We start from the raw sequence: 136567 nt of genomic DNA, 5'->3' as shown, positions 1-136567 counted from the left end.
GCTGTCATGCTGCCACAAACTTCTGTCACCTTTCTCTATCTATAGAATATTCAGTAAAGAAAAGCATCTTTCCAGCATGAAGTCCTCCCCTTCCAGCACACCTCCCCCTGGTATCTGCTATCTCCCCCACCTCAGGAGATTACCAACGCCCTGTTTTTCCTTTCTCTCCCTCCACCCGGACCTTCTTTTCCAATTTGCTCTGGGACCAGGCTCTGTCCTCGATCCAGCCTCTGGTCCCGTCCTCCCAGGGCTCCTTCCCTGCGGATCAGGGCTGCAGTTCTGGCAGGCAACCTGTGCAGACCCACAGCGCCCTGCACCCGAGCCCCACACTGGTTCTATGCTCTGCTGCTGCAGTCTTAAAATTCTTCATAATTTAACAAGAGGCTCCACATTTTCATTGTGTCCTCGATTCCACAAGTTATATACCTGGTCCTGAGGAGAATAAATACTCATGTTTTCCATCTTAAAAGCCACATCTCTATGAAGCCTGCCTCTCATTCGGCTTGTCTCTTCTTCCCTTCCTGACCAGTTTGTAGAAACAGAGCTGTATTCATTTCTCAGCGTCCTCACCGCGCCTTTGCTCCACACCCCAGCTGGTAGGCCACGTACCTGCTGTTCTGAGAGCATCGATGCCATCCAGGGAACACCTCCTCCCTGCTTCCCACTTTCTGGGCAGCGTCTGTCACTGTGGACCACTCCTTCCCCAAACTTTTCCCTCAGCTCCGTAGTTCCGCCCACTCTGGGTTCACCTTCTCCCTCTTTGACAGCTTCCTCTCTAGTTCCTCTGGGCTCTGTTCTCCTCTTGGAAATAGAGCATCACAGACAGAGTTACTTGTTCAATTATTCTCTGTGTTTCCATTAAATTGAAAGCTCCTCCAGGGTAGGAAATGTGCTGTATTTAACCCTAAGCCCATGCTGTGCCTGGCAGCGTTTCTAGTAAAATCCCTCAGTGAATGCTTAATGGCTGAGTGAACATCAGAGTCATCTGTGAATCCTATATTTTGCATTTGGTGACTATGACCTGTCACTGAATCAGCCTCTGAAAGATTTCTCAACTCTTCCTTCCTGTCTGGCCTTCACTTCCTATGCTAGGCTTCCAGGAGTCTCCCTTCCCCAGCCTTCCATCCTGCATTTGACCTTCCACTGGGGGTCTTCCCTGGAGATCATCCTAAGACGTGCATTTCATGGGTCACACCTCAGGGTAACATCCTGACCTGCCAAGCCCCTTAGCACAACTCACAAGACCCTCTCCGATCAGCCCCAGTCTGCCACTCCACAATCATCCCTGGTCATTCCCCACTCCACATCCTGTTTCAAGCCACCCCAAATGTATGACCCTTTCCTAAACAGGCTGAGATTCGTCATGGTGAGCTTCTCGGACTGGAATGCTCTTCCCTCTGTACTTGGCCAGCTAAACCCACTTATCCTCGACACTCGTTTCCAGGGTCAGCTCCTCTAGAGAGCCGTCTCTAACTGAACCCCGAACAAGGATCGTCTCCTTTCCCTCTGTGTCTCCCTGTACTATTGACGTGTCCCTATTCACACAGCACTTTTCACATTGCATTGCAAACACATGCTTACCTGTATGCCTACCCTACTAAACTATAAGACTTTCCGGACTGGAATTTGCCTTACTCAGGTTAAGTCTTAAAACTTCACATGGCGACCAGCATTTACATTAATATTAATCCTTTAAATTTTTTAATCATATATGTTATTCTATTCTTTTATGGATTTTTGCCCTGACAACTCCCTTGAAACTGCTCTTAGCAATAATTTTCCCCCAATAACCAAAGTTTATTTTTCTCAAACTATTTTTGAAATCATTCCTTTTTAGTAATGTAATACTATCTCTTCCTTTAAAAGGCCAAGAGTAATAAAATGTTATAACAAAAAAAATCAGCCCCCTGCTTTACAACCCCTGCCCCATCCCGCCACACGTCTCAGGGGCACTAGCTTCTCAACAGTGCAAGTCCGCCGCCGCACTTCGATCTGTGAGTTTCCGACAATACACTGACTTTCTGTCGTGTGACACAAGGGCTTTAGCTTCATCACAGACCACTGCCCCTTCTCAATCTTCCCATGGAGTTTTGTCACAATTTCAGTTAAATTCTTGCTCAGTGATTTTTTAAATGATGATATGTTAATATTGTTCACTTTTGTGCCAAGCACCACACATGGTTACATGGCCTTTCTTATACAACTTTTTATTTTTCCTGGCATTAATATTTGCCTCGATTTTTTTTCAATCGCTTATTTTTTTCTTGAACAGCTAGTTGTATCTTCTCATACCCCACCACATCCCCGAAAATGCTTCTTTCCCTACTGTCAAATAATTTCTCGGGGCTCTCCTTTCCCCTCAGACATCCTTCTGTGAGGCCCGCCTCCGGGGGTCCCCCATCTTCCTGCTCCAGCCTGGAATGAGGCTCCTTCAGCTGTATCCTCCTGGAGATTTTCTGGGCATCTAATGTGAGAGCACCTGGTTCCTAGACCACTTGACTTATTCTTTTCTGGTTTATACTCTCAATTTTTGTAGGTATATGCCCTAGTTGCTTCCAGAGAAAAGAGAAGTCTTTGAGAATTTTATGTCTGAAGGGACCTTTATTTCTCATCCTCACACTTCCTTGGTGTGGTCATTTTATTGGTAACAGTGGCCACAGTAGTTTTTCCTACCGCTTTTATTCCCACCACTTTGTAACATGACCTTGCCACTTCTCCCATCAAGAGGGGCCGTCTATGTCCCCACTCCAGGATGGAAACAGCTTTGTGACTTGCTCCGACAAATGGAATATGTTGGAAGTCGCACGGTGTGACTTCTGAAATGAGGCCTCGAGACGCCTGACCGCGTCTGCTCTCACGCCCTGGGAGGCTGCCCCGAGACGGCCGTGGCAAGAAGCCAGACCAGCCTGGGAACAGTGGTGGCGAGAAAATCACTGCTGGAGCCTGGGGGTCTGGCTACCTGCGCTATGTAGCAATGAAACGATGGGCAAAACAGTTACCTGCAGTAATTCAGAAGTAGAAAGTACGTGTGGCAAACTGGTGGGCTTGGCCAAGGAGATGTAGACAGTATGATGAAAATATCAGTCAGGGGTTTCTAGAAGTGTATAATAAGGGACCCTATTAACAAGTAGAATTTAGAGAAATATTGAGGGTTTAAGGCTTACTGGGTTATAAAATAAAATTATCTCCATCTCCAGTCTGCTCCGCTAGCAAAAGATCTTGGTAAAGATCAATTTTTAAACGCTGCTGTCAGACTCTGTGTGAAGGTGTCCGTGGATGCAGCAGACCCTCTCACTGAAGCAAAGGGGCTTCTAAGAATCTGGAGGGTGTTGTTCCATAGCAACCTGACAGGCCCAGGTGAAAGAGAATTATGGATGTCATTTTTGGAACAAGGAGTAAACCCCAGTCAGATTCATAGAAAATCCACAAAGTGTTTAATTTTCTCAAAGACAAAGGTGACTGAGAATATTCAACATGAAAAGAGACCCCTGGGCTCCAACTTGTAATGGACAAGAAGTGGGCTAAGAACACTGTCTGTAAAGTGTAATCACTTAAAACTACAGGGGCCAACAGAAATAATGCCCCTTTGTACTACAAAATCTTTTATTACAAAATCACAAGCATATAATTCTGTAAGATAACAATATCACACTCAAGCACATCATACAACATTTTAGGTGAAATGTTGAAATGAAAACTATAAATTGTCACACCCGTATTATTTACTCTGCCAACCCCACTCAAGCAGGCATTACTTCTGCCGGACGCTGTGTTTTATCTGCTCTCAATTCTGTGGGTCAGCAATTCAGACAGGGCTCATCTGGGGTCACTCACACAGCTGCAGGCATCTGGAAGTTGGACTGGGGCTGGCTGGACTAAAATAGCCTCTGTCCGTGTGTAGCTAAGTACGCTGGCCACTCCCGGGATGGCTCATCCTCCTTGTGACTTCTCACCCGGTGAGGTAGACCTGGCTACTTCCCATTGGCAATCTTAGGGTAGCATTCTGAGGGTCAAGAGCAAAAGCTTCAGCAAAAGCTCCCTTGAGCCTCAAGCTCAGTTTATGCTGTGTCACTTTTGCCACTTTAGTTTAACTCAAATTAAGTCAAGGCCAGCCTAGATCCAAGGAGCAGAGAAATAAATTCCACTTCCCGATGGAGGAAGAAGCAAAGTCACACTACAAAGGAGCATGAGCACCCAGATATGAGTAACCATTACCATCATATTTGCAACAATGTAATACACACGATATACAATTGTAAGTTAAAACTTTTTTCCAACACTTGTTATTACCTGTCTTGTTAATAATAGCCATTCTAACCGGTGTGAGGTGGTATCTCATTGTAGTTTTAATTTACATTTCCCTAATAGCTAGTGAAGTTGAGCATCTTTTCATGTACCTGTTGAATATTATGCTAAGTGAAATAATAAGTCAGCCAGAAAAGCTAGGAACTATAGATTTCACCCATATGTGGGATATAAACCTGAAACCTGTGGACACAGACAGCCATGTGGGGGTTACCATAAGGAAGGGGTAGGGAGGGTGAGGGGTGGGAGGGTCCTAATTATGGTGACAGAAGATGGTTTTACTCTGGGTGGTGGGCACACAGTGCAATATGCAGACTTTGTATCATAGAAATGTACACTTGGGACCTACACGATCCTATTAACCCATGTCACCCCACTAATTTAATAAAAACTTGAAAAAATATTTTCACTCAGAATTTTGAGGAATTGCTTCATTTTTGCCCCTGAGATCTGTGGTATGGTAATTATTTAACTTTCCTTCTCTCTGGAAGAACTGGAACCTTCTGGTTATTTACAATATACTGACATTTCCGGATGACGTTCGCTGGTGTGAGTTCTTTTTCACTCACCATGTTGACATTCCACTGGCATTTTTGACCTAGAGATCTTCCTGTTCTTTGATCTTATTTCCTCTCCACAGTTTTCTCTACTTGCTCTTTCTAGAACTCCTATTATGTGGATGTTGGACCACTAAACAGATTCTATAATTTTCTTAACTTTTCCACTCTGTTAATCTCTGATTATTTTGTTATACTTTCTGAGAAATTTCTTCAACTATGTTTTTTCTTTTTCTGAATTTTTAATTTCAGCATTCATGTTTTTAATCTTCAATAACTCTTCCTTTCCTCTGACTTTTAAAAAAAAATTCTTATTCTTGTTATAAGAATAAATTCTTATTCTTATTGGATGTTCCTGGTATTATTCATTACATTTTCTTTGAAGTTTTCATTTCATTGCACTGTTTCTGTGTTTTTTGAGGTTTTTGTCTTTTTTTCAGTTTTGTTCTTTTATAGCAGAGGTTGTCCTCAAATCTTTGTGGCCCTTGGCTGCTGGTCACTTACACTAAAAACCGACTGTCAGTTCTGGCGTATAACGAGGCACATTGCCTGCTGGGCTTCGCTGCAGATTGAGCCAGAGGGCAAATGGCTTTTTCCCTGAGTATCTATAGGTCCTCTCTCTAGCGTAGTTCACGTTACCCAGAAAAGTTCTTCCCAGCATTGCCCTGGAGTAAGAGGGGCCCCTGCCTTCTGCTCCATGCTTTCACCCCTGCTAAAAGCACAAGGAGTCCACAGGACCAAGAGTTCATGCTCACCTTGGACCCAAGCTGCTCTTTCTTGATTGTTCTCCCAGCACCTGGACCACAGACTCCATTGCCCAAATGACCTGTATCTCCAAGGCCTGTGTGTGTTTTCCCCACATGATCCTTTAAGAGTGGACCCCACTGCACCCTGGGCCTGAGGAGAAGCTAAGGAGTGGCTGTTTGCAGCAGAGTATAGATGGAGTAGAGAAAATTAGTTTCTAGCCGCAGGTGGAAGATAAAAGACCAGGTCAGGTCTTTGTGTGGCTGTTTATTTTAGAAAATGAAAAATAAATGTGGTTTATTCTGAAAACTGCAAAAAGCAGGGACAGGAAAGGAAAACAGCAAGGAAACCAGGCAAAAGTGGATTTGTGGCAAAAAATAGCAAGGCTTAGGGTCAGAGGCTCTCACTGGTGCAGACCTCCTCCAAAGCCCTTTCTTTTCTCATGCAAGTAAATGTTCATGTTTGTACCTAATTTTTATTGTATATTATTTCCTTAAAGATGGTTTTAAAATTGCATAAGCTTCACAGCCACAAAACCTGGATGTGCAGCTGAGACCAAGGACTATATATTAAAACAAGAGGGAGAGGGAGAGAGACAGGGACAAAGATACATACCTGGCAAAACAGCTGATTCAAAGCAGCATACTTTAAAAAAAAAAAAAAATCCTACGGGACTCCAAAAGAATGGTTCAAGCAATGTAGTGTGAAAATTAATCTGACCAAGAAATAATTCAGGAACTAACATTTACAGGACTCCAACATCAATAACGAACATTTCCCAGCATCGGTCTATCAAGGAAGCAGGCAGAGAGATGTGGCCTGATGTCCGCCATCCTTCAGGATGTGCTGACCCAGCCTGAACTCGTTTTCAGCCTCTTGGAGTAACAAAATCTGCACTTACCCAATGCTGCCACCAGGTGGTAGACGTGGCTTACTCAAAAAAATGCTTTTGCCACACTGCCGAAACAAAAAATGTCTCATTTGGTTCTCAATTTTATGAGTTAAGTACTGTGGTTCTCATCACTTTTTAAATGAGACTAAGTGATGTTCAACATTTTGCTCAGATAGAATGATATTTGCCATGATTTCAACTTGGAGATTTGCAAGATGAGATAAATTAAATTTTGTCAGCACAAGACAGGGGCATTGGAAAAGGCACACTAGAAAGTGTCTGTCTGTCTGTCTGCTTTCCTTCTCTTCCCAGCTGTGCCCTGAACTCCCCCAACTGCACATGGCATGGAGCATGCCTGGAACATGCTGTTCACACCTATTTATTAGCCTGTCTTTCCCCTCCTAGTGTCATCCCCAAGGTGAGATCTTGAAATGCAGGTGCTGTCTCTTTCATTTCTATAGCCCTGGAACCTGTTGGGCATGTACTGAAAGGAAAGGGAATGAATGGACATCTGAAAGCAGGAGGAAGGAATCAACACCCACCCTTCCCTATCCCTCACAGTGGAGCAGGGGCGAGGTTGAGTCTCGGTGGGAAGAAGTCAGCAGCACCACCCTCCCCAAAGGGGTCTTGGCACTCACCCTAAGGCATGCAAAAGAGACCCTCTCCCCCAGCTCCCAGGACCAGAGGGGAACACCCAGAAAGACATGGTCATGTTGCCTGTATGCGGGACTTGGAAAACACTACAATGTCACTCTCGGTGACTCTGTGGTTTGGCGTTAGAAGTAGTTTCAAGGGATGTGACAGTACCCTTGATTTTCCTATCCATTTAGAAGCACCTGGGGCTGATCTTCAGGAGGTGGGAGCCTCCTGAAGGGACACAAATCCCAAATGCACAGGAAGTCTGAATATGCAACTACCCACAGAATATAGAAAACATATTTTTAGCGGAAGCCTCTATGAGAAACAGTATTCTTCAGAAAGCTACTGGATGAGGACAGACACATATACAGGATGCAGTAGTGCTGGGTCTTGGAAGAGGCCAAATTTTTAATAAATAGTGTAAAACAATAAGACACCCACTGACCCTCACTCACCTCCTCCTTCACTGACCTCAAAAACCACCCTCCGAGTCCAAGGCCACCCCTCACACTTAATTCTGCACATAATTCTGCACACCAGGTGATGGTGCAAGCACAGGTCTCCTCCTCGACCACCCCCAAGAACAGAGCCACCCTTCCTCTTGCAAATAGCACCAAGAGCTGGAAGCAATACAATGTCCTACAAATAAGATAACAAATTGACTTCTAATTCCTGGGGACTCTGATCAGATCAGACACAGACACCTGGGCAAGACGCACTCAGCAGTCAAGCAGCGGAGAAATGCGAGCACACTGGCTTTAGGAAGAAGCTGTGGGCAGTGGTGGGCAGGGGCTGGAGGAAGAGAAGTAATGCACACGTGAACAATCCAGGTGGAAGGGGCTGAAGGCCTGGCCCGTGGCCTGGGGTTCTCACATGGGCCCCGGGCCCCCGCAGGACGCCGGCAGAGAGGAGGTGGGAGTGTACAGGCTCGTTCCACGTTGCTCCAGACGACAGGTTAGGCCCATGCCTGAAGGCACAGGGAGGTAGATACCAGCTCAGTCTAGGAGGAAGTTCTGAGCAGCTCAGTGGGACAGAGAGTGAGCTTCCTGTCACTGGACCTATGCAACTGGAGACTGCAGAAACACTGGTCATAGATGGCACAGATACCCTCAATCTCCAGCGTTCCTCCTGATGGTGATTTGAAGGTGCTGGGGTGGATGGACCAACACTGGCCAGCAGGCTGTGGAGGAGAGCACAGTGGTTCCAATACCACCACCCACACTGAGCGTGACTGCCAGGCCCACGAGGGGTCCTTGTGCATCACCTCAAAGGGGAGAGGAGTGGTGGGCAGGGACAGGAAGCAAGAGGAAGGGGGCTGATGGCCTGAGCCTTTGCTCGACACATAAATGCCCTAGTCGAAGCACTCCTAGGGAACATGGCCACAGGTCACACCCTGGACCCACTTCCTCTATGTACATACACGGAAGGGAGTGGGCACATTCTCGTTCCTGCAAGATTAGACTCCCTTTCTCCATACAAGGGGGCTGAAGAGCACCTGACTTTCCTTTCTGAAGACAAAGTAACAGTGTGGGGAAGTAGCAAAACAGAGGAGGTTAAATATTCCCGGTGAGCTTCAGTGTAAAGTTCATCTAATTAAAACTACCCTACGTCCAGTACACATGGAAGCCTTGCTGGCGTGGGCACAGCATTCATGCTGGATCTGCCTCGCAGAAAGCACCAGGGCCTCGGAACTGCCCTCCCGAGTGGCCAGTGCACAGGAGGAGAGGGAGGAGTCAGGGGAAGGAAGAGGTCGACAGCACTCTCTACCTCCAAGAGGAAAAGAGCTCTTCTGGTTCAAAAGACCAAGCTCTGCTGAACCACATGCCAATCTTAATAAGAGCAGAAATAGTTGTAAAAGACAAATTTTAATTTAAGCTGAAAAATAATTTTAGGAGGTGACATTCAGATGTTTCTCAGAAGCAGGCAAATTGGGGCATTCAGTATTTTCTTTTGACACAGGGATCACCTGAGATCCTACAGACAGGAAACGTGAAGATAAATCCAGAGACATATGCATCAGGTACACTCCGAAGTTCACCTGCGAACAAAACAGCAACAACGGCAGCAACCAGCCGGATTAGTCGGCAGCTGAAATCATTTTGCTAGTGGTAATGTTCAACTAAAACTAAGTCAGATCTTTACAGGCAGGCGCTGGGGCTCGACAGTCCTGTCCCGTGGTAAAGCGGAGTGGAAACCAAGGAGGCCCTCTCATTCTGGGGTGTGCTTTCCCAGCAGTCGCCCCATCCCTCGTCACTGCTGGGCTCGTTCTTTTTCCTCCTTCCCTGTCTACCTTGCATTTTCCCTGAGCACATGTGCTGCCAGTTAGGTTCCCCAAATCCTCCAGAATGAAGACAAAAGGTCCGAAATGAAGTCGACTCCAGGTCTGCCATCGATGCAGTGAGCCAGTGAGAACACCCTGGAGCATGTGATGTGTCCCAGACCTGTCCATTCCTGTGACAACATCGGTTTCCGCCCTCCCTCCCCATGTTCCAGGCACCAGGCCAGGGGCTGGGACCAAGGGAATTCCTAAAGATCTGCACACATGTATGTGAAGAGTACAAGGGAACTCTCTGTGCTGTCTTTGTAATTCTTCTGTAAACCTAAAAATACTCAAAAAAGTTTGAACATAATAAAAGATGTGTACACATGAGAATCACAGTGATGCTCTGATGCATGACAGTGGGTGCACCCACCCACGTCCTCTCTGGCATGGTGCAGGCTCCAGGTCCCCATGCCGCTGGGTGACACAGCCCGCCTCAGCGAGCAGACAGACGTGTTGGTGCAACACTCGAGTGCAACCCCCTTGAAGGCCATGTCTATCCCATATCTGCAGGGAGACTGTGTCAATCAAATTCTGTGAACCAAAGCTCTGGTTTTGGAGAAACACAGAAAACGGTACAAAACATTTTACCCTGATTTAACCTGCCAATTTATTATTAGAGAGAGATTAAGTATTTGCACTAATTCAGTTCATTTTCTAGAACTGCTCCATGCAGCCTAACTGCTTACTTGACTTCCTAGAATTCTTTGCAAACAAAAACTCCTCCTAGACAGTGATCCCGAAAATAAATCTCCCTCAAGAATCGGTCTGTTAGAAGTTCAGCTCTTCTAATCTGGACCCCACATCAACAGCATCTCGTCATTTTAACCCTCAGGAAGATGACTTACAAGCTTACTAGAGTGACATTCATTGTGTTTCTATGCAGCCACTCTATTCACCATATGGCATTTCACCCTGCCTGAGAACCCTGCAGAGAAGAAAACAATGACTCAAAAATAAAGTTGCCTTATTTATCGATGCCTCATTTATATGCTCCCTGTGTCTTCAACAAGATTAGGGGGCATCAGAAGCACACATAACAAGAACCCCATAAAAGTGAAAATATGGATGAAAACCAAAGATAAGGTTGTACTACAGATGAAACTTAATGGTGCCCATCAGCCTGTCTTCCCATTTCTAAAAATTACTCGGCACCATTAGGGATATCCTTCTGGGTAGATAACATGCCAGGATCTTAAAATGGGGTGTCGTACTCTGTATTCGTGCTTACCTTTCGCTCTCGATATTCAGAAAGCTTTTGGAAAACGTCTTGGTTTCGTTGCCCAGTCTGCTGGTCGATGCAAATCATCTGGCACCTGTGACAAGGCCCCAGAACCTGGGAGGTGAGGACGGAAAAGACAGCGTTGAATGAAAACAACCAGGCCCTCTGCCTCTGCAGGGAGGACTCCATGTCCAGCAGGGTTTGCATTGTCCTAGGCTGTCCCCCTGCCAGTTTCAAACTCACACACAAATGCTCAATAATTGACCCTTAATTCTAAGGAGCCAGAAGGTGGCACCTCTTCACAGTGCCACTAGGGAATCATCCCTATTCGTTTATCAGCTGGAAAGGTTGTGCTTCAGGGCTTTGCAGAGAGACAGGAGTGGTTGTGAATCTCAGACGGTTACCGGGAGACAGTGGGGAGCCTCCAGGAAGAAAGGAACTGACTGACGGAGGACAGACTGGGTGGGAGAAGATGAACAGCCACAGCCCAGCGCCGTGTCTCTGGGAGGATGTCACCAGAAAGCCCCCAAGCGTGTCCCTGTCCTCTGACCCAGCAATTTCACTACCAGGATTCAACCCAAGAAAGGAATCAGAAGTGCAAACACAGGTTCAAATACAAGGGCATTTCTCACATTATTTATAGTAGGGAAAATCTGGTAGTATCTTAAATACCAAATAGCAGAGAACGGTTAAACCAACCTCGCTGCATCCATATGGCATGTCATGCAGGTTTTAAAATTAATCTATAAAGGGCTTTAAGTAAAATAGAAAGTGTTTATTTTTACAACCAAAATAAGCAGGGAACAAAATTACACATGCATTATTGTATATGTGTGTACATATACATACACTTGTACACACAAGCACAGAACACAGTACACAGCACACAGCTTCTTACCAGGGTCCTACTCGCACTTCTATTCTGGACAGTCCACCACGAGCATGACTTGCTTTTATAGAAAGAAAAGTCCCCCATAAATGTTAACATAAAAAAAGAAAGAATGCTGTTCAGCAGTGACAAGATTTTTTTTTTTATTGCACACAGAAAAGATGCAAAGGCACTTGACTTTCCCATGACCATTTTCTCCTCCGCTCACACACGGGCAGGCACAAAGCAAGCGCTGGAATAGAAACACTCAACTAAATCTGGATGTGTCTCAGCCTCTATCACCGGTGTTCTGGCTGTGGGGCATCAAACCACAGGAAACACAACCTCACTGTGGTACCCAGGTTCAGATTCCAGCCTCCTCATGAGCAGCTGGCGTGCCGTACAGGAGTTCTGCCTGGTATTCACCGTGGGGTGCTCGGCAGACCTGTGACCTCTGCTGGCCTTGTTTCCCCGTCCAGCTCCTCGGCTGGATTTGATAAGGAGTCCAGATACTGTTTCTGAGAAGCCCGGCTCAGGCCTGGCCCTCAGTCGTGCTCACACATGGAAACTGTCATTTGGGGAGCATGAGATGGTTTATACAACTAATAACACAACTATTACTAGAGTGATTTCATGCCCCACTGAAGAACCAGGCACATTCTGTGCAGACGAGCATCCCTCTGCCTCTAGCTCCTCCTTAGCTTTCCTGCCCACTCATTCCCACCAGTGATTGAGCACGGACTCTGGGCCAGGACTGTTCAGGGCCCCAGAGGTACGGAAGGGACACAACAGACCTGGTCCCCGTCCTTGAGTGCCCTGAAGAAGCGAGCAGGTGCTGTGCAGACCCTGACCATGTGCTGGGTCAGGAACATCCTTTCCGAGGCGTTAACACCCGAGCTGAGGTGAGGCCATGAAGTAGCTGCCGAAAGGATGTGCCAGGCAGAAGGGGCGGCAAGGGCAAAGGCCCTGGGGCAGGAAGCCTGGCTCGATTAGGGAATGGAGAGAAGGTGGCTATGACAGGTGGAGGGGGCAGGGTGATGAGCCTGGAGAGGCTGGTGAGTTAGGAGAGAATGCAGGCTTAGGTCTGGAGGATGCCTGGGAGGAGCATTATGCCCCCAAGCCTGGGGAGATGGGGGCATCCAGTGGCTTTGCCTCTGACTGCAAGCTCCTCCCAGCAAGGCAAGAAGCTGGAGCGTGGGGAGAAGGCGCAGCAGCCATTGCAGGGAAGGGCCACTAAGCATCTGAGGTCCTGCTCCATGAGCTTCAGACAGCCAGAAAGTCCAACAACTTCAGCAAGACAAAATTCTTATAGACACAAGCACTCCCAGAAAACAGAATTAAGCCTAGACATAAGAACAAGGTAGAGGATGCACTGAGCCCTCCATCACCTGTATGGGCGTATTCTCTCTTCCTCATGTGACACTCACTGCTGCCACCCTTGTGGGGATCAGAGACGGGTCATTGCTAGGGGCGCTGCAGGATGCAGATGTCACACACCCTCCTGCTGAGGCTTCCTAGGTAAGAGTCAAAGACTAGGAGAGATTCCCACCTGCCATCAGCCTGGGCTAGGCTTCCGTCTCCATTAGCAGCCCTTAAGGAAGGATAACAGAACTTCCCAGAACTCACCTGGAAATGCAAGGAACCAATTGAAATCTCATCCCATTTCTCTTCTTCAAAAGCTTTTGTTCCATTGGTGATAATATTGGCACGGAAACGTGAGATGAGATCTTTCATCGGGAATAATTCCTTCTTTCCATTCTCATCACTGTTTAAGACATATCAAAAGGGGAAAGGGGGAGAGTAAGATAATTATACTGTTGTAATAATTCAATGTTTCTGCTATTTAAAACCTGACGTCATGAACTGTACTCTGCCCTGAGGCCTGGGTGATCAGAACCATGTTTTACTGTGAGGTCTGAAGGCAGACCTCAGTGGTCTCCTTCAGGACATGGGGCCAAGTCTGGGGAGAAGCCCTCAAGGGGCAGTGTAAAGGGTGAGTAGGTCTTAATTTAAGACATGAAGGATTTTGGAAACCAGAAGAAACGAAGTCAAGTGAATAAACTGAGAAAATACCAGTTCTATGTGGTAAGTCAGAATAAGGCATTTAAAGAGTTTCTAGCTTAATTACCAAGACATCACACTCTTTGGGGGATACTAAAACATCATAAAACAATACAGAGTACATTTGGGAGGCAATCTTTATTTCCTAACTCCCATTCTATTTGCAATTTGTGAGTGCATATGCTATTTTTATAGTTCTTGTTTAAAGTTTGTGTTGACTGCCACGAGGTCCCGTGAGGTGGCTCTCTGCACCTCCACGCACCTCTCCCCCAAGGGAAAGGGCATTAACAAGCATCTGAAAACTTAACGAAAGGGCACAGTGCTGTATCTTGTTATATTGAGTGTAAGAACGGGTGAAACTCCCGTGGTGAAAGGAGGGGGAACAGTGATGGCCTGCTGCAGTGGGGTTCACAAGTGGGGTAGAGAGAGGCTTCTGAGGTACCAGACATGTGCTCTACTTGATCTGGGTGGTGGTCACGTGGGTACATACGTCTGTCAGGTTTACTGAGCTGTGGACTTAATGACTTTTGTGCTTTGTTGTGCTTCAACAAATACTTTAAAAGTTGTCTAAGTTGGGAGAAAGCCTTGAGTGTGACAGGAGTTTTCCCTGGAGACAGAACTGAAGGGCTCTGGGGAGGAAGGGGCCCATCCGCGGCTGTTCGGTCCCCTTCCCAATAGTGAGCGGAGCGAGGGGCCTGGAGCAGGATGGCTGAGTCTAGCTTTTCCTCCAACTGTGCGACTCCCGTGACCTTGAGAACTACAGCTTCCTCGTCTAAAATGAGAGGGTTAGCACCTTCCAGGCCTAAAATCCTTTGATTATAGATTTACCCTCCAGGTTATAACCCTTCCTTTTATGCTTCATTTTTTAATGAAAAGTTTTGTGTCCAAAAGCTGTCGTGGCCAACATGTATAGGACTGCGAATCCGAATTTCAGATTCACTTGGTGAATCTGAAAACAACACAGATACACCAACCAGGGCCCCCAGGGACTGTCGCTATGTACTAGCCGTGGGACTGTTCCTCTTACCTTTGAGCACCGGTCCCACCCATGGGGCGGGGGGGGGGCGTGTTGTGAGCCTTGCACCAACCGGTTGGAAATGCGCCACCTGCTGGTGGGAACCAGGCTTGCAGCAAGCCCGTCCACACCTCCTACCTCGCCACACCACGCATCCCAGAAAACCGCAGACCCGCTCTCCGGCGCTCTGGGTACCTGAGGAGGGGGTCGCTCGATGCGGCTCAAACTCAGTGAGCACCCAGGGACCCGGCAGCCGTGTCCACTTTGCTCCCAAGAAGACTGAGCTGGGCCAGGGTCAGAGAGCAATAGCGTATGTTCTTGCTAGCGACATAAACAGGAATCACTGCGAACAGTCTTTGTCACATTTATTAAGCTGCACTTGTGTATCTTTTCGAGTGTGCACACAAACACGCAGGACTCTGCGGCCTGTGGGAGTCACAGGATGCCCGGCTCACGGAGCTGACGGTGGAGACACACACCTCTCTCCGTCCCCTGGACTAGGATCGAGCAGTCCAGCTCTCGCATACAGTGATTTTTTTCCCGTAATTGTCTGATGACCGTGGGGCAGCAATCTCCTCTAAAGAGCCATGAAGGAGACTGGACCAGCCACGACCCTTTCCGGGCTGACCGCATCACTGTCCGGGCCCTTGGGAGAGCACTGGGTGGGAGCGAGCAGGCAGGGGTGCTGGTTCTGAAGACGGATACAGACAAGTGATATCTACAACTTTAAAACCTTTCAGGACCCCTCTTCTTTCCCCTCAAAAGGACTGCGAAGTAGGAGCAAGGCTCCTAGGGGACAGGAGATAGCAGGAGGGTGGGCAATGTGATTAGATCACATTGGTGGCAATTCCACTAAAGCAGATGTTCAGAAATGGAGTGATTAAAAAATGAGAATCGGGGTTCTCTACGAAGCATCTCGAGGGCATCAGGAAGGTCGTTGGAAGGTAAAAGAGAACCCTCAGAAAGATAAGTGGGAACTAACCTACAGGCTCTGTAGTTTCTCTCGGTCTCTGTCTCTTCACAGTCTGGACCCCATGACTCAGGAACTCTCCCCCCAGGTTGGTGCCAGGCCCACTTGCAGGGCAAGTGGATACACCTGCATGTTATTTGCGAGGTAAACAGCAAGTAGGAAAAGAATCTCTCTTACCTGGTGGTTAGCTGCTGCTGAAGTTCCAAAACACTGGATCTATTCACCAGCAGATACTGGGCCTCATTAACCAGAGAAAGGGTGGCTGTCGCACCAGCAGACTGACCTAAAAGTGATGGCGTATTTAAAGAGAGATGGAAACAACCTTACAGTCCATTAATGGATAACTAAATAAAGATGTGGTGCATACACACACACACACATACACACACATACATCTCTCTCTCTCTGAGGTCTGTCTGGAAGAAGTCCAGCCATTATTAATATAGCATTGGTTTGTGTAACATCAATGTAACCTGGAAGCCAAGGAGAATTGACTGGAATGCGCATGCATGAACAATGACAACTTCACTGTACTAGTTGGTGAGGTGGGGGGTGGGCAGCAGTGGACACTGTTGAGTGAGCAGCACGTGTACTGTGTGGCCGTTGCATTCAAAATGACTGAGCAAGTAGAAAAACGAATCTGCATCAAATTTTGCATTAGGCTTGAACATCCCTCTGTGGAAACCATTTGGATGATTCAGAAGCCACAGCTGTGGGCAACTGGTGATTCTCAATGTTGTCATGACAATGTGCCCACTCATGCATCATGTCTCATGCAGATTTTTTTGGCAAAACATTAAATCACCCAGGTGATTCAGCCCTCTTACAGCCCAGATTTGGTGCCCTAAGACTTCTGGCTTTTCCCAAAACTAAAATCACCTTTGAAAAGGAAGAGATTTCAAATCATCGATGAAATTCAGGAAAGTACAACAGGGCAGCTGATGGCTATTGGGAGAACTGTGTGAGGTCCCAAAGTGCCTACTTTGAAGGGGACGGACATGTCATTGTCCTATGTACAGTGTTTCTTGTAGCTTGTATCTTCTTCATTAAGTGTCTCTATTTTTCATATTACATGGCTGGATACCTTCTGAACAGACTATAATACTTTTCAGCCATAAAAAGAAGGAAATCTTGCCACAGGGACAGCACAGATGGATCTGGAGACTGTTATGCTAAGTGAAATAACTCAGACAGAAAAAGACAAATACCATATGATCTCACTTGTATGTGGAATCCAAAGAACAAAAACTAAAGCAATCTCACAGATACAGAGAACAAACTGGTGGTTGCCAGAGGCAAGGGGGGTGGTGGGTAAGCAAAATGAGTGAAGGAGGTCAAAACTGACTATAATTAATAATACTGTATTTCATATTTGAAGTTGCTAGAAGAGTAAATCTTAAAACTACTCATTGTAAGAAAAAATCGTTGTAACTGTGTGGTGATGGGTATAAACTAGATTATGGTGATAATTTCATAATATATACAAATATCAAATCCATTATGTTGTACACCTGAAACTAACATAATGTTTTATGTCAATTAGCCCTCCATAAAAAAATTTAATACACTTTATTTTTAATTTTAAAAAATAAAATAGAAGTTGCTTTCTTGGAAGGCAAATGAATCATGCTCCATTGACTTGCATGTTTTAAAAACAGAGACTATTTCTACAAGGGAAAAAATGGTGCCCTGGAAATAATAAAAATGTCTCAGGCATGGCTCAAACCTCTCAAAAACTAAAAGAAAATGCATGTCAGGAGCCAACCAATAGCCGACCCTTGACACAGTCAGGTCAGATGAGACGCATCTGCACAGCAGAGACAACTATGGTCAGACCTCCTGTCTATCTCCTCCTGTATGCCTGTCCCTGCTAGCAATAGGTGGTGGGATACCTGTGTGTTATAACGAAAAATCTGCACAATAACTCTGATTCTGTGTGAAATGACTTGCTGACCACAGAACAGAAATTCCTAACAACATTAATGCTGCCTACTTCCCCCACCTGGGAAGTTGGGGACAAAATTAAACTATGGGCAGACCAACTGCCAGAACGCTGAAGGAAGCTGTTGCTAGGAATGTTTCTTGAGGAGTCACCACTTAAAAGCTTAAGATTTATTAGAGCCACTACCCCTCCCATATCCTGGACAGGAATGTAAAGATGCAAGGAGTTCTAGTTGAATATTATAATCTCAATACATGGAAATGAATACAAAACATGCCCCCCCCCAAGATGTATAAATCAAAAGACCTAGGTAGGAAACCTAGGCAAATCTAACCTCAATGGACAATAGCTAATTTCTATATAACCTATAAATCACCCGTTGTACCCTTTTAATTTAGACCAATCCCTAGAATCTTAATAGACACCTAGTTACTAATTGGCACCTGAAAGTTTGTGCCTGTATAGCTTCGTTGGCTATCTAATGACCCTCTTGCTTAAAATAACCTTTGTTTAATATGGTTGATCTGTGGGACCTCCTATACTTTTCGGTTACTTTTTGGTTTAACATGATTGATCTGTAAAACCTTCTGTACTTTTCAAAGTTATTTCTATAGTAACTGTTTCTGTTTTAATAATCACATTATGCATTCAATGTTGTACAGCCTCCCCTATAAAAATAAAGATTGATTTTTCTCAGTGAGTCAGGCCCAAAAAGCCTGGCTGTCCTCCGGCACCCGACTTGGTGTCTTGCTCCAGTCTCTTCACCTGTGCTGTGCATCCTTCATGGACCCTGAGACCCTGCCGAGGCTGGACCCCGGCAAATGAGCTCCTAGAATACTCTGTTAGTGATCTGAAAATAATAGTACTAAAATGCTGAAGTGCAGCTGTTCCAGCAGAGAGGACTTGGAGGTGACTTTGATGAGAGCAGAAAGGGGTAGAGGTGTGGACTGGGGGCCCTTCCCCAGACAGCGAGGGAGAGGGGCCGGATGGGGGCCTCAGGCCCAGGAAGGCCTTCCGAATAGTTGGAAAGAAGCTGGTTTTTGTCCTTGGGCAAGTGCGAAATACTGACTTTAAAAATAAATAATACACATTTTTAAACTACTGAAAGGGACTGAACAGTGAAAGAAAATATCAGATGTGTCCAGTACTGCTGGCAGCCCATGGCCTGGCTTCCATCTCCCCTGTGTGGGGCCAGCCAGCATCGCTGTCTTTAACCACAACGTTGATGAAAAGGACTGGCTGGACCAGAACCTAGTGAGCCGTCCTCAAACCAGGTTTGAGGACCCTGGAACACACGTAAATGGATACTTCTAAGAGAATCACTTCCCAGATCCTCCCCTTCCAAATGCCCTCTTTGCTGAAATGGCTCTGTCAGAGAAGGGGGTTGACATGGCTGTCAGGAAGTGGGCGCTATCCCAGCCCCTTCTACGAAGGGACTTTGTCACAGAGGGAGGGCTGCACCTCTCCTTGGGCACATCGCTGCCCCTGGGGACTAAAACTCTCCAGGGCAGAAAACAAAGGCCCCATTCAAAGCCAGGGTCTGTGCTGAGATAATAAAAGTCTCTACAGCTTGGTGAATGACCCCCCTGTAGGTCAAAGGGGTTCCAATTCTTCACTCTCCACAAAACTGCCACACCTAATTAAGTTGTCAAGTGACATGATTAAAGTCATCTTAATGTTAGATCCCTGGGACTTAGAAGAAAGCTTTGAGTGACAGTAGGTTAACCATATTCCTTTCATCCCAAGCTTTTCATTGACTGAAATCAGATTTTTCAGAAAAGAACCAAGACTGAGCACCAGCTACTCTGATCATAAGTGACAGCTATTGGTGAATATGGGAATTAATGAAGGAAAGCCCAGCCATCTCACTAAGAGATTCATTTTCAAAAATGTTTTCACTGTCTTTTGAAATTTATAATAGACTTTTGTTGCTTTGATCAACTGTATATTATTAAAAATTATGATAACTCAACCTAGAAGAAATTTCCTAATACTTAGGCTCTTAATGATGACAGTTAATTCTAAAAATGTTTATACTTTCCAATTTACATAGAATTTTAGTTTCAGATAAATATAATACGGTGCTCAAAGAAAGATTGTCAAGCATAAAATATAGAACACTAAGATAAAATCCCATTAAAAAAGTAGAATGGAAATGTAAGTTGAAGAAGGAAAAGGAAAGATAAAATATCTGATGATTAAAAGGCAGCTTGTATATATATTTAATACATATTCATGGGAACCAAATCACTGAAATATTGAGATTCCACTGGCTAATGTTTAAAAGGATGATCTACAAGTTTTAATTTTGAATGACTATATTTATAATATGCTATACTATGGAGACATTGGTTAATAAAATCATATAGGTTTCAAGTGTACAGTTCCACAGTACATCATTTGTATATTGTATTGTGTGTTTACCACCCAAAGTCAAGTCTCTTTCTGTCACCATTTATCCGCCCTTTACCTTCTTCTGCCTCCCTCCAACCCCTCTTTCCCTCTGGTAATCATCTTACTGTTTTCTGCATCTACGAGATTTATTTTTCTTTGCTTAATCCCTTCACCTTTTTCACCCAGCCCCCAAACTCACCTCCCCCATGGCAGCTGTCAGTCTGTTCTCCATATCTATGAGTCTGTTTCTCTTTGCTTGCTAGTTTATTTTGCTCATTAGATTCCACATATAACTGAAATCATATGGTACTTGTCTTTCTCTGACTGGCTTATTTCACTTAGCATAATACTCTCTATGTCCAGCCATGCTGTCACAAAAAGTTAGATTTCCTTCATTTTTATGGCCAAGTAGTAGTCCATTGTGTAGATGTACTACAACTTCTTTATCCACTCATCTACTGATGGGCACTGGGCTGCTTCCATGTTTTGGCCACTATAAATAACACTGCAATGAACATAGGGGTACATATATTCTTTCGAATCAGTCTTTTGGGTTTCTCTGGGTATATTCCCAGAAGTAGAATCACTGGAGAGTCACAAATCAGTAGAGTCACAAAATAGTTCCATGTTTAATTTTTTGAAGAAACTCTATACTGTTTTCCACAATGACTGCCTTAATCTGCATTCTGACCAACAGTGCACTGAGGACCCCCCTTTCTCCACATCCTTGCCAGCACTTGTTTGTTGATTTATTGATGATAGCCATTCTGACAGGTATGAGATTTTAATTTGCATTTCTCTGATGATTACTGACATTGAGCATCTTTTTGTATGTCTATTGGCCATCTGTATGTCCTCTTTGCATAAGTGTTTTATTCGTGTTCTTTGCCCATTTTGTAATTGGCCATTCTGTTTGGCTTTTGGGTGTTGAATTGTATGAGTTCTTTAAAATTTTGGACATTATCCCTATCAGATGTACCACTGGTGAATATGTCCTACCATTCATTTTGTTGACAGTTTCCTTTGCTGTGCAGAAACTTTAGTTTGAGGTTGTCCCATTTTTTTATTTTTTTTTTTTGTTTCCCTTGCCTGAGGAGATTTGTCAGAAAATACATTGCTATGAGAAATGTTTGAGATTTTACTGCCAATGTTGTCTTCTAGGATTTTCATGGTTTCAAGTCTAACATTTAAGCCTTTAATCCATTTTGAGTTTATTCTTATGTATGGTATAAGAAGGTGGTCTCATACCTTCTATTTCTTGTGCATATGTGTCCAATTTTTTGTACATATGAGTCCAATTTTCCCAACACCAAATATTGAATAGACTGTCTTTACCCCATTGTATGATCTTGCCTCCTCTGTCAAATATTGACCATAAAGGTGTAGGTTTATTTCCGGGTTCTCTATTCTGTTCCATTGATCTATATGTCTGTCTTTATGCCAGTACCATGCTGTTTTTATTACTATGGCTTTGTAATACATTTTGATATCAGGTCACATGATTTCTCCAACTTTGTTCTTCTTTCTCAAGATTGCTGTGGCTATTATTTTGTTTGTGTGTGTGGTTCCACATAAACTTTTGGAGTATTTGTTCTAGTGCCGTGAAATGTGCCATTGCTATCTTTATAGTAATTGTGTTTAATCTATAGATTGCTTTGGGTACTATGGACATTTTAATATTAGTTCTTCCTCTCCATGAACATGGTATATGCTTCCACTTATTTGTATATTCTTCAGTATCTTTCTTCAGTGTCTTATAATTTTCTGAGTACAAGTGCTTTACCTCATTTGTTAAATTAACCCCTAAGTATTTTTGATGCAATTGTTTTTTTTAAGCAATGGGATTATTTTCTTAGTCCATTTCTGATAGTTTATTATTGGTGTATAAAAATGCAAACAATTTGCCTTTACTGGTGTGGCTCAGTTGGTTGGGCATCATTCTGAAAAGGAAAGGTCACTGGTTCGATTCCCAGTCAGGGCACGTGCCTGGGTTGTGGGTTCAGTCCCTGGGTCGGTGCATGTCCCAGGCAACCAATCAATGTTTCTCTCTCCTATCAATACTTCTCTCCTTCTCTTTCTCCCTCCCTTCCCCTCCCTCTAAATAAAATTTTTAATGCAACTAATTTATGGATATTTATTTTGTATTCTGCTACTTTACTGAATTCATTTATTCTAGTAGTTTTTGGGTGGAATCATTAGGGTTCTCTCTATATAGTATAATATCATCTGCAAATAATGACAGAATCCATGTCTGTGTATGTTTTCAGTTTTGTTCTCGTGATTGATTTCTGGTTTCATACTGTTGTCATTAGTGATGCATGATATGATTTCAATCTTCTTAAACTTATTGAGACTTGTTTTCTCTCTAACATGTAGTCTATCTTAGACTATGTTCCAAGTGCAGTTGAAAAGAATGTATATTCTGTTGCTTTGGGGTGAAATGCTCTGAAGATATCAGTTAAATCCATCTGATCTAGTGTGTCATTTAAGGCTGCTATTTCCTTCTTGATTTTCTGTCTCAAATATTTATTCATTGATGTCAACATGGTGCTAAAACTCTGTACTGTCACTGTATTACAATTGACCTCTCCCTTTATGTCCATCAAGATTTGCATTATATATTTAGGTGCTCCTATGTCAGGCACATAAATGTTATAAGGGTTACGTTGTCTTGTTGGATTGCTCCCTTTATCATTACATAGTGTCTTCTTTGTCTCTTCCTATACCCTTTGTTTTAAACTCTTTTTTTTAATATTTTATTTATTTATTTTTAGAGAGGGAAGGGAGGGAGAAAGAGAGAGAGAGAGAAACATCAATGTGCGGTTGCTGGGGGTCATGGCCTGCAACCCAGGCATGTGCCCTGACTGAGAATCGAACCGTGACACTTTGGTTCTCAGCCCACACTCAATCCACTGAGCTACACCAGCCAGGGCTTGTTTTAAAATCTTACTTGACCCTTTGTTTTACAGCTACCCCAGCTTTTTTTTTTCATTTCCATTTGCATGAAATGTCTTTTTCCACCTTTTTATTTTTAGTCTGTGTGCATCTTTAATTCAGAGGTGGTTCTCTAATAGACAGCATATATATGGGTCTTGTTTTCTATCCATTCCGCTATGCTATGTCTTTTGAATGGAGCATTTAAGCCATTTAAAGTGATTACTGATAAGTACATATTTGTTGCCATTTTATTCTTTATAACTATGTTCTTCTGGTTTTCTTCTTCTTCTTTTTAAATAAGACCCTTAAAATTTCCTTAATACTGGTTTGGTGGCAATGAACTCCTGTTAAGATGCAGCTCCAAACTCACCTCTTCCCTAAAGCCCTTCATAACTCTGCAGGTGTAGAGGATGCTTGCCCCATGCTCATGCCCTTTGCACAGACCTTTACTATATAGCTGCTGTCTGCTGGTGAGTCGTGGCCTCTAACCTGAGATGCAGATGGAAAATGGTTCAACTTTAGGTGGTGGGTATACAGTGTGGTATACAGATCTAGTATCATAGAAACATACATGTGACACCTGTGTGGTCCTGTTCACCAATGTCACCTGTTGGGGACCACCCTGCCTGGTCTCAGGAAGCTGTAACCCCCCGTGACTTAGGCTGAGTGAAAGACCTCTGGACCAGGAGCCACTAAGGAGACAAAAACTTATTTCCCTGGCACGAACGCTGCTTGTTGTGTGCCTGACCTCCTAAGCTTGATCAGTTAGCCAATGACAGGTAAGATTTCCCACAGAGGGAATTGCCTAAGACAGGCATGACCATGAGGAGGCCTCTGGGAAGAGATTTGGGGCTGTGGAAATGAAGGGGTGATGGACATCAACCCCTGCCCCCTCGGCTTTGTCAAAGCCTGAATCCTTGTTCTTAGAAGTGAGAAATCCAAGTCTCCTGGCTGCCTTTGTCTTCTCTGTTAACTCAGGCCTGCAGGGGCAGCCCAGACCAGAAACAGCGGACCCCCGGGGTGATCAGGCCTGGGACATAGAATATGCAAGACACTGTGAGATCTGTTTGCTGGAGGATGTTATTAGATTAGAATTTGAAGGCACAGACAGGAAACCAAAACCAGCCCTTTGAGCCTTGTTAGATAAAACCCCAAACTCTGCCCAGAATCACAGCAGGGGTTCTGTCTGCACCTTTGTAAGTCACCTACTTCTTTTGATCTTTTCTGCCAGACTGTGAAACCACAAATTAGGTCCGTATTCTCAATAAAAATCTGCTTGGGAATGGAAACGGGACACTCTCCACTAGAGAGAGTGGCCATTCTGTCCCTATTCCCCCACAGGACCTGGTTGTCTCTGTGTACGTTTTTCTTGTGAGTCGACAAGCATCCACAGCAGAGATGGATACTGCTGGCCAGTATCTGCCACAGTCACCCAATAAACTTAATGAAAAGTATCTCAAAAATAAAAATAAATTTTTTTCCAAAAAATAAACTAAACTGAGATCCTAAAGGACCATGACTATTGCTTAATAACCTCAGCCGGCCTCCAGAGGACCAAGCTAAGCCCCAGGTAAGCGGGAGGTACTGTGAATAATTGGAACATATTCAATAAGATCATTTAAAGGGTATCACTGGTCCTCAAGAATCCCACTCCTTATCTGTCTCTACTCATGAAAGTGTTCATTTCTCTCCCATCTAGTCATGTCTCTAACCTAACCCATGCCCAAACACCACCAGCTCACCTGCTCACTAAAATGAGCAGAATTTTTCCCCCTTCCCCATCACATAACAACTCAAATTTTGAAACAGCTCATGACATGGAAAATTGTTAGAACTTGTAAAAGTCTAAGTAGATTACATCCTTTGATTCCTTCCTCTGTCACACATTTTCAGGGAGTCACAGGTTCACCTGTGCAGGTCCAAGACCCTATTCCTAGTCCCCATGTGATCAAAATGCTATTTGGATTCACAAACCAGTTTCTCTGAGAGCTGATCACGAGGACAGGTCATCCCTGCACCAACCTGTAATGGAGCAATGATCCATGCCTTCATTCATCTAGCATTTACTGAGCAACTACTATTTGCCAGTGCTGTTCTAAGCATGGGGCATACAGCACTGAACAAAGCAGACAAAAATCCCTGCCCTCCCAGAGCTCACGCTCTAGTAGAGGGAAGGCAGGGCATACGCAGGATAACAGTGACATGTGTGGCCCATAGGACATGAACAGTGTCATAGAGAAAGATGACACAGGACAGGGAGCTGGGGAAGCTCTGATGAGGGCTTCAGTTCTGCAGAGAGAAGTCAGCCAAGGCTTCCCTGAGAAGACAACACTTGAACAGATACCTGAAAACAATCTGTTCTTTCTCTATGGTACTGTTAACTTTCACGTACTTTCTTCTCTGCTGCCTCACTTCATCCTGCAAACAGCTCACAGCAGGAACGCTGTCAAAATGTGTTAAAGTCTAAGTACCTGAGGTCTACACAAGTTGAGGCAGCAAGGACTTGCCAAGGTCTCACGCCATTTGGAGACAAAGCCAAGACAAGAAGACCAGATTCTCTTAGGACTTAGCAAACTATCAATGTTCTTATTTAACAAAACAAAATAGTGCTTCTAAATATGCATGGCTGAGGCCGAGGGCTTGAGCAGAGGTGAGGCAGCTGTCTGGGAGCCCACCCCGTCTCTCACGGTTCTGCTGGAGGCCACACATGGGTCCTGCTGACCTGGGCCACCAGGCGCCTTTTCACGGAAGGCAGACCACTGCTTTCTGGACACACGCACGTTGCCCTGGAACCCCATGCCATGGGCTCACTCTGGTGCACCATGGTGAGCCCGAGTGCCTGTGCCTGAGAACCAGTCTGAAGTGGGGTACCTTGGTGCTGTTTCTTCTTGGCGTTCCTTTGGAAGTTCGAACTTTGTTTGATCAAATGGCATGGACGGCCCAAAAACTTTGACAACCAGATTGAAATTTTTTCTCCACAATCATAAGTATTTACCCTGACAAAAGAAAAAAGAAAAGAAAAGGAGGGATGGTGAGCATTCTGTAGTATTTAAGTAACAATCTAAATGGCAGAAAGGAATTATAATATAATTAACATAATATAAAACAATATAATATAATATAATATAATATAATAATTTAAATCATTGAGCCCCCAGCCAGAAGGAAACCTAAAGTGACAGGTGTCTTAGGAAGCTGCAGGGAGATTTCCAGGGTGCAGGAAGACCTGAGATAAGGGGCTGTGCAAAGCTTTAAGAGCAGATAAAATGATTTAGAAGTCCCTCTTGAAAGACCTTGTTTATATAAATTATAGCCACTGAGAAAACAAACCTTGGAATTTTAGACTTTCCAGGCCATTATTGTGCTTTAAGAAGCCCTCATGCCCAGACGCGTGTCTTGGTTCTGTTACTGTGGGCCTGACTGCAATGTTTCCTCTCACAGCCACACCACATGGACTGACAGGTTTGGTTCATTAAACATCAAACAAACAACAAGAACAAAAAACCACTCTACACCTATATATTCCCAAGGGAAGAACATTTATTGATCTGCAGGTTTTAAAACTCTGCAATCTTCTAGAATTTTTAAATAGAATTTCAAATTCAAATTTTTTTAAAAGCTGTACATCACCAGAAGTTATATGAAAAATTTTTAATATCTTGCACTGGAATTGTAAGACAGATGCACATCTATTTTATCCTTAATTTATACTGAAAAAATAAAGTTGCCTTTCTTTTCTAGAAAGGGAAGAGAAGAACGAAACCTCACTTCCTGGCACATTCTCTCCAGTGCTTTGAGAGATTGCACCAAATTCCATTTTCACTGTATTCAGTACTCATGGCTCTGAGCATGAGAAGCCTACCCTCTAGCTATCTGAAAAGCTTTCTTAACCAGAAAAATGGCAACCCTCTCAGGTGTACCCAAATGAAAAGTACAATCAGGAGGAGCCTGGTAAGTAACCACAGGAATTCCTAAATGGCTCTACTTCTCTCAGTGAGAAGATTTACAATGGTGACAGGCAAAAACATTTACCCGAGATCCCTGCCCTGGTTTGGTGCACCGCAGTGAGTGTGTACTGGCACACGTACCAGTGAAAAGGTGCACACCATGCTCAGCTCCCACCCAGCATGGCCCAGTGTCCGTGATGCTCAGGCAGACCCAGCAGGACCTATCCCTTCACACCTTTCCTGAGGGGTAACCCTTCATCACCCCAGTGAGACCTGGGGACCCCCAACATCTGAGCCCAGTTTAGATACAGCTTTAGTGTCTAACATGTCATCTCACAACGTGTATGATGTGAGGCAGAGCAGAAGTAAATGCACTCAGATCCCATACTGTGCAGAATCCCGTCTCCTGGGCACACACACACACCTCCTAAAGAGTTCACTGTGGCAACTAACAAGCAGTTAGTGTTTTAAAGCCCTCCATGTAGAAATCTGTAGTGAACTGTTACAGTGAACTGTTTCAAATTGGTTGGGGTGTTAGATGGGCTGGTTCCCACAGTCAGAAAAGTGGCTGTTCCACATGTTTTGGGGTCCAGATTAGATTTAGATAAAAAGGAATGTAGGTGTTCAATATATTCAATAAATAGTTTTATATATATTCACAATCAGGAAATAAAATAGAAATGCTGTTATTATATTCAACCTCACTTTTTACAGTTCCTAGAATTTAGCAGATGTTCTATTATTAATAACTTAAATTAGGTAATAATCTCTTTATGAAATGTAACTTATGGGTTATTACCTGAAAATCATACAACCTGAGGGACGTGGCACCCCCTCACCCTTGGCCCCCACATCCATCCGTCAGCTGTTTCAGGAGAGTCTTCCTCCGGAATATATACCTGACTCCCAAGCCTCCGTCTCAGCTGGCCTTCCCACTGCCACCCTGACCCCCTCCTGCTACGTACACCCACAAGCCAGTCCTTTCAGTCAGGTCCCTACCCTCACCACTCTATGGCAGCCACCCACCGAGCCCCAGCAGGCCTCCTCCGAACTGCTCCTCTCTCACCCCACCGCCCCCACCGCCCCCACCCCACAGTTCCAGGCTTTGCAGGCGGCACATAGATGGCGTCTTGCTCTCCCGGGCAGGACATTCTAGCAGGCATTCCAGTGGGTGGGACTAAAGATAAATGTTGGGGAAACGGTAAATGCACCGGAGAAGAATGCAGCAGAGAGGAAAGGGCTGATTCTGTGGGACGTCAGGGGGCCCTCTGGGAAAGTAGCTTTTCAGCAGAGATCTGATGGAAGTGAGACAGGTGGCGGTGAGGGAGCGAGCCCCCTTGGAGGTATAAATAAAGGAAGAGCAAGTGCGGAGTCCTGAGAAGGGAGCATGACGGCGGGGTTGGAGAACAGCAAGGAGCCAGTGTGCTGAGAGCAGAGTGTGCAAGCGGGGGTGGAGAGGAGGAAAGGAGCGGCCGCAGATGGGATGCAGGACTGGGCAGAGGACTCTTCCGGCTCCTGCGCTCCCCAGATGGACCTGAGATTTTCACCAGCTGCAGACTCTCACCTGTCCGCACAGACCTTGCTTTGGCAAATCTGAGCCCGTTCACCATTCTCCTCAAGAGGCACTTCTATAGGCTCCATTCCTGATGGACAAAGGTCAGAGACAAACTTGTCATCACGCAAAAAGAACAACTGTGGAAGTCAAAGTCCATTGTTGTAAAATATGCAAGAATCTTAACAACCCTGGAAATTGGTTGCATCAAGTAAGTGACTGTGTCTTGGAAGTCTCTTCATAACACAGAGATTCTGTTCAGCGTGCCTGGTACCACCAACAGCGTGCGCATCCAGCCGCTTTGTCAGGGGACACCCTGCACTGGCCAATCACATCCACAGTCCCTGGAGCACTACGAATTCCTTTGGAAGCTTTCTTCACCCCTGGATGGGTCCCATCCTGAGGTCATTGTTGTCTACGCTGCCTACAATTCTTTAGAAATAGACAGACAGGTGTGAAGACTCACTCTGTAAAGATTACCAGCCTGGAGTGTCAATTTTCAGTAGCCCCTAGGAGTCGGCATCAAAGTGGATTCCTGCACCAATCATCATTATCCCCAACAATCTGTTACTATGTCAGTGGGGTTGGGAAGCTGGTTTTAAATTGTTATATTTCCACATATACATATAAAGGAATATATCATACTTGTACATAATGTACATAACAGATAAAAAAATAATAACATTCACATACCCACTACTCAGCTAAAGTGGGATTCATTCTTTAAACAAAATTAGAGTGAAATATGTGGATAAAACTATAAGAAACTGAGCTGATGCCATTAAGGAGTGGAAGACCTCGGATAAAGGCTGGAACTGCTGAGTCCCTCTGCCACTCAACTCTCCTCCTCCTCCTCTGTGAGTCATAGAAAGTACAGGGGAAAGGCATGAAGCCAAGACACCTGAGCAGAATTTGTGGAGGCCACTTGTTCTGTGGACAAAGGAAGTGGGACTTCCCACCTGTGTCCCCCAGACCTCTCTGCGTGGCTGCCAGTCACACTGCTCGGCAGCATGACTCAAACTGTCCCTCAGGTAGGCTCATGGTAGGCACACCTGCATCCCTGCTTATCTTGGTCCTATTTCACCACACAGAGCACAGCCAACTCCTACACCCTTGCACGCACACTTAAGGTCACACCTGCTACCCATCAAAACAGGCTTCTCCCCACCCCAAAGACAGTGAAGCAAAATCTGTGTAGCAGATACTCTGTGAACTGTGTCCCCTGCTTACCCGCATCTTACACGTGCACAGCCAGCTCCACACTCCTGTCCCTGCGTGGGGAAGGGCAGAGGTGGGACTAACCCGAAATTCTGCAGCAGCTTTGAGAAGGAAGAGCTGTGCTGAGTGATTACAGAGGCTGCCTGTGGAAAGGGTGTGCGTGGAGGAATGATTCCGTGCCAGGCATGCACCCACTGGCGGGGCAGCAAAGTGAGCCTGGAACAGCGGTCACAAGAAAGTAACCACAGCAGAAGGGACAGCAGGCGGACCAGTGCCATGGCACAAACACACCCTTGGGCAGCCAGCAGGAGGCCTCTGCTCAGTCTCTTTCTACCCTTACCCAGAACTCTGCATAAATCACATAAGATCATAAATATGGCCCTCAGACGCCATATAAAGGTCATCACAGACATCTCGCTAAGGCAACAAAATCTGGGGTTCCTACATGTATTGAACTCAAGGCGCCCCCAAGAGGGTTCCAAGGCACCAAGTCCATTCCGTACATACTAAGCCCTCAGAGATACAGCAATGAAAGAGCCTGACCTCTGGTCTCAAGACACCTAAAATCTTTGAGGGCAACAAATCCCACACATAGAACCATTATAACACCCGTTTTACTGTTTATTGTTTAGTTTGTCCTACATACATTGCCAAAGGATGCTGTTACCCCACCCACAGTGCCAGAAGCCCCTACACGTGAGCAGAACATCTGATGCGTGTGGGGGACACCACGCCACCTCACAAAGTGCTGTTGCGTGGGGTAGAAGACATTGGAGCATTTGGGGTTTTCTTTCTCTCTTCCTTTTCTTACATTCCGGGAAAACCTCTACTTAGTTATGATGTCCATTTCTATGCTTTAGAGAATAGAAATGATCCACTCAACTGTTTTGTATGTCATTACCCTGGGCACCTGAACTTGAACAAGAAAAATACAATAAAAGGTGACAAAAATAGTAACAAAATTACCAAATATCAGCAAACCAGATGTATCAACAACTCACAACCAAGTAGTGTTTTCTCTCCCCCAAGAGTGCAAGAATAGTTCAATACTAGACAATCTGCTAATGTAAGACCTCACACTAATAGAAATAGGAGGAAATACGATAACCAACAGGTACAGAAAAAGCATTCAGTAAAAATTGACTATTATTCCAAAGTGCTCATCAGTAAATGAGTGGATCAAAAGACTGCGGTACCTTTACACAATAGAATACTACACAGCAGAAAGAATGAAGGACTCGTACCTTTTCCCAACAGCATGGATGGAACTGGAGAGCACTATGCTAAGTGAAATAATCCAGGCAGTAAAAGACAAATGCCATATGATCTCACCTACAAGTGGAACCTAATCAGCAAAACAAACAAACGAGCAAAATAGAACCAGAAGCATGGAAATGAGGAGCAGACTGGCAGAAACCAGAGGGGAGGGGGAAGGAAATAAGGGAGGGAAAGAAGGGGAAAGGTCTGGTCAAGGAACAGGTGTACATGACCCATGGACATGCACGACAGGGTGGGAACTGACTGTGGGAGTGAGGGGGTAGGCAACAGGAGGAAAATTGGGACAACTGTAATACAACAATTAAAAAAAACTATTATTCATGGTAAAACTTTCAGCTAAATAAGAAAAGGACTACTTAGCCTGGTACATCAAATCCATCAAATACCTACAGTAAACATCATCCTCACTTTTGAGACTTTAGAACCATTCTAGTCAAATCAGTAATAAGGAAGGATATCTTCCATCACTGTTCCAACATTATACAAAAAAACCTAGCAAATGAAGTATGATTTAAAAGAGAGAGAGAGAAATAAAATTAGAAAAGGTATGAAGTTACGATTATTAGATGGTATGCCTATTTTACACAGAACATGCAAGAAAATCTTCAGATCAACTAATAAAACTAACAGGAATTAAAAAAAAATACTGGGTAAAACACCAATATACAAAAATCAAGTGTTTCTATATGGCATTAATAACCAACTAAAACACTTAATAGAAAAAAATAGTATTTGAAATACTCAAACTATTCTATAACCAGAAAATGTACAAAAATTATAGGGGACCAGCTTGTTTCAGTCTGGCAAATGTGACTCAGCTCTGCATGGAAAACCTACAGAAGCGAGGTGGTGGGGAGGAGCCAGACCTTCAAACCAAGTTTTCCCACAGGAATCAGGCCTAGAAAATGCATACAGACTGTTATGGCTTGCTCTTGCTAAAATTCCACCACTCTGGTCTAAAACAACAGATGTGTATTGTCTATCTTCAAGGTAATTTCCAAAGCTTGTGTGAATTCTCCCAAGGACAGAGCTAATTAGCTCGCCGCCATTCCCCTCTGCATGTTATTTTCATTTCCTTGATTGTACCTAAAGTGTAGACAGCAATACTCTGTGTAATAGGTAATAAATCTTTCTCTGATGTAAGCCCCGAGAAAAACAATAAAAGTCTGTCTAGGCGAGGGTCGGCACGCCCTCCTTTGGAGAGAGTGGCTGAGGCACTCATAGGCTCTCTCTCCCCTTGAGAGAGTAGCCGTGCCCTCCCCTTTTTCTCCACAGATTGCTGTCACCTGTGCATTTATTTTCTCTTTCAGCCACAACAAGGCGGAACTCTGTTGGCCGGAGTCCACCACAAAAATGTTCTGGAAACTATTATTAAAATTGAAGTAATTAAAGAAGTTTTAAATGAAGAGAAATACTATTTACATATAAAAGATTTAACATTATACAACATTAATTCTCCTGAAATGAATATCTGGCATTACAATCAAAGTATAACTACAAATATATAATTTTAAAATACATGATTTTGCAATCAAAATCCCAACAGGACACACCAGTGAAAATATAGAGATTGTCAGAATGGATAAAGGGCATGAGCCAGCTATACACTGGGTACAACCACACACTTCAAATTTAATGGTACAGGCAGATTAAAAATAAAATGGAGCCATCAAGAAGAGGAAAAGACAACCTACAGAATAAGAGAAAATATTTGAAAATCTTAGGTCTGAAAAGGGACTTGGAATGTATAAAGACCTCTTACAATTCAATAATTCAAAAGTAAATAAGCAAAGCATTTGTGCAGATATTTTCCTGAGGACTATGTACAAGTGGCCAATGAACACATGAAAACATGGCCAACATCCTTATCATCAGGGAGATGCACATCGAAGTGACCTGAGGGGCCACTGCACATCTACCAGGGTGGCTGCTCAAAACCAGCAACAGAAAATAACAAGTGTTGGGGAAAACACGGAAAAATTAGAACCTTTATGCGCTGCTAGTGGGAATGTAAAATGGTGATGCAGCCACTTTGGAAATGCTGAAAATAGTTACCATGTGGCCCATCAGTTTCATGCCTAGGTATAGACCCCAAGATAATTTGTACACAGACATCCATAACAGTATTATTCTTAATAGCCAAGAGTGGAAACTATTTAAAATATCCACAAACTGATGAGTAGATTAAAATACGGCATACCCATACCATGGAATATCATTCAACAATACAAATGACCCTCAAAAACACATTGCTGAACGAAAGAATCCAGTTACACACTATATGATTCCATTTATGTGAAACATCCAGAATAGGCAGGTCCATAGAAACAGAAAGTTTCTATGCTAGTGGTTGCCAAGGGCTGGGCATGAGGCTGGAAGTGGGGAGTGACTATTAATGGGATGGGGCTTCCCTTTTAGGGTGACAAAACGCTCTAAGACTCATTGTGGTGATGGTTGAACAACCTTGTGAATACACAAAAAAACCCATTGAACTGTATACTCTAAATGGAAACATTTTATGGTATGTTCAATAAATATCAATGATACTAAAAGAAACACAGGAAAGGGTAGAAAATAATACACCTTGCAAATACTGACAATAAAAAGAGAGCTGAATGGCTATATTAGTATTAAACAAAGAATTTCATACTTCTCAAAAAATAATTTCCATGTATAAAAAGGGACATTACTTAAAGAAAGAGCAATTCACCAAAAAGACATACTATTACTACTACTAATAATAATAATTGAAGCAAAAACTAACAGCACTAAAAGAGAAATTTAGACAAATCCACAATTACAGCTGAGAACTTCAACACTCTTCTCTCAGTAATAAACAAAACTAGTAGTCAGAAAAAATCAGCAAGTATATAGGAAAACAGCAAAATGGTCATTCTAGAAAATGGTTTGGCAGTTTCTTTTAAAGGTAAACATACACTTACCATAGGAGTCAGCAATCCACTCCTAAGTAATTATTCTAGAGAAATGAAAACTTCTATTTACCCAAAAACTTGCACATGAATGCTTATAGCAGCTCTATTCATAATTACTCAAAACTGGAAACAATCCAAATGTCCATCAACAGATGAGTGGGTAAACACACTCTAATATACCCATACAGTAGAACACTACTCAGCCATGAACAATGAACTACTGATACATGCAGTAACTTAGACAGACCACAAAGTCATCGTGCTGAGTGAAAGAAGCCAATCTCAAACATCATATACTGCATGATTTTATTTATATAATATTCTCAACAATAATAAAGACAGAGAACAGATATCTGACTTCCAGGTGTTAAGGGTGAAGAGAAGAGAGACCACTAATGGATGGCAGGACAGAATTTTCTGGGGCCATGGAACAGTTCTTTATCTTGATTGCGGGAGTGGCTACACAAGTCTATGCATGCATTAAAATTCAAGCAGGAAAACAAAAGGCCAAGGAAGAGCCAAGACACTTTGGAAGGATGAAGTACAAGACCGTGCCCTACCAGATGTCAAGTCTCCTTTTATAGCCCTAGTAATAACACTGACCTAGTGGTTCAAGGAAAAATAAGCCACTGGAACAGAATAGAATACCTACAGCCAAGAAACACAATTGTGAATCTATGGAAATGTGATACATACAAAAGTTCAGCTATGAGTTAGGAGAGACATTGGAAGAGTCTACAAAGGGTAGGTGAGCTGTGGAAGGAGAAAAAATAAGACCAGGGAGAACTACACAGGGAATTTCTGCTATATCTGTAATGTTTTAAAAAGATTTTATTTATTTATTTTTAGAGAGAGGAGAAGGGAAGAAGAAAGAGGGAGAGAAACGTCAATGTGTGGTCACCTCCCGCGTGCCCCCTAATGGGGACCTGGACTGCACCCCAGGCATGTGCCCCAACTGGGTATCAAACCGGCAATCCTTTGGCCAATCCACTGAGCTACGCCAGCCAGGGCTGTAATGTTTTTTTATTTCTTAAAAGAAAGAAGAAAGCCCTGGCTGGCGTAGCTCAGTGGATTGAGCGTAGGCTGCGAACCAAAGCATTACAGGTTCGACTCCCAGTCAGGGCACATTCCTGGGTTGCAGGCCATGGCCCCCAGCAACCACACATTGATGTTTCTCTCCCTCTTTCTCCATCCCTTCCCTCTCTAAAAATAAATAAATAAAATCTTTAAAAAAAAAGAAAGAAAGAAGATGAAGAGGAGAAGGAGAAAGTTGGATAGGAAGAGAGGGGAAGGAGGAATCTGAAGCAAATGTGGCCAAATATAAAGTTGTGTTAAAACTGGATGCTCTTCTATGTCCCTAGGACAGGAAATTACTGGAAAGCGAGAACAGAACAAATTGTTCCCTACAGCCACAGGCAGGAGATAACATTGGAACAAACTGCAGTCTCCCATTACAACACCCCAACAGCCCAGGGGCCACACAATAGCACCCCCCACCCTTTCTTAATCATTATAATCCAATAAAAGTTCAAAGCCCTCACCCTTCAACACTGGTGTATCTCTCCACACCATGCCCCTCTCCTTCTTGGAGAGTGAATAAAAACTGCATTCTCTACACACAAAAAAAATGGATGCTCTAATTGTATATCATGTTCTTCTCTATATCTGTGCTGTCCAACACTATAGCCACTAATAATTTAAATTAATCAAAATTAAATAAAATTCAAAATTCAGTTCTGGAGTGCCACTAGCCACATTTCAAGTGCTCAGTAGCCCCAAGTGACTGGTGGCTACCAAACTGGGCAGACAGATAATGAGCATTTCCACCATCACAGAAAGTTCCATTGGACAAGGTTGGTCTATACCCTCACATATGTTAGATTGTTTACAATAAAAGTCAGCATGGCAGAATTAAAGCTTGCAGTACATACAGGGGTGAACAAAAGTATGTTTGGACTCAACCGCGTCAGGAGGCAGTGGGACTAACCCAAGCAGGTCACTAAAATTCAGGTTTGCTTACTGATGTTCAAAGACTACGAGGAATGTGTAAACAACAAAAGCCAGAAATTTAAGCACTTACGAGATTATACCTAAATATACTGTGCCACTGTGACATTATTTTGAATTAATAAAGGTATTGTAATAATTATAACCTGTCCCCAGATGGGTAGCTCAGCTGGCTGGAGTGTTATCTGGATACACCAAGGTTGCGGGTTTGATCCCCAGTCAGCACACACAGGAACCGGTTCAGTCCCCATCAGGGCACATACAATGAATATGTGGAACAACAAAGTCACATTTACTCTCTCCCATCTTCTCTCTCTTTCTAAAATCGATAAAATTTTAAAAAATCATAACCTGCACGTCTTTCCATATGAACAACTGTAAACCTACTTTTGCTCACCCCTGTATTATGATGACTGAAGGAAATAAAAGGAATGTAAGTGGAAAGCACATCATATAATCTCAAAAGTTATGCCTCTCTACTTTCTGATTGAATCATTAGATCTTTACCTTTCCCCCCAAAATTCCCATAACAAAACAGAACAAGTTTTTTGTTGTCTCTTCTAGATATCATTTTACTTTTGGAATATTTTAATATTTGGTAGAGGAAAAGCATTATTATTTTCATGTGAATATAAAAGCCGCTCTTCACAGGTGTGTTGTGAAAATGAACCCAGTTTTCATACCTTTGGCTTTAATGACCATGATCCTTTGCTGCAGGTCAATGAAGGGCTGGATCAGGCAGAGCCGGGGCTCCTGCTTCTGACTCAGGCAAATGCCATTGTGATTTGCAACCATCCAGCTCCGGTCGTACAGCAGCCCTTGATTTCCTACGGGCCACTTGGTCACCTAAACAAAAAGGTAAGCACATTTTAGATCAGCGTGCCTCAAAAATGACCTTCACATTATTACACAGTGGCTGCACAAATAGACTGACTTCAGGAATACAGCACATACTCCTGAAGGAAAAAAGGGAGGAAGAGAAGAAAGTAAAGCAAAGAGGACACTGCAAAGGAGACAGTGCTGGACCTAGATACCTTTCATTCACCCTACAGATCCACTTTCCACTTCAACCTGTTTTTTAAGTAGAGAATGCATGTGTGTGGTACAACATTCAGAAGGAGCAAGGGGGAGCCCTGACTGGTGTAACTCAGTTGGTTGGATGTCATCCCACAAAGCAAAAGGTCACCAGTTCAATTCCTGGGCACATGCCTGGGTTGTGAGTTCAGTCCCTGGTCAGGGTGCATACAAGAAGCAACCAATAGATGTTTCTCTCTCACATTGATGCTTGTCTCCCTCTTTCTCTCCCTCCCTTCCCCTATCTGTAAAAATAAATAAATAAGATAAGGAAGGAAGGAAGGAAGGAAGGAAGGAAGGGAGGGAGGGAGAAAGGAAGGGAGGGAGGAAGGGAGGAGAGAGAGAGAGAGAGAGAGAGAGAGAGAGAGAGAGAGAGAGAGAGAGAGAGAGAGAGAGAGAGAGAGAGAGAACACATGAAAAGTTAAGTCTCCGCCCACCCAGCTTCCCAGGTCGCCTCCCCACGGTCTCCGTCACTCCTGCTTCCTGTATTCCTGCCACAGCAGTGGATGCCTGGGCAGGCAGATCCCGACTAGATACATATTTCTTGCACAACTTGTAGCTAAACCAGAATGGTCACTGATTTAATCCATGTAAGTGTGAAAGTGTGGGGGCATCCTTCATATTTCTACAAAATTAAAATATAAATTATACCCGTGCCCAGATCCTGCATTCTAATACCATTCTTCAATAAAAAGAACCAGAGTTCAAGCCAGAATAAAGTAGGAATAATAAAAATATATGCAACATTTTAAAATTGGAAAAAAAATGAATAAGTAAAAATAATTAAGACTGCTGAGAAAAACAGGTGATTCTAGGGGCGTGTCAGGGAATATATAAGATGAGTCAGGAGCACCTTGTAGGGCTGGAAAAGTAAGGTAGTGCTAAAAAAAAAAATGTCAAAGGGATAGAAGAGTCAACCCAAATCGCGCCCAATAATCAAAATGGAACAACCTAAAAAATAATAATAACAATGCAGTGTTGAATTATAACCCAAAGCATAAATATCCATGAGTCCACACTGATAAATAAATAATTGACTAAATAAATAAATGAAGGAGAAAAGTCTCATACAAAGACTCATATAGAAGAATCCCAAAATAATCGAGTAGATACTTCCCCCTCAAGAAGGTGGAGCGTAACTCCCTACCCCTTAAGGACGGGCTACACTTAGTGACTTGGTTCCACAGACTACAGTATGGAAGTGGGCGTAGGGGAAACTTTACAGCGAAGAAACCTGGCAAACACTGTCTCTACCGTGTGATCCAGGTTGGCATCAATAGTGGCAAGTCACATTGATAATGTGCACCCTGATTTGATATGATGAGAATAGCAATTTATCTCTGCGGTCCTTCCCCCAAAAAAACCAAAACCCCAGTCTAATCATGAGAAACATACCAGACAAACCCAAAGGAGGAACATTCCAAAAAGGCCTGATCAGTCCTCCTTGAAACTACCAAGTACTGTGGATCTTTAAGGGGCCACCCCTGTACCACAGAGGGGTGCCTGCTGCCTCGAGTGGGATGAGGGCCATGATACCCACAATTCTCCTTTCCTGGCCTGAGGGACATGGCTAAGACAAGTATTCACAGCTCCCTCTCTGATGTCTGTGAGTGGGCCAAAATCACGGGCCTCAGACCAAGATTCAGGCCCAGTCCAGGCCAACTCAGGCTGGCACCCACGTCTCAGCTCCTCTTCATCGATAGCACCCCGGTCCAGCTGTCAGATGAAGCCAGAGACAATGGCCTCTTCATTCCTCCTCCTACTCAGCAGCATTTAGACAAGTAACCCTCTCCCTGACTTCCTGACACCCTGACTCCTCTCCCTCCCAGGGCTGCACCTCCCTGCTCCTCTGTCTCTTCTGCCTGCTGCTCCTCTCCCCCACCTGCAAATGTTAGGACGCCTCAGGGCTCAGTCGAGGCCCTTTCTGCTCTGCCTTCTCGTTTGTGTCAGATCATCCATTCCCCAGACCAGCCGCCCCAAATGCTGATGACTGCCCCGTTTCTAGCTCCAGCGCAGCCCTCCCTTCTGAGCATCAGACTCACACATCCACAGGCATCCTGGACGTTCCCTGCGCAGCACCGACTCCAGATTACCCCCAGGGGTACTCTGCCCTGCCCCAGCCTTCCCCACTTCATCAGCAACATCACTGTGGACCCAGCAGCCCCAGTGCTCCTACACCCCTTCTTCACCCTCACACCCCACATCCAACCCATCGACTCGGCCCTCAAGACATTTCTTAATGTTTTTTATTTCCTTTCACCTCTGCTGCCACCAAGTCATTCCAGGGATCAGCAAACTATGGCCCACAGACCACATTCAACCCGCTGCCTGTTTTTATAAAGCTTTGTGAACCACAGACGTTCTCACTCATTAATGCATAGTCTACGACTGCTCTCACGCTACAACAGCAGAGCTCAGTAGTTACAGTAGAGACTGCACGGCCTGCAAAGTCTAGAATGGTCTCTGTGCCCCTTGCCCCTGTATAGTATCGGCTTTAATATGACCCACTATCATCTCTTGCCTGAGCTACCGGTAAGATCTTTCTAAAACAAAAATGAAATCAAGTAACTCCCTTGCTAAAACCCCTTCAATAGCTTCCTATTCCACTCAGAATAAAATTTCCAAATTATACAGGCCCATGTAATCTAATCTCTGTCTACCACATATCACAATGTCCACCCTCCTCATCACTCCCCACTCTTTGGCCACATGTCTTTCTTTCAGTTCCTCCAACAGACCACGTTCTTTCTCCCCTCAGGCCTCCTCACATGCTGTTCCCTCTGCCTGAAGCACCCTTCCCCCTCTCTGTACACCTCACTCCCAGGTCTCAAATTGAAATGTCCCCACCTTGAGAAGCCTTTCCTGCCTCCTCCAAATACAATGCAAGTACCCCCCAGCAATGGACTAAATGTTCGTGTCCCTAAAATTCATTTGTTAAAATCCTAACCCCCAATGTGAAATGATTAGAAGGAGATTAGGTCCTGAGGGTGCAGCCCTCGTGAATAGGATTAGTGCTCTTATATAAGAGACTCGGAGAGATCCCTTACACCTTCCACCACGTGAGGTCACACCAAGAGACAGGCATCTGTGAACCAGGCAGTGAGCTCTCCCCGGGAACCATATCTGCCAGTGCCTCAACGTAAGATTTGCAGCCTCCGGACTGTGAGAAATAATTTCTGTTGTCTATTAGTCGTCCAGTTGACAGGACTTTGCTACAGCAGCCTAAATGGACTAAGACACCACCCATCGGGGTTGTCTCTGGCATAGCCCATCTTTGCCCCCTTGGCCTTTACCTGCAGTGTGGTTCCATTCCTTTGGGGGGTGTTCGGTCTTACGCCCGTTTCCCTTCCGGGACGTCACCCTCCCTGAGGAAGGAGCCATTTCCATTTTGCTCATCATCATACACCAGGCTCTGGCCCACAGCCTGGCAAGTAGCAGGTGTTCAGTACGTAGTTTTTAAGTGAGCGGATGGATGGAATAACTTCAGTAATCAATGTATGAAACCCTGCTGAGACTCAGTGTCCTCATCCGTAAAACAGAACACTAGTTCCTGCCCATGCTACCCGTGCAGTGTAAGCTGTTCTATGGAACATGACCCAGCTGTGGAAATAGTCCTGATACACAAGAAAACATGGATTCTTCGCCTGCCTGTCTTTGGAAGTGGAGGTGAACTTGCTTGTTTATGGCCTCAGACTGGAGGACAGGCTTCTGTGGAACCACCCTGAAATGCAGGTTACAAACAGCCCTGACCGTGGTATGTCTGACCAAGAGCCTGAGAGCTTGCCATCCAAGAGGCTCAGGAGTCTGGGACCTTTGCCTGGGACACACATAGATTATAAAGACAGACTCACTTTGACCACAGCAGGGTGATGCCAAGAACGGCACTCCCGTCTCCCAGCTCGGGCAACCTCCAGGGCAGTACGTTTTAAAACATAACATAGTTCGCCCTGACTGGTGTGCTCAGTGGGTTAGATGTTGTCCCACAAACTGAAAGGTTGTGGGTTCAATTCCCAGTCAGAGCACATGCCCGGGTTGTGGGCCAGGTCCCCAGATGGGAGCATGCAAGAGGCAACTGATTGATGTTGCTCACACATTGATGTTCTTCTCCTTTGTCTCCCTCTCTTCCTCTCTCTCTAATGATAATAAAATCTTCTTTAAAAAAATTAGAACAGCCCTGGCTGGTGTGGCTCAATGGATTGAGTGCCAGCCTGAGAACCAGAGTCATCAGTTTGATTCCCAGTCAGGGCACATGCCTGGGTTGTGGGCCAGGTCCCTAATAGGGGGCGTAGGACAGGGAACCACACATTGATGTTTCTCTTTCACCCTCCTCTCTAAAAATAAATAAGTTAAAGCTTTTTAAATGCTTTAAAACATAACATAGTTCATTTCCACATGGAGGGCTGAGCAGAACAAATCACATAAGAGCATGGACCCAAGGAGTCAGCAGACCTGGATTCAAATCCCTACTCTGTCATTTGTTAGCAGGTGATCTACATAAAGTGCTTAATCTCAGTAGCCCTCAGGCTCCGTATTTATAAAATGGGGATGATATCACCATGTACCTCATATTATTGTTTCAAGAATCAAATAAAACAAAGCATATAAAATGCTTCAGTAGACAGCCAGCCCATGCATTCAGCGAAAGTGATATCCATGATTACGAACAGTAACCAGATGTTTGCCACGCAGGGACAGGGTTCTCTCAAGGGTCCCCACAAGCAGAGCCCTGTTCCTAAGTCAGCCCAAATCCGAAAAGGCAGCATATGAATGGCTCTAGAGTTGTCAAAATACTCTGAACTTGAGTGGGATTTCCGGCATTTTTTTCTTTTACTTTCTGTACTTTACTTTTTTCTTCAATTTGCCAAAAAAAAAAAAAAAAAAAGCACTTTCTGTTCTGCTGTTAAACCTCTTATCTCACCCTGACCATGTGGCTCAGTTGGTTTTGGTCCCATGACCCAAAATGTGGGGGTTCAATTGCCAGTCAGGGTATGTGCCTGTGTTGTTGAGGGTTTGATCCTTGGTTGGGGTGCATATGAGAGGCAACCAATTGATGTTTCTCTCTCACAATGATGTTTCTCTCCCCCTTTCTCTCTCCCTCGTTTCCCCTCCCTCTAAAGTCAACAACATGTCCTCATGAGAGAAGAAAAAAGCCCTACCTCAAATGCCGCACAGGATTTGATTGGGTAGAGGTAAAGGTTGGTGACGACATGTGGCCCAAGGTCTCCATCCAGGACTCCTGCAGCTCTCTCTGAAGGGGTCTCCCAGGTCCTGGTGGTCTCCGGCAGAGGTGTATGCAAACCCACAGCCTCCACAGCAGTGGGCAAGTCATCCTGCAGCCTGGAGTCTGTGGGCGTGTCTTCCTGAGGTGGGGGAAGGCATCTGCCCACAGTGGCTGGCACGGTGCTCAGAGGCTCACTCTCTGCTAGGGGGGCTCCGGCCTCCCCAGGGGCAGGCTGAGGGACGGGCTGGCTACTTAGTGGGCGCAGTCGGGCTGCGATGATGAACTTGAGAAAGGCCTGGGCATCCTCAAGAGTAGACATGTATCCAAATGAAACCCTCACTGACCCTGTAGGCTGCCCGTCTACGAGGTCCACATCGTCCCCGCACACATGACCCGCCTGGAAGAAAAGGCAAATGGGTCAGTCGCTCCTCACAGGTAAATTGGAAACAGTTTTGTAAAACAAATTTTGTTCATTTTATAAAACCGAATTGCCCCAGAAAGCAGAATTGCAGCTCTAACATGCTAGGAGCCTGAGACAGTTTCACAAGAGCAGGGGCTCAATTTCTAGACCGTGCTTTGCTCAAGTGTAAAATGGGGTCAACACCATCCCAAGGGGTCACTAAAAGCTTAACAGAAATACTTCATGGAGAGCATTTGCCCAGAGCTGCACACAGAGAGAGGAATTGAAAGACAGACCAAAGCTTCAGAGGCACTGAGGGATCAACCTCATGGTCTGCGCAGGACTGAGGTGGGAGATGCGCCCGCTGACCACTCCCTTTAGCCTCATCAGAACCAAAGTGAGACCTGTATCCCTGAGAGCTGCCCTTTGAACACAGGGCAAGACAGAAATGCTGTCCCTGCGAACCGCCATCCTGAGGCCACTGCGAAAGCCAAAGGAAATTTGAGTGTCCCTGCTGGGCGGTGGGGAACAAAAGGCAGGAGGGTCCAAGCTCAGCTACCCGGTGTTGGTCACCGCCCGGGACGCCTTCCTCCCCCAGCACTAAATCCAGGTCAGTCGTGTGAAGAGATGGGGCCACAGCGTTCCACAGGGTCACAAAAACGGGAACTTCATCAGTTGTTTGTGTTCTGATCTCTGCTCTCTCTCTCTTTTTAAATAAAGCCCAGTACATGGTTGGTTGAGTTCTAGTCTATACAACATTTAGTGGCAGCCAAAAGAAATGCACGTTAGAAACCATTTCAAAATAAATAAAGGCTCTTTGCCACTCAAATTGCTTTTATGATATGTTTCAAAACAGGCTGTACATTAAAGGGAAACACCTCAGCCCAGGAGAGGCAGGGAAGGAAGGGACTCAGAGAGAGGCAGAACACCCCCCAGGCGGGCTCCTCTCCTCCCCCAGCCTGGAGAGGAGTTAACTCCAGCATGGAGACTTTACCCTTATAGGACTGAACTAGTTAAGGGTGTTCTGCATGTATGAGCACATTCCCATGCGTGTTTGCCCCATGTTAAAGCCTCTCTTCAGCCTTTAAATTTCTGCCTTCAACGTAAAAATTGACTTTCATGGAGATACTCTCTTGAATTTTCTCTATTTTTGTTAACCCCTTTCCCTTTGCATATCCACAGGGTGGGCTAAGAAAAAGGAACCAGCCCCCACCCCAGACAAGTGGCCAGCCTCCAGTGTTGTTGCAGGCACCCCACTGGGTGTTGCTGACAAGCGTTTGGGCCACAGGGCCTGATACCAACCTGGAGATGCTTCTTGACCATCTCGTCACTTATCCCCAGGTGCCTCTGGCAGGCCCCAGTGTTACAGAAGCAGCCCGTTCGCACCTGGATGTTGTAAAGACTGGCCATTTTCTCCACCTGCGGGTTTAACATGACATGAAACCGCTGTTAGAAACATCAAATTTTACTGATTACCTGGGAGAGAGTATCAGATCAATATTTGGACCTTTCTTACCTAACAATAAAATGAAAGTATGAGCCTGCAATTTGGCTCCAAAGTACCATACTCCGTCACAAGTTTACTAAACATGTTTTATAGGATGTCGTTGATAATTAAAGTGTATCCCGTTGGGCTGTAGATGTAGTGCAAGTTAGGGCCCACACCCTGCAAGTGAGATTAATAAGTGCAAAACCAGAGTGTGGCTGGGGTGGGGGGCAGGGCAGCCACGTGGCGTGTTCTACAGCAGGTGGATCACAGAGCAGGCCCCCGCTGAGCCACCTCTGTAGGGTAAATGGAGTCAGTCCGGCTTCCTCACCCAGGTGTCTGGGGAACTAAGATAAGCAATGTTCTCATAGTCCGGAGCGGGCTCGCATGCCCAGAATCTTGCTGTGTTATACAATGTATCCTGACACCGTGCCAGCTTTGTGTGCATGTAGTTCCCACTGAATGCCACACAGGGACATGCAGTGTGACATACAGGCTGACACACAATGACACACGGGGACATGTGGCTTGCGGCATGCGTGGCTTGCCCGCCTGTGAATAAAGGCCTGTCAGGCATCCCCGAGGCTCCACGCACTTTCTTCCATCTCCCCCAATCCCGTGAACCTGTCCCACGAACCAGTCCCTTGAACGGCCCTGACACAACCACTCAGAGCAGCCCCGCGTGGGCTCACAGCCTGGACTACAAGCACTACGTGTGGACACTGCGCATTACCAATTTGCTTGTCATAATGTCACTAACTCTGGGGCTGAATCTCAGAACTGCTGTTCAGTCCAGAAGTTCTAAGGCTCTTTCTGGCCCCCTGGAAGCTCTGGGAGGTGATTCCTGTTCACTCAAGGTGCAAAGGCAGGGTTAACCTGGGGGATATGTGTCCCAGCTCGTCTGGCTGTGGGTCCAGAGCTCCATTCCCCCGAGGGCCTGGAGGCCATGAGGGTCCTCAGCCCCGGTGGCTCAGGTTAAACTCAGGGGAGTCACCTCACTGCATTCAGAGAAACAAAGGCACCCAGCTGGGTAGGGCTTTGAAACTTTTCTCCCTGCAAAGTCACATCTAGGTGGCCAGAAACAGCCCAGAAGATACAACACCCTCTGCAGACCACAGGTCCAGGTCCCCACAAGGTCAGCCTGGGCCCTGGCTGGGCCGTGCATGGGAATGGTGTCTCCCCAGTCAAGACCACGGCTGTCTGCCCTGGACTGTCAGAATGAGAAGCTATTCTCTGGGCTGAACTGAGAGGCCCCTGCAGAACAGCTCTGCTCCTGTATCCTTGGCAAACCACTCAGTGATAAGGAGATCTGATAATGAAATCTCAGGAGTCCCGGGCTCTCTGAGATGAGACCTGGCAGCTCCACTGGGTCTGGCCAACTCCTTGTCCAAAGTCAGGAGGTCTCCGTTCAGAGGGCAGCACCCGGGGAAGTCTCTCACTCCCCCGCCCTAACTCCTGCCAAGCTCCAAGCTGAATTAGAAGACTCCTAAGACACCCTTCTCCCCACCCACTCCTAGTTATCAGTGCTGTGAAACAAGCCACCCACATTTGGTGGAATAAAACAACAACCATTTTTTTGTGCTCCCCCCACCCCCCGCCCCGTTATGGTGAGTCAGTGATTCAGAAAGGGCACTGAGGAGACGACTTGACTCTGACCCAGGAATTCTCAGTTTTGGCTGGGAGGACTCAGAGGCTGGGCGTGGTGTGGCGTCTGGGGTTGGAATCATCCGGAGACTGGCTTACTCATGTGTGCGTCTGGCCTACCCTGCCAGGCCGGCCCAAAACAGTCCTGCCACCATAGTGCCTGCACTTGGCCTCTCATCGTGGCTTGGCCTCCGACACCATGACAGCCTTGGGGTAGAACATCCTACATGGTAACTCAGGGCTCCAAAAGTGAGTGACCCAGGCAACAATGCCAACTAGCCTCCAAAGCCACGCAGTGTCACCTGTGGTATTTTATTGGTCACAAGGAAGTCACAAACCCACCAAGATTCAAGGGGAAGAGACAGGGCCCCACCTAGAAGAGAATGTGGGTAGAAGGTGCTGTTTTGGTCACCCTTTCCTTCATCCTAATTTTCCATCGTGACTGAGCTTCCCCTCACTCCGAATCCTGCTGAATCCCACACAGGCCTGGCCTGTGCCCAGCCAGGTGAAGAAGTTGGTTGCTGTGGCTCGAAGAACCCTGTGTCCAGGGAAGGTGAGGACCCAGCCCGACCACAGGGCAGCACCAGAGACTTCTCTCGCCCAGGAGCGTTTGTGCTCCGTGTTTATTGAGCACTTGCTTCGTCCCAGGCCCTGCGCTAAGGGGTTGTAATGTTGTATTTCATTTAGTCCTCATAACAACACAATCAGCAAGATGCATTGTTATTCTTACTTCATATAGACTTGGAAGTTTAAATTAACTTGCTCAAGCTCACAGAGGCAGCCAGAATCAGAATGCATACTCTTAACCACTGGGTAGAGTGATTTAGGACAAAGAAAGAGACAAAGAAATTAGGAGGCCTGAGTATCAAAAGCAAGAACCCAAAGGCTTCTCATAGAAGGCTAAATTCTTTTACATATCGCCTGAAAGAGACAGCCAGACCCAGCCAGGACACCATCTGGTCCCCACTCTGTGAAGCTCCCTTAGCCCAGGAGAACACAGCTGGACTTGCCCGAACTAGCACGTCTGGCCAAGCCTTGGCCCTGGGATCCACACATGTGACCAGCTTCCTCTACAAATGCACAAAGGGAGACATGTGTCCTGTGGAAATAACTTTCCTGGGGAAGTGAGTGAGGCACCTAGAGAGGCAGCTCTTTCTCCCTGGTGGTTCCGCTTATTTGCAGCTTCTCTGAGCAAAGGAGAAATTCTTTCCCCGCTCTGCCTGCCACAGCACACTGCATAGTCTATCTTCCTCTATCCCTCAGGAAGCACAAATTTATTTTAGGTTTAAGAATAAAATTTATGTTGCTCTGGCTAGTGTGGCTTGGTGGATTGAGTGCCGGCCTGCAAACCAAAAGGTCGCTGGTTCAGTTCCCAGTCAGAGCACATGCCTGGGTTGTGAGCTAGGTCCCCAGTAGGGGGCTCTTGAGAGGCAATCATACACTGTGTTTCTCTCCCTCTCTTTCTCCCTCCCTTCCTTTCTGGTTAAAAAGAAATAAATAAAAATATTTAAAAGAAAAACAAAAAAGAATAAAACTTATTTTACCACTGACCTAAAATAATGTATTTAAGAAGGCAAACCTTTTGTCTCGATGCATTTTCCACACACACACATCCCCCACCAAAAACGCAAATGCGTGCTTCTGGGTGTGCTGGGGCTGCTTCTGCGGGCGCACGACTAAGAGGCTCCAGGGGTCTGCAGTCAACCCGCCCAGCACCAGTGTCAGTGAAAACGGACATTGCCCCCAGAAGAATATTTCTCAAGACTATTCCTGAGAAAGCTTAGGACTGTTCAGAAGAGAGGGAAATGATTCCTTGAGAAATGGATTCTGTTTGAGAAATTCAGAGTTTAACAAAGGTGTTAACCATCTTCCAAACTTATTTGACGATCAGATCTGCTCCTCTCAGAGCAGCTGGAGGAACGCAGGCTCTGGGAGGGACCGTGGGGATCCCGCACCCAGTCTGTGCCACTCCATCAGACGACTACCTACCGCCATGTCTGAGTGCTCGGTGTCACTGTGGACTTTTTAAAGGACTGGACAGCGACCAGCTTACTCACCTGTGGCAAGAATGCAAGCAGTTACCAACCCACAAACCCCTATCAGCACTATTTTCCTGAGGAAATAAATACAAAAAAATATATTTACAGAAACTATCTTATAACCAACCTACCAAATCCTTTGAACTCATAATATGCATGAACTGTGGCAGAAATAGAGCTTTTGTAGTACTAAGAACATCACTTCTCCTTGCCATTTTTAAAAAAAGTTCTGCTTTCCAAGCAACATGCAAATGGTGGAAATAGGCCCACAATTTTGGGTGACGCTGTGATACAGCCTCATGTGTCACCGGGCCTACCAAGCTGTCTGTACACAAAATGACCTCAGACATGGTGTTCAGTCTACACGGCTTTTCTGTCTACACAGCTTCAGGGTGTTTTTCCCTTGCTGGCAGACCTCAGTTGTCCCTCTCCACCACTATCAGAGACTCGGCCTCTCCCCACTTGAAACTGACTGTTTCTGCCTGAATAAAGAACTGGAGAACTGAGAAGTTGTGCTTGTTCGAACTGTGTATAGATGACAGTCAAGAGCCTCTTAGGAAGGGCCAGTGGCCTCTGCCACTACACGTGGCCTTTGCCACAGCTACCGCAAAGGTCCAGAGGCCCTGACCACACACTTCAGGGTTGGAAAGGCTGCAGAGTTCCAGACAAGAGCAATTCAGTTGTGAACAGGTGAGCACGATGCAAAGGAAACCCACCTGGGAGTAGCCAATGATGATCCCCTTGTCGTCGAGCACATTAAAATTGATGATGGGACCTTGGGCCTCTGGGCTGCTGAACTCAGAGTCACTGTAGATCCGCACCACGGGGGCTCCGTTGGGGTACCGGAGAGACGACAGGGCCGTGTAGGTGTATTGGGCCAGGGTAAAGGTGTGCTGCTTTATATTCTCCATCCCACCTCAAAACCAATTGTGAAATGTGGTTACTAAGGACATCGTTGCTACTCGTCGTAAGAAAAGAGATCTGAGTTCCAAGCATTAACTTTGCATAGAATCATTAACTTTACATAGAATTATTAACTTTATATATAACTTTGTATAGGAGCATTGATTTTATATAAAATTTACTGACTCATTTTTAAGTAAACAAAATCATTATAACTGGCAAACTTGGACCTGATAGTAATGATTTTAAGTACTTGTAAATATTTGGGACTGCCCCACCCTAGTTGGTGGGGCTCAGTGGATTGAGTGCCGGGCCTGAGAACTGAAAGGTCACAGGTTCAATTCCCAGTCAGAGCACATTCCTGGGTTGCGGGCCAGGCCCCCTGTTGGGGCATGTGAAAATCTGGTGTTTCTCTCCCTTTCTTTCTCCCTCTCCACCTTTCTCCAAAAATAAGTAAATAAAATCTTTAAAAATATATATTTGATACTGCCCCTATGATAATGTTTAGGTCTCTGGTACTAAATAAGAGTTTACCATTGCTAAATTGTTCCACAGGAATTCATGTCATTCTCTTTTTTTAAATATATAATGTTACTTAGGTATTCAGATAATTTAGACCGTTTAGCAACAGATAGTAAAAATGTACAATTTTGTTTTAAATGTATCATTCTTTTGCTGTTTATTTTTGTTAATGTTTAAATCATTTTAGTATAACATGGAGCAACTAAGGATATATGCTACATGATTAATCATTTAAAACTTTGTGCTAAGTGAAATAAGAGGGGGGAAAAGGACCAAGACTGTATTATTCCCCTTACGCAGGGAGCCTGGGGCAGACGCATGCAAGGAGACAGGAAGGAGAACAGAGGTCCCGGGGCAGAAGGAGGGGAGTGGGGGGCCGTTGTTCAATGGGCAGAGTTTCAGCGAGGAGACGAGGAAGCCCTGGCGATGGAGGGGGGGGCAGCCGCATAGCGACGGGAGTGCGCTCAGTGCCACCAAACTGTGCACTTCAAAGTGGCTAAACCGGTGATCATATATGTATCTATCTCACCAGTTAACAAAAGAACAATTAAGTTGGAAAAACCAGGGTCTGCCTTATCAGAAAACCGACATTGTCGATCTGCTTTCAAGTGTGCCCTGATCTTATCAGACCCTGCCACTTGCGTTTTGGGTCCCATGTTAATATCTTCCCTTGGAAAGCGCTCATTTCTCAATGTCTGCCTTGATTATCTCCTCTTTGCTCTGGATGATGCCCACTCACTTTCCTGCAGGGCAACCCTGTCTCCCCAGGAATCCCGTCTGCCCCCCATGTTGGGCTAAGGCTGTGGACATGCAGGGTCCCATTACTGTAACTAAAGAGAAAGAGAAAGGACTGCCTAACCACTGAACCACACCCCTGGTTCACCACAGCACCACCCTGTAAGGATGGTAGGAACAGAGCCACCCAGTTCTAGAAGTTCAGCCTCTACCTAGAAGGAGCACCCAGGAGCACAGCAGGATGGTGGGTGTCTGGCTCATAAGACAGAGGTTCTTCTAGTCATGTACCTGTGTCAAGCCCCATAAATGGAAGTGGCATCTGTCTGTGTGTCAGCCTACAGTGAGTGCCCCCATCTGCCCAGACACCTAAGCGCTTGACAGGAAGGAAAATGTGCATCGTTGCCAAGGCCAGCGTCAGACACAGTGGCTGGCGTCTCGGGGTTAGGTGTTAGCATGTCCTGGGCTTACATCCCAGCCCTCACAATTACGAGCTCCCTGGCCCTGGGCATGAACCTCTCTGAGCATAAGCTCCTTCGTGGATAAAGTAGGCTCAGCATCTAGCTCCCCAGTGTGGCTGCAGCAAGGATCCCACAAGGTAAGAGCTGAAAAAGGCCTCAGAATCTGTAACCAAGCCCAGGCCAGGAACCCAGGCTGTCTCCTCTGCTTCTGGGAAGCTATTACTTCCCTGATTTGGGATGTTTCTTACCTGTTAAAACCTTCTCTTAACAGACAAAAAAAACAAAAACCCCGGTCTCCTTCTTTTGTCTCAGTAGTCATGGTGAAGTTCTTTGGAATCAGCCTGAACTGCACTGATTGTCCAGCTGCGTGTGCCAGTCCCTGGCACAGACCCTCCTTCCTCTGAATCACACCCCCACTGGGGCTCCCTGGAGGACATGGGCTACAGGAGCAAAGTCCACAGGGAAAAGTGTCTCCCTACCTGTGAGGCGCTCTAGGGCATCAAATCCATGTTTCAGCGCTATCACGTCAAGGAACGAGATGGTGCCGTCTTCAAACCTGTAACCAGGGTGCGGGGAACAGGGTCAAGCCGTGGTCCATATCTCCACGTGCATTTTGTGGTATGCAATGAGGTTTCCATTCTAGGCTTAGCCATAATCTATGAGAACCTTCCCTCTGCTGCCTTGGAAAGCATTGCTCTCTCCCCCTCAGGACAATGGGCTTTGCACAACGAGCCCCGTGGGGCTGCCTCTGTCCCGGGTCCTCTCTGCAGCTTTCCCAGGATGCCTGGAGGCAGCGACAAAAGACCCTAAAAGACAGCCACCATCTTCAGACATTAACAAGCAGAGAGAGGCTTTGCTGCCCCAGGAAGACTTTGGACTTGACAAAACCTCAGGTGCTCTGGGCTCTTGAAATGCTGCACTTGACCCCGAGAGAGCACGACTGACAGGGCATTAGTTCAGGGTGATCAACCATGCAGCTCTGGGGGTCTTTACCAGAGTCTGTGATTCCAAAGTCTACAGAACCACAGGCTTTGGTAAATAAAATAAAATTAAATTAAAAATAAAAAATAAATTTTGAGGCTCTCAATACAGCAGATGTACCTCCTCTTGACTATCAAGGTGTTCATATGTTGGCATTTTATAATTATTCATTCAGTAAAAATATTCACCAAGTCTTTTTTGTGCTGGACACTGTTCTAGGTGCTACGGATGTAGCAGTGAACACCACAGGTGAAGCCCCTGCCCTCACAGAGCTTCCATTCTCTTGAGGGCACAGAAATGAGGAACACACATGCAGAGAGAAGCCAAATAAGCAACAAGCCAGGTAGTGATGAGTGCAACAACGATGGGTAATCCAGAGGGCTGGAGGTTGCCTCAGACGAGATAGTCAGGGGAGGTCCTCTCCGAGGGAGATCATTTGAGCAGAAACTGAAGGGAAGTAAGGGAGTGGGGGAAACCGCCCACTCTGAAGCAGCGAAGTTCCCAGGTTCAGAATGAACAGCATTCCAGGGAGAGGGTGCGGCAAACACCCTGAGCAAGCAGAGCCCGACTCAGTCACAGAACAGCACGGAGGTCCATGGGGCCGGGAGGAGCGGACGAGGTAGAGAGTGGTGGGACAGTCAGAGAACTTGCACCGTGCATGGGATCATAGAGGCTCCAGGGCTCTAAGCAGGGAGGAGTGACAAGATGGGACCTAGACTTTGACAAGACACCTCTGGCTGCTGCAGAAGCAAAGGGGAAGCGGAGACATGAGGCAGTTTCAGCAAGGACGAAGGATGGCGGCAAACAGCTGCCTGGTACAAGGTGAAGCTTGTAATGGGAATATTGTGCTTTGTATTCTAACAGTCTAGGGATAAGATTTGCTCAAAATATTGTTACTGCAATATTAATTTCCTTATAAAACTAATGGTAATTAATAGACATACAGAATTAATAATGAATAATTAATTCATAATTAATGAATCTATAATGAATAAACTAATTGATCACTAATGAATTAGTATATGATCTTTAATACATTAAACATATTAGCTAATAATAACTTGTTATTAATTGGTCGATAATTATTTTCTAGTCAATAATTAATAGGTTCTTAGGGGGAAAGGAAGGTCGTTTGTCTCCATCACAGGTTATCAAATAGAAGAGATTAACACATGTTCCAGGTAACGTGCTCAAAAAATGTTTAGGTTGCGTGTTAAATTCCTTGAGTTCTAGTCCTAAGTTCACAAGAAAAGAGTTAGGCTTCTAACTGTAAACAAAGACCTTCAGGTTCCTGGGAACCTTGGCGGGCACCTGCTGTACGTGAGGCAGCCCACCCAAATCGAAGGAACGTGGTCCGGTCCAGCCCAGCCAGTCAACACTCTGCCTGAAAGAACTACCCCACTTCTCTCTGCCTTCACCCAGCCTATCGGCTCAGTAAAGTTGGGCTGTCGCCCTGGCCAGTGTGGCTCACTTGGTTGGAGTGTCATCCCAAAGCCAAAAGGTTGTGGGTTTGATCCCTGGTCTGGGCCTGGGCGCGTGCGACCCCTGGCGGTCTAACGATCCCTGGTCCAGGCAGGTATGGGAGGAACCAATCGATGTTTCTCTCTCGCATTGATGTTTCCCTCTCTCCCTTTCTCTCTCTCTAAACACAATGAAAAAAAAATGTCCTCGGGTGAGGATTACAAAAAAAAATTGGGGTTGTCATTCTGTTCTGCCTTTAATTTATATATTGTGCCTATCTTTCTATTCTCAGTCATATTACATGCTCTATTATCACACTTGAATTCAAAGCAGTTTATATTAGTGTTCCTGTTTCAGAATCCCCCACCTATGGAGGTCTGAATAAAAACAGACATTAAATAGCCTCATCATGTGTGGATGCCAACTCCATCTTGGTGCTTCACCTATATTAGTTCTAAAAAAAATCATACCCTTTTAGAGGCCCACTTTATGGGAAAAACAAGAGGGGCAGAGGTCAAGCCACATGCCCCTGTTCCCACAGCTGGTGTGCGCTGAGGCCAGGATTCACTCTCCAGCAGCAAACCAGCTCTGGGGCCTCCACACTTAGCCAATAACTCCCCTGTCAAAGCCACACCCCTCTCTGCAGGACCCTTGAGCCTGCACCTGGGTCTGTGGGGGACCTGGCCCCCTTTCCCACCTAGCCTTCTCAGACACCAGCAGGCGACCCCGCCTGTCCCAACCCCATGGAATCCCCTCCTGTTGGAAGCAGCAGAACCCTGATTCAGCTTCCATTTTCACTTTCTCCCATACTCAACCTCGTAGGTACCAGCCATATCTTTCTGGGAAATTCCCAAACATAGCCCACATCACGTGCTCCCCAGCCTGAGGAAGACACATACGCCATCAGAGGCCTGTGCCATTTGATGACAAGTAGCCGCTGGCCATCCAGTGTCCTCTGTAACTCACAGCAGGGCTCACAGAGGCTGCTGTCAGCAGCACCCCACAGCCCTGGTGGCCTCTAGTTTAACTGATTCCTCTTATTAACTAGGGCCAAGATGCGCTGATTCTAACAGCTGTAAACCAGCTAAAGGATCTTCAGATGCTTTCACCTCTTCTGCTTGCAGCCTTTTCCTGCAGGCCCTTGTCCTCCCACAGCTGGGAAGCAGCGGACAGAAGCAGAGCCAGCCACGGACCTCCCCCTCCCACCTCTGAGCCCAGCTGCCAGTAAAGGACACCTCCCCTGACCCCAGTGGCCCAGCCTGATCCCCTGCACAACCCTGCAGGGGGCCCAGGCCAGACGCCAGATTTGCTGAACTCTGCCCAAGCCACACCCACGGTGAGGTTACCTTTCTGCCACCGACTGCCTCGGGATATAGAAGTCTTCTCCTGCAAGGTACGCCGCCGCAGTGCCTCCTCCAAAGTAGGTTTTCCTCAGCAGGGGAGCCACCCGGTTATGCACCAGCAGAGCGCCCAGGCCGGTGGGGAAGCCAAAGATCTTATAGAAGGAGAGGGGGACGAAATCAGCCTGGTGAACCGACAGGTCCAAAGGGGAGGTGCTCACGTAGGAGGCTGCGTCCAGCAGCACATACCACTTCCCAGGCACGCCCACAGGGCACATCTGTCCGGACTTGACCTCTCCTATCCAGGACAGAGGGTATCTGGTCCCGGAAAAGTTACTCTGAGCCGGATAACAGAAGAGATGCACGAGCTGGCAGTCGGGATCGCCGGTGGCGGCACCCCGCATCTCCGCCAAGCACATATCCTCTGGCCTGATGGGCACGCAGGTGACGTTCTTGGCTCTGGCAACCGTCCTCATGCCCACCACGGAGGTGTGGTTGTCGGTGAGGTAACAGAACAAACTCCCGCGGCTCTCCGGGCCCGGGGACACCCAGGGGAAGGCCTCTGCCACCAGTTTCAGGGCGGCCGTGCTCCCCGCTGTGAAGACCACACTGTAGTTGTCCGGGGAGGTGTGGAAGTGCGCCAAGATCCTGGAAGAAGCACAGCGTGGAGACAATGGCTTGGTCTCGCTCCAGTATCCAATGTTTGGAATTAGTTGCATTTCTACTAAATGTGACATCTGTCTACCTCAATAGCCAAAAAACAAACACATGAACAAACACACACCCAGATAGGCTCTGCCATCTCTGTGAAGTTAGGGCAGGTACAAAGGTGGTTGTGGGAAGAGGTGACAAATGCATTCAAACTGGCAAAATCATCTTGCCTCCCAACTCCCTACCACCCTCACCCCCCGCCCCAGGAGAAGACAGAATTCTACAACTACCTTCACCTTAGTTGAAAACAGCCCCCCCACACACACACACACACACACCAGCCTACTTTGTAGCTCTGTCATAACAAGTTTTAAGTCATTAACTTGTTTCATGCTACTTTTAATATTGGCAACCCAGTATCCGTTTCAGATTGGAAACAATTAAATATTGTATCAATTCAAGTAGCATTAGGTACCACCTGAAAATTATTTACCAAAAACTAATTATTACATATGGAAAAATATAAAGAACTTTTTAAAAAACATTTTATTTTTTTTATTTTTAGACAGAGGGGAAGAGAGGGAGAGAAACATCAATGTGTGGTTGCCTCTCACATGTACCCTACTGGGAACCTGGCCCACAACTCAGGCGTGTGCCCTGACTGGGAATTGAACCGTCAGTCCTTTGGTTTGCAGGCCAGCGCTGAATCCACTGAGCCACACCAGCCAGGCTAAAGAGCTGTTCAATGTGTGACTATTATTTTTAAAAAGAGGGGATGAATAAAACAAGATGCCTAAAGAAACATGAAAAGAAAAACCAGAGAAACTGTTTTTCTTCTCTCTAAAAACAAGACTTACAACCTGGGTCACTCCTCATCACCCCGTTCCCTAGGAGCCATGGCACCAGCCTGGTGCTACACATACAGTGTTGCACGCTTCAGAGCTGCCTACCTGTGCCTCTAGTCTTTCCCTCTTGGCACCTACTCACTCTCACCTTCCTGTCCTCTGACCCTGATCTTTATATCATTGTGTGTGTGGCCATTTAGCTGAAAGTTATGTTTCTGAAACCAATTCAGAACCTCTGTGGGATGCAGGCAAACAGTAGGAAGGAAGTCCATACACCTGGGAGTGCCCACTCAGGCTGGCGTCCCTGCCACTCACCTGTAGCGCACCTGCTCCACGGTGTCGTGGGTGAGCTTACTGCTGATGTTCTGGCTGTGAGGATTACCTGGCAGGTTACAAAGACAAAGCCATCAAGTCACTCACTACTTGTGTTCCTCCAAAACCCTGTCCCTCAGTTTCTGAAAAAGGTAAGCATAAAACTATCATACGCCCCAGAGACTTCGTTCCTATGTATTCAAGAGATATAAACAGGTTCACACACAGAGACATGCACCTGAATGTTCGCAGCAGCTCTATTTGTCAGGAACATAAGTGTCTGTCCACTGGAGAACAGAGAGATAGAATGTAACATGTCCATACAATGGAAAACGATCTGTCAGTAAAAAGGAACAAACTGCTGGCTGTGTCGTGCATGAACCTCCAAAGCACACTAAGTGAAAGATGCCAGACACAGAGATCACATGTTGTATGATTCTATTTACAATCTCCAGCAAAGGCGAATGTGTAGAGATGCAGAAAATAGTAGGTTAGTGGTGGCCTGGGCTGAGGGTGAAGGGATGGAGGGTGGGGGGCTGAAGGGGGTGGGGGGTGGGGGGAGCAACAGAGATCAACTGTGAATGGGCATCAGCGACCTTACTGCGGGAATGAAAATATTCTAAATGATTTATAGTGATGCTTGCACCACTTGGTAAAGTTACTAAAAATCATTAAATTGTATTCTTGAAATAGGTGAATTTTATGAATATAAAATATAACTCAAGAAAGCTGTTAAGCAAACAAACAAACAAAACAAACCCCTCTCCTCACTAGGAAAACAAGACAGGATCTAGGAAGGGCATTTTGGACAAGGGAGTCAGCTCAGAGGCAGCCAGGCCAACGCAAGACGCTTTTCTGCAGATTTCCCCGCAGACGCCCAGCACCTTCTGTTCATTAACTCCGGGGAGCCAAGTCGACACACTCCGGAGGCGGCCCTTTCCCCTAACCATGGGACAGGACCATGAACACCCCACAACCTCAGTCCCCATCTGTCACCTGCACCTACTCACGCCCCTGCTACTGGCACTGTGTCTGCAAAAACACATACGTCTCCTCCTCCAAATGTTTGGAGGGGCCATTACCTCTGCCTGGGGCCACCCCTTCCCAAAGCAAAAGACTCTCCCAATTTCACCTTTCCCGTGTCGGTTTCTAGATTTTCTCCCCCGACCTGGTACGGCCCCTATGTCTGTCCCAGAATACCTCCCTCAAAACAGAGCCCCCAGATGGGAACACAGACCTTCCTGAGGCCTGTCCTGCCGGGCCTGGTCATCAGCATTCCCAGGAGCAAGACCACATGTTCACATTAAGGCAAACCTTGTGATTTTCTGTTTTGGGTTTTTTGTTTTGGTTTCCTCAAAGTACACTGGGTGTTTGGCCATTTGCTACCAATATTCCTTTTCCATGTCAGCCAGTAACCTGCGACTTGCCCAGATCGCCTTTCATCACCTTGGTTTGTGGCCCCGTGTCATTAGGACCACCTGCACCGTCTCTCCGGTCAGCCCCTTTCCGACCATTGTGACTCTCACACAGGTCAAGCAAAGAGAACTGCAGGTCTCTTTGAGGACCATGGATTAAAGTCAAGATAAAGTGCCTCATGGGCATCTTCGCCGGAGACCATTCCCCAGATGTGAGTATCTGCTGGCTACCAGAGCCTTAGTGTGGCAGGACACAGTGTTGTGGCCTGGGGCATCTGGTGCAGGCTAAGGGTTTGCACTCTGGAGCCAAACTGCCTAGAGACTTACCCCCCTTCTCCCCCTAGCTGAGGGTAATACCTGCTCTCTTGGGGGCCCGTTCCTTCACTTGTACAACAGGGGTGATAACAGAACCTAGCTTGTCAGGAGACTGGAGAGATAACAGGGATGAAGCATTGGAACAGGACCTGAAGAGCCAGGAGTGCTCAGTACAGTTATTATTCACTGCTATTAACATTGCCGCTGTTGCAGCTGCTACTACTGGTATTTCAAACTCCTTTCCAAAGTTACCTCCTGATTCCATTACGCTGCTGATTAACGCCCTCAGTGACTGGCTATTGTTTCTAGAATAAAGATCAGACTCTACAGGGCACCTATCAGGTACCACCCAACCTCTCCATTCACACTTCCACTGCTCCCTTCCCCTCCCTCCGAGTTCCTGGGCTGGTTCCTGAAACTACAGCAGGGGCTTGGCTCCTGCGGTTCCCTCTGCCTGGAATGCCCCTCTCCCGATTCTTTTCCCAGTGAGTGCTGGCATGGACCCCCCTCCTAGGGAAACTTCCCTGACACTCACCCTGCCACCCCACTGTCACTGTGTAGATCCAGACCCCCATGGCACGAGAGGCCTTCACAGAGTTGGTAATCTACATTTATTTGGAGATCACTTCATTAAGGTCTTGCCTTGACTCAACCAGAGTCCAGAGTCCACGAAGGCAGGGACTTTGTTGCCATTTGTGCCATGCCCCAACACCAGAGGGGCTGAACAAATATTTACGGAGTGAATGAACATATGACTGTTCCTTCTGTTGTCCCACTCTCTGCGGAGTGCCAGTCATACAGAGTTGTCACACCACCAGATACAGCACCTTGTGCCTCTGTGCCCTTCTTGACGCTGACCCCTTCTTCCAGAAGTCACCCGTGGGTCCCTGAGCCAGTTCTCCCACATCGGCGGCATGCGTGTTATGGGGAATGACATGTGTTTGCCTGGTCCCCTCTTCATCGTGCTTATTCAGCTTTGGGTGTCGGGCTCAGCCCCATTCTATTAACCCAGCATGTATTAAGCAGAGATATATTAGCTGAATGTAGCTGGCTGAAGTTCAATGCAAAAATCAGTGATGGTGTGTTTTTCTTTACCATAAACATTTTCCGTGAGATCCTGAGTGAAGCTAGTAAGCTGGCTCTGGGCGAACAATGTGGCTCCTGCGTGGTCAAGGTAGACTGTTCCTGAAAGAAAGCACAAAATAAAGCTGTGGTTCATTTTCAAAGGTTTTTCCATTCATTTTACCTAGCGCTAATTTTTGTGAGCTTGGGCAGTGCCCATTTGATGCGTTTAGACATAACACCACACCAATCATACCTCCCAGTCTCTCGGTATATGCTGCTTAATCCAAACGTAGACGTGAGCAACGGAAGAACTACCTATTTAATGACCTTTAGAGCCCTGAGAGAGCCTTCCTGCTGAACCAGCTTTCTTATGAACCTGGAAGAGCATCTCACGTGGAAGAGGAGCCCGACAGATGTCTGTGATGGATGACGGAGAAGCTAATTCGCCTGTGACTCACACCCACTTCCGGCGTCTGGATGCAGCTCCCCTGGTGGGCAAGCCCCGATTTTGCTTTCCCAGGTGGATTCTGCACCTCCTGGAGGCTTTCAGAGCTTCAGAAAATACTAGTGCATAACTTCAATGAACCTTTCGGCCTCTTTCATAAACCGAGAAAGTCAAATTTAGATGAGAGTAAGATAGCGAGGTTTACCCACCAGGTGGCCAAGATCAAAAGGGTGATAAGTCACTGCCTGGGTGAGGGTGTGGGGAAACAGGCCCAATGGTATATGACTGGGAGGAGGGCAAATCGGTACAACTTACTCATGGACAGCAATTGGGCAATATTGGTACCACTTTAAAATGCAAACTCTCTTTGACCCAGCAATTCTTCTTCTAGGAATCGATCCTATAAACAACTGTGCTTTTGTGAAATGGCCTTTTTATGAGGATATTCAATGCAGCATTGTCAGCCATAGCAAAAAAATCAGGAATGAATTGAATGATCATCACATCACCATGCATTTAGAATGAAGAATTATTGTACACCCGTCTGGCACTATCAAAGTACTGACATGGAACAAACTCGGAGGTGCATTTTCAAGAGCATACAAGGTAAATAGATTTATTCATTCTTTCCTTCACTTAACAAATATTTTTTTTCTCAGCAGGATGGGTTTTGTTTATGACAGCTTCATTGAGATATTATTCCCATAGCATACAATTCACCCTTTTAAAGTATCCAGTTTAATGGTTTTAGTATATTCATAAACTTGTGCAACCATCAAAACTAATTTTAGGAATTTTCTTTCATCCCAAAAAGAGACCCTATACGCACTACCAATTACTCCCAGTTCCAGCCCCAGCAACCACTAATCTACTCTGTGTCTCCATATTTGCCTATTTGCATATTTGAATGAAATCATACAAAATATTGTCTTTTGTGTCTGCTCTCTTTCCCTTAGCATAATATTTTCCAGGTGCATCCATATTCGAGCCTGCATCAGAACTTCATTCCTTTTTATGACTGAATAGGATGCCATTGTATGAACACAGTATTTTTGTTCAACCATTCATTGGCTGATGAACACTTGGGTTGTTCCCACTTTTTTCTCTATTATAAATAATGCTGCTATGACTGTTTGTGCACAACTTTTCTCCCAATCACTGGGGTGTCATTTCGTTTTTTTTAGTGTATCCATTGAAGCACTGAAGTTTTAATATTGATGCAGTACAATGTGTCTATTTTTGTTGTTATTGTTGCTTGTACTTTTGGTGTCATAAGAAACCACTGCCTCATCCAAGGTCCTGACTATTTAATTATCCAGAGCCACCATGTACTCAGACAAATTCACAGACCTGCAGAAAATCTATGAGGGGAGGGAGAAGGAAGAGGAATTAAAAGTTATGTTGTTTTGTTTTTCCCTGCCCTATGAGGGGAAAAAAGGTGGATATGTTCCAAGACTCCTGGTGGTAGGAAGGGTGAGGCTAGTCCACAAATGCCTACTTCAACCATAATGTAGAGAAAATGCTGGGGACATACATGAAATAGATAAGTAAGGATGCATGCAACACTACCACAGGGACAGACAATCCTCAACTGTTGATGGCTTGACTTACAATTTTTTGAGTTTACAATGGTATGAAAGCCATACATATTCAGCAGAAACTGTTCCTTGAATTTTGATTTTTAATGGTCTAACAATATGCAGTAGGATCTTCTCTTGTGATACTCAGCAGTGGCAGCAAGCCACAGCTCCCAGACAGCCATGCCTTCACGAGGGTAAACAACTGATGCTCCAGTGTGTTCACAGTGTTAGGTGATTTTGCCCAACTGTAGGTTATGCAAGTGTTCTGAACACAGTTAAGGTAAGCCAGGCTAAGCTATGGTGTGTGGTAGGGGCATTAAATGTCTTTTCGGCTTAGGATATTTTCAGTTTATGATGTGTTTATCCAGAGGTAACACCACGGTAAGAGGAGGAGAATCTGTAGTGGAAGATGTTAGAACCTGAAGCCCAGCCCGAAATCCTGGCGATCACATCTACATTATACATTGCAGGGAAAAGGTGCTGCTCGTTAAAGGATAAGAGTGAAACAAGGAGGTGCCCAGAGAACACAGCTGTACTTTCCCAGGGGGGTGTTCGGGGTTCAGCCAATGATGGTGTGAGGGATCAGAGCTGGAGGAGATTAGGGGACTAAGGTGTTAAAATAATTATGGACTGGATGATTACAGCTTCTGGGACTTGCTTCAAAAGAATGGGAAACCTCCCTCCCTCCTTCTGCACCTGTGGGTGTTTGTCGTATCTATTTCTGTGGGTAGGAAGTCTCTACAGTAAAAACGTTCAGAGAGAGAACCCGGAGGCTGAGGGACAAGGGCTGTCCCTGCGGGTGCATGTGCCAGTGTGAAGAATGGGGTAGAGCATGCCAGCCAGAAGGTCCCAACCTCCTGAGCCTCCCCAATTAACCACAGTCAGGGGACACCCAAAGAGGAGGCCACAGCCCTCAAAGCCATTCAAAAAGAGTCACTAACTGAAACATAGGGAAATGGCCCAAAGAGCTGGAATCAGCTACCTGATTAATGAAATGTAAATCATGGCTGCTGTTCTGCCACCAGCAGGGAGCAGTCACCAATTACCATATTTTCCCCGTGTATAATGCGTACACTTATTTTTCCCTCAAAATTTTGGGCAAAAAAAGCATGCACTCTACATGGGTAGTACTAATTCCATATCTATATACATGTTTTTCATTCTTCTATTTATGCTTATGTGTTAAAAGTATAACTCTAGAAAGTAATAATGATATCTATATGCAAACTAATATCCTGGAATATGATCATCAGTTTTGTTTCTAAATATAAATAAATAATAAAATTTAAAAATTAAAATGAAAGGTATTTTTCCTGAAAGTTTGGGCCCAAAATGTGTGTGTGCATTATACCAGGGAGCTCATTATACACGGAGAAGTACGGTAATTGTTCATCAAGACAATAAATGCACTTCAAACCCAGGTGCCTACACCGTGACCTGCCACTTAAATAGGACTGTCCCCTCTCTTGGCACGCTGTTCTTAAGGCTCATGGAAGCCCCTCTCACAAGTTTTCTGGCTAAAGGGTCAGTCCTACTCTGTGCAGGGCGCGACGGGGTTCCCGCCTTGCATTAATGGGCTGGGAACCGCCACAAGGCCAGATCCAGCTTGATTTCAAAGTTAACCGAACTGTTCCACTTTTCGGGACTTAGAGGCACAACGTGATCAATCTCCATCCTCCTGTCCAATGGACAGGCTCGCCTTGTACTCAACGCTCAAATTTTACAATTTGCTAATTCTTCAAGTGCCCAGCAAGCTCGAGTTCAGAGGCATTGTTTTAAAGTGAGAAAAAAAAAATGAAGTTTCAAAAATAAAAGCTGCTGGTCAGCCCTCTCAGCAGCCTGGAACGCAGTCTTGGGGGCGGGGCGCAGCCGGGCAAGGGGGCGGGGTGCTGGGCCCTGCCTGGCGGCCTTAGCCGGGTCACGCCCGCCGCACTGGTCGCCTACACACCACTGCTGTGTCCAGACGAGCAACAAAACAGCCTGGGCCACTGGACATTCTTGCATTTTACAACCACAGTCCCAGTTGGACCTTTAGAGCCGGCACTCTGGAAGGCAGAATTTTAAGCCCTGTTCGCGGAGGACGGGGACAGGTGAAAAAAGTCTAGGTTGGTCCTATCCCACTGGAAACTCTAAGGAGCAAGACAGCAAAAAGTCTCGGGGCTGCAGGTGGGGGACCCCAGGGAGCCATATCTACGAATCGGACGCGTAAACACGTCCCTCCAGGTCTTCCCATTCAAAATAAGCCCCAAATGAGGTAATGTCATTCCCATCTGGTGCTGAAAGCTCCTTAGGAACCGCATGCCCCCCACGCTGCCCCGTCAGCCCGGCGCTGGTGCACCCCCGCCCCCCGCCCCCCCAGTCGCTCTCACCTGCCAGGCGGCCGAATTCTCGCGCCCGCAGTTCGCTCAGGCTGTGCGGGCCATAGCTGTAGGTGAGTGGCTGCGTGCTAGAGTGTGGGAACGGAGCGAAAGGCAGCAGTTCGGCCCCCGGCTGCTCCTCCCCGCCAGCCATGACCTAGGCCTGCCTGCCGCGCTGTCCGGGCCACCCTGGCCGGAGTGAAAGCCGGCCCACACACACTCTGCCTCGCCACGCCCGGGCCGCGCCTCCCCCGCCCAGCAATGACACCAGTCCACGGTCCAGGGGCGGCGCATCTAGAAACCTGCTGGGTTGGCCTGGGCTGCGCACTTGTGCGCGCGATATTACACGGAGTTTCACTTCTTCTCCTTTTTTTTTTTAAGATTTTGAGAGGGGAGGGAGAGAGGGGAAAAACGCCAATGTGCGAGAGATACATCAACCCTTGCCTCTCACACACCCCCTACTGGGGACCTTGAGTTGCTACTCAAGCATGTGACCGACTCCGAATCGAACCAGCCACCTTTCACTTTTTCCCTGCCCCTTTTCCGCCTGGGGTCGGGGGCGAGAATGTCTGTTTGTGTCGTCGTTGTCGCTTGGAACAGCTTCTCCCCAGAGCCCACGTAGATGCCCCAGAACACTTGGAATGCTAAGTCCTCCTTTATCTATGGTCCCATGGCTAGACTGGTTGAAGAAGCAACAAACTGCATTTTCCTGCTCGGCATCCTCTGGCAATCCTCACTGCCCCACTCTCCGGGGCAGAGCTCTTCACAGCTCCTGGGACCGTCACTCTCCATGGTGGGACCCTAGTGTGCGGAGCAAGGCAGGGCGTTTGCAAGGAAGACTTCCCCAGTTGGTGCTCCCCAGAGGATCGTGTGCTCTGCGTTTCTGAGAATGCAGCTGAGCAAAAGGTGGAGGAAGAAAAATATTGGGGATTCAAGAGGTTAGTTGATAAAGTTTCGGCAGCTGCGCACCGTGCACCGTCCGAGCCTGGTAGCTGGGAGGCGACCGGACTTGAGTGGCTGTTCTGCTCTGCCCTTGCGCCTACATCCGGGATGCAGGGGAAGGGGAGGGTGAGGGGCAGAGTGTCTCTGTCCCTGGACACCAGTGTGTCAAGTAGGGAGGGGCAGGCCAAACCCACCTTCGGGAAGTGCTGTGCCGGGCCCTGGGGCTGGGGGGCAGGTGTAAAAAATGGGGCCCCTCAGGCGCTAATCCTAGGTACCCGACTCGCCTAGGGGAGCAGAGTGAAAGGGGACCAGGTACTGGGGGTCCTGACGAAGTGCAGGGTGTAGAACCAGTGAGGGAAGAGTGTCCTAAGGGATTCAGATGTGGGCCACGTGGGGGAACCCAAGTTTCTTGAAGCATACCGCGGTGGTACGAGGTGGAAAGAGCGCCCACCTCAAAAAAAAACAAAAAAATCATCGCACACGCCCCCACGGTGGTCCTGTGCCTGGGCCGCACGCTCAGTGGAATGAGTGACGCGAGAATGCATGCGGCAGAGTCCTCTGCTGGTATGAAGGGCGCCCAGAAGATTCTCCCATTCGGTGGCCTATCGGGAGAGCCCTGGAGGACTGTGAACAGCCCTACAGCCCCTGACCCAGACCCCCATCTCTCATACCAAGTCTGAAAAAGGGTACTTCGGGGGCTACCCTACTAGAGCTGGTTTCTGCGCGCCCCTGGGCCTCTGTAGCCCCTGCCCACACTGTCCCATCTTCTCTGGCTCACCGCCTAATCACCAGGCCCTTCCTCCCCAAGCGTCACCGCCCATCTCACCCCTTTCTGAATACCTTCTGACCACATCTGCAGCAGGAACCTTGGCCCCCACCCACTGCACTTCCTCCTGTAAACATGACTTCGGGTAACAATAAAAACTAGTGTTAAGGAGTCATTCCTGTGTACCAGACACTGCACTGGTCACATGTACATTTATCTGTATTAATAATGATGCAACAATTAAATAAGCAGATATATGAGGTGGCTGTGACAGATGGGGGAACTAAGGCAAAGAATGACAGTTACTTTCTCAATGGCACACAGAATAGACAAGCAATAGCTCGTACCTGGGCAGTCAGTCCATAGATCCCAAACAGGTGTCCAGCAACCTCTGCTGCCACTGTGGTTCTCAGGGCCTATTTCCCCATCCCTAAATCAGGAGAGGAGCAGGGCTAGCTCCTCCCAGGATCCCAGTTACTGTGTGTGCCCCAACCCCTCATTTTAATGCCCGGCTTCCCAGAGAGGCTTTCTTCTAGGTCAGGCTTTTCCAGTATTAACTTGCACAAACCACCTAAAATGCAGATTCTGATTCTTTAACTTTGGGATGGGGCCTGAGGTTCCGTGTTTCTAACCAGCCTGGGTGATGTGGACTCTCGGGTCCGTGAAGTGCGCTCTGAGTAAGGGCCTAGGTCATTTTCCTGGGCGTGTGAGGTACTTCTCCTGGAGGCAGTCTGTGGCCAAGACACAAACCCCAAATCCACAGGGTGCCACTTTAGGACAAGCTCGCCTGGTGAACAATCTGAATGAGCCAAGTCAGAACTCTTTAATTTTAAATGTTCAATTGTGGTAAAATACACATATCATAAAATTTACCTTAGCCATTTTTAAGTGCACAGAGCTCAGTGGTGTTAGGCACATTCACACTGTTGTGAACCCTTTCCATCGTGCAACTGTTCCTCTTCCCCTCCCCGGCCTTTGGCAACCACCATTGTTTTCTGCCTCTATGAATTTGGCTGCTCTAGGTACATCTTACAAGTGGAACTATGCCATATTTACCTTTTTGTAACTGCTTTAGTTCACTTAGCATAATGTCTTCTAGGTTCATCCATATTGTAGCATGTGACAGGATTTCTCTCCTTTTCTGGCTAATACCCCATTGTTGACCCACTCACCCACTGATGAACACTTGGGGGGTTACTTCTGCCTCTTGGCTCTTGTGGCTAATGCTGCCATGAATGTGGGTATACAGATATCTTAGTTCTTTTGGGTGCATGCCAGAAATGGGATTGCTGGATTATATAATAATTTTATTTTTAATTTTTGTGGGACTGCCATACTGTTTTCCATAGCTGTACCATTTTACAGTCCCACCAACAATGTACAAGGAAATCGATTTCTCCAAACTCTTACTCTGTTTTTGTTTGATAGGAGCTACCTTACTGGGTGTGAGGTGGCATCTTACTTTGTTTGATTTTCCTTTCCCTAATGTTAGTGATGTTGAGCATCTTTTCCTACACTTAATGGCCATTTGCACATCTTTGGAGAAATGTCTGTTCTACTTCTTTGCCCATTTTTCCAGTTGGCTTTTATTTTTTTAATTGTTGAGTTGTATGAGTTCTTAAGGTATTCTGGATAATAACCTCTCATCAGATGTATGATTTGCAATATTCTCCCATTCTGTAGGTTGCCTTTTCAATGTTGTATCCTTTGATTACAGTGCAAAACTTGTGAAGGTCATTTAAAAATAATCACCGAACTACAATTCAGTCAAGAAATATCTAAGCCCTTGGCTTTACCCTATGCTCAAAAGGGTGTAAAGATACTGGCCAACAGCCATGTAGGGAAATAAATGACTGAACAGCCAGCCATGAGGCCACGTGGGCTGAGTGCCCTACCACTGCTTCAGGATGTGGGTGAGTATTGCACAAGAGAGGGAGTTACTTCTGACCAAAGTCCAAGGAAGTACCCCAAAGGAGGAAGCCTTCGACTGGGGCCACAGCCGTGAGCCTGTGAAAAAGGGGAGAGTAGGGGGTGTGGGGGGAGACCAACAGTCTCAGCCTGTAATTGGCACCAAGATTCCCTGGGCCTCTTCTGCCAGAAAGAGCCTGTCAGGAGTCGGACTGCTTGCTCTCACCCTGCCTAAAGTGGAACCTCCAGTCCCCATCAATGAATGTCTTACATGTGTTCATCACTCAATGAGCTCCAGTGTCCTGTCTAAAGAACAGCCACTGCCTCATCTCACCTGGTCCAGCTGCTGGGCCTGGGGCTCAGAGGGCCCTAATCTGGTCCATTCTGAGGTCCCAGGCAACTAGTTTCTGCATCCAAAGTTTACAGCTTTGCAAGGGAACAGCTCTTCAGCTCCTACTTACAGCCCATCTTACCTGAGTTTTCATAGGACCATGAGAACTATGTGCCCAGGGGCCAGACAGAAGAGGCAGTCCTTATTTTCTACTTCAAATTCCTCCTCCATGGTGAGGCTTCACCCCTGTTCCATTCCACTGAGCCTGATTTCATAGTCAGGATGGTGTGTCTCCTAGCAACAGGGTCTGTTTGTGAGAATCTCCCTATACATAAGCCATTCATTCATGTATTCTTTCATTCATTCACTCATTGTCTTGGCAAAAGTTCAATGAGTGCTCTGAATTAGGCTGTGCTGGTCAAGGAAGAAAGTGGGGCAGGTTTGGGGACAGACTTTGAAAGGCTTTAAGCCAGGCTAAGGGACTGGATTTTTATTCTGAAAAATGTTAAGCAAGTAGATGACTCGGGCAGAACTGTCTAACAGGCCTGAGTAGGCTGGGTGAAGTTGGGAGAAGGGGCACAGAAACCAGCTACAACTTCTGACAACTGTCCAGCCCTAAATCACTGAAGATGAAAACCAGCCTTGTCAGGGGTATTCATCCAATGTTCACTGGGCAGCTGCTCCCTGCCAGGAACATGGGAGGTGCTGGGAACACAACAGTCCATACAGCAGCCTCTGGGCCTGAGAAGCACCCAGGACATGAAGGAGAGGGGTCTGTAGTCAGATTACCCCTCTACACTGCAGAGTGCTACAGGAGGGGCCATTCAGCAAAAGTTGAGGCTGAGGGGGTGAAAGCCTCTCATACCTGGGCTTCCAGAGAGTCCTGGAAGAGAAGGTGGGGCAGTAGAGAGGGCAGCACCCATGTGCAAAGGCCTGGAGGTGCAAAAATCTCAGAAAATCCCACAGGCAGAACTTTGAAGAGATGGGAGCACAGGCTGCGATTGTGTGGGGATGAGGAGTGGTCACGCTGAGTGAGGGAAGGGATGAGGCAGACTGCAGTACAGGAGGATCCCAGTGGCTGTGTCAGCCTCGTGTCTGATGCCCCGGGGGCACTGAGGAGAGGCATGGGTGTGGGGAGGCTGCCAGCAGTGCTGATCACCAGAGGCCAGGCAGGAGGCCTGGTGAAGAGCAATGAGGACAGAGCCCCAGACAGTGCAGAAGTGATGGAACTCAGCAACAAAGGGTGACTGATGGGAACTGGCTCAGGGTGACTTGGAGCTGTCAGACTAGGTGACAGGGTGGATGCACAGAGGCAGGAGGCTCAGGTATAGGGAGACAGTGTGAAGCTCACATCAGGACATCTAAGTGGAGATTCAGCCCCAGGGCCCAAGAAGGATAGCGTTCAGGGTTGGAGACACAACTTATGGGAGGGGTCACCCCAGGAGTTCTGGAGTGTTCAAAGAGAGGGCAGAGCCTGGGGGTGTAGTGACATTTAAGGGGCACATGCCTCCATGCCTCACCGATGGGAGAGAAGGTACAGAGGTGGGAGGAGAGCCAGAAAAAAGTGCCTTGGCAATACCTAAGGCTGAAAGACATTAAGATTATTGAACTCACTGGTTAGGTAGTATCTCAGTGGGATAACAGTCCATTGTAATGGCCAAGTCTTAAAAAGTAAGGAACGGTAGAGCTGTTCCCACTGACTTAAGCCCCCAGGCCTCATGATCATGGAGGTAGCTGGGGGCTGCAATTATGCTGCATCAAATTTCCCACCCAGTAGTTGGGATGGGGGGTGGGTGTTTCCGTGGAGGCTACATTTGGCTTGGATAACAAAATTAACTTAGTACTTCCAGCTAGGGTGAAATGATTACCTCCCTAACTGAGAATCTGCTGGCCAAGATATTCTGGTAGCTGAGAAATCAGAAGAGGGCCTGCCCAGCAGGAAGTAATGAGAGACAGCAACAGGGCCAGGTTTTTCTCCGAAGCTTAGCAGAGTACAACCTCTGGCAGCAACAACTCGAGGGCAGTGGAAAGAAAGATGAGAAACCCCAGGACACTCCCTCCCCTAGAGTGGCAGGAGACCTTTTCTGTGAATAGAAGCTCAAAGGGCAGCTCGGAATCACGACATGGTTGGGAACAAGGCTCCATTATATCTAAACTTGTAATGTTCAAAACAACAAAACCCCACCAGTACTAGGCAGACTACAGGAGAGTGGGTGGGCCCAGAGCAGGACCTTCCTGAGTTTTCCTAGGGGATCAGCTTCTTCCTGTGTTCATTCAGCAGAAGCTCCTCTGGGCCAGGCCACCCTCCTCTGGGTCCCTTCTGGCTGACTCCTTCCTTCTGCTCTTTGCCCCCTGCCCCTTTATGCCACCAAGATAGGGAAAGGATCTGACCATCAGTCTATTTACTGACTGGTGGATTACACTGGAGAATGCTTTCTCCGCCAGCCAGCCATCTATATTGTCAAACTTATCCTTGAATTCACTAAATATTTGACAACATGCTGAGCTAGATGCTTTGGAGAACAAATCTGATGCCCAGATGTTTAGGGTTTAGCAGGCTTGTATAGTGGGCTTTTGTGTGTTGCCTGCTCTTGATTTTGCTTTGGAAAAACATGGCATGCAGAGCAGCAATGTGGTGGTAGTGGGAAGGACCCTGCCTCCAGCTCCATAATAGTTCATGGCTGTTGCTATTGCTACATCAATGGGCACTCAACGTGTGGTTTCCTCCTGCCCACCACGATTAGTTCAGGACATGCAGGTCAGAGTAATGCTAGGGACTTTAATGGTATAAGAGAGGAAATCGGTCACCTCAGGGGCTGCTTTCATCCATGAAGGAGGGTAGCCTTAGAGGAAAGCTGACCCATGGAGAGGGAAAAGCTGAGAGAATCAGAGAAAGGGCAATAGTGCCCTAATCAAACGATACCTGAACTCTGACCTACCACTGGATTTGTTTCAGTTATGTGAGTCAATAATTCCTTGTATCACTTTGAGACAAACTTTCTTACCACAAAAGGCATCTAATCAACACAGCTTAAAAGATACATAAATAAAAGATAGTAATAAGAAATGCCATAAAACAAAATGAGAATAAAATACTATGGAATTCAGAGAAAGGAAAGAATATTTGAAAAAGGGATTAAGAAAGGCCCTAGGGCCCTGGCTGGCGTAGCTCGGTGGATTGAGCGCGGGCTGGGAACCAAAGTGTCGCAGGTTTGATTCCCAGTCAGGGCGCCTGCCTGGGTTGCGGGCCATGGCCCCCAGCACCCGCATATTGATGTTTCTCTCTTTCTCCCTCCCTTCCCTCTCTAAAAATAAATAAATAAAAAATTAAAAAGAAAGGCCCTAGGGAGGCAACATGGGCTGAGCTTTCATTGTAAAATAACAATCACCAATTGATAGCATCTATATATATCCACGCCCTGGGCTAGTGTTTTTCATGTACTGGCTCATTTATTCCTCAAAAAACCCCTACGAAGTGGTTATTTTTTACAAAATGAGACTAACATTTGTTCTGTCTTACAGAATAAAGCACCTCACTTCTTAGCCGAGCACATAATGATCTGCAATTATATTTCCCTGCTTCTCTTGAGATAGCACCACACGATTAAATTTTGGCCGTAGAGATTAAGCAGAACTGTGTGGACTTCCAAGTTTTCTTGAAGTTGGGGGCAAGCCTTTTCCTATGTCTTCCTTCTTTCTGCTGGCTTGGCTACAGACATCATGGCAAGAGGTCAAGCTGCCCCTCTGGACAGTGAGGAAGACACACACTGACGATGGCAGGCAGCAAGGAAAAAAGCCTGAGTCCCCTGGTCACACTGAGAAGTCTCCCTACCTTGATTCCTTCTGAGAGAGAAAACACCAAACACATCTTGCATACACCAAAAAGAACATTTTGCACCTTCGTCAGACTGAACCACTACTTTTATCTCCATTTACAGAGATGAGGGGTAAAGCTTTCCCTCAGGTATAGCCAGTGTGAGCCAGGATTCAAACACATTTCTGGTTCCTTAAGGCCAGGTTCCAACCCTCACCTAGCCTGCCTTGAGAAATACATAAAATTGGTACAAAAGTTGGTGTAGAAGCCCTTGCACTCCTGTTACAGACAGCCCAGGATTTTCTATGAGTTTTCTACAGACAACCCAGGATTTCTAATTTAAAAGAGTAATTCTGTCCTTTTATTTCATTCCTGAATTTGCAGTCTCCCTCTAATTCCCACACTCAACCCTTGGCATCAATAACCAACTCTGCTTCCCCTGAGGCTATTGGGAAGATAGTGATTTGGCTCCTTGCTGTCCAAGATAAACATGTACCTGGAACAGCAGCCCAACCACCTCTCCTACATGTAGGAAAGTTGTATAGGGCAGAAGACAGCAACTGCTCGGGCTGGCGCTTGGCATCAATCTGAACTTTGTGCTGTGAACCAAGCAGTGAAATGAGATAGCAGGGGCAATGGGGAAGGGCAGCTTGCAGATTCTAAAATATTCCTCAGCTCCTCTGAAGCAAAGGTCTAAGACTGCTTTTTTGTTTTAGACATTACAAATGACTTACACTATGGTTCAAAGGGTGCTCCTTCAGCAGATTAAGACTTGTGTGTGTAAAATTACAACGTGCACAAATAAATTGCTATGCAGACTGCCCAAGACCTCTGAACACTTACTGAACTGAACTACCCAGGTGACTAAGGAAGATGCTTTAGGACAAACTGGGACAGCTGTCTGTCTACAAACTCAACTAACAATAACCAACCACAAACTCAGTCTTCCAAGACTAGGCCTGCTTTCAGGGAAACTTCAGGGTTGAGTTCTGTGCTGGAGGGGCTCTACGGGACTAAGCCCACTGAATCTGCTCTGGAATCCAGCATACATGGGATGAAGAAATCCCCGTGTGCCAGTGGGGTTAAAGACTCAGCCCCTTCAGCTGATAAGCAAGGAAATAGTAGTTCGGGGCACCCTGACGTCTGAGGTTGGGCAGCTCAGATGCTCACTGCCTTGGTGCATGCACACACACACGCCTGAGAAACAAGTTTATATAGACTCAATCATCTAGAACTGCAAATAGGACGGTCACTAGACACATGTGTCTACAGAGCACCTGAAATATGGCCAGTAGGAATTAAGATGGGCTGTAAGTGTATAATACAAAGGGGCACCCCCAAAAATCCTGGAATTATCTTCTGGAGGGTGGACTCCTTGTAGTATAGGATTCCCCTGCTAGGTGAGTGTTCTAGGAACCCGTCTGTACCAGTTCACCTGCTGGCATTGTTGTGAGAGGCTGCAATCAGCTTCAGTTAATTTTTTTTAAGACTCACTGTGTTTACCCATTTCATGCTGGGTGATTTAGGAGCACATCTGCCAACACCACACTGAGTGTTCAGCAGTTTTTGACCTAAAACTGCTGACCCCATGCCCCACCCTCCCCATTCACCTGATCTCATCCCAAATGACCTTTTTTGGAGTTTCCCCAGGTGAAAAATGTCCTCAAAGAGAAAGATTTTGTCAATGTGAAAGATGTGAAACAAAAAACGGCAGGAGCACTAAAAGGCATCAACATCGAAGAGTTCAAAAACTGTTTTGAGCAGTGGAAAAAACATCTCGATAGGTGTATTGCATCAAATGGAGAATACTTTGAAGGTGACTGATGTTTAAACATGTAAGAATACATAGTTTTTTATAAATAAATTCTGGGGGGTTTTTGGCCCCCCCCCCCGTAAATGCAGTGTACATTGTACAAAATATAATACAAAATCTTTTATGGTGGTATATTGAAATGATACTCCTTTGGATATACTGGGTCAAAACAAATATGTCATTAAAATAAATTTTACCTGGGAGGTGTAGGTAGACACACTGTGCCTCTTCGCACAACCAAAAGAAGGACAACAACAAATTTAAAAACATAAAACCACTAGAAATGACAGAAAATCGAACTGTATGGAATTCGAACAACCGAAGAGTTAAAGACACATTTATCCAGACCAGTAGGAGGGGCAGAGAGGACTCACAGCAAGGCGGCAACTGGAGGACCAGTTAAGGTGGTGGCTGGTGGAGCAGATGGTCCCACATTCGAGTGTGGGTAAACCAGAAGGAACAATTGGGGAGCAACCCAGGGTCCCAGCGCAGGGAAATAAAGTCTCAAAGCCTCTGACTGAAAATACCTGTGGGGGTTGAGGCGGCAGCGGGAGAAACTCCCAGCCTCACAGGAGAGTTCATTGGAGAGATCCACAGGGTCCTGGAATGCACACAAACCCACCCACCAAGAAATCAGCACCAGAAGGGCCCAATTTGATTGTGGGTAGTGGGTTGTGGATTGTGGGAAGTGAATGAAAATCGGCAGACAGTGGAACAAGCGGCATTGTTCCCTTTCAGACCCCTCTCGCACCTATATCACCACAATGCAGCCATGCAGGTTGCCCCGCCGTGGTGAACACCTAAGGCTCCGCCCCTTACTCCATAACAGGCCTGGAAGACCAAAAAAATGTCCAAAATGAAAGACAGATCAAAGCTCCAGGAAAAAATACAATTAAGCAACAAAGAGATAGCCAACCTATCAGACGCACAGTTCAAAACACTGGTTACCAGGATGCTCCTGTGACTCACTGGATACTTTGACAGCATAAAAAAGACCCAGGCAGCAATGACGGTCACATCATGTGAAATAAAGAAAAATCTACAGGTAACCAACAGTGACGGGAAGGAAACCAGGATGCAAATCAAGGGTTTGGAGCAGAAGGTAGAAAGAAACATTCGACCAGAACAGAATGAAGAAACAAGAATTTAAAAAAATGAGGAGAAGCTTAGGAATCTCCAAGACATCTTTAAATGTTCCAACATCCAAATCATAGGGGTGCCAAAAGGAGAAGAGGAAGACCAAGAAATTGAAGACTTATTTGAAAAAATAATGAAGGAGAACTTCTCCAATCTGGCAAAGGAAATAGACTTTCAGGGAGTCCAGGACACCCAGAGAGTACCAAAGAAGTTGGACTAAAGAAGGAATATACCAAGGCACACCATAATTACATTACCCAAGATGAAAGAGGAGAGAACCTTAAAAGCAGCAACAGAAAAGGAGAGAGTTACCTACAAAAGAGTTCCCATTAGACTATCAGCTGATTTCTCAAAAGAAACCTTACAGGCAAGAAGGGGCTGGAAAGAAATATTCAAAGTCATGAAAGGCAAGGATCTACATCCAAGATTACTCCATCATTTAGAATAGAAGGGCAGATAAACTGTTCCCCAGATAAGGTCAAGTTAAAGGAGTTCATCTTCACCAAGCCCTTATTATATGAAATGTTAAAGGGACTTATCTAAGAAAAAAAGAGATAAAAAATATCAACAGTAAAATGACAACAAACTCACAGCTATTAACAACTGAATGTAAAAAACAAAACACAACAAAAACAAACTAAGCCAACAACTAGAACAGGAACAGAATCTCAAAAATGGAGACTGCATGGAGGGTTATCAGTGGGGGAAGGGGAGGGAAACAGATGGGGAAAGGTACAGAGAATAAGTAGCATAAATGGTAGGTAGAAAATAGTGGGAGGTTAAGAATAGTACAGGAAATGTAGAAGCCAAAGACCTTATATGTACGACCCATGGACTTGAATTAAAGGAGGGGAATTCGGGTGGGAGGGGGTGTGTAGGGTGGAGGGGAATAAAGAGGGGAAAATGGGACAACTGTAATAGTATAATCAACAAAATATATTTTTAAAAAATAAAAGTTAGCCCTGGCTGGCGTAGCTCAGTGGATTGAGCACGGGCTGGGAACCAAAGTATCCCAGGTTCAATTCCCAGCCAGGGTACATGCCTGAGTTGCAGGCCATAACCCCCAGCAACCGCACATTGTTGTTTCTCTCTATCTCCCTCCCTCCCCTCTCTAAAAATAAATAAAATCTTTTAAAAAATAATAAAATAAAAAAAATAAATAAAAGTAAATTATTTTTACCTGATTATATTTACTTTTATTATACGGCTACTAAAAAATTTTAAATTACATATGCAACTCACATTATTCTTCTATTGGACTAAGAAATACTAGATAGCACTTGTCTAAAAATCTCAATTTAGACAAAACACCACTTAACATTTTTGGAAGCAAGATGTCATGTTAGATAATGGCATGAAGTTGCACTAGAAAACCCTCATTTCCAATCTTTCAGCACATTTATTACGTACAGCATTCATTTAACTACCAATTTGCCAGATGACTCCATGTTCTAAGAGGGTCGGGGCAAACCTCCTCTCTCACACCAGTCTTTGTAGTACCTCTCACACCCCCTCTTAACCCCTCTCTACCCAATTCTTGTGCCCACCTCCCAAACCTCAGCTGGCACACCCAACATTCTGTTTCTAGCTCCTTCTTCCCTCTGCTTCTACTACGCATTCTCCCTGGAGGACATCCTTTTCTCTCATGACTTATTTATAACTTCACATAAAATCAAATGATTCAGAACTCAACTTCTCAGCTCCTACGTCTATCAAATTAAAGTCACACCCTAAAAGAAGAATGCAAGTATTTTTAACAAATAAAGAAATGGCTGATGGCAGTTCAAAGTCCCAACAGCCTGCCAAATTCCTAAAATTGCTTGTGTGTACTGGGAAGAAGGGGTCAGGGCTACGCTTTGTGTGTGGTCTGTTTTTTTACAAAAACTGTTCAAATAAAAATTGAGTAATCTGGCTTTTATCTCTTTCTATTTTCTATGTCCTCCCTTTGAAGAAGGTAATAAATAATGAAATGTCCCAAAGAGGGTCATATGAAAAGAGAAGGCCCCAAAAAGCACACAATTAGGCAAGTTTGGTCATAAAGAAAGAGTGGAGGTTCTTATTTGGAACACATGGATGCAGGTCTGAATTCCTAAAAGTATGGGCATGGTTCTGGGTGTCTGCATATATAACTATACTGAATGAAGAGCCTGAAGCTTTCATCATTATTTCAAAGGGTCTATGACCCAAATTAATACTACTCCTATAGAACTTACAAATGAAAACTCAGTGAAATTATGAAGACAGGGTATCTATGACAAATATTTTAAGACACCAATGTTACACATTTGTAGTTATGAAGTCCATTATAGTGCACCTCTGTTTACTTTGTGTATCTTCACAGTATGATCTTCGCCGCAGCTTGCAAAATGTAACCACTCGGTGCCTTCTGCTTCCTTCTGTTCACTTTTTCCATTACAATTCTTCCAGCATAATTTTTTGATAGCAAGTGTATGGCTTTGGCTAAAACAGACACAGAGAAAGCATGAAATGAATGCATGTTATGACTACAAAATATTTTTCTAGGTGCTCACCTACATATTAATTTAACCATTAATATTGTTAACATAAACCAAAGTCAAAACCTGAAAAGTCAGAATGTATAGATTCTAAAATACTATCACTAATATTTCAGCCATTTTATTCTAACCTTGAAAACACCTTTTACTTAAAACTGTTAATATATCATTTACTAACCAAGGATACCACCAAATTTTAATGATCAGTGGAATGCATGACACAGCTATTAAATCAGACTTTAAGACAATAATTCTAGATAATTTTACTCTTCTGACACCCCTATGACGTGGATGGACTCTTACATTTTTACTGCTGGGTAAGGAAAGACAGTGAAAGATTTAATCAACTGCCCAGTGAAAGAATCTTGGTCTCCAATGTAATCTTCAACTGCATGACCTTGAGCAAGAAACTCATATTAATGCCCATCCCCACCCCCATTGGCAGACCTGCAATGCTCCCAAACACAGATCATTGGTAAATCTCTGTGAAAATAGAGTACCCTCTGTAAATTTAACCAGCAAATTAGACCTCTAAACCAAAAAGTAATAAAGTAAAAAAGTTAGATTTTAAGGCAGTAAATACTGAAAGCAATGCCACAGCACACAAATTATACCTTCAAATGCTGAGAACATGTGTTACCAGATGTACTCTCAGGTTCAAAGGTAGGACTAAAGTATAATCTTGAGGTATAAAACACATTTTTAAATTAGCATTCCAGAACCTATGCAACCAAATGATTGCAAACCCTTGCAAGTGGCCTCCCGCTGGGAGGTTACCTGCTGCCGTGCCTCAATGCTCCCCAAAATTCTTCTAAAGGAAATGCTTCCATATTATATTATACAGGCTATGACTTGAGTACTATCAATGATAGGTCATCTTTGTGTGAGGATGAATTTGATTGCTGAAAGCTGTTAAGTCATTTGGAGATGAGCTTTAAAAAATGCAATCAAAATGAGAACTATAAGAGGTATTATAGTTAGCTTCTTGCATCTGGTAAGCTAGTTCTGAACGCAGTTCCTAAACAGAAGTTCAAAGAATGATCTGAGGAAGTGACATCACTGAAACGAGTGTGTGTATGGAGTATACTGCTTCCCAGGGGAGTTGCTCTGAGAGACTCTACTTATCTGCCTACACAACGTTGAGAAGGAGGGTTTCTTTTTTTTTGATATTCTCTAAACCCATCATGTTACTACATCTGACATTTAGAACACAGGGAGTAGGGGGAACAAACCTAAAAGAAAGTCTTTGCTTCTCAACTATCTTTGTGTCTCATTACTAGCAAAAAGTTTGGGCATGGGCCAAAAAGTTTGCTAGTAATCATTTGAAAGTTACTTGAAATTTGGTAATTGAAACATTAGCAATCCAATTAATATAATGTGTTAAGTCAGAAAGTCAGGAATTAGTCCTTATAAATTCAAAATCACCATAATGACTTAAAAAAATCTTACAATGAGAAACTAAAATTCTGTACATGTCACCTGCCTGTGCTTTCTAAGGGACTTCCTGCCAGTGTCCCTCCCACATTCAGGCCATGGAAGTGGTCTGGGTACCAGGCAAAGGCAGATACAGCACTGTGGGCAGGCAAGGGGAAAGGAAGGAAAAGAAAAGGGAGGGGAAGCCAGGAAGAAAGATTTCAAATGCCTACAATACAGAATTTCATTGGAATACTTCCCTCTTCAGTAAGCCAACAGCATGAACTATTTCAACTGCTAACTGCAGCATCAGAGAGGCAGGAGAGAAGCCATGAGGGCAGCAGTAATAAAGGCAGATTTCATTTTAACAAATACAGTTATAATGAGCACTAACACACTTTGTGGGCAAGGAGACAAGTTCCCCAGGATGAAACGTCGTGTAAGAGACATGCTCACAAGTTTCTCTCCTTAAAGCCAATCATCTCATCATGAAATGCTATTTAGAATCATTTTTTAAATTATATTCTGAACAGTTCAGATATATGGAAGTTGAAGAATCCTAAGAAAATCTGATACAGAATGACGTTGGTGACCTTTCTAGAAGGTTAGATGGTTTTAAGGAGTGAAATGTGTAAAAAAAGATAAAATTAAAAAATTATACCTGCCCTGGCTGGTGTAGCTCAGTGGACTGAGCGCTGACCTACGAACCAAAGGGTCACCAGTTCAACTCCCAGTCAGGGCACATGCCTGGGTTACAGGCCAAGTCCCCCGTAGGGGACACACAAGAGGCAACCACACACTGTTGTTTCTCTCCCTCTCTGTCTCCCTCCATTCTCTGTCTAAAAATAAATAAACAAATAAATAAATAAAAGAAATAAAACCCTTAAAAAATACTGATGGTTTTTATAAATAAATAAATAAATAAATAAATAAATAATCGGTCCCTATTCTCTGGGCAGGTGGAGGTAGAGAGGATGTTCTGAAGAGCAGGTCCTCTGACCCAGCTCCCGTGGCAGATCCCCATGCCCAGGGTGTGAGGCCTGGGTACAGGTTAGTCACAGGGCTTTGAGGGGGTACCTGACAGTTTGCTCCACTGTTGGACCTGAGCTGAAGTGTTCAAATGCCACCAAAACCAGTCAGTATTACAAAAAATCACCAACATTTTGAATTAATTTTATCAAATTTTAAAATACATCATTATGAAAATCACTTTTCTCAAATGTGTTATCTGTAAAAATAATATTATACAAACAAGCAATCTGGTCAAGTAAACTTTTAAAAACCAAGAGCCATTTGGCAACACACACCAGTTTTAAGAAATTATACCAAAGAACACAAGGGGACCACTTACTGGTGGGCACCAGAAATACAGATTTCTGTCCTTCTCCATGCAAATGTGACACAAAATTTGTGGCTCAAGTTATTTCGATTTAGTCTGATAGAAGCAAAAATAGGAAGAAAATACCTCTGACTTGTTTCTATAGAGTGAGTCCAGTCATTTACTTCTGGAATTTGATCAGTCTTTTTCCAGGTGTATAAACAAATCTTTCCACATTCTAATCCTACTGCAACAATGTATCTATTTTAAGAAGGGAGGAAGGCAGTTATTAATGCAGCATGAATTTCTATCATCTCCATCATCATCCTAAAGTAGTTCTTCAGTGTTCCCAACTGCCCCATGCTTACAAAGGCCTCTGTTTAAAGCCACCAGCCCAGAATACGGCACACTGCTATACTGTGCCCTCAAGGAGCCTCCTTTCCATTGAGGGGGCCCACAGTTTTACCGCTGTCTTCCACTGGCAAAGCCCGAGAACCAATGTTTCCCTGGCTGGCTGCACAGGGGCCCTTGTTCTGCTGAAGACACTTATTTCACAGAAAGCACCACAGTCCCGAATTTGGTGAAGTAAGAACCTTTCAGTTCTACTCCCAATCTCCCTTCACCACTTTGAATATTATCAAGTTCTATCAATTTACAAATTCTTATGAGAAACATAAGCATTATGGGAAAAAAAGTAGCAGCTCGGAAGCTGAGAGAACGCATGAATGAAAGTGTAAGTGGGCTACACATTGACAAACCAAGTGGTGGTCTTAAAGGAAACATATAAGGAAGCCCCACACAGAGACTAACCGTTGGGAAAGGTTAAGCATGGGGCAGACACTGACGGCTGTCACAGACCCACCCACGTCCAGGATGGAGGAGCAGGGACCAACGCTGTGCTCGATGGCGTCATCGCTGGAGTCGCATTCCCCCCAGACAACCACCTAGCAAAAAAAGATCAAACTCTGTAAAGCTTTCCCTCGGTAAGGCTTCCGGCAATCCATTAGAGAGTTTCAGCATCACAGACAATGCAAAATACCTGTTCTGGCACTCAAAAATATTCAGCACTTACATTTGTGTCGATTTAAAAGCACTTTAAGTATCACAGAGAAGCCACAGTATAGCAGACACAAGTCTCTGAGACCTTAACTACCTAAGTGTGCCAGCCTAGACGGACTCTCTCTCCCTCCTTCCCTCCCTCCCCTCTCTCTCTCTCACCACTGAATGAAAAGGTAATAATCGCCCTGGCTGGCGTAGCTCAGTGGATTGAGTGTGGGCTGCGAACCAAAGCATGGCAGGTTCGATCCCGTCAGGGCACATGCCTGGGTTGGAGGCCACGGCCCCCAGCAACTGCACACTGATGTTTCTCTCTCTCTCTCTCTCTCTCCCTCCCTTCCCTCTCTAAAAAATAAATAAATAAAATCTTAAAAAAAAGAAAAAGAAAAAGAAAAGGTAACAATCATTCATTACAGGAACAAAATTTCACTCATAAAAGTATGAAAAAAAAAAGTAGAAATGCGATCCCCCCCGAGGCCCCCTTGCCCTGCTCCTGCTCTCCCACTTTCTTAGTCTTGATCCATTTCATTTACTACTTTTCTCCCACTTGGGACATTTGATTCAGGTTGTGGGTTTAAAAGGTCTTCTTATATTTGAGATTTCAAAGAAATGTACTTACAGATTTTAACAAGAAAATACTTTTTTATGTATGCATATGAAAAACAAAGAGGAAATACATAAATCAGTTTTTAAAAGTTGTATCAGCAAGTGAGGATTATGTGGTTTCTATCCAAATATACCTGTAATAACATCATTTTACATTTGAAAAAATATTAAAATTTTAAACATTACCTTTCTGTCCCGACTTCCAGTGAAGAAAAACTTGCTGTCAGGACTCCAATCACAAGACCAAATAATTCTGCTGTGCACAGCAGTGACTTTGTTGGTGAAGGCAAAGAGACTGAAAATTGGGTCTGAAAGAAACATGCAGGTTCTACTCACAAAGCAGAGGAGGCTGTTTTGGCTTTTTTTTTGCCTGTTAAAAAGCTATTTTTAAGTGCCATATTCAATTTACATATGCTGACTTTTGCAACAGACCAATGCTACACAAATGACCCCTTACCAGAGGTTATGGGAACACAGTTATTGTTCTAGTAGAAAATGATTTTATATCAACTAGTCACTCTCCAGTGACTGACAACAAACATCTTCTGGGCATGCAGCTAACAGTTCAATTTACGCCTAGGGTAGAAACCTCAAGCAATTTACCTTACTCAGGAAACAGCCAAATTTGCATATTAAGCTGTGGAAAAAAGATTAATGTTCCCTTAAATAATGTTTAAAAAAAACCCAAACTTTAAAAAAAACTATTCCTTTGTAAGATTTAAATCCAAGGTAACTTACAGCTCTTATATGGACTAAACCTAAAACACATAACTGCTTATGAGGAGGGAAGAGGAAGGCATCTATTAATCCATAATCCATAAAGATAAAGCAAATTAATGGATATGTTACTAGTATCACTTTAATATTTTAAAGAGTAAAGGTTGCATGTCAGAAAATCACTAGTTAATTGCAAGAGAAAGTCTTTTCTAACACATAATGCCAAGCGAGTACATGCCATAGTTCCTGGTATTCTCTAAGACAAGAAACTAAGGGATTAGAAATGTCACAAGATCAAAATAAATGCAGGTTATTATGAAAATAGAAAATGAAAAGTAGGTGTAAACAACACGGAGATACTTTAAACACTCTCTAGATTTTACCCAAAGAAACGGGGAACAGGAATGGCCACTGTGGAAACAAAACAAAGCTTTTCCTTTCTCTCTCTTTTTTTAAATCTCTGCCAGGCTCAGCACAGAATGCAGGTAGGAGTGTTAACATCTTGCCCAGGGGTTTTTCACACACGGCTGCCTAAAGCACCCTTCCCTATTATCAAAGTGACAGGATTGGGTAGGAAATGGATAAAGATAATTTTCCTTCTAAGTTTTTATCTTCATTATTCCTCTCCCATAAATCCCTAGATTGGAATATGCCATCCATTTGGTTTTATGGTAGCATTCTATAACCACTAGCAAAAACGAATTTTCTACATACAGGTTTTTATGTTTCTTTAACTAAGATGTCTGAATACATGCCATCCTGACTACATAGTCACAAAGAAGTCAACCCAAAGACCACCTGCACTGAAATCTTACAAGGAAGGCCAAGTCTTCCTCAATTATAACAGAATTTTGAAAGACTTCACAACTGTGAGACTCAGTCGTTCACCTGTTACCATTTTTGTTGCTCTTCACCCAATAGCTGCTCAAGGTGGACAAAATGGATATACCCGTCTAATAATCTTCCTAATCAGAAACTGTTTTTACCTAACTCAGGTGAGATAGTGTCCTGCCTTTTCCATAGTGACCAGGTCCGATCTCTGGAAACAGCCAGTAAGAACTTGTCATTAGGTGAGAAGGCCATCTGTGTGACAGTCAGAGTGTGGAAAACTAAGTTCTGCACCTGTTTCCAAGATGTAGTGTTCCAAAGAATGATGGCTGCATGCTCTTTCTTAGTTGCCTGCAGGAGAGAAATGAAACAATAGTTTAAAGATTTTCACTTCACCCTGGCTGGTGTGGCTCAGTGGACTGAGTGCTCACCTATAAACCAAAAAGATGCTAGTTTGATTCCCAGTCAGGGCTTGTGCCTGGGTCGCAGGCCAGGTCCCCACTTGGTGTGTGCCAGAGGCAACAGATCCATGTATCTCTATCTGTCACATATCAATGCTTCTCTCCTCTCTTTCTCCCTCCTTTCCCCTTTCTCTACAATTAAATAAAATGTTTAAAAAAATAACATTCACTTCTAGTCAATATGAAATAACAGGATCAGATTTTACTTTCTTGTGCAAAAAAACCCTAAAAATCCAGACAAAATACATAAAAATGATGGCACATCAAAACTGAGATATCTGTAAACAAAGAACATTGATCTTTGAGAGACAAAATGAATCAGAGTGGGGGGGGGGAAAGATTATCACCAAACTCTATGACAACTTCGAGCAGTTAAATATAGGTGTAACTAGAGCCCCCAGAAAGGATGAGAAGAAAAAAATACTTAAAAAAGATAATGGCTGAAAATTTTCCAAATTTGATGAAAATAGTACCTATTGATCTATGGAGTTCAACAAAACCCAAGCACAAGAAACATGAAGAAAACTGTCCAACAATACTCAGATTGTTTAAAACCAGCAATAAATATGAATTGCATTTGGAGAGAAAAAATCCATTACTGAGGAACAAAGACAAAATACAGCAGACTCATGAGAAATAATGCATGTCCAAATAAAATGTAGCAATGTTTTAATATACAAAAGGAAAACCAGCAATTCTTTACCCACCATAAATATGATTCAAAAAATGAAGAAATAGTTTTCAGGCTAACGAAGTCTGAAAAAAATTCATGACTAGCAGAATTACATTACGAAGAATGTAAAAGAATATGGTCTAGGCAGAAGGAAAATGATATCTGATGGGAATTTTTTAATTACTTAAATCTCTAAAAGATAACTGACGGGCCAAAACAAAAATAACAATATGTTATGGGATTTCTATGAATAAGTAAAATGTACAACAATACCACAAAGTAAGGGAAAACCAAAGTATACTTCTGTAGAGTTCTTAAATTGTATATAAAATAGTACAATATTACTTGAAGGCAGACTGCGGTAAATTAAAGATGTATACTATGAAAATGTAAAACAACCAATAAAATAACACAACAAAAATGTATATCTACTGACCACACAGAAGAGATAAAGTAAAATCAGAAGAAGTAATCAATTAATCCAATCTAAGTAAAATGGACCAAAGAACAGATGGATCAAGTAGAAAGCAAATAGCAAGATGACAGATTTATAGTTTACCATATCAATTACAACATTAAAGGTAAAGGTTTACCCTGGCTGGTGTAGCTCAGTGGATTGAGCACAGGCTGGGAACCAAAGGGTCCCAAGTTCAAGTCAGTGCACATGCCTGGGTTGCAGGCCAGGTCCCCCCTGGAGGTCATGTAATAGGCAACCACACATTGATGTTTCTCTCCCTCTCTTTTGCCCTCCCTCCCCATCTCTAAAAATAAATAAATAAAATATTTTTAAAAAGATAAATGGTTTAAGAAAAGCCCTATTAAAATGAAAAATTAAAAAGATGAGTAAAAAAGCAAGACCCAACTCCATGCTGCCCCTCTACAACCCACTGGAAATAAAAGAAAACAAACAGCTTAAAAATAAAATTATGAGAAAAGATATGTAAATTCAAGCACTACTGAAAAGAAAGCTAGAGTGGCTATATTAACAACAAAGTAGATTTTCAAAGTATAAAATATTACCAGAAATTAAAGAGGGTCAATTAATCAAGAAAATATGACAATGAAGAATGTTTTAACAACAGACTTCAAAATACATAAAGTAAAAACTGACTGACTTGCAAGGATTAAAAGACAAGTCCACAGTTAAAATCATAAACTTCACAATGACACTCTCAATAGAACTGAAAGGACAAAGAGTTTAACCATGCTATTGAGCAATCAGACATGACTCGTATTTTCAGAACACTCCACCCAGCAGAAATAGAACCCATTCTTTTCAAAGTGAGCATGGAAATTTACCAAGATGAAATTTTAAAAGATTTAAATCATATTTGTTCTCTGACCACAATGAAATTAAATTAGAAGTCAGTAGCAGAAAGATAACTAGAAAACACTCAGAATACAGAAACTAATACATTTCAAAATCAACTACAGTTTAAATATGAAATCGAAGTAACATTAGAAAAGTGTTTTTAATTAAATGAAAATGAAAATTTGCGCAATGCCTCAAAAACTACGCTTAGAGGGAAATCTATAGTAGTAAACATCTACATTACAACAAACAAAAAAACGCGAACTAATATGGAAAAAATGGTAAATAGACTTCATCAAATCATACAACTTCTGCTCTTTGAACAACACTCTTAGGAAACTGAGAAGAAAAGCCACTCGGAATAATTATCTACACAGCACACATCTGATGGTTGATCCAATGTACATAAAGAACTTTTCAAAATTCAGCAATAAAACAATCTAATAAAGAAATGGGCAAAATATTGAAGATATTTCATTAAAGAAGATATATAAATGGACAACTGGCACATTAAGCAAAAGCAAATGGAGCCACAATGAAATATTACACACCTATTAGCCTATGAGAATGGTCAGAAGGAGCGACCACGCCAAGTGTTGGCGAGGGCGTGGAGCAACTAGAACTCTACTATATTGCTGGTGGGCTTGTGAAATGGTATAACCACTTTGGAAAATACATTGCCAGTTTCTTAAAAATGTAAATGTACATATACCAAATCACCTAGCAATTCCACTCTTAGGTATTTACTCAAAAGAAATAAAAGTATATATCCATGCAAATTTGTACACCAATACTCATAATGACTGTACCAGTAAAAGCCAAAAATTTTGTAAACAATTCAAATGTCCATTAAAAAGTGAATGGATCAACAAATTGTGGTATGTCTATAAAAGGGAAAACTATTCAGCAACAAAAATAGAATGAAGTATTGATACATGCAACGTGGATGAAAAAAGCCAGACACTCCCCCGCAAAAGAGTACATACTGTATGATTCCAATTATACAAAATTTTAGAAAATGCAAAGTACTCTATCATGACAAAAAGCAGATGAGTGGTCTTCTATGGAAGGAGGCTGGAGAGGGTAAGGAGGGGTTGGAAAAAATTGTCATGGGGCAGATAAAATTTGGGGGATTGATGGATATGTAGATTATCTTGAGTTTGCTAATAATTTCACTGGTATAAAGATTTGTTAAAACATCAAATTTTTCACTTTCAACATGCAACTTATAGAACAGTAATAGCATCTAAATAAAGCTGTTAAAAACATTAGTTTAAAATAAAGATGCATCTAATCATTTGCTCTACCAGTCAAAACAAAACAAAACCTTCATTAGGAAACCCAGCTACCTTCAGGTTGATGCCTAGAGGGTAAGGCTACTAGGAGTTTCCATGGGTCCTTCTATTGAGCAGGTGAGTTTACACAAACATTCAGATTTGAACTTCCCAAACTACATTATCAACCACGCCTCTTTTCCATTGTACTAAAATATAAAACAGAGGAAAAGTACACAATTAAAAAAAAAGTCAGGTGCACATGCTTGCTTCAAGTGAGCCAACTTGAAAAAATAATCACTCACATGATTAACAGTGCCCTAAGCAAAAACAAATCAGCTGCTCAGTAGAAGCACAGCTATTCTTGCTACTAAGCTCCATTCTTCCCACAGGCCCCTGTAAGAGAAGGAAGTACTCTCGGTACCATCCTCACAGAGGGGACAACAAGCAAGCGGGGTAGAGGAGCAGGGCACATCAATCTCTTATGATGCCTCTCAATGCAGGCCAGTGGCAAGAAGCCACAGCAAAAGCAGGGACAGTGGACCACATAGATTGACAGCTCCCATCGCCATGCTTAAATCAAGTAGATAAACTTTAGAAAATTTAGAGGACTGTGTAGGTCTCAGACCCTTCAGGCAAGCCTTTATAAATATCATTTCACTCCACAGCAAATGGATGAATACTAAATAGTTCTAGATAAGTCTCCCAGGCCAACATGTGAAGTGCACTATTTGACAGTTTCATGCTGGTGGCTAGCTGAGCAGGCCACCCACCGCCTCACCCTTGCATGGGCAGAGGGACTCCACCTATAGGTCTGTACCAAGAGTGTCCTCAAGAAACCTCCAATGGAGTGCCCTCTTCTCATTCCTATGTGTCTCCAGGACTCTAACTATTTTAACTGTATCATGTTTTCAGGTCTCATTTTTAAGATACCTGGTTAATTTTTGAGTAGAGGCATAAATCAGTTCAAATCAAATATTTAGGAATAAAAATGTGCAGGTGAAATAGATTTTTTTTAAATGTTGTATTTATTTTAGAGAGAGGATAAGGGAAGGAAAAAGAAAGAGAGAGAAACATCAATGTGAGAGAGAAGCATCGATCAGTAGCCTCTTGCACGCTCCCACCTGGGGACCTGACTGCAACCCAGGCCTGTGCCCTGACTGGGAATCAAACTGGCAACCTTCTGGTTGCAGGATGATGCCCAACCACTGAGCAACACCAGTCAGGGCAACTACTGAAACAGATGTAAATACAACTGCAAGTTTTTGATGAAACAGATAAAAAGAGACAGAGAAAGCATGATGCAGAAAAAGCAGGCACCATGGACTGTTCACACAGTGTGCTGACTAAACTGCTACCAAACTTGCAGGAGCCCAATGACTCAACCTGAGACCAAGTAGAAGAAAAAAGCAAAATTCCCTACCTTGCAAGCTGAGGCAAGTAGAGTCTTTGAATTGTTACAAGCAACACAAAATAATTCGTAACCATGTCCATATCTAAAATTTAAAAGGGAAAATGCATGACCCCTGTATTAGTAAATATTCTCATGCTACAAAATTTTTAAATGTGAAAAGAATAACATCAATCTCTCTATCTAACACACAGTTATTGCAGGGAACATTAAATTTCTAAGCAAACATTTGGGGGAAAAACACACAGACTAAAGAAAAATGCCAGTTTTCTAGAAGTAATACAACTTATCCATATAATTAGATTAAAATACAAGTTTTTACCCCCAGCCAGCCAGTACAACAGCAAATAAACCATGGCAAGGTTTATAATGGGAAACCAACAAAGGAAAACCAAGCAGAATAACAAAACTTGAAAGTCTCTTTTAAAAGAGGAGGGGAGAATGTATATTTATGTGTGTGTGTGTGTGTGTGTGTGTATACATATATGTTTCTTTACTTTAAAAATTAAGAGTGACAAACTAGCCTAGTAAATATAAGACACAGTAATATAAAAATCTATGTAAAATTTGATTCTCCCCCCTCATGAAAACCACTAAAAGATCTTTAGAGCAGGGCAGGAAATGTACGTAAGAGGAAAGCAAAGGAAAAAATCAAGTTGTGGAGGCGAGTCACAAGTTATGACAAAATCAGATCAAACTGCTAAAAGTTTAACTTACAGCTTTTGAACTTCAGGCCACAAAGTATTCTGCAGAAGTTGATCCTCAGTGGGAGGTTCTACAATAAATTTACAGCACTGCAATTATTTTTTTTTCTACTTCCATACAAATAAAAAAAGTAAATGGTAGAGCACTCACTTAGGTCAGCTGTGACAAATATACGTACTTAATAATGCTATTAAATTATCTTTTTTAAATTTCTTACCAATAAGTATGGAGGGTTGAAAGGCCACCTGGTGATACTCGAAACCTGTACTAGTTAACAGCTCTTCTTCCTCAGAAGGCTGAGAAGCTATATCTCCTAGTTCAAAAGAAATACAACATCATGAATGCAGTCACCACCACCTTTATGTCTCCTACACATGTTCTAATATTAAGGCTATCAGTTAGAAAGTAATGGCGCTTAAAAGTAGTGTAACTCAAGCCATATCCACGTGGTTCCAAAGCTACAGTTACTTCTACTACTCCAGTGTTTTATAAATGTGCTCGCAGGAGCACTAGTCAACTATATAGGGACTCCTTCCTGTGACCTAGTATTTCCCAAACTTTTAAAACCATGGAACATTCTTTAGGCACCCATATTAGCATTCATGGTTATAGTTCCCCATGACACACTTTGTGAAAGCTGCACCTACCTCAAGGTCTGCATGTGTACAGAGTACTTATCACAAAATATGTGATAAAAACAGATGCATGTATTGTGATATTTTTAAAAAGACTGGCTGTAATGAATATTAAGTACAGGCTGTACAAGTGTGTAAGTAGGTTTTATGTACACTATGGATTCAATAATTTTGGAGGCTAAAGTCTTACCCTGAAAGACAGCTTTATTTGATAATCCCAAAGCAGGGACAGTAGCTCCTTCTGGAAGTTCACCGTCTTGCTGGAATAGAAAGTATGATGTATGTTTCAAACACTGAAAGTTACCGTTACCTCAAGCACTACAAAAATGTCATGCTCGTAAGTACTGAGAAGCAGCTTAAAGATCACCTTTGTGCGGGTGTCTGAGCACACTTCCATTTCCTGAACCAACAGGTGCAATGCTAAACACTCTCCAACAGAGAGGCTCAAGCTAAACCCCCAAACCCTCTGCCCAATCCAGAAAGCTGGGCATCCTCTCATCCACAGGCTCATCGAACCCTAACAGCTCACTGGGTTTCGGGGTCTGACAGGAAATGCACAGGGCAGGCTTCTAGCAAAGAGGGAGCTGAAAATGTAAGGCCCGGAGCCCTACTTCCAAGAGAGTCTCACAGCATCCCTAATGATGCTGATGCAAACACAGTTGTTTCCCAGAAGGCTGGCATCATATTTTCATTAAACATATTTAAATAATCAAGTATTTTTAAAATGTTTTATAGAGTGCCACCTGAAATGCCAATAATCTGCTCAAATTCTGCAATTTATATCGATCAATTATCTCACATGAGACTGTATGCTAACTCTTAAACCCAGCATGGTGATAATATATAGTATTCATACCTTATTTTAACATTTAAGTTTTTTAGTGTCTTGAGCCAATTTGTTATAAAATTCCTGGTTTTGCTAGCAAATATTTAATATTTAAATTAGTGCATGCCACAGTTCACACAAAAGTTCATCAAGCCAATAATAAACTGACTTAACTTCCTTTCTACCCATATACTCTATTGACAGCCTGAAGCAAAATCTTTTTTTTTAATAGAGTTTTGATTTTTTTTTTTAAGATTTTACTTATTTATTTTTAGAGAGGGAAGGGAGGCAGAAAGAGAGAGAGAGAAACATCAATGTGCGATTGCTGGGGCTGTGGCCTGCAACCCAGGCAATGTGCCCTGACTGGGAATTGAACCTGCGACACTTGGTTCGCAGCCCACGCTCAATCCACTGAGTTACGCCAGCCAGGTGAAGCAAAATCTTTAAAAATTAAAATGAATGCCCTGGCTGGTGTGGCTCAGTGGACTGAGTGCCACCCTGTGAACCAAAGGGTCACCAGTTCAATTTCCAGTCAGGGCACATGCCAGGGTTGCGGGCCAGGTCCCCAGTGGGGGTGCGCAAGAGGCAACCACACATTGATGTTTCTCTCCCTTTCTCCCTGTCTTCCTCTAGCTCTAAAAATAAATAAATAAAATCTTTAAAAAAGAATAAGACTTCTTTAAAAAAAATTAAAACGAAGTGACTAGATTTAGTTAAAACATTTAAAGAGATACTCACAGTATGAAGCACATTATTCAGAGACTGGCCTGTAATGGCACAAAAATTTTCCACAAAATTCCGAGGCGCAGAAAATACTCGAAGAACTTTTTCATCTGCTCCAGATACAAACTGAAATCGATTAATCATTGCCAAACATTTCAGGTCATATCCATGTATCTGAGGCCGAGCAATTTCATGCCAAGTCACCTGAGTATTAAAATAGAATAAACAAAATCATACGTTTTAAGAAATCAAATTCTTTTCAACAAGTAAAAAAATATTAGGCACAAAATCATTTATTATGCCAGTGATTTCCAACCTTTTTTAATCTCATGGCACACATAAGCTAATTTCTAAAATTCTGCAGCACACCAAAAAATACATTTTTTGCCAATCTGAGAAGAGAATAGGTGTAATTTCAATTCATTCACTGATGGCTATTGTTGTGTTGGCTGTTTTCATTATTTTCATCTGACAATCTAATGAAAAGAGGTTAGTGCCCTTTTTTAAATTAAATAGTCAAGTATTGCATATTTTAACAATTCTTGTCACACACCAGTTGAAAATCACTCTAATGTGCCATGGAGATATGACCATGGGGCAGATTCATCCATGCTGTCATGTTGATCAATGTTCAATCCTTCTCACTGCTGGGTAGCATTTCCTTGTATGACTATACCAGTACTTGCTGATCCCTTTGCCTACTGATAAGACATCTGGGTTGTTTCCAGTTGTCATTTACTTAAAAGGAGACATGGAACATTTGTACACAAGTCTTCGCATGGATTTAAGCTTCTACTTCTCTTGGGTAAACAGTACCTATAAGCAGAATGGCTGGATGATACGGGAGATAAATATCTAAGTATTTAAGAAACTGCCAAAGTATTTCCCAAAGCAGTTACACATCTAACAGCAGTATATGAGAATTCCAGTTGCCCCCTCCCTCACCAACAGTTGCTCTAGTCAGTCTTTTACCTTTAATCATCCCAATATGTGCAATGGTGTTTCACTGTAGCTTCAATTTGCATTTCCCTAATGACTAATGGTGTTGAGAATCTTTTCCTGTTCTTACTTTCCAGCCATATGTATTCCTTGGAGAAATATCTGTTCAAATCCTTTTTTTTTTTAACTGGACTGTCTGTTTCCCTATTATTGAATTCTTAAAAGTTTTATAAGTATTCTGGATATAAGTTCTTCTCAGATATATAAATACTTTCTCCCAATTTGTGACTCATTTTCCAGTCTGTCAAAGAGCAAAAATTTTACATTTTTATGTCCAATTTATCAATTTTAAAAAACAGATTGTAAATAAAAAACTGAACCATTAACAAATCAGCAAACGCAACAGAAAAATCAGTCCAAATCATTTGCCTTGTCTTTCAATTGACTATAATATTACTCCGTGTGCCCTCAAGCCTATTAACTTGAATCTACTACATGCTACTAAAGCAATAATGTCAGTGGCAAATCCCATTAGCTCTCACTGACTGACCCACATTCAGGCTCCATAAATTTTTGTCAAAAACTGAAGCTGAGTATACTGGCTTTCTCTACTGCACAGCACAGTTCAAATAAAAATAAAGCTTTATTATTTTGTTGAGCTCAGGGCCAAGATTGAAAAGTTGCCTGAACAAACATCACCCTCAACCTCTATTATCTAACACTGTATGACTTTAGAAAGTAGCGTGTACTGTACACTTGGTAGTGTTTCCCAATTAAATCACAAGTCATAACAGCACTTTTGTGTGAAACTGAAGTAAATACATTTTGACGATAACATTTGAATTATTTGAACTGTGTATGTTTAAAATTTTAAGAAAATATCAAACTGTTCCAGAGTGCTTGTATCTGTTTACATTTCCACTAATGATATATGAAAGTTCCAATAGCTCTGTATCCTTGTGACCACTTGTTACTGTATTTTTCACTTCAGCCTTTCTAGGGGGTGTGTAGTGACAACTCATCACAGTTTTACTCTGCATTTCCCTAGTGACTAATGATGTGGCCCCACTTCTCACATGCTCATGGATGTATTTTAAAGTGGATCAGTCAAGTAGGCCAACATTTTACCTGTGAATGGCCTTTTCTATTCCATGGAGCAAAAAGTCGAGTTGTCTGGTCAGTGCCAACTGTGATGATAAATTCTCCTTCTGGATCCCACATAAGGTCTTGAACACCATCAAAGTGTCCAGAAATGACAATCTCTGGAGTCCACTCTCTCTGTAATGAAAGTGCTCGTGTCACATCAAAATAATAAAAGACCACCACCACTCAAAATAATGCCTTCTGCCCTAAGGTTTTATACTGGGAAAGACAGAAGCCCCCCAAGCAAGGTGAAAAACTAAGTAAACAAGATGAGCTATTAAAATTATAGAATCTGTTTTCCAGCCAAGCATGTTAGAATTTAAACATTTAAATGTGTCCTGTATCCTTTAAAGCAGTAACTCTGGGAAATTCCCCTCCATTCATTATTTTTAAATTTTATTTGTTTATTTTTAGAGGGAGGGGAGGGAGGGAGAGAGGGAGAGAAACATCAATATGAGAAACAGTGATTGGTTGCATCCCATACACGCCACAGCTGGAGACCAAACCCACAACCCAGGCATGTGGCCTGACATGGAATCAAACCGGCAACCTTTCCTTTTGCAGGAGGATGCCCAACCAACTGGGCCACACCAGTCAGGGCCCCTCCATTCATTACTTATTAAGTGCCTCTTAGAAGCCAAACTCTACTCAACATTTTTGTGCCTAAATTAACTCCTTTGTAAAATTACCTAACTCAAAGAATCATTATAAGAATTAAATGAGTTTATATTTATATCATCAAAATGTCCATATTACCCAAAGCAATTTACACATTCAATGCAATACCTATTAAGTACCAATGACTTATTTCACAGACATAGAACAAACACTTCAAAAATTTATATGGAACCATAAATGACCCTGAATAGCTGCTGCAATTTTGAGAAAGAAGAGTAAAGTAGGAATGATCACAATACCTGACACTAAACTATATTACAAGACCACTGTAATCAAAACAGCCTGGTACTGGCATAAAAACAGGCACATGGACCAATGGAGCAGAACAAAGAGCCCAGAAATAAACCCAAGTCTCTATGGTCAATTAATATTTGACAAAGGAGGCAGCAACATAAAATGGAGTAAAAATAGCCTCTTCAACAAATGGTGTTGGGAGAACTGGACAACTACGTGCAAAAAAATGAAATTAGAGCACCAACTTATACCTTATACAAAAATAAATTCTAGGTGGATAAAAGACTTAAATATAAACCGTGACACCATTAAAGTCCTAGAGGAGAACGTAGGTAGGAAAATCTCAGATATTTCACGCAGAAACTTTTTTACTGACATGTCCCCTAGAGCAAGGGACATAAAGGAAAGAATAAACAAATGGGACCTCATCAAAATAAAAAGCTTTTGCACAGCTAAAGAAAACAGTATCAGAATAAGAAGAGAGCCAACTGTATGGGAAAACATATTTGCCAATGATACCTCAGACAAGGGTTTAAGCTCCAAAATATATTAAGAACTTACACGACTCCACTGTAAGAAGACAAGCAACCCAATTAAAAAATGGGCAAAGGACTTGAACAGACACTTCTCCAAGGAGGACATACAGAGGATCCAAAGACACATGAAACAATGTTCAATATCACTAGTTATCAGAGAGATGCAAATTAAAACCACAATGAGATACCACTTCACACCGGTCAGAATGGCCATCACAAACAAAGCAACAAACAAGTGTTGGAAGAGGATGTGGAGAAAAGGGGGCCCTAGTGCACTGTTGGTGGGATTGCAGACTGGTGCAGCCACTGTGGAAAACAGTATGGAATTTCCTCAGAAAACTAAAAATGGATCTGCCTTTTGACTCAGCAATTCCACTGCTGGGATTATATCAGAAGAACACTAACACACCAATATAAAAGAACCTATGCACCCCGATGTTCATAGCAGCACAATTTACAATAGCTAAGTGCTGGAAGCAACCTAGGTGCCCATCAGTAAATGAATGGATCAAAAAACTATGGTACATTTACACAATGGAATTCTATGCAGCAAAAAGAAAGAAGGAGCTCCTACCCTTTGCAACCGCTTGGATGAAGCTGGAAAGCTATATGCTAAATGAAATAAGCCAGGCAGTGAAAGACAAATACCATATGATCTCATCTTTAACAGGAACCTAAACAACAAAACAAAGAAACAAGCAAAATATAACCAAAGACACTGAAATAGAGGACAGGCTGACAGTGACCAGAGGGGAGAGAAGAGGAAAGTTCAGGGGAGAATAGGAAGGGTTTACAGGAGCAAATTTAAAGGACACATGGACAAAAACTTGGGGGAAGGTGGTAATGGAAGGGAAGCGGGAAGGGTTGGGTGGGTGGGCTGGAATCAGAGTAAAAGGGAGAAAACTGTACTTGAACAAAGATAAAAATAATAAATACATACATACATACAAAAAAATGAGTTTATATTTGTAAACCACACAGAACAATGGCAACATATACTAGGTACTATGTATTTTTTATTCTAAATAAGGAAAGAATACCATGTAAAATGAGTTAATAGATTCTGAGCATGTGTCTCAATCGCTTTCTTTACAAAGTAAAAGGAACTGTAGGTGTAGAAGACAGAAGGGTGAATCAAACCTAGTTGGTCCATTTACTGAGGAAGTCTGCACCAGCCACAATATAAACAGTAACTCAGTTGGCTGAGTACTGCCCTGCAAACCAAAAGGTCATCAGTTTGATTCCTGGTTAGGGCACATGCCTGGGTTTTGGACCTGGTCCCCATTTGGGGCATGTGCAAGACTGATATTTCTCTCCCTCTCTTTCTCCCTCCCTTCTCTCTCTCTAAAAATAAATAAATACAATCTTAAAAAAATAAACAGTGACAATGAAATACAGAAAAGTCTTATGCTTGGTCCACAAAGCATCTTTTTGAACCAGGCTTAAGTGGTGGTAAAACTTGTTTTAAGAGGAAAATTAAATTTGTGTAAATACCTACAAGGTCATTCAAAGCCAAATCTAATGAATGGGGTTAGTGATTAAGCTAAGTTATATTATTTCTGGTCAAATATATAAAAAGATGCCTTGACCAGGTAGCTCAGTTGGTTTAAGCAATGTCCTGATATGTCAAGGTTGTGGGTTCTATCTCTGTTCTGGGCACATAGGAGAAGCAACCAATGAATGCATAAATGGGTGGAAAAACAAATCAATGCCCCCCCCCAAAAGTCCATTAAAAATAAATAAATAATAATATAAAAAGGCTTTGACAGAGAAATGCTATTCCTTTCCTCTGTGACATAAAAACTGATTCTAAAGCTAGCACTAATGAAAGTGTCCAAAAAGTTCTGAACAAAGAACAGCACTTTTGGAATTAGTACAATCTTCCAATGTCAGTCCTAAAGGGCAGTGTTTGATTTTAAAAATCACTCTTGGGCCCTGGCTGGTGTGGCTCAGTGGACTGAGCACCAGCCCAAGAATCAAGGAGTCACCTGTTCGATTCCCAGTCAGGGCACATGCCTGGGTTGTGGGCCAGGTCCCCAGTAGGGAATGCACAAAAAGCAACCACCCATTGATGTTTCTCTCCCTCTCTTTTTCACTCCCTTCCTCTCTCTACAAATAAATAAATAAAAATAAAAATCACTCTTGATTGTAACAAATGTATCTCTCCGGCCTGGGATGTTGACAATGCAGAAGGTTCTGTATGTGTGGGGCCATAAGTATTTATGAACCTTTTGTGCTTTCTATTCAATTTTTCTTTGAACCTAAAACTGCTCTAAAAAATGAAGTCAATTAAAAAAATCACCCTCTATACTTGTAAGTAGCTATGATAAATTTGAAGCCAAATTAAAAGCATAAACAGTGAAATTCTGTCTCCTGGTTTGAGTTTCTACTTACTCATCTGATGCTTTCTTCTATGAAGGCTCTCAAAGACCTGAAATACGGCTCAAATGAGCTCTGAATTAAGAATGAAATTAAATTTATCCCCTTAAATATTTCTTATTTAAAAGTATGATATGCCAGGCCGTTTTTTAAACACTGTACAAATATTAATTCATTTAAGCATTATAAAAATCTTTTGAGTGGGTGCTCTTACTGTCCACATTTTACAAATGAGGAGCCTGAGACAGAGCTTACGCAATGTCCTCAAGGACACACAGCTGGTCAGTGAGTGCTGGGGCAGAACTTGAACCCAGGATATCCACTTCCAAGGCCTGTGCTTTTAGCCACTATGTTCCTATTTCATTTGCCCACGCAGCACATAAGAAGCAAATTAGAAAGTAAAGAGATCAAATAATGATGAGCATGATTAAAGGAAGACTACTCCTCTTTGGGAAGAAACAAAAATTATAAGAAAAAACTAAATTAGCTTAATACTTGGAGGGCCGTGTAGAATTACACATATTAACAGTCCCTGAGAGCATCAATATATTCTGTCACAAAATAACAAGCTCTTAGAATGCCATTTTGTCAGTCATTCATTCAATAATTATCTATGGAGTACCTACCATTCAACAAGAAAATATCAAACTAAGTTAACTCCTTTTAAGACAAGGAAGGTACACATTTTAGAAAAAACTCCCATAAAATTTTTTTATAGCTTAAAGGGAGAACCTAAAATTTATGTAGTTTAAAGTTCACTTATGTAGAAAACAGACCTATGGGCAAATTTCAAAATGTCAACGAATTCTGGAAAAGTGCTTTAATTCTTAGAGAAACATAAGCTTGTTATCTAGTAAACTGCAGTATAATGTTCACAAAAAGAAGTGATGTCATTTGAACTTAAATGCCTCTCCTATGTTCCTGTAGAGTGTTATAAGAAAAACAACACTGTTAACCTAAGTTTCATTCAGGATTCACTCTACTTGATCACAAATGCTTTATTTAAAAGTGTTTTTCTTACTGGGTTAGCTGTATTCTGTTTCCAAAGGTGCAATGCTCCATGGAAAGCATGAGCGATTATCATAGAGCCATCTTCACTGAACTGGCAGTCATAAAATCCCAGAGTATTTCCACCTACTTCACCTACTCGAACCTATGCAATAATAGATAGAAAACAATTTGTTATCAATAGTCCACATTTCTCACAACAGAAACCACTGATTCCAGAGATTATGTTCTCAGTTAATAAACATATACAAAGAGTGAACATTGGGGCTCTAGCTATTAAATATTAAGTTTTAAATCCAATTTTTTATTTCTTAAACATTCCTATTTTTACCTGTTCTAGCCAAACTCCTGACTCTTCATCTGGAGCCCAGAGAATCATGGTTTTATCCATTGAGGCAGACAACAATCTCATTGGCTGTTGTAGAACACCATCTAAAAAATATAAATTAGTTTCTTTAGGTTTTTAGCAGGCATCATGTTTATAGATTACTGGGGAAAAAACCACCACAGATACTGCAAAAATGTTTACTTCAGCAATGCAATAGCAAAATGTTGGCAACAACACAAACATCTACCGTTAGAAAAACAGGTAAACAAGTTGTGGTATATTTAGACAGTGGAATACTGAACTGCAATAAAAATAAAACTAGAGCTACATGAAACAACATGGATACAACTCCAAATCTTTAGCATGTTAAGCTAAAGAGGCAAGTTATAACAGGATAAGTACACTATCATTTTAATAGCTGTAAAAGTACTGTTTATGGCCACATAAATGTGTAGTTAAAGTACAAAACCATGCATAGGAACAGGAATGGTAATGCCCTAAATTCAGTACTCTAGTTGGCTACAGGGAAGGATGGAGGGGCAAGGGTTCACAGAGGTCCTCAGTATCTATAATATCTGGTTCTTTTCTAACTGCAGCACATAAGGCATAATATAATAAAAGCTGAATGGTGATTACCTGAACATTATTGATACTCTCTGTTGTGTTGGGGAAGGGGCTGTGGGAAGAACATGAGCTGTGCCTTACTCAGCTCTACACCCAAGCACCAGCTTAAGCATGCATCACTCCATAAATGGAGGGTAAGGGCAAAAGGAAGAGGGGGGCGGTCTTATTTTTTCACAAATTATGTGTGTCATTATTACCCACTTTGTATTGCCAAGGGTAAAGAATCCAGTAAGGTTTCCCTGAAAGGCAATTTCTCTTAAATCTCATAAAGATTAGTCCAACACTTGTCAGAAAAAAGCTAATAGATGAGGTGATTTCAGCATCATGGCAGGAATCATCCTTTTCCTACTCAGGAGTACAACTGTCTTTTCTCTTTGTTTATTAAATTTATTGGGGTGACATTGGTTAAGAAGACCATATAGGTTTCAGGTGTACATTTCTATGATACATGATCTTGTAGATTGCATCGTGTGCCCAGCACCCACAGTCAAACAGTCTTCCTGTCACCATGTATTTAGCCAAATATATGCGTACAGTTTTTAGTGGAATTGAGTATCCAGAAGAAGAGGACTGAAGTATTACACTTTGTCAACTTGAAAATGTTTTACATTTGAGATTTCTAATCACACTAAAAAATATGCTCCATTTTATTTGGTCAGCTTAAAATTCTGTACATGAGAGATAACTGAAATGAGGGATACGTGTATGTTGTTCTTCCTACCTTTGTAAAATGATGGCTGCCAATGAACTGCGTTTACCCAGTTTTCGTGACCAGCCAAAACAGTCTCCAGAGTAACTGCAAATGCTGTTTTAGTACCTATAACAAAAGCAATGAAGAAGTACTTTCTTCAATGCTCTTCCAAAAGGAACATTTTCATAACCATTCAGTTGTACATTTATAGCCAGAAAAAAAAAAAAAAGAACAAAACATGATTTATCAGAGTCAACCGAAAGAACATACATTCTAAATTTCATTAACTTCACCATTGTTCAAAATTACAGGAGAAAAGGTCTAAAGATAGATAAATTTTCCTCCACCTTTGTCTCTTCCCAGTCAAAAATAAATACTAAGGAATATGCTCTATTTTCTGAGACAGCTATTGTCATACTACATTTTAAAAGCAAACACAAACACGCCAGCCTCCTAGCTATGCTCACTCACCATCACAGTATAATAACCTAGAATACTCTTTTTTAAAAATTAAGATAAACAAGACCCTGGCTGGTGTGGCTCAGTAGATTGAGTGCTGGCCTGCAAACCAAAGCGTTGCCCGTTCAATTCCCAGTCAGGGTACATGTCTGGATTGTGTGCCAGTTCCCTAGTAGGGGGCACACAAGAGGCAACCACACACTGATGTTTCTCTCCCTCTCTTCTTCCCTTCCTTCCCCACTGTAAAAATAAATTAATAAAATATTTTAAAAATATTAAGATACATGCATAAGAAAGTAAAATCAGTATCATGACATTTCAAACAAAATAGTTAATAGAAATATTTTAAAAATTCAAGTTTGGGCCCTGGCTGGTATAGCTCAGTGGACTGAGCACAGGCTGTAAACCAAAGGGTCGCCGGTTCGATTCTGTCAGGGCACATGCCTGGGTTACCAGCCAGGTCCCCAGCAGGGGGTGCACAAGAGGCAACCACACATTGATATTTCTCTCCTTTTCTTCTCTCTCTGAAAATGAATAAATAAAATCTTTAAAAAAAAATTCAAGTTTGGGAATATCTACTCATAATATGTTCGTTATAGTATTTCTTGGCTCTCCCCCATAAAACTGTTACCAATATCTCAGTTCTTACAGGTTTTATAACCAAGAAGAGAAAAACAAAGAGAATTCCTGGGAGAACAATGCTCACTGAGAACTAACTTTATAATTTAGATACACATCCAAAAATACCTTCTTCAAAAACAAACAAACAAAAATTTTTTAAAAATAACTCCTTCAAATACAATTATTTCAACAGAATCAAGACATCACGCAGGAGCATTGTTCTGATACAAGACAATAAGAATGTCAGAATTATATACTACTCAAATGTAGGAATTTAGCTTGTCTTATAAAATATTTTTCTACAAAGGTACAAATAATTAATATTATTACTGTAGATCCTTCTATGCTAAAATTACAAATTTAGTAACATTATACAAATTTACTGAGAAAACATTCAAAATATTTTCAGTTGCCCTGGCCAGATGGCTCAGGAGTGTTGCCCAGTAGACCAAAAGGTCGTGGGTTCAATTCTCGGTGGGAACACATACAAGAGGCAACCAATCAATGTTTCTCTTTCTAATAGATCTTCTTCTCTCTCTCTTTCTCAAAATCAATGAACATGCCCTCAGGTGAGGATTAAAATATATATTTTTTCAGGCAATTTAAAAAAACTCTCACTAATATTGCTTTGAAGAAAATTTTCTTATATGAAGAGCAACTCATCATTCCACAAAAATAAAAAAAGGAAAAATGCATAGTATCAAGTTTCATGTACAGCTCTGATACTTCTGAAAAACTAATCTTCACATTGGTATAAAGTAAAACATGAATGAATCAGCTAGGAGACCTAAGTATTAGCACATTAAAATTTTCATTATTACTCACTTTCATTTTCTACAGTAAAAGTACTTTCCTTCAGTCTTATATTATCATCATCCTGAGTTTCTAATGATGTCGATTTTATATACAGCCTCCATACTCGTATCAGGCAATCTTGTGAACAGCTTGCTAAGAAAAGATCTTTACCTAATTAAAAAACGAAATTTATTATTTTTCTAGCATTATATTCTTAAATTAAGGTATAAGACTTTCTTCTCTATAATATGCACATTTCTAGATTTCCTGAAAAAAAAAATTAGACTTTGCTCCCTTACCCTTCATTCACCTGACCTATATTCAGTTTTACTGACATTGACAAATGAGTATACAATGCTAATAAATGGTTGCAGCACATGGTATTCCTATACACAGTCCACTAAGATATATAAAGAGCTTCTCAGAATGTCTGCATGCAGAATAGTCAGCTCTTGCCCTCTTTTAAACATCAACTTGTTTCACCTTCTACCACCCCAATCAATAGTTAACAGAAGGGATAAGTGTCCTCTTTTCTAATTGGGACTACAGAAAAATATTACATACAAAGAAAGTTTAAAATTAAAACATAGGAGACTGCTTTCTTGGAAGTTACACACACTTGTCCCCATCACATGTATTTCAGCAAAATTTCATACTAACCAAAGGTTGCCCATTCCACGCCTCTTAACCAATCCTCATGTCCACAGAGAGAAAGCACTTTCTGGAACTAGTAAGATAAAAATTATCATGCTTGGTGCAAGAATTTAATATTTTCATGTATATCATATCACTGATTTCATTTGGTCTCAGCCAGTCCCTGCTGAATCTTTTTTTTAAAACAGGGAACATTATCTGACTAGACGTGAGACAGAGGTCTCATATGAAAAATCTCATAATCATCTAATTGAGCAACATTGGTTAGATAATATCTGTAGACATCAAATACTCTAAATGTTAACATAATAGAATGACATATGATATGATGTAACAGATAAAATTGGGTAGTTGGACATTCACAACCATTTTAAACTGTCTTACAGAATGCAAAGAAACAAGTATCTCCATTATTATTTAATAAATGAGCCTAGTTAACCAACGCTCTTTCTAGAAATTCCCTCTCCTAGTTTAACCACTCAAAGTGTACATAAAGCTCAGAAGGACAAAAAAAACGCTACGCCAGGAAGTGTAGGGTTAACACATTTCATTTAAAATTTTAAAGAAAAAACACTACCGCAGTATCTTCCTTCTCTTCTTCACCTACTCAAGGACCTGTTTCCTCCTAACAACTCTGCACCTGATAGTCAAGGCAGTAGTTGTTTGGTGTTCAGAGAGTATGAAACCATTTAGCTGAGAATTGTTAAAAAAACTACTCCTCTTGATTTATTTTGGTTTAGATGAGAACATTCCCAAAATTCTGTAATCTTGAAATAGTATTAAGAAATGTAATTAAGCAGAAGCTAATGCCAGTCCCTTAATGAATGTCATTAATTACCTGGTCATTTTGTTGAACAAATAAGTGGATTTTGCAGTCATCATCGCCACATGCTAATATTGGCACTGGGGGGAAAAAGCGATTTTCACTGTTAAGTATTCCATCATATGTTATGATTATCACCTGTGCTGTATTCTAAACTCTAAATAAAGAACTCTGACTTCTTTTTCTCACATCATTGAACAAATAAACTGAAAGTGCTCAATACATATCTACTGGCATCAAGTGAACACTCTAAAATGTTCTATTACATGGTTACTTGACAAAAAATGACTACTGATAGAGAGTTATTTTTCTCCATTAGATGTATTTTATGATAGAAGAAGCAGTGAAAAGAGAAGCTTGAGGGAAAGTTTGGGTCATTTTCACTGTCAGCCAGACAACTAATACAAAGAGCCAATGAATAATAAAATGGAAGAGCTACTACAAGCCTGGCATCATGGTAACTGCACAAAGGTGTAATGGTATGTTTGTTACTTTAAGGACCTTACATTTTGTTTGAGAATTCAACAGTAAAACAAAATTCCTGAAGCAACTAGAGAACCATATAAAAGAGTATGTAAGTAAATATGTGGTTAAAAAGCTATGAAAGGTGCAACTATAAAATTAGATTTCTTTAATAGCACAAAAATCTAATTTACATTACCAAAGGATAGCCCTAATAACTGTAGAGCAAAATAAAACAGGAACTCTTTCTCTAAGGAAACACCTTGCAACCAAGTAGGTTCTTCAAAGATTTTCAACCTTAAACACACTAAAAACAAAAATAATAAACTCCAGCTTCCGGCCAAGATGGAGGCATAGGTAGACACACTGTGCCTCCTTGCACAACCAAGATAGGGAAAACAACAATTTAGAAACAAAATAACAACCAAAACTGACAGAAAATTGATCTGAATGGAAGTCAGACAACCAAGAAAATACACGTGTTCATCCAGACCGGTAGGAGGGGTGGAGTCGGGCAGCCAGGCGTGGGTTGCGGTGGGCAGGCATGGGTTGCAGCAGGCGTGGGTTGCGGTGCAGAGAGTATTGGGACTGGGCATGTAAGGCATCCATGCACAGGACCGCGCAGCAGGTGGACCCTAACTGCGCAAGCCGCAGCTGGCAGACCCCAGCCAAGGGGTGGCAAACAGCAGACCCAGCAAGGCAGCAATTGTGAAACAAGGCACTGCGTGCAACCCAGGATCACAGCGCTGGGAAATAGAGCCTTGGGGCACTGATTGAGGATACCTGTGGGGATTGAGGAGCAGGGAGGGACTCCCAGCCTCTCAGGAGAGGTCCTTGGAGGGTCCAACAGCATGCACAAGCCCACCCATATGGAAACTGACACCAGAGGGGCCCAGTTTGCTTGGGGGAAGTAGCGGAAGGGACTGAGGTCCCACAGAAAGCAGAGCAAGCAACACTGTTCCCTCTTGGACCCCACACCTACATACAGCGTCACAACCCAGCGACTGGAGTAACCCGCCCTGGTGAACACCTAAGGCTCCGCCCCTCACATGTAACAGGTGCAACCAGACCAAAGGAAAAAAAAAATAAAATAAAAAAGATGGCTCAAACAGAATTAAAAGCCCCAGAGCCAGTTTTTTTAAGCAACCGAGAGACAGGCAACCAATCAGATGAACAGTTCAAAGCACTGGTGATCAGGAAGCTCACAGAATTGGTTGATTTTGGTCGCAAATTAGATGAACAAATGCAGGTTACCATAAAAGAAATGAAGGAAAATGCACAGGGAACCAATAGTGATGGGAAGGAAACTGGTACTTAAATCAATAGTGTGGACCACAAGGAAGAAAAAAACAACCAGAAAAGAATGAAGAAATAAGAATTCAAAAAAAAATGAAGAGAAGCTTAGGAACCTCCAGGACATCTTAAAACGATCCAACATCCGAATTATACGGGTACCAGAGAAGAGGAAGAGCTACCAGTGGAAAACTTATTTGAACAAATAATACAAGAGAACTTCCCCATTCTGGCAAAGGAAATAGACTTCCAGGAAGTCCTGGAAGCTCAGAGAGTCCCAAAGAAGTTGGACCAAAGAAGGAACAGATCAAGGCACATAATAATTACATTAGCCAAGGTAAAAATGAAGGAGAGAATCCTAGAAGCAGCAAGAGATAAGGAGACAGTAACCTACAAAGGAGTTCCCATCAGACTATCAGCTGATTTCTCAAAAGAGACCTTACAGGCAAGAAGGGGCTGGAAAGAAGTATTCCAAGTCATGAAAATTAAAGACCTACATCCCAGATTGCTCTATCCAGCAAAGCTTTCATTTAGAATGGAAGGGCAGATGAAGTGCTTTTCAGATAAGGTCAAGTTAAAGGAGTTCATCATCACCAAGTCCTTATTTTATGAAATGTTAAAGGGACTTATCTAAGAAAAAGATAAAAAACATGTATAGTAAAACAACAGCAAACTTACAATTATTAACAACCACACCTAAAACAAAAGCAAAAAGAAACTTAGCAAACAACTAGAACAGGAACAAAACTATAGAAATGGAAATCACATGGAGGGTTCTCCTGAAAGAAATGCTCCTGGTCCATCTTCAATACTTTTTCAGCTTATCCCAGACCTTCACCTTCTGAAGAGTTAGACAATTTTCCTAAATTAGATCTACATAAGTTGGCAATATACATGGTCTAGCACAAATAATGCCCTTTTTAATTACAAAATCACAAGCATGTAATTCTGTAACATAACACTATCACACTCAAGCACACCATATGACATTTTAGGTGAAATGTTCAAATTAAAACTATAAATTATTATACCCATATTATTCTACCAACCACACTCAAGCAGGCCTTACTTCTGCTGGGCTCTATACATGATAAACAGCAATATCGATCTTGATTTCATATTAAGTCATTTAATTTTTTCTCCTTTTTATTGAATTTATTGGGGTAAACTTTAAACAGCCACCAAAATTCCAAACAGCCTCCCTTACTCTTATGTCCTATGCTCAGATAATTTGAATACTGAAAACAAAGTGTATTAGCTAGGTCTCAACCTGTTTCATGAAAAAATTTAGATACAAAATTGAGACTCAATATGTTTCTTTTAGGTTCTGTCATATGAAGATATAAAAATATATATTGCTCTATTAACATGAACTTAACAGGATACTCACCATCAGTATTAGGCAAAAAAGATAAGCAGACAGTCAGAGTGAATCCATCTCCGAAGTTCAAGGTCTGAAGACATGTTACTAAAAAAATAATGAAACACACCATGAATGACTAACTCTGAGTTATCCACCTAGAGAGGCTGCATAGCATCATCACATTAGCAGGGAGATGACAGAAGTCAATCCTGAGCCCCTACTGACCATGTGAATATAAATGGTCAATGTTTAACAAGGTTAGAGAACAAAATTACTTATATGCAAAGGTGCAGGGGTGTCCAACCTTTTGGCTTCTCTGGGCCACATTGGAAGAGGAGGAGTTGTCTTGGGCCACACATTAAATAGACACACGTGAATAAAAACTGATGAGCAAAAAAAAGGTTTTTAGTAAATTTACAATTTTGTGTGAGGCTGTATTCATAACCTTCCTGGGCCGCATGCAGCCTGCAGGTTGTGGATTGGACACCCCTGGCTGAGGAAATTCACATTAACAAATCATTTGGTATAAGGAATTTTGAAGAAGTGCAAAAACCACAAACATTTAGATTAGAATTAAAGTGTTTTTAAAGCTGCTTGAAAAACTAAAAGAAATTATATGTTTGCTCTTCTGGTTGTCATTTGTTTGATAATTACTATTTCATTGGTTTGGATAATGTCTCTAAACACACCTTGTGAACCCTCTTTAGACCAGACTCGGACAGTGGAATCTGAAGCTGCAGAAACGATCAGTGTACGGAATGCATCATCTGATGCCCTCCTCTGGTAAACAGCGTGCACTGCATAGACAGGTCCCTCATGGCCATAGAGATGGACAGATTTTAAAAGCTGAATGAGAAAAAAATGACAAAAACATTATGATACAAAAGGAATTATCACTTTTAACTTTATTTAACTGGAATTATAAGATTAATGGTACTGTTAAAATGTGTCCCAGAAATAGGCCCTTTCAGTTGAAGAAAATGTATACTTTGGAGAAATTTGTCTGACCATATTAATGACACAGAAATTGTGCATACCCTTGACACAGCAATCTGACATCTAAGAATCTACTCTGAGACCCTAACAGCAAGAGTGTAACAAATAATAAAAGGATATTCATCACACTCTCTTTTTTTTTTGGGTGGAGGATACAGGCATGGATCACACATTCTTTATAATGTTAAAAAAAAATCAACCAAGAATTAATAGGGAACTGATTAATTGTTGTAGGCATATACTTTAGCTAATAAAAAGGATAATATAGATAAATATATGATTATTACCATGGAAAGACATCCATGACATTGAGATTTTTGAAGAACACAGGTCAGCTTTGTGGAACGTTCCTTTTGGGATTAGTCTGATGTTTCATCATGAACAGATTCAGGATACAAATTCTGACATCATTACTACCTAAGTGCATAACATCACCAGATGTCAGTTTGTCCCAATTTTAGTGAAGTTAACCTTGATAATGCAGTCAAGGTACTGTCTGCCAGATTTTTTTACTGTGAAGTTCAATTTTTTTTGGTTGATAATGTATGAGATTACACTTGGGCTGAGTAAATATTCTATTCTCCATCAAACCACCACCAAGAATTTTCAGCATCCCCTCATGACACTTGCCTGAATCAATCATGGCTGCAAAATGGAAAAATGGCACACAGAACTGGTAATTCATTTGCTTACCATGCAAGATTCTTCACCATGGCATCATTTCTGCTATTTTAGGTGTATATCTTAGAGTTCCAAAATGTGTGAAATTGCACCACTTCCTTTGAGAAGTAGCTTCCATAAATTGTTTTTTGAAATACTGGTGTCCCTTAAGTGTCTCGTCAGCTGTTTCCCCATTACTTAGGCAGAACTCTGCCATTCCAGAAAGTAATTAATAGTTATGTATAAGGGTCTACACACTAACTTCCTTTCATCATTAACCTTTGGCTTCTTTGAAAAAAACATTTTAAATAACTTACATACAGTATGTATGATTGTACATATACTAGAGATCTGAGACAATGTTCACCAGTATGTTAAATCTGTTGAGATTTTGTATATAGGTTTTTCTTCTTTATATTTTTCTATATTTAAACTTCTTTATATGAATCTTTATCATTACGGCTTAAAAAATTATATCTATTGAAAATATTTCACATCTTTAAGTAGGATTGTATTTCAACCATCAAAAAACTTAAGAAACTCAAAAGAAATCTCTCAGCCCTGGCTGGCATAGCTCAGTGGACTGAGCACGGGCTGCGAACCAAAGTGTTGCAGGTTCGATTCCCAGCCAGGGTACATGCCTGGGTTGCAGGCCGTAACCCCCAGCAACCGCACATTGATGTTTCTCTCTCTCTATCTCCTTCCCTTCTTTCTCTAAAAATAAATAAATAAAATCTTAAAAAAAAACTTAGCTCACCTATTACAAAAAAAAAAAAGAATAAACTCTTAAAGCAAGTGTTCAAACTCCCATAGGATCATCTCTATTGTTTCTCAAGTATTACTGCCCACATGTATTATCTAGAAACATTTCCAAAACCATGTTCCTCAAAGTTACAAGGGCTGCTAAGAGATTTAAAAGAAAAAAGTTCAAACTTGAAACAATTTTGGGAAATGTAAATTAAACAAAGATAAGCAGATTCGTCCACGAAAGAACTTTTCAGAGCCCTCTCTAGGCTCATGTGCATTGGGATTCTCTAAGAGACATATGTATAGGATATGCAGTGTTTCCCAAACTTGATTGATCAGATTCCTTTTTTCATGGAACGTCTTAAAAGATGAGTAATTCTCTGAACACACTTTAGAAAGCCCTAAAGACGTCTTAGGCTTTGGTTAAAACCAGATACTCCTGACCAGGTACTCTGTTTTCTCACCTGAGCTTTTATTTACGCTATTTTTCCTACCAAGAATTCTCACCCCTTTAACTCCTCCCAAGGAAATCACCTCACACTTTAAGAACCAACTCAAAGGCCACCTCTTAAAAATCTCTTCTGAACTCACTGTACCATGGTTGGGGGATGGCGAGTTAGAGCACCTACCTTGTACTGTACTTTATTCAAGTATATTCAGCCTTCAAACTATGTATGTTTCATGAATAGGATTTTGTCTTATCTCCATCTTCAGTATGGCAGATGTACAAATATCTAGTGTACTAACTTTTCACTTTTAATCTTTTCTTACAACTAGAAACGACCTAAATATCCATCAATAGAGGTCCATCCATACCCAGCACTACACATGATAACATCACTCAGAGTTATGTGAATCTATATCCACATAGCAACAGTTATCCTGTGAACACAGCAGAATTAATTTTTGCTACTCACTGAACTCAGATCAAACAACCCATGTAAGAACAGTTTGAAAATTATTTCAAAATAATCAGAAGTTCACAAAAATGACTGATAGCATATCATATGGGAGCAAATTTTAGAGGGAAGGGTACAGCTCTGTGGAAGTACAGAAAAATAAAGGATCTGAATTACTGATAAGCAAGAATGAGGCAACTTCATAAAGGAAGAACACAATAGAAAGGAGAAAGAAATTGAAAACAAAAGCAGATATAACAGTCATTTCTTACAACTATAAACATGTCTACCCACCTGATCATTTTCTATTTCCCAGTGAACCACTTGACTATCAGATCCTCCAGAAACTAATTCAGTAGAAGGAGCTGCAAAAAATTATATCTTGGTAAATATTTTTATTTTTTTTACCAGCTACTTTGAAAACTTTCAAAGCTATAGAAAAGATATAAGAAAACTTATATACCTAGATTCACCAACTGTTAACACTTGTCATATTTGATAAATAGCTTGCTCTCTCTATATATGCGCAGGGTGGGCAAAAGAAGGTTTACAGTTGTTTGCATGGAAAAATAATACAATAATTAATAATACAAAAATATGTTTCACGTACTCAGACCTGTAAACCTACTTTACGCCACCCGATGTACACACAGACCCCTTTTTGTTTCTGACAGCTAGGGAGAAATAAGTTGCAGACATCAGGACCTCTGATCCTCAAACACTTAGCTATGGATCGCCTAAGAAATGGAGCATTCCCCTACATTACCACATTCAAGACTTTCAGCAGTGATACAGTATTATTACGTAATATACACAACATTTCTCCAAACTGTCCCAGTAATGTCTTTTATAACTTTTTAAATTAAGAATAGAAAGACCACACATTGTGTGCTTAGCTGTCACCTTTTTCAGTCTCCTTTCACGTAGAATAGCATCCCAGTCCCTTCTTTTTGTGTGATAATGAGCATCCCAGCCAGTTGTTTTACAGAATGTCCCGCAATCTCGATTTTTAAGAAGGGGAAGATAATAAATCATTTTTGTTTGGATTTGCCATTTATTTGTTTCTTCTGTCCTGTGCGCTAGACATTTAGAAGCAGTAGCTGGGAACTGTCTGAAGAGCATCAGATAAGGACTCAGAAGTCCCAGGTTCTGTCCTAACCCTGCTGTCAGCCAGCTGTGACCTTGGGATTTAATTTCTTTATGCATCAGAGAAATTAAGCTATTTATCTACCTACGTGATTTTGAGAATTACTATAAGGTACCTGATACAGGGGTTGGAAAGAATAGCTAAATTATCTGTTGGTAGAGCCCTCGTCTTAGAGGAAATCAATCCTAATAGTTAAAAATTAGTGATGTCAAGCAATTTGCTTTATATAACCTCACTTTTAAAGGGAAGATAAAATATACAAGCCCAAATTAATATTTTATAATGAATCCCTACACTGATATTTAAGTAGTCTGTAATGTCATTTGGTGGCAATTAGTAAAATTACAATTGTGTTTTAATGTCTGCACTAACAGCCACTCTTTCTACTATTTAATGGTTTCCACTGACCTAATGTGACTAATACTGCATTACTAATTGAAATAAGGAGCCTATTTAACTTCTTCTAATGTCACAAATAAAATCATACCAGAGTCTCACTAACTCAGGAAATTCTCCACTTGTACCTGGCTCAGGATGCTCTTAATAAATGTTTATGGGGACTTCCAGCCAAAATGGAGGCATAGGTAAACACACCTCGCCTCCTCACACAATCACTGCAAAAATTACAACTATCACCCAGATTCATCAGAAAATTGACCCGTATGGAAGTCTGACAACCAGGGAATTAAGGAAGTCACATTCATCCAAACAGGTAGGAGGGGTAGAGACTCAGAGACACAGAAAAGATAGTCCCATGTCCACACGTGGTAGATAAAAATCAGAAGGGATACCTCGGGAACGAGTTCCTACCCCAAACCACACCATCCAGCACAGGGTTCCAGTGCCAGGAATATAAGTCCCCCTAGCTTCCTTTTGTAAAAACCAGTGGAGGTTAGAGCAGTGGAAGAAACTGCAGGATTCCCAGGCATCTTCTCTTGGAGAGCCTGCAACAGACTTAGGTCTTATGCAGACTTATTCCCTCTGGGCTCCAGCACCAGTGCAGCAGCTGAAAGGGCAACAGCAGCGTGCGGGAAGAAACTGAAGTACCTGACATTAGGGTGGGTGATGGGGAACAGCCTCCTCCTGAACAAAACTCCAGAGGCAAAGCAGCAACACTAACCCCTTTCTGAGCCCTCCCTCACACAGAGCCACATTGCATCAGAGACTCCATCAACCTGGTTCACTCCGGCTGACTCACCCTGGCAATTAACTAAAGCTCCACCCCAGCCAACTTGCCCCTGAGTAATTTCTGCAACAGGTCATGTTACTAAGACAGGGAGTCAAAGCAGCTCTATCTAATTCCTAGAAACAAACACAGGGAGGCTGCCAAAATGAGGAGATAAAGAAATGTGGTGCAAATGAAAGAACAGAAAGAAACTCCAGAAAAAGAACTAAACAAAATAGAGATAAGCAATATCAGTTGCAGAGTTCAAAACACTGGTTATTAGGATGCTCAAGGAACTCACTGGACACTTCAGCAACAAAAAAAAGACCCAAGCAGAGAGGAAGGTTACATTAAGTGAAATAAAGAAAAATCTAGAGGTAACAATGGAGTAGATGAAGCCAAGAATCAAATCAATGATTTGAAACGTAAGGAAGAAAAAAACATTCCATCAGGACAACAAGAAGAAAAAAGAATATTAAAAAAAAAAAAACAAGGATAGGCTAAAGAGCCTCTGGAACAACTTTAAACATACCAATGTTCACATAATAGGGGTGCCAGAAGGAGAAGAGAAAGAACAAGAAATTGAAAACTTATCTGAAAAAACAATGAAAGAAAACCTCCCTAATTTATTGAAGGAAATAGACATACAAATCCAGGAAGACCAGAGAGCCCCAAACAAATGGATGCAAAGAGGACCACACTAAGACACATCATCATTAAAATGCCAAAGGTTAAAGATAAAGAGAGAATCTTAAAAGCAGCAAAAGAAAAGCAGATAGTTACCTACAAAAGAGTTCCCATTAAGACTGTCTGCTGATTTCTCAAAAGAAACTTTGCAAGCTAGAAGTGATAGGCCACGAGTATTCAAAGTGATAAAAAGCAAGGACCTACAATCTAGATTATCCAGCAAAGCTATCATTTAGAATTGAAGGACAGATAAAATACTTCCCAGACACAGTAAAGTTAAAGGAGTTCATCACCACCAAGTCATTACTATATGAAATGAAAAATTGGATTATGTACGAAAAAAGATCAAAATGATGAATATTAAAATGGCAATAAATTCACAATTATCAGCAATTGAATCTAAAAAACAAAACAAAGCAAACAAGCAGAACAGAAACAGATTCACAGATATGGAGATCATTTGGAGGGTTATCAGTTGGGAGGAGGGAGGAGGAGAATGGGAAAAAGGTACAGGGATTAAGAAGCCTAATTGGTATGTACAGAATAGACAAGGGGATGTTAAGAATAGTACAGGAGATGGAGTAGCCAAAGAACTTAAGTGCATGACCCATGGACATGAACTAAGGGTGGAGGAAATTGCCAGAGGGAATGGGGGGTACTGGTGGAGGTGGGCAAAGGGGGAAAAACTGGGGCAACTGTAATAGTATAATCAATAAAATAATTTAAAATATTTATGGAATAAAAACTAAAATTATTTCAAAGTCCGTAAGAAAACTACAGTAGGTATATTTAAGACATTTGAGGAAATTCCACAGGATTTTGGTGGCACCTTCTAAAAGGAATATGTTAATCAAACACTCTGGAATCACAGAACCTTAGAAATGAGATCTAGAGATGATCTAGTCCAGGAAATTTCAAATTGTTTGGTGTCAGGACTCCTTTACACTCTTAAAAATTTTTGAGAACCCACACTGGCTGGAGTGGCTCAGTGGAATGATTGAGTGCCAGCCTGTGAACCAAAGGGTTGCTGGTTCGATTCCCTGTCTAGGGCATATGCCAGGGTTGCAAGCCAGGTCCCCAGTAGGGGGTTTGTGAGAGGCAACCACACACTGATGTTTCCCTCCCTCGTTCTCTCTCCTTTCCCCTCTCTAAAAATAAATAAAATCTTTAAAAAAAATTTTTGAGGACCCCATAAAGTTTTTGTTTATATGGACTGACTATATGTACCAACATTAAACACACTAGAAATTTAAACTGAGAAACTTGAAAACTACTTGCTTGTCAGTTTATTTAAAAATACTAAACTCCATTACATGTTAACAAATATAATATTTTATGGTGAGGGAAAACCCTTTATTTTCCTAAACAAAAAATTAATGAGAGGCACTGTTTTACATTTCTGAAAATCTCTTTAACATGTAACTTCATTAAACTACAACTAGATTTTCGTATCTATTTCTGGATTTAATCTGTTAAAGTATCACATATAGTGAATCTGCTGGAAAGTGCCACTGTATGACTGGAATCGAACGAGAATGTAAGCAGTGAATAACCTCTTAGTAGTAATCTGAAAATAATTTTGACCTCCCAGGTGTCACAGACCTCTAAGGGTCCCCTGTACCACTCCAAGCCTCCACTTTTCATATATTACAAAGGTGCAAACTGGAGTAAACAAAAAATGCAATGTCCTGCCTAAAAAGCAATAGATTCTCTGTGGCAGAAACAGCCCCACAAACCAAATCTTCAGAATCCAAGCCTGGGCTGGGCCCAACATGGGTCCTGATCACAGGCTTTGAGCAGAAACTAAGCAATGGTGGGGATCTTGCCATAGACAGAGGCTGCCTCTACCCTCATTCTAAGCACTGTTGTGTTATCTATGCTTTAATTGCTATAAAGTAAAAGTACAGGTCAGATATTTCACTGGGCATACCATTTTTCTTCTATTTCCCAATTGCAGAGTATCAGATAAGCTAATGGTAAAGTAATAGAAGTGATGAAAATATGACTAATCATACTTTGTCAAGAAACAACTGAGATCAATTTTAACAATCAGATTGATACTTACAGCCATCCTGTTTACAAATCCACTGTATGCAATTGACCCGAGCAGTGTGGCCATTCAGGTTGGTAACAACAACTCTTTTCTTTAACAAAGAAAACTCCAGTTAGTAAGTTACAATCTATCCTACAGAGGAATTTAAAAAAATCAATAAAAATCAGATTTTAATAGTTTTGATACAAAAGTGTTCAGGATTGTTTCAAACAGAATCATTTTCCTTAATTCATAAACTTGTAACCATGGCTTCAACTATCTGTTCACTCTCATTCTTTTTGCCACTGCACATCCCCAGTGCCATGGGTTCTCATCACACTGAGCTCTCAGGTCTTCATCTACCTAACTCCTGCTCACCGCCCCCACCCTTCCCACCCCAGTCCTCATCCAGGGAGCCTGTCTTGACACCCCAGACAAAAGAAGGAACCCTTTTCTTCCTCCTGCTCCCACAGGTCTCAGGAGCTTAATTCTATCATGCTTGCACCAATTTGAGTGTTTTGTTGACCAAAAAAACAAAACAAACAAAAGAAAGACAAAAAACTTTTAATAGAGGAATTCATATTTAATGGATACCAATTCATGGCTCACTTTGCCCATCATGGCTAATCAGGTGATGCCCATCATGGCTAATTAGGGTTCTTGAATCATGACACAAACAAGGTCACCACCAGGTCACAACTATGAAGGTCCTCAGACATCAGATTTCTTCAGACTGTTGCTTTCACCAACATCACTCCACACTTGGGCTCTCTTTACTTCACCCACTGCTGAAAACACTAACTCTGTGATTGCAGTGCCTTTCTCTTCACAGACCCTTTCTCTATTTATTGCCAACTGCACAGGCTTATATGCCAACTAGAATTCTCATGGCTAAGAAAAAGGGTTACAGAGGTAAGTATATAATTAACATATTTCACACATGAGTTATTTGAGGCTGGGAAACAATTATAATAGCTCATTTTCTCTCTCACTAGATTGAGAATTCCTTAATGGGCAGAAGTTATTTTTTACCCATTATCTTTGTGTCCCTACCACCCAGTCCAGAGGTAGCCCATGGAGGGTCCTCAAAAATCTGCTGAATGAACATCATCCCCCAAACTTTGTTTTAGTACCTCCATGCTCTTATTCCCACATTTAATTAAATGTCCAACAAGCAAAAACGTAACAAAACAAAATACTTTTTAGGGTCAATATATATTTTTGATAGGTTAAAATCTAACATGGCCACCAGATTATCACTAAAAATAAAAATGTGATGTAAGGCATGGTACAAATCCATTAAATAGCTGCAAAAAGAGAGGTTTCCACAACTGAGTCAGTCCCCCCTATTCAATGGCCACTGTAAAGTTTACCCGTGGTTTTATGTGCTTTCTCTTGCCAGTTAAGAGAGCAGAGCTATAAGAAACAAAAGTAAGCTAATACAACTATTTCCTATATAAATTGGAATCTGCAAAGGGTGTGAGGATAATGGTATTTCTAATCAAATTAATAAAGCAGTACAAGAAATATAGAAACCTAGCTCCTGCACTACACTTTAATTTCCAGCACTTTACTTTTTATACTGAGGCTCTTTTTCAGAAACAACATTAACTATATTGTCCAAAATTAACCAGTGGGAATGGGGGCAAAACGAACTCTGGGAAGCACACAAAAACTAGCCATTTGAAAAATTTGGTAGGGAAAGAGCCAAAAAATAAAATTAACTGACTGGGTGAAGTTCAGAGAATGGGTTAAGTCCTACCTCATAAGTAGTGCTCAAGATTCCCAACCCCTATGACCTTTACCCCAATGAAACTTTCTTTAATATGTCCAATTCCAAACTAAAATATAAAATACAAGTGATGTATTTTTTAAAGCAATACAAGTTTATAAAATACCGCAGAAAATATGGAAATGGGATCGCAACTGTGATAATGGATTTGATCCAAACCTAAATCGCAAATCTTTCAAAACCCAAACTAAATCTTTAACTAACAGTACTACATACAGTTAGTTGCCACAGAAGGCTTCAGAAAAGGTTATCATCATTCAGGTACCTATGAGAGGTGAACAGGTCACCGGTGGGACTTGGGGACCCCATGCTGAAGAAGCGCGCAAGATTTCGAGGAGCGAGTCAGGCGTGCAAACAGGAGTCCCCGCCTAGACACCCTCCCCCACGCGGACCAGCCCGCACACCGAGCGTCTTCGCTCTGGCGCAGCGTCCACAATCTGTCCAGACAGCACAGAGCACATTCAGCCCCACGGGGTCAGACGTCGGGCCATCTCTTACCCAAGGGTCATAGAGCACCACGGAACAGGACGTGCCGAAGGCCAGAAGTCCTCCCCGCCCGGAGCTCCAGCTCAGGGCTCCCCGCACCCGGTTTGGGCAGCAAAATACATGAGACGTCTCCAGCACGGATGCCACCATGTTGCTGGCTAGTCAGCGGCCGAAACTTGGGCGCGCACTTCCGCCCTCTGAGCGGAACTGCTCGCGAGGCCGCCTCCCGGGCTGGCTGATTCCTCGCCGCGTTTCAGAGGCTGCCGGAGTCGCGGGGCGGCAACTGCCACGCCCCCCGGCCCTGGGTCTTGGGAGCCTCAGTTCTCGGCCGCCACTGCCAGCTCTCGCGTCCTGGACCGTGGCCCAGCGAACGCACGCGGCCACCGTCCCAAGGACCAAGACCGGCAGGAGTAGTTCCGGACGTTCTCGAAAAACCCGCGGCTAAAGTGCGGGGCACCGTCAGCAAGGTCCCATTGCCCCTCACGCCCGGGCTCCCAGCAGCGGACGGGGCAAGCAGGCTAGAGCCTCGGCAAGAAAGTCTCGGGTCTCCTTGGCGCAAGGGCGCAAAGGGCTCGCAGAAAGGGTATCCAACTAGTCTCCAAGCTCTTAGTCTACGCCCGACCCGCCTTCGCCCCCTCCCGCCCCTTCGAGACCCGCGGCGCCGGCGATCCGGTATCCGCACGGATCCCCTGGCGGCGGACGGGGTTCTGAGCCGCACTGCGCATGTCCTGCAGTCCGGGGCGGCGGAGGCGGTGATTCCCGGCCGCGCGCTGCGCGCGGCGGTAGTTAGTAATTGTCCTGCTCTGGCGAGGCGAGGGCGCGTGAGGCGCGGATTCTCGGTGGCTGTGCTGCGATAACCGGACCGAGGGGCGTCCGGGCCGCTGAGATCGCCGCTTCATTGTGCCCTGTAGAGCTTCGAGAGAGAAAAGCACGGGCCAGTTCCGAGCCCTCCCGACCGCCTGCGGGAACTGAACCTGTGCGCGGGGCCGGGCGGTGGGAGTCGGAGGCCGGGCCGTGGGACTGCGAGGCCGCGTAGAGGTGAGTCCCGCGGGGCCGGGCTGGGGCTGCAGAGGGGGGAACCCCGCGGCCGTGGAGGCTGGACTTCCCAGTTCGGGGTGCGCACATGGGCTTCAGACTTCAAAGGAGGACTTTGTGAGGAAACGGCGTTATTCATCTGTGTGAAGGTAGAGTCGTGTTCAACAATAAACAGCGGTGTGCCCTCTTTCCCTGTTTCTTCACACGCCGTTTTCTCCAGGCTCGCTCTTTAGGCTTTGTTTCCCAACACCACGGAAGACTTACAGGGAAGGAGGTCCGCCCGCGGGTCCGCGACTGCGTTAAGCATCCTTCCTGGAGGAAGGCACGGAGCATTGCGTCTGTGCTTGTCCCAACCCTTCCAGCTTTTTGCCTCTCTCTCCTGCGAATGATTTCTTCATGGTTCTCGTTTGCCTATTAAAATTTCAGGGGCCAGGGATTGTTCTTTCAGGAATCTAGCCCTGTGGTACTTAACGTACTTCCATTTTCACTTCTCCGGGTATGATGTGCAGCAGCTGTGCAACACTGCTGACACTGTTTGGAGCACTCCCATCTACGCCGGTCCTGTGGCGTCTTCAGTCACCCTGTAAATAGGTATTGCCAGCTTTTCTTGGTGCAAGGAACAAAAGCCGAAAGTGGTAGAGCTAGGTTGCCTCATGCCCTCGCTCTCTCGCTCCAGAAACACAACCTCTGTTTCTTTCTCCGGAGGCAGGTGAGTTTGGTGACGACTGGACATGTGGGTCCTGAGATATCAGTCTATCCACGTATCTGGACTATACCTTCCTCGGTTTAACTGAATTCTGCTTTTCCTAACTCCAAACACCATTGTCTGGGTAAGTGATGGTCAGTGATAAAGTCTTCACTGATTTGTAGCGACATAAGAATGATACAGGTTTTTTATGAAATATAATTTATTTAAGGAACGATTATCATGCAGTCATTTAAAAACATGAAATCAGCTTATATGTACTGACTGGAAAGATGTCGTTTTTGAGTAGGGAAAAAGATCCCATTTGCGTGGTTTACGTACACATCTACTTGAGTATGCATAGACAAATATCCTGAGGCATACACAAACTGGCAGAATTGGGTGACTTTGAAGAGTGGTATAGGAGAAAAGAAGCCTTAAATTGATTTGTGCGTAGTTTAAGAAAAAATTTAAATGTGAATTATCTGAGATTGCCATATTTACTCCTTTTGATGTTAAAATACTTTTTATGAAATGACGATGGTGGTAGAGAGGTAAGTTTTGTTTTAAATCATTGTTCTCAACACAATATGAAGTTGTCAATATGGCTGTGACCACATGGATCTCTCCAGTGTCTGAATTATTGCTTTTATAGTGCTAACTCCATACTCTCTTAACACACAACAGTTCTTCATTTGTTTCACCTGTTTTAGCAATGCAAGGGTAGAGCCTAGGAGTCTAGTTTCTGTATTTTCACAGTACCTTACACTGCATTGGTCACACTAGATGATGCACTGTAAACCTTGATTATTTGATTAGACATCAGTGTGCAGCATGAGATTTCTTAATTCAAATTATTTTAAAAGTGAAGGCGACATTTCTTTTTCTGTCTTCTCTAGGAAGGTGCTATGGCGAGGACTTTAACTGTAATCTTCATCCTGACCTTCACTCTGTCAGTCACAAATTCCCTTCATGAAGTACAACCAGCAACCGCTTTCCCTCACACCACTGAGAAAATTATTCCAAACTGGGAGTCTGGCATTAATGTTGATTTGGCAGTTACCACACAGCGACATCACCTACAGCAGCTTTTCCATCGCTATGGAGAAAATAATTCCTTGTCAGTTGAAGGGTTCAGAAAGTTGCTGCAAAATATAGGCATAGATAAGATTAAAAGAGTTCATATACACCATGACCACGAGCATCATTCTGAGCACGAGCATCATTCTGACCATGATCATCACTCTCACCATAATCATGCTGCTTCTGGTAAAAATAATCGGAAGGCTCTTTGCCCAGACCATGACTCTGATAGCTCTGGAAAAGATGCTAGAAACAACCAGGGGAAAGGATCTCACCGATCAGAACATGCCAATAGTAGAAGGAATGTTTTAATCAAGGATGGTGTTGGTGCTAGTGAAGTGACCTCAACTGTGTATGATGCTATCTCTGAAGGAACTCACTTTCTAGAGACAATAGAAACTCCAAAACCTGGAAAACTTCTCCCCAAAGATGTGAGCAGTTCTACTCCCCCCAGTATCATGGAAAAGAGCCAGGCAAGCAGGCCGGCTAGGAGGAAAACAAATGAATCTGTGAGTGAGCCCAGAAAAGACTTTATGTATTCCATAAACGCAAATGGAAATACTCAGGAGGTAAGATAAAGGCTATTCTTATTATAATCAATATGCTTACTTGTCTATTCTGTTATTGCTATTCCATCTCTAGTTATTAGGAGTTTGAGGTACAAATAAAATGGTGAAGTTATTGAAAAGGGAATTTCTGACCTGGCTGGTGTGGCTCAGTGGATTGAGCACTGGCCTGTGAACCAAAGGGTTGCTGGTTCGATTCCCAGTCAGGGCACATGCCTGGGTTGTGGGCCAGGTCCCCAGTTGGGGGTGCATGGAGAGGCAACCACACAATGATGTTTCTCCCTTTCTCTAAAAATAAAATCTTTAAAAAAAAAGAAGAAGAAGAAAAGGGAATTTCTACTTTCTCAGCAAGCCACTTGACCCAAAGTGTCTCTACCATGTTGTAATCATTTCTGATAAACTTGGAAGATAAGAATAGTACTGCCTGCCAAAAACATTTTATAATATAGAATTTAAAATAAGTATAGAAAGCAGATATCACAGTTATTTTTGGAGAAAGTCTTTAAAGGTGAATATTATTATTAAAAATAGAAAACAGGAGGTTGAAAATGCAGGAGTTAGATTCCATGTTTTAGGGAAAGGTGTGCTTGAAGGGGCTGAAGAATTCAAGGACAGTATTACTTCCTTGGCAGAGGGATTGTAATGATTTGTAGAGTGATTGAAATTGGAACTGCTACCAAGAGCAACATATTGGACAGTGTCTGGGCAGTAAAGTTCTGAGTTCATGTGCTTTTTCTAGACTAGTCTTCCAGACCGTACTCAGTTTGCCTTTCCTGAAAGATGTCAAGGACAAGGAATTAGTTGATATATGTTAATAAGTAAAACTTAAGTATTTCATTCATTCAAACCATCATATGACTATACTAATTTTGGGATAATCCTACTAGTGGTTGTTCCCATAGCGACACTGGTAATAAAGTTTGTTCTGAGTAGTACTAACCAAAAATTGGTGGAGTTTAAAATAACTTTATAGAAGATGAGAAATAGGTGCTACCACCAATTCTAGGGGCATAGAGGGGCTTAGATTACTCAGAAGATTCTCTTCAAACTAGTCATCTAATTAAATTGTTGAAACAGCTGCCTGCCAGTACAGGTTTGTTTTATTACCAACTTTGCCCTGCTCGAGGGTGATGTGCATCCTTTAATATTCTGTTGTAGAGCACTATTTGCCAGGTATGTAGTCAGAGCAGAGCTCAGTTTTCCAAGTATGGTCATTGCTGAAAGAGCGATGTGTTTGGGACCTGTTTAGGCCCAGTAGGGTAGTGTTGGTGCTAAAACAACATATGTCCCAACCCCTAATGAGTCCCTTCTAGAAATTAAAGCTCATTTCCTTAATAGGTTTATACAATGAGTTAACAGGCTTGTGAATGTGCATTTATCCTCAGGCTTAGTGCACTTGAGACTTTCTCTCTAGTGATGTGACTTTCTACTAAGAAGTAGGCAGACAAGTGGGATAACACTATTGTGACATAGTATCTCCAGGCAGTTTGAGGCAAATTCCAAAGTACTTAGAACAAAGTTGGTATAAATTAGTGTTAAGTTAAAAAAAAATTCAAGAAATTACTTCAGTAAGGGAAGGGTATTATGTCATCAAACAGTGTTTTTGGAGTATCTAATGGGAATGCCTTTTGGTGATTTTCCCTGCTTTGTTTTCTTTAGTGTTTCAATGCATCCAAGCTGCTTACATCTCATGGCATGGGCCTCCAGGTGCCACTGAACGCATCAGAGTTCAACTATCTCTGCCCAGCCATCATCAATCAAATTGATGCCAGATCGTGTTTGAATCATACCATGAGTGAAAAGAAAGCTGAAATCCCTCCAAAGACCTATTCTTTACAAATAGGTACAATTGTGGTTTTCTTTGCAAAAATAATCTCCAATAGATGCATTTATGTTGTAATTTTCTTTATATTTACAAAAACCTATTCATTTTTCAGCATAATTTCAAATATACCATCTTAATTTCCTCTGCCTTGAATGTGAAGAAAGCAGGTGTGTTAGCCTTACCCTTAAAAAGAAAACTTAGAATGTAACTTGTCTGTGTTAGCCTTATCTTTAAAAATAAAATAAAATAAAACGTAACTTGTAACTTGCCTGAGGTCATTCCACAGGAAGTGTCAGGGTTATCCAATCTTTGTAGTCACACTGTTTGGGAAGAAGGGGCAGAGTTAATCTCTTGTTGAGGAACCTAATTCTGGTCTGTTATTACTAGTAAATGAAAATGGATAAGCTCTGCTATAGTGTAGAGTTTCAGTGCTCACAAACTACAATGAAGAAATCTCCCTGGCAGGTATGGCTACGTTGGTTGGAACGTTGTGGTGTAACCAAAAGTTTGCAGGTTCAGTCCCCAGTTTAGATGCATATAAGACACATGCCTCACTCATCAATGTTTCTCCCTCTGTCCCTTCCTTTCTCCTTCCTGTCTTTCTAAAAAAGAGCCATGAAAAAAATGTCCTTGGGTGAGGATTAAAAAAAAAACTATGGTGAAGAAATAATTGCTGCCCTGGCTGGTGTGGCCCAGTGGATTAAGTGCCTGCCTGTAAACAGAAAGGTCCTACAAACCAAAATGTCAACAGTTTGATTCCTGATCAGGCACATGCCTGGGTTGCAGGCCAGGTCCCCAGTTGGAGGCTTGTGGGAGGCTACTGATCAAGGTGTTTCTCTCCCTTTCTCTTCTCCTTCCCCTCTCTTTAAATAAATAAAATCTTTTAAAATAAATAATCAGTTCAAAAAAATAGACAAGACACAATTGTTTTGTTTACAGAGGAACTATTTAATTCCTGGTTTTCTTCTCTCTTTTTTACAAAACTTTTTCCTCTTCTCTTTCATGGTTTATGTGTTATGGGAATCTGAAAGTTCAGCTCCCAAATGAGCTAGAGTTAATTCTTGTTTATCATTTCCCCCCCTTCTTTCACTACCAGCTGAAGAATTTTCCACCAGGTTTATGCTCTTTACCTGGAGAGTTCAGGCAAATTATTCATTTGAGATCATTTGTTGGTTATTGCTCTGTTATCACAGTCTTATTCCACTGAGTTTACATTTCTTTAAGATTTCCCTACTGTTACAAGTTATTTTATGCTACTACAGAGTCCCTCTTTTATATCATTTGCATGTTTTTCCTTTGTTCCCTTTTGTTTGACAGCCTGGCTTGGTGGCTTTATAGCCATTTCCATCATCAGTTTCCTGTCTTTGCTGGGCGTTATCTTAGTGCCTCTCATGAATCGGGTGTTTTTCAAGTTTCTCCTGAGTTTTCTTGTGGCATTGGCTGTTGGGACATTGAGTGGTGATGCTTTTTTACACCTCCTTCCACATGTAAGTATGGTAATTTGTCCTATTAGTATAGCATATTATTCAGCATTGAAAAAAAATATATATATATAGTTTATACCAGAATTATTTGTATTGTTATGTATAAAGGTTGGAAATTTGGTTTAGAGGAGTTGACTTTAAAATATATTTGGTAACAAAAGCTGCATTTTCATGCTTGACCTTAATACATTATTTTGTTTTTCTTTTTAAAGATAATTAACTACAAACTAATTTAACTTTTTGGAACCCAGTTAATAAAAGGAGGCAGATTCTACTCATATATTAGTACTGTGACAGACTGCAATAGTGTGAATTATATGCTTACATGTTAATGTAATTGTTACAGAAATAAAAAATGTGACTCCTCGTACCCAAAAAACTTAAAGGTTTTCTTCGTAGTTGAATTTATGTGTGTATTTAGAGGTTTACACTTTGTGACACAAGTGAATTCTTAAACTAAAGCAAGTTTGGTAAAGTGAGTTTACTTTTCCATTAAATATTTGGGATAGGCACACAGGCAGAAAATAATTTGGATCTCATTTTCTAAATTTCCCTTAGAGGTTTGCAGGTAAGTGTGGGGGAGTGGGGGGAAGGAATTGTTCCTGAAGTAATACATATCTCATCATGCTTTACCCAGCAGTGAGAGACAACTGTTTTGCTGTGACAGACTCCCTAACCATTAGATGGCAGATGTTCAGAAATACCTGCTACATAAAGTGACATGTGCACGGGGTATATACTCTCTGGCACCACCACCCCTAGCCTCAGCTCTGTGTGTACCACACGATGTTCCTAACAAGCAGGAGCAGTAGTTCCTGCTGCACTCAGCTGTAGACCACTGAGACAGTGCCTCTGGAGGTGCCTGCCAGGGCTCATTGCACAGACTGGGCTTCTTGTAAGCATACCGATGATAGTGCTGTGAGCTTTCCAGCTAGGAGTATAAGCAGTAAACACTATAGGCGTATTAAATCTAGCTATTTCCTATTACTTGTGTCCATGATAACTTGTCAAACATTGAAAATACCCACTACCGATATATTATGAGGATCATTGGGGAATGTGTCCTTACACTGAACAGATCCAATCTGTTAACTGTCATAGTACCTAATATGCATTAAGCTCTAGACAGTTGTCTGCTTATTGGTCATTTTATTTTTAATATCCTAAACTTCCCCTCATTCTACAGTATCCCTTTAATTGCCTAATTCCGAATGATTTCAAATTTGACCTTAGCCAATTTTTCAGATGTGTGAAACTGATGAATTTATAAAATACATGTTGTTTTGACTTTAGTCTCATGCAAGCCACCACCATAGTCACAGCCATGAAGAAACAGCAATGGGAATGAAGAGAGGACCACTGTTCAGTCATCTATCTTCTCAAAACATAGAAGAAAGCACCTATTTTGATTCCACATGGAAGGGTCTAACAGCCCTGGGAGGCTTGTATTTCATGTTTCTTGTTGAACATGTGCTCACTTTGATCAAACAATTTAAAGATAAAAAGAAAAAGGTAAGAAAAAGTATACTGAGGACTTATTATGCATCAGTCGTTTATTTAGCTTAGTATTCTAACTAGACTGTTAGCAGAGCTTGTCCAGGGTATATGATCTTTGAGAGGAGATTGATTATTCTTGAGATACTTTTTGCTCTCAGAGGCATTAATGGAGAGCAATTCTGTATCTTTATATTCCTGTAGTTCTCTATCTTCAGATTCCCTTCAAACTCAAGAGAGAGTGAGAAAGGCAAGGAAAAACACATGAATGACCAAACAAGGCACAAGTGGGTCCTTGACGATCAGAATCATCGAGATTATGGCCTTGATGGTGGCGATGGTTTCATGGGTATATACATATCTGCAAACTCACTGAGTTGGATACATTAAATATGTAAAGCTTTTTAAATGTTAATCATACCTCAGTAAAGCGGTTTAAGAAAAACTTACCATGGATATGCAATCAATATTCATTAGTAGTTATGATTATGTGATGAACTTCAAATTAATTATTTACCCCAGTAGCTGGATATCCTGTTTTATTTGAAAGGATATGTGACCTTTGCAAATTGCATGTAGAAAATAGTATGAAGCCAAATAGTAGGCTCTTTATTTTTGGTAAAAGTAATTTTGAGTTGCCTGTGGTTATCTGTCTCATCTTATATGATGTAATCAGACAAGTCAGTCAAAATGAACCTGCAAAAGTAAGTGTTCGTGCTGCCTGTCACACCAGAACCAATAAGTAGAGCAAAGGATTGAATCTCTATGGCTGCTTTATTCAGATGGCCAGCAATCTGAGAAGATAAGATGGTAGGTTATGTACCCTCAGAAACCATTTTAACATCTCATTTCAAACTGACCAGTTTTTTTGTTGTTTAGTTATTTTTTATTTTTATTTATTTTTTATTTTATTTATTTATTTATTTTTTTTTTTAACAAAAAAGGGTAGGTAAGGGGGTGGGGGAGGGAGGTTAATTGGATTAAGAGTTGCAGTGATTTTCCTAGTACTTCTTTATCTGTTATCAGCAATTCTTTATCTGCATCATTAGTATTCTCTTCTTAGAACACAGTGGCTCAAATACCGTCTGCCTTTCATGCAGAGCCCCTGGGGCATAAAGGTTGAATTGCTTATGACCTCCTAGAGTCACTTGGTACCTAGTCATGCATTCCAGTTCCTGGAATAACAGCTTTCCACATGCATTAATCACTTAAACCTATCAACTGAGGCTAAAACCTTTAACTTTTTTGTTTTAAGATTTTATTTATTTACTTTTAGAGAGAGAGGAAGGGAGGGAGAAGGAGTGGGAGAGATAGAAAAACATCAATGTGTGGTTGCCTCTCAAACTCCCCCAGCTGGGGCCCTGGACCACAATCCAGGCATGTGCTCTGCCCAGGAATCCACCAGCGAGCCTTCGGTTTGCAGGCCAGTGTTCAGTCCACTGAGCCACACCAGCCAGGGCTAAAGCCCTTAACTCATAAATTCCCCTGTCAAAAAGACTGTCCTAGTGGGGACTTTTAATTTCTAGATAAAGACATTCCACAGGAGTTTTGCAGACTTTATCCTCTTTCTTTTTGGAATACGTTGAGGGTCTTTTTTCAAGGGCATCCATATCTTAGTTTTACTTAACAGTTTTTAATCTCATTTGGTTCCTCAAAAAGTATAATAATTTATTACATGGTAAGTGTTGAGAGCTCTTTTCACCCACAACAGGACATTTTACCTAGGATTTTTCCTTGCGATATCTATCCTGCACCTGTGTATACCATAGTTTTAGATTACTTGCCATCTTTGTAAATCTGAAATCTCTGTGTTCGAATAAGGGTTATATCTCATACTTGACATGGTTAGACCCTTACATTAGTTAAGTGTCAAACTTTGCACCAGTAAAGGTTATTGATCATGCTAGAAACCTGAGAACCACCTGTGACATCTCCATCCTCATATTTAACCTAGTTTTTCCATTTCTCTCCATCTTCCTTGCTATTCTAGCCCATACCAGCCTTATCTCCCACCTGGGTGATAGTAGTTGCCTCCTAACTTTCCCATCTACATTATTTTGTCTACTAATGCAGGCAGAGTGATTTGTTTAAATGAAATCTAATGAGGTTAGATTCCGCTACTTAAAATCCTTCCTTTAGTGATTTCTCATGGCTTTTAGGACAAAGCCACAGCTCTTAACAGGCCTGCATTGTCTGGTCTCCTCCTGTAGTCCAGCCTTATCTCTAGCCACCCTGTCTCTGATGTACTAGGCCCCAACCACACTGTCCTTCTTTCTATTCCAGATGGGATTGGCTCCTTTGTGGGCCTCCTACATGCAATTCTTCCTGACTGGAACACTGCCTCTCTTTCCTTTCCCTGGCAAACTCCTGCTCATCTTTAGGTCTTGGTATAAATATCACTTTCTCAAGGAAGCCTGTCCTGGTACTTACTTTTTTGTTTTGTTGTTACACACTCTCATAGCACTCAGATTTTTCTTAGTAAATGTATCAAAAATTTCAGTCAAAGAATTGTATATAATTATTATCTGTGTGAAGACTCCCTCCCTGTTGATGATAAGCTCCGTGAGAACATAGACCCTTTGTATCTTGTTTTACATGTATTGCCAGCACATAGCCTAAGGAACATTATCAGTACCTAATACTTAAGGAACAAAAGACTTCATTAAAATCTGTAAGTTCAAGAGAGTCATTGCCCAACAAGAAGTAAAGCATTAAGTGATTTAAAATACCCTGAATTTATTTATATTCACAAATATTTAAATACTTTCTCTTAGAAAATTCTTGGAACCTGTTGATGTAAGAACATCTGAAGCTGTAGAAAATTTTTATGAGTTTATTAGAATTTATCTGAGCCACACAGGACATGCCTAGAAGCAAGATCTCAACAGACTGAGAACAATGCTCCCCAGTATGGCAGTTTGCCATTTCTTTTATGCATTTGGAATTAAGAAGGGAATGTAAGATTGCATAAAGTGAGAGAAAGCAAGGCAGGGAAATCTCTGTGTTTGGATTACAAAATAGTTACTAAGATTATGTGTTCTTTTTAAAAAAAATTTTATTGGTTTTTAGAGAAATGCTGATTTGTTCCACTTATTTATGCATTCATTGGTTTCTTCCTGTATATGCCCTAGCCAGACACTAAACCCCCAACCTTGGCAAATCTAGACAATGCTCTAACCAGCCACGCTACCTGGCCAAGGCCAATTCTGTGCTCTCCTGGGGGTGGTTATAATTCCATTCCAAGGGGTCTGAAAAAGAGGCATTTCAAAGGTGTGCTATCATAGATGCACAGAAACAATGGACAGGGCTTGCTTAGGGCAGTAATAACCTTTTACTAGGGAAGTTACAGGCCTGAGGTGTGACTACCCACCACACACTGCCCAGTTAGAAATTATAGTCAGGTGACCCTGTGAGGTTATGTTCAGTCACTGCACTTGTCAGATTTATTATAGAGACCCTTTTTTGTCCACAAACCTAAGAATGTACTGATATTATATACACTGTTAGAACTAGAAGAACTCTTAAGTCATATTCAAAGGTACTACAAATAAGTATAATTTTTGTGTGACATTTTAAAATATTTTTAATGTTCTCTTCTATATAAGTAGATAATACACAGGCACCATTTTCAAACAGTGACCTTTACGCTTGGGTTCAGAGATGGGAACAATATCTCAGGTATGTTGCTTAGAAACCCCAATTATAAATCCAAGGCTAACTAATAGTTTAAAAAGAGAAAGTTTGTTAATGATGTTTTACTATAGGAAAAACATTTAAGTTGTAGTAACAAATATATTAGTGTCACAGTGTAGTTTTGATAAGGGAATTCAAGAGATAAAGGTTTCAGTCATAGTTAATAGGCTTAACTAATTAAATGCAAGAGGAAAGCTATTATTCCAAGTACTGGAATGCATGACCACTTGGCTCCAGGAAATGGACAAGCAATTCAACTTTTGTGCAGTAGAGATGGTCTGAGTTGTTGATCAACAGATAAAGGAGCACTGGGAACTTGTTATCTGATTAACCTTTTTCCCAAACCCCTTACCTACCCTTTTTTCTCTCTATAAAAAGGTCAGCTTGAGATGAGATGTTAAAATGTTTTCTAAGGGTATGTAACCCTCCATCTGAATGAAGCACCCATAAGGATTCAGTCCTTGTCTCTACTTACTAGTTCTGTTAATGACAGACAGCACAAACGCTGACTTTTCTGGTTTCAGTGTTAGGATGTGTAAAGTATAGAAAGCATGGGTTTTCAGCATACAAAGGACAGATAGAAAAAAACCAAGCGATTGGTTAGCAGATCCCTAGGTATCTGAAGAAAATGCTTCTAGTTGGTTTTAAATGGATGACCTGAGGCCGAGCTAAATTTTAATGTTTATGTGAATCACCTGGGGATATAGTTAAAATCCCCATCTGATTCAGTAGGTCTGGGTGTGGCCTGAGATTGTCCATTTCTGACCAGCTCCCTGGCGATGCTGTGCTGCTTAGGTAAGACCACACTTAGAGTAGATGACCTAGGGGACATTCAGAAAGGTGAACGTCATTTTTCTGCATCTTATGTTACTGAGGCATTGATTCTTCACATTCTGAACAGTTACCATGCCTAGGACATTCTGCTAGGTGCTGTGCAAGCTAAGTATAGGCCCTGCCCTTCGGTGGCTTTATTCCATTGGAGGTCTGTTACTCTGCAATCTTTTCCTGTGTTTTTTGCTTAAGTGTTTATTTAAAGCTGCACACATAAACAGATCAACTGTTTTAAAGTATTGTTTTCCCTTGCTATGTTAGAATCAGAAAAAACCTGAAAATGATGATGACGTGGAGATTAAGAAGCAGCTGTCCAAGTACGACTCTCAGCTTTCACCACATGAGGAGAAAGTAGATGCAGATGATCGTAAGTCCTTATGAATCTGAGGGCTGAAAGGAGTTCATTGCTCTGCTTGGACTATATGGAAATGATGAGGCTATGTCCCTTTTTTTAAACTCATACTTTTTAATTACCAGTCAGAGGTTATTTTTATGTATATTTACATTTCTTTAATTTTTTTATTTTGAGGTAATTTCAGACTTACAGAAAAATTTCAAGAATGATATAAATAATTCCTCTATCCCCTTCCTGTATCCCCAGTTATTTTACCTACATTTATCATTCTCTCTCTCTCTCTTTCTCTGTGTACACATGTATACATTTTTCTTTAAACCATTTGAGAGTAAGTTACAGACATGGTGGTTTTTTTATTTTCTTGTATTGGTTCTAGAGAGAGGGGATGGGAGTAAGAAGGAGGAGAGAAACATCGATTGGTTGCCTCTTGCACACACCCCAACCGGGGACCGAACCCACAACCCAGGCATGTGCCCTGACCGGTAATCGAACTGGCTACCTCAGTTTGCAGGACAGTGCCCAACCAACGGAGCCACACTGGCCAGGACAGACAGGATGTCTCTTTACTTCTAAATACTTTACCATATAATTCCTAAGGAAGGGAACATTCTCTTGTGTAACATACTTTGGATATTTTAATCAGGAAATGAATATTGATACCATGCAATTATCTAGTCCATAGACCTTACTTGTGTTTTTCTAAGTTTCTTAATTCTTTTATACTCCCTTCTTCCCCAAAAGAAGAAAAAGATCTAGAGTACAGTTTGGTCAGATGTTGAGTCTAATGTTTTTTTGTAAAGATTGATCAGTGTTAGCAGCAGTACCACAAAATGGTATCATTTTTTTAGCCACATAATGTGCCACCTGGCCCAATGCTCTTTGTCACACATGGGCAGTATGAATTTTGAGCACTTGGCTAAGGTTATATTTACCATGTTTTTTCACTGTAAAGTGATATTTTCTCCTGTTACTTGAGTGTTAGCTTGGCATTCTTTATTGAATTAAGATTAAAATTTTTAAGATTAAAAATTTAAACCAAACTCTTCATTGTGACTTTCAAGGTTCTAACCTGCCCTCCACCCTCCCCCATTCTTCTGTGTCCAGCCTGCTGGCCTTCTTAACCTGTGAACATACCAGGTTTGTCTCAGAGCCTTGCATTTACTGTACCTTCTTGGAAGCCTCTTCTCACAGATCTTCATGTAAATTCCTTCCCCTATTGTTTCAGTCTCCACTCAGATATCTTCTCAGAGGCCTTCCCTGGATCACCCAAATACTGAGGTTTTCCAATCACTCTCTATCATATTCCCCTTTTCAGTTTTCTCCCCGTGCTTTCCAGTGCCTTGAATTACCTTACATATCTGGAGCTCCTTGCTCTTTGCCTTTCTTGCCACAACAGCATAAATTTCTTAAAGACAGAGGGATTGTCATGCTCCATTCTATCACCACTGCCTGACCCAGAGTAGGTGCTCAAGAGGTAGTTGCTGACTGAGGAGAGAGAAAAACTTTATTGTTGCTACTGCCTTTTTGTATGTGTCCATCCTTTGTTTTCCAACATGCTGTTTTTCTCTAAAGAGCAAATAGATGCTCTTGTTCTTCTTCCTGTACCTATTCTCTCCTTTTTAGTGGGCTCTAGTGAATTATATAACAATGAGAAGAAATAGCTGCTTTACAGTTGGACCACAGTGTCAGGAATGCTTCCGGGAAAAGTGATACTAGTGAAGAGGACAAAGTAAAACAACCTTATTGTTGCATTTACTTCTCTTTGTATAAATAGATAGTAAACAGTTCTTGGTGATGATGGTATTTCTGATTCTTCTATTTTTTCCTTGAATTTTTCCATCAAAAAAGAGGAAGTCAGACAACAGAATTTTGTGTGTTTTTTTATTTCCAATTTAATTATTTTTCTGAAATATTTTTCTGAAATATTGCTTCTCAGCTTTTTGGCTAAGATCAAGTGTAGTATCTGTTCTTATCAGTTTAAAATAACTATCTGCTTCTTTTATAATCAGAAAAAAGTAATCTTTAAAAATGTAAGGAGGTAGAAGAAATTAAGGGAGAGTCTAGGGGGTAATTATTGAAGGTTAATGATTAAAATCCATTCTTAATATGTGAGACCATTTAATTGCTAAAATTCGTTAAAACCTAATATTTTTCATCAATAATACTCCAATGTGTATTTCTTCAGGCATATGTGAGAGAGTTGCTCCACTTTAAGATCTTTATTGACCTTAATTGTCTGTAGGAATGTTTGAATGTGTCTAAGCTTATTAACAAAGCCTTCTGACTGTCCCAATATCCTTTTTGTTTGTACTCAGGACCTGAAAGCTATTTACGAGCAGACTCACAAGAGCCCTCCCACTTCGATTCTCAGCAGCCAGCAATCTTGGAAGAAGAAGAGGTCATGATAGCTCATGCTCATCCACAAGAAGTCTATAATGAATATGTACCCAGAGGTTGCAAGAATAAATGCCATTCACACTTCCATGATACGCTGGGCCAGTCAGATGATCTCATTCATCACCATCATGACTACCATCATATTCTGCATCACCACCACCACCAAAACCACCACCCTCACAGTCACAGTCAGCGCTACTCCCGGGAGGAGCTGAAAGATGCCGGCATCGCCACGTTGGCATGGATGGTGATAATGGGCGATGGCCTGCACAATTTCAGTGATGGCCTAGCGATTGGTATACATCTACATATTTGCCCTTTATTGATTGATTATCAAAATGTTGTTTCTTCTTTGGCTACTTTGACAATGAAATGCTCAGTAAAGTGAAAGGAACTATGCCTAGCCCATTACCTAAAGTGTTAACTACCACAAGTCGTTTTAATTTGCAAGGTCTTAAGATCAGGCTCCATTGTGTTTGGAGCATGTATGAGTTTTTTCCCCCCTAGACATTTTAGTTCTCTTATCTGCAATATAAACAGTATTAATTAAGGTAAAAGAGTCTCTTCAATCATATTTTTCTTTCATTTTATAAAGGAAATCTTTGCATATATGATAAGTTCAGTTGCCAATCCCTATCCAAAGAAGAACAAGAGTTTTTGCTATTAAATTGTTATACCACAATTAGGAGATAATAGGATACTTATGAATTTTAGTAACTTAGTGCTGAAACGGACCTCAGAAATAATTATAGATTAGGCAGCTGAGGCCTGGCAGGGTAAACAGTTGCCCAAGGAGACAATGCTGTTTTGTAGCCCAGCTGAGTCCAGGCCTTGGCTCCCCACTGAGAGCCTGGTGCTTTTCCTCCTCTCTGTACTGTGCACAGCAGCAGCAACGAAGGAGAATATTCAAATGCTAAGTCATGATATATAAATGATCAGTTGTGTAGTATGTTAGCTTTTAAGAGGAAAGGATCTATTTGTCTTAGACTCTTTTTATGAGACAGTGAAAGAATGAATGTAACAAGTCTGATATCATAGTGAACTCCTCTGAAGCCAGTGAAACAATTTGTACTCTTGGCTGCTGAGTCGTTATTTTTTTCCTAAACCTTTTAAGTCATTTTATTTTATATTTTTAAGTGTGTTTTATGGGGGAGCAGTTACTTCTCAGATTTGTATAAGATCATCTAATCACTGTTAGGGCACAGTAGAACCTTCCCTTCTTAATACCAGCTTGTGTTCCATTGGGAAATTTAAACCTAATTGAATGTAATCTGAGATTACTTACAAAGAAGATACAGAATGCACTTGGGAAAGTTCTTTTTATTCACAACCAGAATATAGTTTACTCCTTTTTCCTCACTTTGTATATTGGTAAGATTTTTTGAAAACACACCCACAAAATAATGTCACTCTTTTTCTGATTGATTTTTACTCAGGTGCTGCTTTCACTGAGGGTTTATCAAGTGGTTTAAGTACTTCTGTGGCTGTGTTCTGTCACGAGTTGCCTCATGAATTAGGTAAGAGAACCATATAAATGGTATTTTCCAGGTGGCTGACATGTCTCAATGCCACTAGCTTTTGCTAGTGATAGTTTCAGCCAGCTTCTTCATTACTGTTATGCCTTCTTATAAGTCTGCTAACCTAGTTAGCTTTCTTTTCTTAATGAACGTAAGTTTGTTTCCAACCACAGTTCTGACCATATAAGTACATTTACACAATTGCCCCACAATTGCGTATGTGGGGTTGCCGAAGAAGTATCTTTGTCACTCTTATCCTACTAAATATTTTCTTATGCCAACATTCTGCTGACCTCAGTGATCATTATCTTCATATACACAATATAAATTAGACCACAGGAATTAAATGAATCATCTTCCATTAACAGAGAATCTCACTGGAGCTGATAAAAAAACATTCCCAGAGTTGTTCTGGACCCTAGTTCATGTCCTTGGGGTTTTTTTGTTCCTTTGTTTGTTTGGGTTTTTTTATAGTCACATATTGCACACAACCATGACACCATTTTCACTTTTGTTCCTTGGCACGTGCCTGCCATTCAGAAGGCTTCCCATCTGCCTCCTTAATGCTTATATTTAACATCAGTTTATGTTCTCCATTCTGGATCCTTCAGACTCCATGAAACCTTAATTAGTCCCATCTTAATTTATGTTATGTTGTCTTATAAGGAGAACATTAAACTCTAGCTCTTAATTACAAATTGCTTTTACAATTTGCTGATCTTTTCTTGAGTGTTTGCCACTCTCCTCCTTTTTTTGGCCAATTATGAGCTTCTTGAAGACAGTGCAAGAGCATAATAATAGTAGGTTTGTGGTATTTATCACTCACTAACAAAGTGTGAGCCTTAAGAAAAACTTTGAATAAAAAAAAATCTTAGTTTATAGAGCTGTTAGGTTTACACTTTTGCTTTTCTCTTCCTCTTAAAAAATTGGAGAATTCCTTAAATCTGTGGCATCTTTTGGGTATGTGTTTTTAAAATGGTTTTTCAATTGCTTTATCCTTTGCTTTGTTTTCTGTTAAAGGTGACTTTGCTGTGTTACTAAAGGCAGGCATGACTGTTAAGCAGGCTGTTCTTTATAATGCTTTGTCAGCCATGCTGGCATATCTTGGAATGGCAACAGGAATTTTCATTGGTCATTATGCTGAAAATGTTTCTATGTGGATATTTGCACTTACTGCTGGCTTATTCATGTATGTTGCCCTGGTTGATATGGTAAGTTTTTAAGATGTCAAATTACAATATTGACTAACAATAAAATAGAGATAATGTTTTGTGAAACCTTATTTTTAAAAAGGCTTTAGATTAAGTGCAGTAGTGATAAGAAGTCATTCTATACTCAGCAAAGTACCATATATAGTACCTTTAGGGTTTATCTTTTTGGATTGTTGATCACATGCACATCTTTATCCTGTCTAATGTGTAAGAGGATACAGAGAAATATCTACCCCCTCTGTATGTACCCCTTTGTGAGAGTAGAATCTCAGCAATCATGCTTTGAATTGTGTATAGATTTGTAGGAAGCCCAGGAAAGTCACTTATTGTTAGCATGTTATGTGTACTGTGAATGCTTAAAAGTTCTTTATTAATAGACAAAGCAGTCAGATCTCTGTCATCAGAGAACTCTGACTTGCTAAGCAGATCGTAAATAATCATTGTTAATTAAACTTTTAGGAAATGCTATGTGACGTTACTAGCTAAAATCAGTATGTGTATGGTCATGTTTTAAGGAATTGATCAATATATCCAGCTACATATAATACGAATATGCTGTCTTGCTAAGGCTTGTAAAAACTAATCTGTGGTTTTGAAACCTTAAAGGTTGCTCTTTTTATCTTTTTCTAAGGTACCTGAGATGCTACACAATGATGCTAGTGACCATGGATGTAGCCGCTGGGGATATTTCCTTTTACAGAATGCTGGGATGCTTTTGGGATTTGGAATTATGTTGCTTATTTCCATATTTGAACACAAAATTGTGTTTCGTATAAATTTCTAATTAGGGTATAAATGATAGAGTAGCTTAAAAAACTGCTGTCTATAGTTTGAATAGGTCATAGGAAGATGAGAGTGTATGCTGTGATAGGCAGTATTTAAGGTTAGTGTTTTTGTGATTTTTGTATTGAATATTGCTATTTGTTATGCTTATAAGGTCACTTATGGTAGAAACATAAAGGTACGTTTTAATATTTAAGTTATTCTACTTTTGGAATATAAACTATATGTGCAATTTACCAGTTTTACCAGTTCATTGTGTAAACAAGAGATTTGGCGTGATATGTTCTGTATATGTCAAGAAAAATATCAATGTTTTTTCTAGAACTAATTTAATACAGTAATTCCTGTGCTGGATTTTAGGCCTCTGAAGAACTGGTGGTGTTTAGAACTAAGAATACACACGAAGCCTAAGATACCAATCAATAAAGCTTGTACTGAATTTAAGCTAAGAAATAAGGAGGAAAAAAATATGTATAAATTAAGGCATAAATTTCTTACAAAAGAAATCAAAAGTGGTTATAAAATAGAAGGGAAATTTAGATTTAAATTAAAAAGGCAATATTAGTAAAGTATAGAGTACATTCATAAACATTTTTGTTGCAGTATTAATGTTCCCATAAAACCATAATGAGCACTTTTACTAATTTAGTTGTACATTTAACTTTGTATAATGGAAACGTCTAAATATATTCAAATTCAAACACTGTATCACTTGACCAAGAAATTTGAATTTTAAAATATTTGCGTGGAGATATATCAAATGACTATGAGTAAGTTTATATATTCCCAGAAGACTTAGATACCACCAAGTTATATATTGCTCAAAGTTATATTTGGATGGTTATCTGGTTTATCAAATGTCAGTATATTATAACTTTGAAAAAAGGATATTAAAACCATATTGAGTATAATTTGACTTCTGGATTCAGGAAGTCCTTTGGTATCTTTCAGTGCTTCAGTGTTGTTATTATGAGTAATTTTCCTGTTTATAAACAGTACGTTAGATATACTAGGGCTGTCTGTGGCATTCTCTAGATGTTGTTTTTCTACAAAATAAAATCTCATGTCAACTTGATATTAGATGTCTTTTTTTAACCATGTTACCCATTTTTAAGTGTGCAGTTCAGTAATTTTAAGTATATTCACACTGTTGTACAGTGCATCTCAAGACTCTTCACTTTCCAGAACTGAAACTCTACCCATTAAAGAACTTATTTCTTCCTCCCATAGTCCCTGGTAGCCACCATTCTACTTTCCATTCCTCTGTATATGAGGTATCAGATTTTCTTCAGTATAATCTAGGTTATAGTATACTTATCAGTTTATTTATATTATTGTATTGGGTGGCCTTATTCAATTTTAAATTCTTTATCCACAGTTTGTTCCACGTTATCCCTGTTTAATAATGAGAACCTTAAGCTAAAGGAGAAGCATTCATACCCTGTACTCTAAAGAGAATCAGAAGTAATTGGATGAGACCCTATACCCCACCTAGGGCCTACTGAGGGACAGCCGGATGAGCATTTTGTTCCCCAAACCAAATGAAAGGGATGGGCGTGGGTAACGAGAGTTTCTTGGAGTCGGGGGTGCCTGAAGGATGAGATGAAGCACCTCTAACTGACTGATTACTCTGCTGCCAAAGTCCACAGACGACCCTAGTGCCACTGCCAGATCAGTGCAAGGCAAGGGAGTTCTGGAATACCTGGAAATGTTCCTCGAGTTTGGGGAACAC

At 42.5% G+C, this 136567-nt stretch overlaps 3 protein-coding genes and 1 pseudogene across 5 annotated transcripts; 2 read left to right on the top strand and 2 right to left on the bottom strand.

Moving 5' to 3' along the window:
- Positions 1 to 8983: 8983 nt before the first annotated feature.
- On the bottom strand, positions 8984 to 63385 carry MOCOS (molybdenum cofactor sulfurase). Its single transcript, XM_045850332.1, has 15 exons — positions 63063 to 63385; positions 58699 to 58788; positions 55877 to 55943; positions 54072 to 54713; positions 50763 to 50839; positions 48382 to 48581; positions 43799 to 43915; positions 42032 to 42493; positions 36485 to 36647; positions 28378 to 28456; positions 25738 to 25862; positions 15771 to 15876; positions 13174 to 13312; positions 10689 to 10793; positions 8984 to 9175 (listed from the first exon to the last, which is right to left on the bottom strand). Exons 1-15 carry the CDS (start codon positions 63202 to 63204, stop codon positions 9026 to 9028), a joined length of 2664 nt encoding a protein of 887 aa, XP_045706288.1. The 5' UTR covers positions 63205 to 63385; the 3' UTR covers positions 8984 to 9025.
- Positions 63386 to 74943: 11558 nt separating this feature from the next.
- ELP2 (elongator acetyltransferase complex subunit 2) lies at positions 74944 to 116044 on the bottom strand. The gene is made up of 22 exons (XM_045849670.1): positions 115889 to 116044; positions 113632 to 113710; positions 108862 to 108932; positions 105955 to 106111; positions 105293 to 105370; positions 102163 to 102227; positions 101331 to 101397; positions 100701 to 100841; positions 98826 to 98921; positions 97484 to 97584; positions 97166 to 97297; positions 92303 to 92452; positions 90251 to 90439; positions 88877 to 88946; positions 88269 to 88364; positions 88064 to 88121; positions 87359 to 87431; positions 82374 to 82566; positions 80857 to 80978; positions 79819 to 79952; positions 79156 to 79269; positions 74944 to 76221 (listed from the first exon to the last, which is right to left on the bottom strand). The coding sequence occupies exons 1-22, from the start codon at positions 116024 to 116026 to the stop codon at positions 76065 to 76067; spliced, it is 2481 nt and encodes an 826-aa protein (XP_045705626.1). The 5' UTR covers positions 116027 to 116044; the 3' UTR covers positions 74944 to 76064.
- A 603-nt stretch (positions 116045 to 116647) lies between these two features.
- SLC39A6 (solute carrier family 39 member 6) lies at positions 116648 to 135910 on the top strand. 3 transcript variants are annotated; one of them, XM_045849671.1, is made up of 11 exons: positions 116648 to 116914; positions 117621 to 117741; positions 118496 to 119248; positions 120905 to 121088; positions 122388 to 122557; positions 123848 to 124066; positions 128834 to 128939; positions 131243 to 131620; positions 132761 to 132841; positions 133862 to 134052; positions 134684 to 135910. In XM_045849671.1, exons 3-11 carry the CDS (start codon positions 118505 to 118507, stop codon positions 134834 to 134836), a joined length of 2226 nt encoding a protein of 741 aa, XP_045705627.1. In that variant the 5' UTR covers positions 116648 to 116914; positions 117621 to 117741; positions 118496 to 118504; the 3' UTR covers positions 134837 to 135910. The 3 variants fall into 3 exon arrangements, with proteins under 3 accessions (XP_045705627.1, XP_045705629.1, XP_045705630.1); XM_045849673.1 differs by having other exon boundaries at positions 117617 to 117741; XM_045849674.1 differs by lacking the exon at positions 116648 to 116914 and adding an exon at positions 117484 to 117502 and having other exon boundaries at positions 117617 to 117741.
- LOC123826490 lies at positions 130852 to 130951 on the top strand (annotated as a pseudogene).
- Positions 135911 to 136567: the final 657 nt, after the last annotated feature.

This window comes from Phyllostomus hastatus, unplaced genomic scaffold (assembly GCF_019186645.2).
Source record: "Phyllostomus hastatus isolate PE091 unplaced genomic scaffold, TTU_PhHast_1.1 phas_contig_80, whole genome shotgun sequence".
Lineage (NCBI taxonomy): Eukaryota > Metazoa > Chordata > Mammalia > Chiroptera > Phyllostomidae > Phyllostomus > Phyllostomus hastatus.
Note: the sequence above shows the minus strand (reverse complement) of the source record. Positions and strands in the feature narration are given on the sequence as shown.

Bases quoted from the DNA above. Each gene is read 5' to 3' on its own strand.
- MOCOS (XM_045850332.1), bottom strand. From the start codon at position 63,204: ATGGCTGGCGGGGAGGAGCAGCCGGGGGCCGAACTGCTGCCTTTCGCT. The intron at 55,944-58,698 runs GTAAAGAAAAAC...GTAACCTGCCAG, and splicing joins TCTCACGGAAAATGTTTATG to GTAATCCTCACAGCCAGAAC. The intron at 9,176-10,688 runs GTAAGCACGAAT...TTTTGTTCGCAG, and splicing joins CTGAATATCGAGAGCGAAAG to GTGAACTTCGGAGTGTACCT.
- ELP2 (XM_045849670.1), bottom strand. From the start codon at position 116,026: ATGGTGGCATCCGTGCTGGAGACGTCTCATGTATTTTGCTGCCCAAAC. The intron at 106,112-108,861 runs GTGGGTAGACAT...TTTCTCATTCAG, and splicing joins GGGAAATAGAAAATGATCAG to CTTTTAAAATCTGTCCATCT. The intron at 102,228-105,292 runs GTGAGTATCCTG...TTTTCCCCCCAG, and splicing joins TTTTTTGCCTAATACTGATG to TGCCAATATTAGCATGTGGC.
- SLC39A6 (XM_045849671.1), top strand. From the start codon at position 118,505: ATGGCGAGGACTTTAACTGTAATCTTCATCCTGACCTTCACTCTGTCA. The intron at 124,067-128,833 runs GTAAGAAAAAGT...TTGCTATGTTAG, and splicing joins TTAAAGATAAAAAGAAAAAG to AATCAGAAAAAACCTGAAAA. The intron at 131,621-132,760 runs GTATACATCTAC...ATTTTTACTCAG, and splicing joins CAGTGATGGCCTAGCGATTG to GTGCTGCTTTCACTGAGGGT.